Below are 114451 nucleotides of genomic sequence, written 5' to 3' on the forward strand. Positions count from 1 at the left end.
AAAATAAATATAGTGAATTAGAAATGATCAGGTTGAACATTTGTGATTTTACCTTCTGTATATTTAGTAGTAAAGTATAACGCAATCAATAGGAAAAAGAGAAAATCTGAGAAAGACACTATTGCTAAAAACATGATGATAATGACATTTTGCATGTTGCCAATCAGATTATCTATTATTTTAAAGTAACTTGAGTTTTCTGAGTATTTCACAGTATGTTTGTCCAGAGTTGTTGAGGTCAAGAAAGCGTGTGTCTGTTATCAGCAGCTGTTTCCGTTTGAGATAAAGTCCACAGTTTTACGGCTCTCGGCCAAAATCACTATAGTTCACGGTGCATTACACAAGTCAAACCACCGGGACATGCACAACTGAGTCCCTGAAATGTACAGCACCACCTGCATGTCGGCCTGTGATTACTTCCATTGCTTGACTTTTTGAGTTAATTGTTATTACTAGTGTTATTACAACAACCAGTATTTTGAACTCTAACAAGGCATATCACATGAATAACATTTTTAACAATATTTCCTTAAAATTCTGTTAAAGATGTACTCTGCTCTAATGGTGCCCACATGCTTAGTAGATACATTTGATTATATGAATTATGTGATTATTTAAGTTAACTTCATTTACTCTTTGTTCATAATGTACTACAGATAGCAAGAACGTATGAACACAATCACAAATCTAAGATAAAAAATATAGAATAAAGAAGCCATATAGACACATGTAGATTGTTATTTTATGTTTCAGACATTTTAAATTGCAAAATTGATCTAAAATGACATATGTGGCGTGGAATCCATATGTGGAATCCTACATGTATCACAGTTTTAAGGAAAAAAAAATCAGAGAATAGATAAAGTACAGAGCAGTGAATGTGTATGGAAGAGAGGAGAAAACAATATGACTAACAAAAGTGAGTAAAGATTACACAAACATAAGTCTAAATACAACTTTGAGACAGTAAATGTGAAGGGAAAACAAAAAGCTCTTATAACACAATTCTGCATAGTACATCTCCTTTAAATCAAACACAAAACATTAAAATGCATTCGTTAAATGTGCTACTTTTTGTTATAAATTTCACTGTCCGTTTACTTTTTTGTGACACTTTTTTAGAACATTTCAGATGGATTCCAAAAATATGATCTGGTTATTGTCCCATAAAATAATCCAATAAAATATCAAGATACAATATTGCAGACTTACTCCATAGTGTATTTACAAGAAAACTGATCAGAATAGACTATAGTAAGTATACTGAGAGATACTGCATTGAAAGGGTTATTGAACATTAGAGTATGTGATAGGAGCTGTATTTTTAGTCTAATTGTTTTGTTGAGACTGCCACGCGTTCCTGAATCTGGTCTGACAAACAGGCCTCTCTTATCTCTTTATGACTTCCACCAGGACTGAACTTTGACCTCTGCTGTAAATCACTGCTCCACTGAATCCACGTAAATAACACAACTGAATATGAAGCAAATATAGAAACCTGGATTTTATTTTGAAATATATCTTTAATACTAGATACTACAATACATAACTGAGCTAGGACAAAACCAGGGCTAAATCAAAAATGTGAACTACTCTATGGAATGAAATCTAATTCAGGACTAGACTAAACCGGGATTAAATTAAGACTAAACTAAAACTGAACTAAGGACTGAAATTAATAAACTAGGACTAAACCAGGGCTAAATCAGGACTAAATCAGAACTAAACCAGCATTTATTGTTGTATTATTACAGCCTCGTTTTAAGTCTGGATCATATGACAGCGGCAGCTCCGGAGCAGGACCTTTGACCTCTCAGTACTTCCTGTTCATCTTCACAATAAAAGCGCAGCCAAAGGTTAAAACAATAATTCTCACAGGTTCATGAAAGGCAGTAGTAAATCTCATACACCAGGACATTATGAGACTACATCCAACAGTACTGAACAGGTCTGAACCAGGACTAAAGCAAGACCCATGACAAAACCAGGGCTAATACAGGTCAAAACCATGACTAAACCAGGAATAGGATAAACTGCAACCAAACAGGACAAAACCAGGTCTAAAGCAGGACTAGGCAAAACCAGGAACAAACCGAGACCAAACAAGGACTAAACTAGGACTAAAGTAGGACAAATCATAACGACACTAAACTACTTCTAAACCAGAACCCAACATTCAGAGCTAGTCATTCAGAGCATGGTGAAGAATCAAAGCACTGAACAAAAAAGAAATGTGTTGGTAGAAGTCAGGAAAATGTCGCATCGCCATCTTGATTGACTCTGCTTGATTGTTTTGGTGCAAAACCAGGACTAAACTAGAACTGAACCAGGTCAAATTAAGATCTAACTCCAAACTAAAACCCTAACTCATTTTTTTTATGGTATGAAATGTAAATATCTGTTTCTTGTTTCTCTAGGTGATTTTTGGTAGGTCATAATTTAACCCTAGCTATTTAATTTTGTTTTTTTTATCATATTGATATTTAGTTCTGAATTAAGATATAGCTTAGTTGAAAGCTCTGTTTTATCCTTCCAGGTCAGTCTTTGTTGACATAATAGATCCTGATGCCCTTCCATAGCCAAACCATATTAATCCTTTTGAGTGGCTAGTGTCTGTGTTTGTTTAGCCTTGGCCATAATGAAATCAGTTCTTTCTTATGCAAAATTCATCTCACAGGTGAGGCTGCGACAGGAGACACCTCTCATTCAAAAACATGGCCTCTCCTCAGCTCTCTCTTGGACTAAGAAAACTTTGTGTCACTAATGACCCTGGATTTACAGAGGATTAAACGCATTAACGTCCCTCCACTGTCTGCTGGGTTTATAGCTCATAGGAAAAAAAAGTAAACTTGAGGCAAGGATGATATTATAGCATGAGAGATGCGGCCCTACACCATAATCTATTCATGAGCAAGTTGGTTTATTAAAGGTGCACTGGGCACTGTGTAACTTTTCTGATGGAGCTTCCCTACCAGCTATTCTTAATTGAGATGTTTAAAATTTCCTTAAAATATGCCACAGTATCGCATTCATTATAGCTTGCATTTATTCAATTATATATGGTTTATTGCTCAAAAAAAACTTAAAAAAACATGTATTCTAAATGTCACCTCTCCAAAGATGTGCAGGTCAGATCCAAAGATCTGACCTGCAATGTTTGTTTCCACAGAGTTTGGTGAGTCTAATGTAATACTGTCGGAGGAACATTCTTGCCAAAGTAATAACATGTCCAAAGAAACAAAGAAAAGTTAAATAATGTGGGCATATTTAAAAAAAAAAAAACAATGACACATTTTGATATAAAGACTTTATTTGGACATTTTGCTTTAGAGGTTATATGGTCTATTAAACAGGGCCATTGTAGTTTATTTTTTATTTTATGTATTAATTTTCTGAATTTGCATTTAAATCCTGTGTATTCATGTATACTTTCTCTAGATTCTTCACCTGGGTCACCAATGATGTATGGCGATCCTGGGCCAAAACCAGGCCCCTGTAATCAGATAGGGCCCAGCACTGAAGGGGGTTCTGGGGTCCCTCCCGGTGCCTCAGGTCTGATGCGCTGATAGCACAGGCTATTGCTAATTGAGCTAATGATGCTAAAGACTGATATGTGATGTAAATGTGTAGTTGGAGCCTGTCGGCAGCTAATAGACGATGGGGGGAACTAAGGGGGGTTCCAGCAGAGGTCAGGTCGGATCGTGGGGGAAAAGTGACATGGCACAGGGGTCGTACAGGGTTCTCTGTCTAAATACTCTTACTAAAGCTAAATAATAGAAGATTCTAATTGAGGCTCCAACACTGCTGAAAAAATTCCCTTACTACTACTACTATAGTACACCAATGACAGCTACTACCACACTGTAAGGAACATACTAAAACATTTATTACATCAGAATATAGGCCTAAATTACTCACTGACAGAGAGCATCTTGGTCCCATTTTAATGGCTTAGTCTAGCTTGTAGATTTGCATTTTTTTCCCTCTTCTAAACCAGGACTAAACTAAGATTAAACCAGGTCTAACGGTAGCTCAGGCTCTATTCCAGATTTGGTTTCTGCATGGTCCTGACTAAACTAGGACAGGGCCAAACTAAGTCTACATCAGAAGTAAACTGGTCTCAAACCATCACCAAACAAGTATATGTCAATGCAGTGTAAATTATTTCTAAACCAGAACAAAAACAGGGTAAATCCATATCTAAACTAGGTCTAACCCAGGACTCCCCTTGTCTTAGTCATTAGTCGCTGTTATAGTAACTATACTATTGTTGAGTCCAGTGTTAATGATTACGTGTCTGTTTGCATCAGAATGAAACAAGCTCAGGTCTTTGTGATGCACTGGGACCAAACACTGGACTGACCCAAAGGGGGTCCTGGGGGGTCCTGGGGAATGGCCTCAAACCTGGACTACAACAGGTCTCAATACAGCCAGGTTAAACTTTAATGGGAGAGTCAGTCAGATGTAACAGACTATAGAAAACTCAATACAGACAAATTAATGAGGAATAATTACTGTAATGAATGTGACATACGGGTTTAAGAGGTTAATGAGTTAGTGCCAAAAGTTCAAAATTCAATAGCAGCATTAGAAGACAAAGTACTATAAGGCTACAACACTTAATAGTAATATTGATACTTTGCAGCTGATATCATCAACAGTTGGGGGGTGTGATGCTAACTGTAGGCACTTTTCTTCTCTGTTTGATGCTTTGTTAGACTTTATTTAGGCTTTATTTTAACACAATCTGACCACAAAGAATTGGAACCACAGAAGGTGAGCTGATTTTGTCCCGTTAAGCCCCACCCAAATAACATTACAGTTACAAGCTAGCTAACAGTTTTACCATGAATGGTCATATTAATCATGGACTACTAAAAATGTGTTGTTTAAATCTATTTTGTATTTTTTCTTGAGTTTTCAGATTATCTAAAAACGTATTTGCTGTATTTGCTAATGTGTGCATTGTGTCACCATGGTAACTGAGAAAAATTCCCTGAAAAACCTTCCATAGAAACTGAAGTTGCCAGGGGTTGAAGTGGACGTGACATGCACTAAAACGGGTGAGTCTCAAACTGAACAAGGAGACCTGAAATGTTGGACCCAAAAAACCAAAATGAAACCTTCAGTTAGAGTTCAGGCTAAACTAAAGACTGAAAATAAAGTCCGAGATAAGTCTTACCACACTATTCCTGCAGAGGACATAAAACCTCCAAAGAAGACACAGGTCAAGCCCAACCTGACAACACACACACAAACAACTATGAGGTGCCTTCAGTTAGAACCAAGATGGCGGCTCAACCACCAACATCACAAAATAAGGACAGAAAGCCAGTAAAGATAACACAACCGAATCCCTCTCGCCCTAATCCTGCAGAGGACACAAAACCAGCCAAGATAACACGAGTTACGCCTAAAACCAAAGAACCAGTGATGGACAGATGCAAGAGGCAGGATAACTTTAAACTTCCCCAACGTTTGAGGAATGTCGAAGCAACCGACGAAAGGCACATTTCGGAAGACACACACTTTCAAGGGATTTTCACAGCTTCCTTGTGAGTTTATGAAAATATTGATGCTTTTTAGATATGTATTTGAACCAGCCCACAAAGCCTGAGAAAAAGAAGATGAAAAAGAAGAATGAATCACTCGCTTACATATTTAAAAACTGAGGACAGCAATGATGTGATTACGCCCGGTTGTTTTATAGTCCTGGTTTGAGCGTGGCTTTGCACTCAAATTGGATTATTTCTAGATTACTTCTGGTTCTATTTTAGACCTGGATTAGAGACATGTTCATGTTCAAAGACACAAGCCTCTCACCAAAACATCAACGCTCAACAACTGACTGAAGGAGCTCTGAAGATGAATGTGCAGACGTCAGGAGAGATGAAAACCAAAGCCACCAACAGAAGGAGGAGAGTTAAGAAGATCTAGGACTGTGATGCTTTCTCTAAGAAGTGTTAAAATCAACCTCAATTTGCAAATAATTGTTCTGGTCATTATTTTTAGAGTTACAGGCTATCATTTCTGACATTTTTCTTGCTCTGGATAAATTTAGACTTGGCTAGACATGATTTTTGCTGTCTTAAAAATGTGAAAAACAGAACTAGTTCATTTTAAACAGTCCAAAGTTATTCCTCACTTACCTTATGCATTCTGAGCAACCTAATTACACACAAAGCTGATTTATTTTGACATCAAGAGGTGCTTATACAATATATCTGTACTGGGGTAAGACAGGTTTTGCTCAAATACATGGGAAAAAATCAGGTACAGGGCCTTTAAATCTGTGTTGCTCAATGTTTTCTTTTCTAATAATATAAATGGATATTGTTAAAAATCATCAAACATTCTGCTGAAATAAAAAAGACTTAAAATTAAAAGTCAATCAACAAATCAAACAGAAAGGTTGTTCCTGCAAAACCTCTCATCTAATTAAGGATTCTGAATGTGTTACATGACTTCTGCAGATCATAACACTTGGTTTAATTAGTAAAATGTTGATTGAGATTCTTTTCACTGTCTCTACAATACTCTTTTATTAAGGCCCTGTATGATGATTGAATAAGAAAAGTTCCAGTGATTCACTTTAACTGTGCTCTCACTTTAAACCCAGTCTGACCTTTCTGTTGTGGGGCTACTGCTGTCCCTCCTCTGCCCAGGTCAAAAGTGTCCTGCAGTGTGTTAGATTATCTTTATTGATTTGGTGGAGCTATACCTGAATTTGAGAAGCTTTTGGGCACTGAAACATTTAATAACACAAACAATACATTTTAGCAATTGTATTTTTAACTTGACCCCCATCTTCATTAAAGAGCCCATTTGACACTATTTTCTGACCTGTTATAATGTTGTCTCCTCATCACAACCATACCTGGAGTTGTGTTTTGTTTCATTTTACACACAGCCCTCTGCATAATTAAGCTGACACTCAGTTCCACCTTGTGATATCGTGTGGTGATACAGGAAGTGCTACACTGTCTTTTTAAACTCCATACACCTTCACAAGAATAATTTTGATAATTTCAACCTGAGAATTTCCAATGTCTTCTGAACAAAAGGTAACTTCATGACATCACAAGGTGGATCAGAGCATTTTGAGCTTTAGAGATGCACATGGACTTATAATAAAGGATTACTCAGATATGTGTCAGCGAAACAAAAAACAACTCCAGGTCTATTTTTCAGGAGGTAACAGCATTATAACACGGCTTAAAGCTCACAATAGAGCATTTTACGTAATATAGGACCTTTAAATACTGTATTTATTAGTGATGTAATTTGAAACTCAGCAATTTAAATTATTTATTCTTTTGTATAGGAAAACATGCAATGTTTTCAATTTAAATATATTATGCTAATTAAAGGTGCACTATGTAACCTTCTTGTCTCCATGGACAAGCGTGTGATTCCACGAGGCAAGACCAAGTAGTGACCCCACTCAAAGTAATGCTTTTCAAAATATATATGAGCAATAAAAACACTGTAATTGAATGTGTGCAAGATATAAAGATTGATGACATACTGTGGACCATTCAGGCGAAACATTAACAAGCCTGTAAGCAGACTCTCACCCATGAAAAACACACAATCTACATTTGAAAATAAACATTAATGCATTAATGCACACCGGTCACTTTAATAAGCCACTTTGCACTGTTGTTCTGATGCTGCTGTTGTACATATTTTCTCCCTTTAAGTATTTCATTTGATTTTTTTAAGCATATCTTTTTAACTTTGTGCATGCCCTTATTTGTATTTGTATTTATTCAGTGTGTTTATGTTGCACTTTTTCACCGAATCAAGTTCCTAGTTTGTGAACTGTGTTCACAGACTATGGCAATAAAAGTCTTCTGATTCTGATTCTGATTTGATGCATTAATATACTTGAAGTTCCCATTTATTTTTTGTGCATATACAGTATCTATTAACATGACTTTACATTTTAACTTGAGAGTCCTATTTCATCCCAGCAGGCTGGTTCGTTTTCTATGTCCTCACTACATTCTTCGTTTGATCCTTATCCGATAGGGAGGTGCTCACTCACGTCCCTCCTCCGACCCCCTGCCTCCTCTCTCTGTGTCCCAGCTGCATCGGGACGTCCCATATCAGAAACCCAGCACACCCCCACACGCATGCACAGATGCTGAACCCTGTCTGACCTTATCTGCTAACATGTCCCACTGACTTTGTTAATTATTTGTTTGGCCTTAAGAGAGATTGTGAGAAAGAGAAGCATCTGAAATAACTGTCCTGTATAGAGATAACATATTTACATTCACTTCAATATCAGATTACACTGGGCTGTGAGAAAAGATAGATGTGCTGAAGTAGATGTGAACTAGTAGTTAAGGCTTGTTTCCATTGGTTCACTTTGGAGTGGATCGGTATAGTTTGAAAGTGTTTCTGACTTAACCTTATGATAAACAAGGACTACAACATGTCAAAAACAAGGTCTATCAAATCCCTGGCCAAACCACATCAAAATATGGGAGAGTTGAAAAACTGCATTGCTGTGATTATACGGTAGTATACTGTCATCTGCAATGGGAAAGTTACCAATACCAAGGGACAACCATATTTTCACTGTACTACTTTAAATCCCCCTGTGCATCCTGGGAAAGAGACTGCTTTGAAAAAGAGCAAGAAAATCAAAGTGAAAGATTTCAAAGAAGATCTCTGGAGCAAGACTTTTTATCCAAAGCTTAATTAACTTTACTTTTTTGGATATTGGATCAGATATTTTATTTCCCACATGGTGGCCTGCCTGCCTTTTATACTGGACATAGCAGTAAATACCAGAAATTGTGAAATTTGTTATGTAGAATTTGTAGACTTTTAGGACTGTTCCCCTCAGTCAACTCTGGACCACAGACAGCGGCCTTATGGGTAAGTTACTCAACACTGAAATATTATAGTTAAGGCAATATATTCATTTATTGGTTCTGTTAAAATGGACTAGTGTCGTTTTGTTGTTTGGGCCTTTTTCCTTTAATTCACGTAGCCTAGTTTTGTTGTAAGCTACTATATCTGCTCTACTTTATTATATTACTACAGTGAAGAAACACCAGTTTGGTTTTGTAGGGCTGTATTTTAATGGTATTTTGTTAATCCCAGAGGCAAAGGAACAGGCTCCTACACGTGGATGACACACGGACAGACACGACCCCCACATGGAGGTACGTTTAAAGCTCTTTCCCAGTCAGTATTAACTATCCCTCAAAACCATTTGACTTCAAGGGTATTTCAGGAACTATTTCTAGCTTTTAGCTGTAAAAGGAAAGCTAACTTTCTGTCAGTCCTTATTTCAGCCTGATTCTCACCATAATAAATTACATTAATAAATTACAGGCCGCCTATTTGCCTGTAATTAACCATTACTTTACCCTTTCTGTTTTCTAAAATATATTTCGTGAATGCATCCATAAGTGATTCGACTTTGTTGTTATTATTATATCATAAATATAAATTCTTGATTGACTTAATTCTTAAAGTCTAAGACCATTTTTTCTCTTTGTTGTTGTGATGTTAATGATTTTTCAGATTAAATCACCAAGTTTTGACAGACACAGCAGAGACACAGAGATGGTTCCATGTTTTTGAATGGGTCTAACCTGTTTAGAGTTTGGTAATGATGAGAGGGAGGGGGCAAAAATGTGAGGTGTGAAAGTTAGCACTCCTAAAGCTAATCAGCTAAAGCCCAGATCTCATTGGAACAACAGCCTTTGTCTGTGCGTTAGCACCAAGCTAAACGACTATCATAAAACTATCTTTGAGGAAACAGTCAAGTCCAAGGACAGGATCCACATTACAGGTCATATTCAATCTTGTCTTAAATGTTAATGCTCCTGGACATGTTTAACTGTGAACTGAATCATGATTTAAAACATGAATCCAAAATCTAATGTCAATGAAAAACATTTTTTTATTGTGCAACCTGATATGTGATCACAAATGTCAGCAGTGGTTCTTCAATTTTTAGGTAGTAGATTACATAGTTCACAAAACGTTTACGGATACACAAAATTTGTATACCTGGGGAAAAAAATGTATTACATTTTGTCAAGACTATTCACTAGTCAAGACTAGTGAACCTGAAAACCTGGAGCTAAGCCACTCTCCTACTTTACAAACATTGCAGTAATTTTGTCAGTAAATCATTGTTTCATTACAGTCAATTCAACTATATTTCAAACTTAATAAGACCCAAATAATTGCGGTTATGATTTTTGTCTCATAATTGAGAAGTAGTTTGAGTGTTGAAAAGCTCAGCTCAGGTCCCCCACTATGAAGACATCAAAGTGTTATAGTGGCTGCTCTAATGTTCCCGCCCCTCTCTGTGGTGGTGTGTGCTCATGGGAGGGGGAGATAGAGAGCGTTTTACCCCCTGCTTTAGCCTCAGAAAGAGCAGCTCCTCCTCTGCACCATGTCCCTCTCAGCTCTGCCCTAAAGGACTATGATACAGGCAGGAAATGCACTCATATGCATACAGTTAAAGGATGGTGTCCCACAAGGATCAACACTGTGGCCCAACTTCTATATGTAAGAACAATAGTCAATCATTTTCATTAGTAACACTTCCCTTAATCCAATGTACCTGTACTATCAAAGTGTGACCTCATCAACAATTACATTTCAGAGGATATCACAACAATAGGCATATACTGTATAATTATTATTTTAAAAATGCTTCACTGCAAATGTAGTTTTCAGATTTTTTCAGGGAGACAGCTGTGTTCTAACGTTTACATTTGATCTTATTTTAGGTTTAGTCCCAATTGATTGGTCTTTGAGTTAGTCCTAGTTATGTCCCTATTGTAGGGTTTACACCTGCTGGTTGGCTTCTGGGATCATATTTACTCCTGGATTATTCCTGCAAAGAGAATGCAAAGAAGGCTGAAGCGGAGTCAAGAAGGAAATGGAAGTGCTGTTTGAGGATTTATACAAAGGATAAAACATGCTATACAGAAAATGGGTATTACAATTAGGTGATGGATTAATAGTCTGTGTGTAAAAGCAGTTTTTCTGTGGCCTATTGCATTGTTATTGCACATTTAAACCATATATGTGACAGATGTGCATAGAATAGCCAAAATTTGTACTTGAGTAAGAGTAATGATAAATCAAATATAATAGTTAGAAGTGAAAGTATTTGGTAACTTCTCAACTAATTGCAAATGTCTGAAGTAAATATAATTAGACAAAGGACAAAGCACTGCTTTTCAAAGGATAGACCACTAAAATGGAAAGATATCAAAAATTATATATATATATATTATAAGGAGGGATGCAAAAACATAAATGTTACAATCCATCACAAGTACCATTTCATAAAAATAATAATTAAAAAAAAAACATTTAAAAAAATAACCTCAAGCAAAAATATTTAGTTTATTATTCGTTACTTCATTTAGTCCCTGTTTGTTTCTTTTACAGTGGATTTAGATTTCTTTTTAATATGGTTGAATGAATCTAATTGAACCTGCCAAAACTTATTTCAAACTTTGGTGTTACTGTTATCTCCAGCTGTCTTGGGAACTCAATCTTATTTCTCTTATCACTTCTCCTTCTGTTCCTCCTCCATCTCTGCTCCTGACGCTCCGCTCTCCATCCCGCTCCACCCCCCTCTTCAAGCCCCTCTTCAGGCCTGATCCCGGCTCTAATCCCCTCCTCCTCCGGTCCTTCTCCTGGCTCTTATTAGATCAGCACTCGGCCCTCAGCGTAGATTCTGGGCCCCTATTGTGTGGCCCCTGATGAAGAGGTTCTCACTGGGAGGATCAGGACCGGGGAGGGGCTGGGGCCAAGCCTGGATCCTGCTATTTTCCCCTTTGTTTTGGCAGGTCTTATGGGGTCACATTGTTGGGGGGCTAAAGGAGGGATTCTTTTTTAGGTGGACTGGATTTGCTCTACAATGGGATGTTAGTCTATGAGGGGTTTAAGACTAGACCTTATACTTTTGTAAAGCAGAGAGGCTGTATGGAGACGAGCCCCACTTCAGGTCAGAGGCTGGAGTGAGATGTTTTGACAGACAGCGAAGGCAACATCTCAATAGCAACGGAATAAAGGTGTCAAAACTGGCTTCATTAAAAACATGCTAATTTTCTGACAAATATTCCAAGAATGTGACAATTTCTCAAAAAGGTGGTTGCTTCATGGATTTGTCCCTACTAAAACATTCACTAATTAAGACGCTTCTGCCTCAATTCAGTTAATCAAATCAATTGAATGTTAGTTTGTTATAACTACCATTTTAAATACTTGGATTTAAGTTGTTTTTTTTACCTTGATCCCACAATTCACCACTGGTTTGTGAAAAAAGAGGAAAAATGAAAAGAAAATGAAAGATTACATATCTTAAATCAAAATTATTACTTGATCGTTTGCCTAAAATCCCAGGGTTTATGGTGTGAACACTGACAGATATACTTTGTGTCAGTGAGCAAGACACTTCAAGACATTTGTGGCTGGTCCAACATTATATAATATTTTGGTGTGTAATTTTTATTTTGCTCTAGTTATCTCCTAACATTTAAAAATATTACTTTATACTATTGCTATTATAATTAATAGCGTTACGTGTTAATTAAACCAATCTTCTTTTTGTCTTCATCTGCATCACGAGGACATTCCTGCACTAAGTCGACTCTGCATCTCATTAGCAAGACCCCGCCACAATAAAAGCCTGAGTTAACCCTTTCAACGCTGGGCCAGTGGAGGTGTTAATCTGATAGTATGATTAGTCCCTGGATGATCCTTGTTTGCCTTTCCCACATAGGAGTCTGAGGAATGCCCCACTGTCCTCACGTCTTTGTTAAAACAGGACTTCGTTACAGAATGGACCCACTCAGAGCCAGGATTAGAACCTGACCAGGATTATCCCGTTAGAACAGACCAGCTGTAGACCTCAGTTCGCGTCAAACAGCAATTGTTTTAGTTAATCCTTTTCCACTGCGTAAAAAATAAGTCTTGCATTTCAATAAGTGCATTCAAATGTAAGTCATAGTGATACAGTCAACGTTACTAATCAACAGCTGCACACAAGGGCTAATCCTCCAGCTAGGTACTCCCAACCAGGATCTGACTGTAAGCAGGGTCCAGTTTTAATCAAGTATATGCTTTTAAAAAATAAAGATCAAGCTTTGTCATAATTTCATTTACTATATTTTATTTATGTTGCTCTATAAACTTAAGTCTGACACACTTCATACTACTTCTAGTAACCTGAGAATGGGAAGAAAAGGCATGAGGCTGGAATTCTAACCCAGGAGAAGTTTATGACCCAGCACCCTCCAGACATTGTGGTAGTATTCCAGTCTAGTTCAGCTCAATCCAGTCTGGCTATGCTTCAGTTGCAGGGAGCATTATACCTCGGATGCATGGGGCAAGATAACAAGGACTGAACTGGAAATTTCACAGAAATGCAATTTCACTATCAACTATTACTACTAGTACAACCGCTACAGCTACTACTCTGACTATTAATGCTACTACCACAACTACTACCTCTACTGCTACTCCTATTAGTGCTATTGTGAATCATTGCTACTATGCCTATGTCTGCAGTACAGAATTTACAGATGTAGTGGATTTGATAAGGTTTTAGGACTATGATGAATGCAAACATGAACTATGTTAGTCAATAGTATTTTAAAGATTTTGTTACTTAAAATGTATTATTTCTGCATTTTGTATTAATTCACTTTTATATGGCTGAAATGTGTATTTATTTTTTTTGGCATATAAATGAATCCTGATTGGATTCCAAGATGAATAGTGGCAGCTTGTCTGGATTGTGGATCCAGTCAATAAACAATAAACTAAAACAATTACTTCCACTGCTATGCTACTACTACTACTACTACCACCACATGTTACTTTTACTACAAAACTATTGTACTGTAGTTTCCCTGTCACAATGTCTCATACCCTCAAATGGACACTTAGCAAGTCCATGGCATAAGTTACTTATAAAATACCGCTTAAAATCCAGTTACACCTTCATACCATCCTTTGTCATTTTCAGTGGAGTATTTTTGAGTCCCTTTATGATTAATATAAATGCCCCTTTTCAAAACTCAACGGTTCACATTTTTGCCAAAGCATGGCCTGTCTCGTCTCCCACTGCTGCGTCATAATGTCTCTATGTGAATTTGACAGCTTGGGCCAGGCTCATTCTCCACGGTGGACACTTTCTGGACACGTTTGGACAGTTTGTGAGGGAGGGGGGGCGCTGTCTCACCCTCCCACGCTTTTGTGGCGGGATATCCAGGGGAGGAGATGATTTTACGGACTGGGTCTGTCCACGTCTCCGAGCGATTAGCACAACAATAACCTCCTGTAGAATGGGGAGCTGGACACAGAGGACGCAAGGACAAAGCGGCCATGATGTGGGTATGACAATGTTCATTTGAGGTCTAAAACACCAACAGTTTTAGTTATAAAGCAAGAGAGTTGTATATATGCACAGATTACACTTTATTCATTACAGAAAATGGCAGACTCCAAGTGTCTATTTTTGTAGATATATTGTATAAGCAGCTCTTGAGGTCAAAATAAGACTCCTGCGTCCTGTCTTTATCTAATTCTAAAAGATTGTAATGTCCAGTAATAAGGAAGTGCAGGTTAGCATGGTAGTTGTTGCAGAACATCCAGAACGCTGCTGCTCGGGTCCTGACTAGAACCAGGAAGCACGACCATGTAAGTCCCATCCTCGGGTCTCTGCACTGGCTCCTCTAGCTCAGAGAATAGACTTTAAAGCAGCTCTGTTTGTGAACAAGTCTCTCCATGGCCTAGCACCAAAGTACATCTCCCACATGTTTGCGCCATATGAACCATCTCACACTCTGAGGACTTCAGGGACCGGCCTCCTGCTGCTGCCCAGAGTCAGGACTAAACATGGGGAATCAGCATTTAAGTTTTATGCAGCTAAAACCTGGAACAGTCTTCCTGAAGATGTGAGACAGGCCTCTACTTTGACAATGTTTAAATCCAGGCTCAAAACGGCGCTGTTTAGCTGTGCATATGACTGAAAGGATTTTATTTTGCACTCTTCTCTTAATGTTCATTTTATGATGATTATTTGTGAGTATTTATGTTTTTATTTATTTGTATTGTGATTTTAATGTCTTTCTTTTTCTGTAAAGCAGCTTAAATTACTTTGTGTACGAATTATGCTATACAAATAAACTTGCCTTGCCTAGTTGTTGTTAGCATGACTGTGACAGCAAGCTCCGCTCTGGGCTTTGAAAATTGTGAAATGTGCACATAAACTCATTGTGGTTTTAAGACAACAAAACTCAGGTTCAATGACTTTAGAATCAGAGCATGTGCTAGAGGTACATTGCTAATTCTGGTTTAAAACAACAGCAGTAAAATGCACAAAACGATCCTGGGATTTAATTAGCATATACAGGGAAAATTACACATCATGGAGAGCACTTCTGGGTTTATTCCAAAGTGGTTTTCGTCGTAGGACTTGGCAACCCAGACAAGCTCATGTAAACATCAACAATCTTGTAAAATGCTTGTGTAATAGTGAATAAATCAACATTGCAATAAATCCACTGGCTGAGAACATACATGCATATCTGAGAACTAATGTACTGCTCTGCCTGTAATGTTCCACAGTATGCCATTAAACAGATCTATCTCAATGGAAACAGAAACAGAAGCAGATGACACCACCAGGCTACAGGTCAGATCTGTGGAGAGGTGACCCTGCTCACAGTAAGAATCCATGTACATTTTCAAGGTAAATTAAGCAATATATATATTCCTATAATGAAAAAGATAGTTTAATGCCATACTATGGAACGTTGCAACATGGATGGCTTGAGAGGTAACTGGTTGAGAGACAAAAGTTGCAGACTGACCGTGATTGGTTGACAACAAGAATGGAAAGAATTAGGCTTGAATATTCTTCAAAATGTCACCTATAAACACAGCAGAAACCCATGAATAGCCTAATCTTTGTACCATGTGAACTTGCTAAATTCAAATCACTGCTATCTTTTTGCCTGCGGTCACAAACTCAAAGTAAAAGTTCTCCAAACAAAAACAAAGCCGTCTGCCGCCCACAGACTAAATGAGAGGACGGAGCATATTTCAGCTTTTCATTTACTCATCTTTGTTTTTGAGGAGTGCAATCATGAGAAAGCTTTTCCATGTGCCGGGCCTGTTGTTACAGTATAGGCCACCTCAGTCTCCAGCTTTGCTATAAATAAATACAACGTTCAATCAGGAATGTGAAGAGGACAAAGGGGAGAGAGAAAATGTCTATACTTTTGTTTTAGGTGGAATAGTAGCATAGTACTTACTTACTCCTCTTGCCAAACCATGTGAAAGACTCGATGCCTTCTCAGTAAATCCTGTATTTTTAAAATTATTAAAATTCAATGCCCAACAGTTACAGTTAACAGTTTGTGTATGTTTACTTACCTTAATCTATGTTCTTGCACCAGTTTTGTATTGTTTTTATCAAATATTGCGCATGTGAAGCACTTTGAGCAGCTGATGTTGTAAATGTGCTGATGGTAGGGTGGCTCAATGGCAAGCACTCTCACCTCACATCAGAAATGTTCTTAACTGTCCAGCCAGAACCACACCCTTTTACGGCACTCATTGCTCCAAAAAGATTGCCCCAGCGGTATTGAAGGATGGGTCAAATACAGAGGACATATTTTCCTATAGGACAATAAAGGCTAACCATAACCGAAGCTGTAAAAATTAAAATTGACATAGACATTAATTATTATTATTCTGCCTTATGCATAGTAAGCTATTTAACAATGCTAATTCAATTTATTACCAATATCACAAATGAAAACAGAAATAACAAAAAACATAAAATGGAAATCCAAAACATAATGAGTAAAATGAATCAGGAAGTGCAGGGTTAGCATGCTAGTTATTCTTAGCATTACAGTTACGGCGAAGTCTTCCTTGGCCTGAAAGTTGTGAAAAGCATTTATAAACCCACTGTGGGGAATAATTAAGATGCTCGGCAAGCATTCGTTCAACTGCAAATGTTTGAACTGTCTGTTTTTCACATTTTTAAAACAGTAAAAATCAGGTACAGCACATTTAATTTCATTAGCTAATTTATTTGTTTATTGTTGCAGTCTGGTATAGGAGGTAGTCACATTAGTGGGACACATTCCTTTAAATAACCCTGGATTCTCCAGGTCTCAAAACATCCTATTGAGAGAAAATTTACAGCTCTGCACTTGTGTTTGCTGCAGACAAAGGCCAAAGTCAATGCTGGCCGCCGTAAACTCTGCGTTACCGTAAATCTGAGCCGTTTACGGGCCCGCGTTAGCTAAATGAGGCGCGGTCCCTCCCCCCGTGCACCGTAAAGTCGAATAAGGGTGCAGCAGACAGACTGGGCCGGGGTGGGCGTAGGGGAAGTGTCTCTGTCAGGGGCTTTTACGAGGCCATTTAAACAGCAGCGTTAAAAGCTACTATTAGCAAACTGGGTACATGGAGCCCAGAGCTGGAGCCAAGTGCTGCCTCCGCCAATCTGAGGCCCAAACAGGAAGTCAGGGCTGTAAAGAGGGAAGCAGGAGAGGTTAGTTGGTTAGGTTAGAGGTTAATATATGGGAGAAGGTTTTGGTCATAGCATTAAAGCATTAATTACTAACACATAACATATTACCATGTAACTTTGAATTGTTTTGAAAAAGCTACATTCACCGTAGCAACAACATATTTGATAAGTTTCACTTTCATTTTTGAAGGCTTTGAGTGTCCCCTCCCCTTGCTCTCTCCCATTCTGAGCACTATCACAACACAATCAGCGAGCATTCTGCTATTGAAACTGCTGCACATCACATCTGGTTTGTGAAGTTGTATTGTATTGTGTTGTGCATTTATGAAAAATTGTTTTGTGAGAGCATGGGTGATGTAGGCTCATGAGCAGAGCACTGGACAGAATCAAACTGCCAACTGTAGGTAGGGTTTGAATAGGGCCCAGGAGAGATTGCTAGATTAATCAAACATGCATGGATGACATATAAAACCTCTTCAGGCATGTTTTTGATTAGAAAACAATTTTATAACATGATATAAAGCTCCAAAAAGTCGATTTAAATATGTTGATTTTCATTTGAATTTTCTGATCTCCATGGAGATGTCATTGCATTTCCTAGAATGTTGCACAGCATTACATTAATTACATGTATATTACATTTATTGAATTAAAATTAAACAGGTGTTTTTGTACACTAAACTATCTGGAAAACCATGCATTCTTATTGTGAGTGGCATTGCCACCCCACAGACTCACCTGCTTGTCTTTATGGAGATACATAAGTTTGATGTGGAAACAAAAAGAGCCATTCTTTTGAGAAACTCTTTGAAATGAACAGATCCAAAGATTTGTATCACATGAAAAGCTGAAAGGTCCATCACCAGTAAATGTAATGTAAAATTATCCATGATAACGCTTTCGAAAACCCTTCATTCTTGTTTGAGAGATGGAACATTTTTGATCTTTATGTAGGCCTGTACAAGAGTTGTTTGATCAGTTTTCTGGATAAATCAGACACATTTTTTACAGTGTTACATTAAAAAAATGACCCTGGAGGTCATTTCTCCCTTTCATAGTTAAACTGATCCTGCATCTGTCTTCTCTGGCTATAAACCTGCTAAAGCTGGAAATTACGATAAATGTCCCATTCTTCATCTCTGTTACTTTGGTGAAATTTAGACTTGGTGTGGGTCTCGTTTAGATCTTATTTAGACCTTGTTTAGACCTCGTTTAGTTCCGGTTTGGTCCTAGTTTAGTTTTGGATTTTGAGAATGTGTCTCATGATTTATTTTTGTTTCAGGAGCATCTTCAGGGTTCTGTTTGTTGAAATATTTTAAAAATGCTGTTTTTGAGAAAGGTCTGTCACTTCGACCCGCCTTATCACAGACGACCTCTGATCTTCTCAGGACCTGGCCACATGATCCAGCAGCTCCAGGCAGGAAGGGACGGGATGGGGTCATGACCAATACAAAAGTTATCAAAAAGGTACACTATGTAACTTTTCTAGTGGTCGGGTTGCCACTTGCTTGTCTCCATGGAAATGTGCTTTTGCTGGAATGTTTTACAGTGTGACATAACACATATATCTAACTGGCCTGGGGGTACCACCTGCTTGTCTCCATAGAGATGCGCTGTTTCTCGGCGTGTGATTTGATATGTGTCCAGCTCTAACACATCTGTCCACATCAGCAGACATGTTTGTGGTTGTGACAGAAGACTGACCATCCATTTCTCTATCCCTTTGCAATATGCATGTTCAAACAGACTTCATCTAGACTTCAACTAGACTGTTTGTACACAACCGTGGCCACTTTTTCCACCTGGAGGTGACACTTCCTGGGCCCTAATGCTGAGTGCGGGTGGGTCGGCTGTTTGTCCAGAGCAGGAGTCGTTTTGGGTGCAGCCTTTTTTCGTGCTGATGAAATGCACTGTGCGTAAAGCTTCGTTTGCTCCACTGTGTGCTTTTGTTTCAGTTTTTCTTTAGTATTTAAGGAGTGTGGTATTTTTTATTATCTTTGTATTAAGTGTGAAGATCTCCAATTATTTCTCTGTTAGCTTTGAGTTGAGAGCCACTGCACTGATACGTCATTATCCTCTGCTACCAGCTTACCCTATCCTTCTCTTGGGTTAATCCACATGCCATTTACAACCATTTTTGTAGAGAGAAAGAAAATTGTATTTTGACTTGCCAAGTTAACAATATTGTGCATTATTCAGTGACTTGTTAGTCACATCTGATGCCAGTATTCTCCTTCTGAAGCCACAGGTGCCCTAGAGCAGGGCAGCATAAATGAGGCTGCCAATCTGTGCCTCTTCAACTATCACACAATCACAATGACCCATTCACAGAACCACATTTGTCCAGGGAAAGGTGGTTATGGTTGTTTTGTTTGTCATTAAAACCGGACTGTGACGAGGATCAGGTCCGGTCCAGGTGTGATCTTATGGGACTCTCTTTAAGGGTCTCGGGGGGGCAGGGGTGAAAGGTCATGATGCAGATGGTGCTGACCTGAACGGTTTCTCTGTTTGGGAGAACCATTCACTACAACCCTAAATGACTAATGATAATACATGCACTGAAATGCCTGCAGCTAATTTTGTCACTCATATTTATTTATTTTTCCACATGTGCAGGAGATTTATGAGAGGTTTACTACAACTTCTAAATAAAATAACATAATCTTTTTCAAGACAGGAAATAATCCAAACAACTTGGCAGAAATATTTTACTTTCACCCAAATAATGGATAAACGATTTTTCCGCATTTAGAGAGTGTGTTTGGTGTCTATTGCCCTCTGCTGGTGAGAGTAGGTAGTGTAGCCTGTGAGATGCTTAATTAGCAGCACATTATACTGTGCCTTACATTTTACACACAATATTGTCGACTCAGTCATTTCCAAACATATTTCCACAAATAGCAGATGGTAAGAGATCAAATTAAACCCTGCATCACATCTGTTAGTGAAAAGATTCCATCAAGGGTCACGTTGTTGTTCCAGTCAGAAAATGTGTCCAGTGACCCATGCTTACTACCATAATTACAGGTGTTTTATTGCCCAAAAATACTTGATACATAAGTTAAATGGCATACTTTAATGGCATAGCAATCACATCTCCATGGAGACAAGCAGGTGGTGTTTCCTCCATCAGAAAATATTACATAGTACACATTTAAATTTGACATTTTTAGTGTATTTTTTTGGAGACATAAAGTACATTATAACAACAAAAGCTCTAAAACATGATATGACATTTGTAATCCGGCCAAACAATGTCCAAATCCTCTGCACAGGGTCCGGTTTTGTGTGGTGTTATGCTGCCTGGGTAATTGCCCTGCTTGTACTTGTATTTAAATGTACTGGAGTGGGTCTTTTGTCTCAGAGGAGCCCCTGGAGTGAGAGGGGCCCCTGCTGCAGGTGGATGGGCCCTATTCACTCACACTGACCTTGACCAGGGCCCGGTACAGGCGGGGGGAGTGACGAAGAGCACACAACTACCCCCTTTCTCTCTCTGTTTCACTCTTAGGTAGGGGATAGGGGTAGCACACACGCCCCTCCTCTCTCTTTCTCCCTCTTTCTTTCTTACTCTCTCTCTACTCCTTTTCTCTCCCGTTCTTTCATACTGTCTCTCTCTCCCGCTCCTCTTCTAAATCTTTCTTTCTTACTTGCTCTCCCTCCCTCTCTCGCTCTCCCCCCTTCATCCCTTTCTCTCTCCTCCCTCTCTTCCTCTCTCTCTCTTCAGGCTGTGGGCCCTGGCTCATTCAGAGAAACACAGATACGTCGCTCAAAGCTTTTGTTCAAGTTTGTTCACTGTCCACCTCCGGATTGTCCTATTTCGTGTCTCTTTGTCACACTTCCTGTCCCTCTGCCTCGGAAATAAAAAGGGGCCAGTCTTGCTTGAGGGATGAGATGAAAAAACACGAATGAATGACAGCGATGCTGTAGCTAAACCGTGCCACTGGCCCCTCCGATCACCTCCAAACACTCAATGCAAGTCTGGATTTTTTCACTTTAAATTTGTGTATTTGGCTTGTAATAATTGTAATGATTGAATCTATACCTTGAAAAGTTAAAGATACGGTGCTTTTTATTTTTGGCATATTATGTTTCATTACTTGACCATTCTGAAATTTAGATTTTAGAACACGCCAGTATTGACACCATGTTCTACTCACTGCATCTAACAATTATTTAGCTAATTGATTAGTTTAGCAATTATTCTCTTGATTAATGAAATACTTGTTTAGATTGCAATGTGAGATTTTTACAAACTTTTACCCAGATTAAGCTATAAGTGATCTTGCTCGAGGATAAGGAAATGTGAAAACGGCAATTTTCTAAGCACTCAGGATTACTCAAACGTCAAATTATAATGCTTAACTTCCAGGGAATGCAAATGGAAAGTAGCAGTAGCTGAATCTGGTACAAATCATCCTGTCTTTGTAAGATTAATTAATTTGTACATGGTCCCTGACAAATAAAGAAGAAAGAAAGAAAGAAAGACATGCCCTGTACCCATTTTTTCCCATGTATTTAAGCAAAATGTGTCTTGCCCCAGTACAGATATATTGTATAAGCAGCTCGCTGTACTGTCACAATCTAAATATAAAGTGTTTTATTAATCAGGAGGTGCACTGTTAGCATACTAGTTTGTTTGTTTTTTGTTTGTTTTTTTGCATGTTGTTTGGGTGAGGAATAGCTTTGGACCATTGCAAACCATTTTAAATGAATAGTTCTAGTTTTCACATATTTTAGAAATCAGATACTGCATCTTTAATGATTAGGAAACAACACTGTTATAACGTGTTTAAAAGCTTATAAAACTATATTTTACATGATGTCCTCATTAAACCAGAAATAAATCAGGACCCAACCTCAGAACAAACCCAGGTCTAAACCAGCACAAAATCAGGACCAAACTAGAGCTAAACCCGTCCCTTCTTTCCTTGAGGACAGTAAACATGATTATCCCGCACTGACATCCTGGGGCCTGTACAGATAAGACTGGACTAGCCCCAGTCTGAACCTGGCCTGAGACTGGTCCTGAGGGCAGTTTTAGGACATTTTACTCTAGGAAATGGAGACTGTCTCTCAATCACTCCTCACTGTCACATCTACCCTAAAGACAAACAATGGCCCAAATTGCTTTTCAGGTATGAGAATGATCGTTAGTCCAAATTTAGTACTGGTTTAGGCCATCTCTGGTCTTCTGGTTTGGTCTTGGTTTGGTCAAGTACTTGTGCAGTCCTGCTTTACTTAGTTACGGTGCTGTGACAGCCATTTACAAGTGCTGTGAAAAAGTATTTGCCCCCATACTGATTTCTTACTTTTTCTGCACCTTTGTCACTCTTAGCCATTTCAGATCAAGCAAACTTAAATATTAGACAGAGATAACTCACAGGTAAACACAAAATATTTTAAGTGCTGATTTTATTTATTAAGGTAAAAAAGCCATCTGTACCTACAAGGCCCATGTGAAAAAGTAATTGCCCCCTAAACCTAATAACTGGTTGAATGACCCTTAGCAGCAACGACAGCAGTCAAGCGTTTGTGATAACTGGCAATGAGTCTTTCACATCACTATGGAGGAATTTTGAGCCACTCTTCTTTGAAGAATTGTTTTAAATCAGCCACAATGAAGGGTTTCTGAACATGAACCACCTTTTTGAGGTCATGCCACAGCATCTCTATAGGGTTCAGGTCTTGACTTTGACTAGGCCACTCCAAAAGCCTCAATTTGTTTGTTTTTATTCCATTCAGACGTGGACTTGCTGGTGTGTTTTGGATCATTGTCCTGCTGCAGAACCCAAGTGCGCTTTAGCTTGAGGTCACAAACTGATGGCCGGACATTTTCCTTCAGGATTTGTTGGTAGAGAGCAGAGTTCATGTTCCTTCAATCACAGCAAGTCATCCAGGTCCTGAAGTAGCAAAGCCCAAACCATGACACTACCATGTTTCACTGTTGACATGATGTTCTTTTTCTCTAATGCTGTGTTCCTTTTACGCCAGATGTAACAGGATGTGTTGCTTCCAAAAAGTTCAACTTTTGTCGCATCAGTCCAGAAAATATTTTCCCAAAAGCTTTGGGGATCATCAAGATGTTTTTTTGGCAAAAGTCAAATAAGCCTTTATGTTCTTTTTTTTTATCAGCGGTGTCTTTCACCTTGGAACTCTGCCATACATGCCATTTTAGCCTGGTCTCTTTCTTATGGTTGAGTCATGAACACTGACCTTTACTGAGGCAAGTGAGGCCTGCAGTTGTTTAGATGTTGTTCTGGGTTCCTTTGTGACCTCTTGGATCAGTCATTGCTGTGCTCTTGGGGTAATTTTCGTGGCCCAGCCACTCCTGGGAAGGTTCACCATTGTGTCTTTCTCCATTTGTGGATAATGGCTCTCACAGTGGTTCGCTGGAGTCCCAAAGATTTAGAAATGGCTTTATAACCTTTTCCAGACTGAGCCATGCCAATTACTTTTCTTCTTATCTGCTCCTGAATGTCTTTGGATGGCTGATTCTTTGGATTTTATGTGTACTTGAGTTATCTTTGTTTGATGATTTGAAACAGATAACAAAAGAAATCAGGAAGTGGGCAAATACTTCTTCACAAGACTAGACTGTATACCTGGAGTGGTTTAGAATAGGTTTGGTTCCTTTTATTATATTTTGAGTAGAGATGCCAAGGCTTTACAAGAAATATGAAATAAAAACATCTTTAAATGATGTATTCGTTGTGTGTAGTGCTTTTCCATGTAGTCAATCTGCCCCTCTAACCACCACTTACTCTTAAAAAACAACTTGCAAATATTGATAAGTTGGGTGACGTGTCCTGCCCAAAGATAGAACAGCAGTATTTACTAGATGATTTATACTAGTGACCACACCCAAAAAATTAGATTGCTATCTGCTGTTTGCATCCAATTATAAAGCATTTTTATCATCCGCGAACCAGAAATTAAGGCTGATGCACTGTTAGCATGCTAGTTGTTGTTAGCATTACCATGACGAATGACTGCTCTGGCTTCTGAAAGTTGTGAAAAGTGGTCACAAACTCATCGGTGTGAATCATTTGGAGGCTAAATAATGCATTAGAAAAGTGAGGAATAACTTTAGACCACTACAAACCATTTAAAATGAACTAGTTCTGTTTTTCACATTCTTGAAACTGTAAAAAAAAAAAGCAGGTACTAAATTTTCTCTGCCTCTATTTCAGTCCTGTTAATTCTGTTAATAAGTCTGAAGAATGTTATTGTGATGTCATCTGAAATGCCTTCTCTGTGCCTTTAAAGGGGACCTCACCTGAATCTTGCGCCCGGGAGTCTGAGCTGTTTTCATCCAAATTAAAATAAACACGGGGCACTTCCTGGCCTCCTGCACTCCACAAACAAACCAGCCCTGAACCAACAAACTGCTCACACTGGCCCAGGATCTGGCCCAGTGCTGGTTATGACACATGTCGGACATTCCTCTCACCTCATGGAGCTTAAAGTGCATAGAGTATTCATTTCAAACATAGTTAACATCATTATACTTAAAGAGGGGGTATTATACTTCTATGGAATATATCAAATACACATTTTGACCACCATGTTACCTGTTGTTTTCAATATGCTATATTTGCCAAAAACAATGCATTAACATGTAAATGAGTTTCATTTTCAGAGTCCTCCCTCCCGTTGCTCTCCGCACTCCCCCTTCAGAGCGCTATCACATCACAGTGAAACTACTGCATCAGGTTTGTGAAGTCATAGTTATTTTTTTGTATCTTGCTTATGTATAGTTATTAAAAAATCTTGTGTAGGAGGGCACGTAGGCTGGTGGGCTGAGGTTTGGGTAGGATCGTACTGCCTGAGTGAGATTGCTAAATTGCTCAAACATGCATGGATCACACATAAAACCAATTCAGGCATGTTTTTGATGAGGGGATGTTATAACATGGTAGAAATGTAAAATACAAGTTTTTTTCTAGTTTTCTAAATTTTGTATTCTTCAAAGTATTCCTCCCAAAACTGTTCATAACACAAGTGTAGGCCTCCTTCAGTCTTAGATTTGGAGGTCCAAGCCACAAACACGCCCTTTCCTCAGTGCCCCCTTTAATCCAGGATCCAGCCTCAACCACAGAATACACTCCTCCATCCACAAACAGGCAGAGCTCTGAAGTCCTCTTTTAATGTACTGTCCAGAAAAGAACTCATTTAAAGTAGTTAAAGGCCTTGTTTCATGTACAAGCATGAGCAAAATTTGCCCCAGTGCAAATACATTGCATAAGCAGCTCATGAGATTAAAATAAGTCTACTGTGTACTGTCAGCAATTATAAAATGGTTGCATGTCCATTTGGACCTCTGTAAACTGTTTAAAATGAACAGAAAAGCCACAATAGTTGTACCATCCTATGGAATCATTTACTGATCTAAGTCAAGTTCTTTGTCAGGAGTACCTAGCTGGAGGAATAACAGAGGTGGGTAGAACTTGAACTTCGTTTGAATGTGCTTTTAATTAAAAAAAAATTTTTTTTTAAAAATCTGACTACTACTCATATATATTGTAACATATTTGACAGTGAATAATGTTCTCTTTAGGTTGTGTGAAAGTTTTAGCTTTACTCTTTCCACTGTGAGCAAGTGGCACAAGATTTTTGTTGACAATATGAAATGATTAAATATTTGTGTTTCTTGTACTACTCCTTCAGATTTGTTTTTGTTTTTCACCTTCTTGTGGTAGCTAGATAAATAGCAAAATTGCCAAAAAAAAAAAGAAAAAAGCAAATTAACTCAAATTATGGAACCCTCAAATGAGAGGGGACTCCAAAAGATTTTTTTTTTTCTCTCAGTATTCAGATGGCCATACTCTTCCCAATTTTTAAACAGTCTACAATACAAAAAAACAAAACAAACAAACAAACAAAACAAAAAACATTTGCATCACATACATTTTAAGTCTCTGGATTGGATGAGAAACTCTAAGCAGGGGCATCAAAAATGATTATCCAGATACTAATCGATAGTAAAACTAGTATTGAAAATTGACCAAGAATTTATACTGAAAAATAATATAATACTGAATATGGCTCTTATTTTTCAAGACTTTTTTATATTGTAATAAAGTTTGTTGGACCACTCTTCTCCCAAACTACCTGCAGGTCAAAGAACCAAATAGGTGCAGATGGGGGAGATATTCAGGTGTCTAGTATGTAGTATTAGCACTAATACTTCCTTGGTGGAGAGGCCGTTGTTTGTCATCACTGTTGACCTAAGTACCTAAGTGTGAACGAGTTCAATCACATGGCTAATATTTTCCCACCAGTTTCTTACCTCATGCAGTTGAATACCTCTCCTAGTCTGTGCCTAATGTGAATCGGACTGTGCTGTTACATGCAGGGGACATCCGAGTAAGTATCGACTTTTCCAGATGTGTTATTGAGATCTGGGAAATTCAAACCAAACACTTCAATCATAGTTCCGAGGTTTACATGCAGTTTGGGTATCGGTTTAAATCGAACTAAGCCGGTTATGCGGTTTCCTGGCATTTATGTAAACATAGTGACTGACTCTGAGGGCACCATATTCTGGTTTAGGGCATTGTTTTGGAGACAGTGAGGAGGAAACTGTGGACAAAACAAGACCCTCATAAATCTCTGAGAGGAATAGACCATAACATTACAACCACATCCTAAACCAGTAACACCCCGATGTACAGGCCTGTTTGTGTAATGCCATCCGGAAATACAAGAACTGCAGAATCACCAAGCACCAAAACAAACATTGATTCTATCCCAGTTAGATGCATTATGTCTTTGGTTGGGAGGAAGAGGAGGACAGCACATGGTAACAAAGACAGGGATTTAGAGACATAAGAGGTCTAACCAACAACCTCTTTAGAGATAGGTTAACCACTCTGCCACAGGGAGCACATGCACACTATGTAACTTTTCTGATGGAGGTTCTACTTGTCTTCATAAATGCTATTGCTCTACCTGGAATATTCAATAGTAAGGCATTTAACAATCTTTCTCCAAGGAAACAAACAGGTTGCACCGCTAGGTCAAGTTACCGGTCAGATTTGTAGAAGGGTAAACCCATTTATAGTAAGACTTTTTTTGTATTTTTTAGCAATAAAAACATGCTATAGAACACTGTAGAACATTACATCTCTTTGGAGAAAAGTACATGACAGGTTCCCCATCAGAAAAGTTACATAGTACATCTTTACCTACGTGTAATATTAAGCCAGAAGAGTTTAGGCAAGCTTTAGCACTTAGAGGTTGAGCAGGTAGCAACATCCAAAAGGAGAGGAAGAGAGGACTTGATTGACATATACTTGTGGTAAATAGGAAGAGATGGAGAGACTGAGGCTAGTTCTGCTGCTGCGGTGAAGATGGAGCAGAGGGTTGCAGCGTTTTACTGTCAAGCTTCCCTAAATATGTTGCGTTAGGAAGTCGGAAGTCTTTAAACGTCCAAAATCACCACCTGGATCTGGGTCGGGACTTCTGTGACGCACTTTGGGTTTAATAAGGTCCAATCTGGAGCATCAGCGCTGCAGTAATGGCTCCCAGAACAGACTAAATGATACAGACCAGAGGAGCAGAGGAAGTGCTGAGGTCCAGGGAAACGGGAGGTTCTCAGACTGTGGGGTACGGACCACTGGTTGTACACAGGGTGATTCTGATGGAGCCAGTATCAAAATCTGGATTTTGTCTAATTTAGAGCTTTTTCCCTGAAGAAATGAGATGCTGACTGTACTTAAATTTATTATGACAACTTTACATCTAATGACATAGATCATCTTAAAATGTAAATGACTGGCTTTAGGTCAGCCTAAAAAAAAAAGTTATAATATTTCATGTTTCAATATATAATGTTTCAATGTGTTTGAATGTTTGAAGTTTATATCATTAAGTGAACAGTGAGTGAGAATATCTAAAATAGTATAATATTATAGATTTGCCAGGCAAATCCAGAATAATATCTAAGTATGTTTTACACAAAGGGATATCAGTCTGATCCCCATGCTCTCCATTGTGCTTTGACATAGTCTCAAACGTGATCGTGCAATCAGATTGATCTATTTCAGTGACACATATGAAAGGAAGGAGCTCATTGGTCACATATCATTTACAAACAAAATAAAATTTCTCTCACCTGAGATTGACAGAGATTCAGCAGTGACCAGACTTACATTTTTTTTTAAGTATTGAAGAAGTGTGTATTCTGGATACAAGCAATGATACAATATTATATCATATATTATGCATACATTTTTTGTTTGTTTGTTTATTTGTTCATTCATTTAATAAAATAAAATCAGTTTTATTTTATTAAACATGAGGAATAACTCTGGACTGCTACAAACCACTTAACATGAACTAGTTATTTTCAAATTTCTAAGACAGCAAAAATCAGTAAACAAATAATATCCTCATCCCCCATAAATGCATGCCTTCATTTGAACACAACACGCTGCAGAATGAGTCCGGTGATGGTTTATGGGCTTAGAACCAGCATTGGAAAAGTCTGGATTTTTACCTATGAAACAACAAAACTTTTTTGAGTGTTCATAGATGACTCTGGATTAAGGGATTCATGAAACAACTGTAAATGAAGTAAAAATACAACTCGAGGTGTGTTTTTAATGAAGGGACAACAATATAAGATGGTTAAACGCTCCAAAAAGTTAATTTTGTATAGTGTGTGTTTTTTCTAAAGAAGAATGCAGATAAAACATTTCAATCATATATACAACTAAACAGATTGGCTTTGAGCAGAGGCCTGACTCACATTTTCAGATAGTAGTTATTCCTTTTTGGTAGTGCTGGTATGGGTTTAGCCTCTGTGTACATGTTTTGTTCAGTCTGATTTGGTATTTTATTGTTATCGTTTCCATATGGCTGTTTACTTATGAGTCCCTTTTCTTTGACACATTAGGCTGATTCTTATCACGTTTGGTTAATGATCCCTTTCAAAACTCAAAGTCTTTATCTGGATCAGTTGAGTACAGTCCGTGTTTGAGCCTCAGGCTGTTGGAGCTAAGAACCTCAGATAAGGAGGAACATTAACTGCTGTCTCCCCGTTCCTGTCTGCTCCTGTCGGCTTAAAGGTGTCATTTTTTACTATCTTAAAAATGTGAATAACAGAAGTAGCTCATTTTAAATAGTTTGCAGTGTCCTCATTTACCGTATGCATTCTGAGCATCCTAATTATTCAGTACATTGTCAACATGGTCAGCAGCTCACTTTCTCTACAGAGCTGACCTGACAGACTGACTGATTTGATGGATTTATTGTTACAGTGTGGAAAATTTCAGGCTATGGCCATAAAAGTTACATAGTGCACCTTTAACATGTTGGCGCTTTGTGTCGTGCTCGGTCTGAATTTCAAATAATTTCACTTTTATTCCTTTTTTCTGTGTAGTGTCACTAAAAAGCATGGATAGCTCACTTTTAATGGCGACTCACACTTGGACCCTGAACCACAGTTTGAGAAACACAGAAAATGAGGGTTAATTAAAAGTGAAGACCTCCATGATCTTTATCTGTCTGCAGCAGCCAGTCAGTCTGTCTCACACTGCGCCGCCATCTTGAGTTTTTGAGTGTTTTTGGCTCCGTCTCTATACCATTTAGTGCTTTTTGCTAATATTGTTGGATGGTACTAAAGTAGAAAAAGCTTTTTGTTTGTTGCACTGTAAAAATACATAGGCAATCCATGTCTGAAAACTACTATTCAAAAACTATTCATTTGTAGCTCTCCAGAAGTGATTTTTCACTACTAAGCGAAAATACTGCAGGTTGGGGTCATAAATTCAGATGGAGGGTAGGGGTCTATATAACTCTGTGGGAGATTCACTGAAAGAAATATCTACTGTCCTCCAGCGCAAAGCATTCTCCAATATTGTGATTTCACTTGAACGCAGCCTATAGACACATGTGGTTTTGGCTTATTCAGAACAGACCCAGTTTACCAGAGGAGGGGCAGGTGGTTGGTGGTTACCCTCGTGTTAGTATGGTGGGCTTTTTTGCACATTGAGAGTCAGACTGTCTGTCTCTGAGCCCAGCACATAGACAGCTCCGGGTCACTCCTCAAATACACAGGGTCTAACAAGAGTCCAGCAGAACAAAACCAGGACTAAACCAGGTCTGAGAATGAGGACTAAACAAGTTAATGATGCAAAAACAACCCGACAAGACCTTAGGCAGCAGCACACACAGAGGCAAACTGAAGACGTGTTTTCAGATGTTTCTCACATTGAAGACAGGGACTATTTATGTCTCTTTCAATTAGAGATGGACTGATATTAAAGTGATCAGAAGATTTGATCCCAGCTCCACATACATCTTTGAGGAAGACACTTCACACACATTGCCTCCAAAGTTACCCTGGTGCATGTGTGTGTGTATGGAGTGTGAGGTAGAAAATTGCTGTGTAAAGTATTTATTTTGTAAACACTACAGAAATACTTGAGAGATTTGGCTGTTTGTTGACACTGTACTCGAGATGATCTATATAGAATACTGATCATTATTTACTTGTTAATGTCTCAGTTCTGTTTCATTGGGTATAACATAAGTAACTCAACATAACTTAAAGGAATTGTATGTAAGACTTTGATTTTAAATTCCATAAACATTACCTAACTCCCCAGATATGAGGTAGTTCAAATCAAATATAGTCAAGTTGTTTATGTTATAATTTGTGTTTTGATTCTCAAGAGGTTTTGATAATAATAATGATGTCTTACCTGTAATGTGCTTTACAGGCCTGTCGAAGCTTCTCAAAGTGCTACACTGAGCTATTCATTCCACACTCAGTGGTGGTCAACTACTGTAACCACAAGGTAGACAGAAGCGAGGCTACCAATCTGCACCATCAGCCTCTCTGACCACCATGGTGTGCACAATGTGTCTTTCCTAAGGACACAACAACAGCACTTGATCCAAGCAGGAATCGGTCCTGCTTAGGGCTGGGGGACAATGCTCTAACCACTGACTCACTGTCTTTCAGTTTTCCAATCAACTGAGGCTCACATTTCCATTATTTGGTTTGACAGTTTCCACGCTGAAATCCAGTTGGTTTACCTAAAAGGACTCTCTCTGAACTGAATCCTCACTACCTAAACCCCAGTAGAAAGTCATTCAGTGCTAGTGCAGCCTGTCCATATACAGAGAATGAGAAAAACTTGCACGCGCCCTCTATATGCAGGTTAATGCATGTCAAGTTCAGTTGTGATTGCAGTATGTAAGGTGAAATTATTATACCAAACCAAAACAGTAGTTTTAGAAACAACAGTTTATCAGTTTTAGAATTTTGACTTGAATATTTCTTCAGTATAATTGCCTAATGCGAAATGGTCCTTGCCCTCCAACAGCGATTATGACATCACCCCATTGCAGAATCCTGAATAAGCCTTTGGTTTGGGGGTGACTGATGTGTGAGGAAGCATCCCGTCTCTGGATCATTGTCCCTTTCTGAGACACACAGGGGCCAGAGACATGTCCTTTAGCCCCTGTCTGTCCATCACCTCAGCCAGGCTTTGTCCCACCCACAGCCAGTCGCACGTGCACGCTCATACCCCAAACCCCACGTGCACACTCCACACAAGTATTACAATTAGCTTTGTCATTTATGTTTTAAAGGAGGCATATATACATTTAGAGTGATGCATGTCTGAGTAATCTTTTTTTCTCTTGTATTCAAGACGGCATTGCTCCGATCCACCCAAATTTTCACTGTCAGCGGTATATACCCACTGATCTGTACTTATTTCATTCACCAGTTTTATTTCCTTAAACAGTGATACGTCTAGGATTGGCAGCGACGCAGCTACTTTGGTGCAAATGAAAAATAAATCTAATGATATGACCTAATGATCCACATGTGTCATAGATTAAAACAGACTGAAGCACAATACTTCTTCTTTAAATGTATGATACTGTTCAACTTTCACATTTTAACATTTCCAGATGGAATAACATTTGAGAATGGAATGGACTGATAAATGTATCGCTACATGCACGGTCATACCCTACACGTGCACGCCATCTGACATTGACATGTCAATCAGAGAGACAGCCGTGATAAAGACTTTAGACTCCTACAACGGGGAAGAAAGCACGGGTCACACCAGCGGCATCATGGGAAAATGACAACAGTAAAAGTGATCACTTCAGTTCTTGTTTCAACACAGTTTATTTTTAACATAGACCTGGTTTATTCTTGGTTCAGAACCTAATTAAACTGTGTTAGACAGGGTAAAGAGGCTGTACCTGTATGTTCTTGTTTAAACCCAGTTAGTCCTGACGCAGACTTGGTTTAATCCTTCTCTAGTCCAGGTTGAGCTCCAGTTTTGAGGTATGGTCATGGGGGCAAGTCTGCATGTATCTATAGACAAACTTTTGGTACAGATGCAAATACTCAATTGGCCACAAATACTGATTTTAAAATGACATCACATTCTTTACATTTTACATTCTGTAGATCAGTACTGAACACAGACGGGAGCAGCTCAAATTAACATTGCTGAAATCCAGATTTTTGACTTTTTGGGTCAGGTCAGTAATAGAAATTTTCATGTTCAATATTTGTGTATTTACTTTTTAGACATTTCATCGTAAAATTAAACTCCTTCAGTCTCCCTGGTTAGATCAAAATCCTGGATAGTATCCTTAGACATTTCATCCAGAATTAGGGTTAATACATCCACAATTACTGGCTCTACCCACATGAAGCAAAGACTGGCACAAAGTTGAATATCTTCTCTTTTAGCACAAATAAAACTGGCTGAAAGGATTTTTTTTCCTCATCTGCTTTAGAAAGTGGTGCCATTATTCAACCATAAAAACGTGACTGTTGTCAGTTGAAAGGACTTTGAGTGTAACACGTCAAGTTTGTGACCTCACCACCAAATTATAATCTGGTTCAACATTTGTGTATTTTCAGTTTGGATATTTATTTTAAATCTCCCATGAAGTCAGTTCTGCAGCTGGAGCACCCATAGGAGGCCTGCATAACCTTTGGAAATACATGGAATTGAACCCAAGACCTCGCTGTGAGCCAACACAAACCACTGTGCACACCATGGTATAGTTGAGATCTAAGCTCATTGCTGATTATCACTGTTTTTTATTTATTTTTTATGTAACCTTTATTTTACCAGGAAGTCACTTGAAATAAACTCTCTTTTGTGAGAAAATCCTGGCCAAAAGGCACTTGAGAGGACTTAAAAAAAGAAAAAGGAAAAATTCAAAACATTAATTAGGAATCAAATCAAGGGTGGGCAATATAGTGATAAAAATGAATTGTGATCTCATCCCTTTGGTAATATGTTATTTTTGGTCACCATATTGTTTTGTTTAATGCAGCTTTATGATTAAAAACAGATACTCCACCACTCACTCCTATTGGGAGTGACAGCTGGATATAGCCAATCACAATGAAGAGCAAACCTTCAGAAACAGCAGATATTTTCAGTTATTTGGTTTATTAATTTTTTGACATGTCGCCCACCGCTAATTCAAATGTTACACTGTTACATAAGCATGAAAAGCTTATATTCATTCATACTTTATATAGTAAAAGCCAAAGTTAAACCTGACAACTGGACAAAAAGTTGGAGTGAAGACGTTTCTCTGCTCATCCAAGCTGCTTCTTGAATGAGCAGTGAAACGTCTTCACTCCTACAACTTTTTACTATGGATCAGACCTGGACGACTGAGGGATTACAGACATTCATACTTTATAATTATATATGCAAATAGAAACACAACTCTAAAAGTCCTCAAGTCAACTGAAGACAGATTCCAAAATCATCAGCCTTGTGCAAAAAGAGTTTTTACACCATCTTGTGGACACAGGTATGTACACCAGTATACCAAGGATATGCTCACTCTAGTGTTGGTTTGTAGGGCTGTAGTCGACTAAAGAAACCTTGGTAGACTAAACACCTGCAGACTGATTATTCAAATAAAACTATTACCTCTTTCTATGTATCTGATCAAAACTCACAAGACACCTACATGGAAGCTCATGCAAAAACAGCTATTTATGCAGAAAAAGTACTAGGAATGTACGTACAATGAGTTTGTATAAAGACAGATTAAATTTGAGATTCATGAGGGTTTAATCAGCTTTTTTAAATATGAATGGCAAAGTTTCTGCTAACTCACTTTTGCTGTTGTCCCTTATACATTCAACATTCTGTTGTTCTTTATACATTTAAACTAAAATTATTAATACAACATATACACATTTTGGTTGACTGAGACTAAGCAACTTAAGAACTACAGCCCTTCTAGTTTGGGCCCAGAATTAGGCCTAATGTTGACTTGGTCCTATTCTGTCCTGATTCAAGCCTGGTCTAGTTCAGATTTAGTTCCAGGTTTACTGACAGTTTAGTCCCAGTTTTGATGTGGTGACTGTATAGATAAACACATAAAATGAGTAAAATGACAAATAATACTGTTAGCAACATATAATAATACCTCAATATGGATTAGTTTGTACAAATAATTCATGCCTCTTACTCATGTTTGCTTTGAATTATTTAAGGCCTAAAAACAAGAGACAATGATGCATTCTTTACAAACATTTTATTTGATACACTTCAGCCACTTCTCTGAAATGTCTTTACAAGCCACTTTAACAGTTTTACAAGTCCTTGTTTTATCAAACAAAAATGTCACCACTACAGGTCCCCCTCCTGCACTCTACACCACATCAACATGGTTGGTGGGTTGGATTATAATTTCTCAACTGGCCAAATTTATGTTCTCCTTTGAGGAAAAAAAAAGACAGACTTGAAGCCATTCTTGATATACCTACTTATATCGCATTTGATATAAGTAGGTATATCATTTGAACAGAGACAGAACTAAAGCAGCGACCGAGACCTTTTGTTTAGGGAAAAAAAAAAAAAAGACTTGACTGGCCAGTAGTAAAAAAACAAAACAAAAACAACACAACTGTAAAAAGTAAAGCACAAATAGTGTTCACAATCCAATACAAATGCACGTCATGAACCAATAGTGAACAATCAGACCAAAGAATGCAGGACCTTGATCAGGGCTTAACATTAACCAAATGCTAACTACCAGCTAGTTACAACTTTGCTATGCTAACACTAGTCACTAAGAGCAGTTACACATATTTTTTAACTTCTATGTTAATAGTTTAGTAGTTAATTGTGTGATCATCGTGATTTGAGAAAAAAAAAGTATCAATAAATAAAACAAACAAGTAAGATGATCACAAACAACCTATTCAAAACAACACTATTGGGCTTGTAGCATTTCAAAATTGGACAGACAGCAAATGAAGTTAATGTTAAGCCCTAACAAAATGTTCCTATATTTTCCTATCTTCCATTTATAAAAGTTGTTGACATCTTCAAATTTGACATCAGTTGAAACACGCTTGTCAGCTATGGACAGAATCTACAGAAGTGCTGTTAGTAACATTTGATAAAATGAATGAGTGTATAAGAAGTAAATGATAAATAGTATTAAATAAAAAGAAACAAAATAGAAATTGCCAATAGCTAAAATAATCGTTCTTATAAATGAAGAGCATTTTAATAAAATGAAGGTTCCTGTGGCAAACACATAATAATAATCATTATAAAACATCTGTAAAATTCAAAGTCACATTAACATTCATTAATCCAATTCCTCCTATGGAAATCAATCCTATGACCCAATTCTGAATCCTCTCTTGTAACTCCCGCCCACTGAGGAGAGGGGGCCAATGAGGATCAAGGCAGGTTATTTCCTATTGACGCTTTCCTCTAAACAAACATTTAAAAATGACAAATTTGTTCTGATCATTTTCACAGCCTATTAAAATAAACACACAGAGCTGCGAGCCATAGTCATGGCTGAACGTCAAGTTAATGTAAAACAATGACTGTAAAACAATAGACCCATAAAGCATATTGTAGCATATTTTCTAGAAAACTGTTGAGTTGCTCAGCTCTAACCTTCACTTTTGTACAGTGTCCATGTGTAAATGTTCAATTTTTAGAGTGGTTCTGGTATTCCTCACAGAAACCTGGGTCCTCCTCTGCATAGCTCTCATCTGTCGCAGCAAAAGGATTGCTCTCCCATTGGACGTCCAGAGCTCCGAACTGCTGCTCGTCCCCATAAGAGAGCTGCTGCTCGCGATACTCACCGCTGTAGGAATCTGAGGCCTGAAGGGTGTCTGAGGGAGCCAGCCCTGACTTCTTCAGTCTGAGAAAGAAACATCACATCTAGTCCAAAACTCTAAATTATTGAAGAATTATTGAAGTATTGAAAACTGCCTTCCTAAAGGCATTTCTGCATTTTATGTATGTTCAACATGTAGGGAACAACTGCTGATCACCAAAGCAAGCTTTGCACTTTATGAGCAACATAATCATTTACTCATCAGCTACAGTCAAGTAGTGAGCTGTCCCCCTGAACCTGGGGCAGACTGGGAGTAAAGTTTTTTTTGCCTAATGACACAATGCCAGTCATATGTAATGGTAGCAGGAATCAAAACACAGACCTTCAGGTTAGAGCAAACAAATTATCTGAGCCCCAGGAACAGACAGATCCTCTCCATAAACAGCCCATAATGATAAATAATACTGATGAATGAAGTACTCACTGGTTCTTGTGTTTGGCTCCGCTAATGTGAGACTGGTACTGTTCCACAGAGTTGAGCTGCAGTTTACAGATGACACAGGGATAGCCTTTTAACATCGCCGCTGTGTGAGAACAAGTTCAGATCGGGTCAGACTTTGCCCATCTCACTCTTAACACATGTCCCCTCTGTGCTCTGCTCTCACCTGGAACTGACGCCACACCATACGTTTCCATCAGCTTCTGTTTCTTTAAGTGTTTTTGGTGTTTCTTGCCCTGAACAAAGACAGAAGTAGTGGATGTGTAGTCAGTTAAGCTTTTTTATAAACAAATAATTCCCTGTATCAAAGCTCATGTACACCAGGAGTAATGCACTAACAATATATAAAGCATTTTTACATGGTTATAGTTTAAATGTCTTTTATTGCATAAAAGGATTCTTGAGAGCTTTAAGCCATTTTATAATATTGTTACCTCATCAAAAACATGCCAGGTGTTGTGTTTTGTTTCATTTATACATGTCCTTTACTATTAGTCTAGCTAAATCTCCAAAGCTCAAAATGCTCTGTTCCCCTTTGTGATGTCATGATAGTTTAAGTCAACAGCTACCTTTTACCTTTTGTTCAGTGGAGATAGGAGATTCCAGGGCTGAAATAATCCAAATGATTATAGTGAAGGTGTACGGAGTTTAAAAACACAGTGGAGCACCTGTATTGCCACATGACATCACAAGGTGGAATTAGTGTTTTCACTTTCAGAAAAGAAACTGAAAACATTCCAACACAAATCAGAAAATAGTGCAATATAAGCACTTTAAAGGGAGTTCTTTCCCAGTGGATCATACCTGGTAGTGCTGCTCGGCCATCATAGGGTTGTTGAATGAGGCCTGACACACAGAACAAAAGTGGTTGGGGTTGGATTTGTCGTTCAGTGGAGACTCCTCCGTTTTCTGTTTCTTTGCTTGGACTGTAGGCGGCGCTGTCATCTGAGGAGCGACTGGAGACAAAGATTAAGTATTAAACTTCTCTGGAGTTTTAATTACTAACACCTAACACATTTACATCACCATGCTACCTTTTGCTGTTTTGAAAGTGCTATATTCTCAAAAACAACATAACCCCATAGGTTATGTAGGCTTGTGGGCTGAGTCTCAGACAGGATTGAACCCCTAACCATGGGAAGGGTGCGAATAGTGTGCGGGAGAGCTCACTAGATTACTCAAATACGCATGAATGACGTATAAAAAACACTTTAGGCAAGTTTTTGACAATGGAGTGTTATAACATGGTTGACAGCTCAAAAAAGTCTATTTTGCATAAAGCCCATCTTTATTGGAGTTGTTTTAGGACACAACACACTGAGATTGATTTGATTGTACAAAAAGACTTGTGGCACTGTGTTACTATTATGCATGATTTTCTGTGACAGGGTTACTTGTGTGAACTGAATAGTACGAAGTGGTATTATGTTGCTGTGAGTCAAAATGAGTTGTTTGATGCAGATACCTGTGTTCTGAGGCCCTACAGTCTTGAGGCGGAGGTTCTTGGCATGGACTTTTCCCTGATAATGGGACTCTGCCATCACCGGGGAGGTGAACGTCATGTTGCACACCAGACATACTTTGTGCCGGTCTGTCTCTCCGTTATTACAGTCCTGAGGAGCATGACATAGTCACTAAAAAAATGTATTTTTAATTCAAAAATTTCTAAAATAATTCAAATTAAATTCAAATCTTAAATTGTACATATGGTAAAATGTACATTAATTTATAATAATGAATTATCACTGCAATACGCAAGTCAAAAAGTGAAATTAAAATATTGCAATAATAATGCAGTTTTTACAGCCATATTGCTACATTTTCCTGAATCATGCACCCCTATTTTTGTCACTTTTAGACTTAACTCACATTGTCATCTGTTGAGGGTTTCTTGAACGTCGGCTCATTTTCATTTTGAATAAAAAAGTACCGTCGCACTTTGTTGGCGTGTTTCTTGCTCTGGATACAGAAGTGATCAGAAAGAAACATTTACTTTTCATGTGCAAAAACAGTGTTACACAAGGAAACCTCAAGAATCTAATTAGGATTTGTTACAGATACTTCGCAGTCCTGTAAGTTGTAAACAAAATACCAAATAGACTTCCTCTGTATTGTCTAAATGAAAACGCATTGCCACAGATTAAAGGTTGGGTACATTGGTAGGACAGATTGACCTGATAATGGGTGAGCTTCTGGGACTCTGAAATGAGGACAGCGCTGCACACTTTACACTGAGTATCCGAAAACAGGTCGCTGTGCTCCGCAATCATTTTATTCACTGAAAAGAAAAGAACAAATAGGATTGTCAAAATGAATAAAATCAGATACCAAGCCGATACTACAACTGGTGTCGAAACTCATTTAAACAGGTATCAATACTAAAAAAGTCACATTGACAGGACATAAATGAACCTTTCTTAGCTTCATAGCTTTAGAATGATCTTATGCTGTATGAGAACAAGTATAATCCTACATAGATTCGTATATGCCCATGGACCACTATGGAACCTACCTGGACTACTGAGGAATTGCATAGATACAGTATAAGGACACATAATAATATAAAATACAATCAAACAACGATTTAATATTGGACTTTACATTAAATTGACATTCCTCCTTATCACTGGGTTCACAAAGATATAACTCAATATAATGTGATAAAAATTTGAAACTTATGAAATTCCCCCATTATGGGGAATCTCAGTTTGTCAAGACAATGCAATGTGTATTTCTTCTATTGTACATTCCTCAAACGCCAGGGAAATTATTAGGATCGGTTTCAACAGAAACGATATTTACTAATGAATGGGCGAACAGACCCTTTTAGTTTTGTGAGCAAGCAAAACTAGTTCTCACATCATAAGATTGCCCTGCATTGTGTATTTTTGTTTATATTGAAACAGCTATATCGTGCAAGAAATGTTTGATTGGTATGTTGTCATTCCAATCTTAGTAAGTAAACCACTCCGATCTCCAAAAACCTCGGATGCTTCGTGCTCTCGTCGACCTTGGAGCTAAGAGCGCTGCGGCTAAGTTAGCTTAGCTTAGCACCCGGTTGCACTCCGAGTTCATGTACTGCAGTTAAAACGCGCCCGCTGCCGCAATAATAGGGCATTCCTGCTAGAGCCATGCATCCACACATCTCCATAGTATCAGGTAAAAGATTAATGAGGAAAAGTGGCTTACCCTCCGCTAAACCCGAAGGTAAATAAGGAAAATTATCGGTTTGCATCGTGTCCGCCATGACGCTCACAGCTGCTTCTGAACGCGCATGCGCACAGACAGATGAAAGGATTACCTGTTCAAAATAAACTTCTCACTGACTGTACAGTATGTTTTACTACTTTTCCCTCATATAAACTGTATTTCAATGTAAAATTGGGGAATAGAAACTTATTTCAGAGAGAAAAGGGAAATAAACCTTTTTACACAGTAATTAGACACGTGAAGCCTAAACTTGATGGATTGCACGTGACAATTGCTTGGTTTCAGATGACATAAATTAATATTTAGCTAATATTATTAACTAATATATAGCAAACAAACAAATGTGTTAGAATGTGGCGAGTTCTTGCATCTATAGTCACTAGAAATTTTCAGTGCCTGCAGCCTATGGCAGGCCTGATAGAACAGGTTAGGGCTGGTGCCTGTTTTCCTCAAGCCCCAATTAAAATTCCCCTCAATACAGATTCATTGAGAAGAATTAATGTGTTTAATTGTTGCTTAAACATAGGCTAGTTTACATTTCACACACTTAATTGTTATAGCTTGTTATTCCATATATTATTGTACGCCATTAAATCTGATTGAATTCAATTGAGATTTCAAACCTTTTTGCTGTGATTTCTTCTTCTCATGTAGGCCTATAGGTTATATGACAATATTCATGGAAAAATATCTAGCCTATATCACCATATCAACTGTCATACAGTTTAAACTATGTTATCCGGACAAACTCACACACTACAAAGTGTCATTTTTTTCTATGTTTAAATCTGTGCAAGGTTCTTTTTGTGCGATTTTGAGATATATTTTATAGCTGGAATAATTCCTCTCACCTGTTTGTCTCCATGGAAAGGTGGAGGTCCAGAATATTTTTGAGATGTTTGATGTGGCAAAGCAACTGAAAAAAAAAAAAAAATTAATTAGGTCGACCTAGTAAAATCATTCACCAGTTCATGAATGGCACTGTTGAGAGAAAAGGAAATTGAGCCATTGTAAATGAAGATTATGATAATGAAATTGAAGTGTTTAGAACAGGGGTGTCAATTATGCGGCCCAGGGGCCGGATCCGGCCCACCTACAGACTTGATCCGGCCCTCAGCTGATTTGTAATAAAAATACACTCAGCAAAAATTTTATTTTTTATTTTATTTTTTTCTGATTGCTAGCAAAATAGCATCATCTTCGAAACTGTAATAATGCACCTTAATAAAACCAAGCTGTGCTCAAAGCTAACACACAAGCACTTAAATGGCAATTTGACATTGGCAGCTACTTAGGATATGATGCCCGATATTGATGCACTTGTGCAGACTAAAAGATGCCAAGTTTCTGGATCAAAAACAAAGCATGACTAAATCATGTAAAATAAAAAAGTAAAATGCTGATGATTTTAGATCTTTTTTTTTTTATGTGCAGAATGTTGAGTTTCATTTCTGTATTAATCTGCACATTCTGTAATAAAATCAAAATTTTTATTTTATTTTATTTTTTTCCAAATTACTGTATTGAGTTGTACTGCACAACAATGAGCCAGTTTCGGGTTGTTCTTAATATTTTATAAAGGAACAGTTCTCTTCAATAAACATATTTTACATGTTTCGCTGCACAAATGTTTCTACTTATTGCTAGTATTTATGCTGTGAGTTTTCTGGTCCGGCCCCCTTGTGATCAAATTAAGTCGTATGTGGCCCTCAGCCCAAAATGAGTTTGACACCCTTGGTGTAGAGCATTGATTTCTCTTTGCTTCTTTTGCTTGATCAGTGCGTAGCTGCTTCAGACCTGTCCTATCGCTTACGTTGTGTCACGTGACCACAGGAAACAAACATGGCTCCGCGAAAGTGAAGGACTGTTCCGTGAGTGATTTCTAACTAACTATTTACACTTTTCAAGGCTGTTTGCCCATTCGTAAGTACCCGAGACAACCAAGGAAACAATAGACCACTTTATTTAACCAGTTACTAAACACAAGCCCTTATAAAATGTTGTTTAATGAGTGAATTGCCTTCTGTTTCCATGTCAACCAAGTTTGGACAGATTGACCAGCGGTTATTGAGATGCAGAAACACCATGGGTCTATTTATTCACACACGCTTCATTAACTATATAAAACAACTGCAATTTTTGATCTAAAGCATTTTGTTTTATAGGGTTGTCTGTTCGACAAATGAGAGAAGGACGAAAACGGGAGTTGAACATTTGCGGGTAAACTGTAATGTCTTGTTAATTAAAGTTATTTGGTGCACCTGGTCCATTCAGAGTAACCTTACAAACACAGAAGCCGTATTAACAACTTTCTTAAAATATATTTTTGTATAATTTTGGATTAGCTTCAGCTGGAGGATGGAACTGTTAAATTGTACAATAATCTTTATTTGTAATAGCCTAACTACATATTATAGCTAGCCTAGTGTTTGTAAAAAAAAATAAACCTACTGGTTTGTGTATGTTTCCCTCTCTTCTGCCCTGATGTGTCCAAAGTGAAGTCCCTCTCCTCTGCATCCTCTGCTCCATCTGACTCTCCTCTGCTTCTTCTCCTTCATCTGACCTTTGCAATCTTTGTTCTCATGCAAACTAACTTTAAAAATTTGCGGTTCTTCCTAGAGTGAACTCCGTTCACACTGAATAGTTTCAATCCACCATCATTACAATATGAGAAGTGGCTTAGGAAAATAGACATACTCTTTGAGCATAGAGCTGCACATTGCAAGCTTTGAATATAACCATATATTACACGAATTTCTAAGATATGATATTCTTATTCCTGCATGGAATCAGTGAGTATATTTCAGTTGAATGAATGAGCCATTAATTATAATTTATTGTCTCTCTTGTTTGTTTACAGGTTTCCTTCAGAAGCAACACCACGATGCCTTTGAGGAAACGGCTAAACAGAGAAAATGCTGGAGTTTTGGGTGAAAGTCAACAAGAAGCGAGCAGCACTCAGGAAGACAATGCTTGCTATGACATGGTAATGACTTCTCAATAACCCACCACTTTCTCTGTAAAAAACTCACTCTGGATGGAGGAATAGAGTAATTACCCGTTTTTCAAGATACTATGTGTACATTTTCTAGTGGAGGATCTGTCACCTGTTTGTCACATAAAAATGTTATTGCTATGCCTAGAATGTTCCACAGTGTGTATGAAATGTATTATGTTTCTATAATTTATTCAATTAAATGTGCATTTATTGCTGGAATCACCTTGACTCCATGGAGGCAAGTTTTATGCCATGGAACATTCCAGGCAAACTTATAACATTTCCATAGAGAATAGAAGATTTCAGACCCTCCTAAAATCTTATATAGTACACCTCTGTTTTTGTACTTTTTATTTTCAGCTTTTTTCCACTTAATTGATGTAAAACTGTGATACATATTTACCACAAATGCTATCTGACCAAAGCAAGTAATAATAATAATAAATTAAAAAAAACAAAAACATATGAAATGTTTGTTATGTACTTTACATAATTTTTTGTTATATTGAGAATATAGAATATTTACCACAAATAAAAGTGCAACTATTATAGTTAATTGAGTTTGAATTCAGTAGCAATTATTATACACACGCATAATGCACGCTAATTGAAGGACTTCGTTTTGACATTCAAAGGATGAAGTGCCAAGTCCAGCAGATACGAGGGAGATGCGAAGAAGGGATAGGCAGCACAAGTTAAAGCCCAAAGGTGAGTCAGTGTACAAATATCAAGTACATTTAATTATGTATGTGTTGGACACTTTATTATATATCCTCTTATCTGCCATTGACTTGAATAATTCAACACTTCCTTAAATGTATTTTGACATAATATCAAGTGCCTTAAAAGTGTATTGTGGTGTGGAGGTGTGGAGATGACGGAGGAGGAGATGATGAACCTGGCACTCCGTCTGAGTGAACAGGAGGCAAACATCACAGCGCAGAGGATTCAGGAGGAAGAGGATGCTGTGAGGAGGGCCATCCAGGACAGTGTGAGCAAACTAAAGGCCTTTATATACAAATAATAATAATACAGTATAGCGGTGAAGAAAGGAGAAAAATTATCTATAAATGTGAGTCAGTGGGTTAGAATGCTTAATAATACTTGTTTTTCTTTAAAGTGATATATGAAGATTTCTGTGGCAGCTAAAACCATGTTGTTTTGTCCTCAGATGTTAAGTGAGTCTCAGAGTTTGATGGATGATGCTCCACTCTGCTTTACCACTCGCCGTAAACTGGTTTATTCAAATGGCGAATCACAGACAGAGACCACTGACAGCAGCACTCAAGAGGGCAGAGGGGAAAGGGCAACAGGTCACATGTCCAGGACCAGGAAGCGCAGACGAGCGGAGGGCAGTCCTCTGATGGAGATGCCTGAACTATCGCAGACGCAGCCCTCTCCCAGCAGCCCAGAAACTGTGGCTCTGGGATCTCCTCAGGTGTGTTTAATATGTCTATGAGGTGAAAATTAGAACTCTAAAAATTTATAAAATGTTACTATAGCATTGTTAAGTGTGGCATCATCAGAGCTTTTTTGAGTCCAACTATCACTAAGTCTGCCTATTTACCTAGGGTCCGTTAGAGAATGGATACAAGTGGACAGGATAGTAAATAACCAACGGTGAAGCTGAGTTTCTGCTGGTCTTTTCCTAAAACAATGTTGTGGCAGAAAATATTTTTTTAATTATATGTATATGAGCATGGGTCTATGCTTATAACAAAAAATGTAAGAGGGAGGTTGAGGTAAGAGGTAGTGCAATGTACACACTGGTAATTCTATTGGTTGGACCCGAATGTGACATCATCGCTTAACAACTCTATAGTGACATTGCATTACATTCTTTTATGATAGAGGTTCCTGAGCTGATGCTGATTTGTGTGTGTCTCTCCTCCCAGAGCTGTGACTCCACTCAGATCGAGGATTGTGACCTCCCCAAATCCCCGGTCTTCCCCTCATCCTCTTTGGCTCAGGTTCAAGTCCAGGCCTCAGTCCATGTCCCCAGACTGGACGAGAAACTGCTTGACTCCTGTGTCACATCAGGCTTTGTCCTCTGCTCTCAGGACAGCAGCTTGCCCACTCAGAACTCAAACTGTCATCAACTCATACACAGCCCCACCTTCCCCAAAAGTCCAACCCTGTGCCCCACAAAACCCACACTCAAATCTAGCAATAGACATTCACAAACTGAGATTTTAGATTTGAGCGATGATACGCAACCTGCACCAAGCTCTCCACTGTGTAAAAGTCCAGTTCTTGGGCAAACAGACTTGAAAAGTGCCTTGCAATCAGAAACGGGTAAAGCTACAGTGCTTGTATTGTCTTCTCAGGAAAGTTCTATGTCATTTTGTCTGGAAAAAGATGTCAGTTTGATCAAAAGTCCAGTGTTTTTGAAGACACAGCAGGAACTGGACAGAGTTCAGGAAAGCGGGTGTATAAGTCCAGCGTTTAAGGCAAAAAAATTGACAGAAAATACTTGTGAAGATGAAGCTGAAGATGCAGAGGAGAAACACAACACATTGGTTCTTTCTGAGAGGGAGCCAACCTGTGACATGACACTGCACTGGTCTGATGAGGACGAGGACAACACCACGGTAAGAGCACATACTGTGACAGAGTGATTACTCTGTTTCCTGCCTCTCATTTAGGTTATTGTGGGTTAGATTCCTGATTTATCTATTTGATGAAATTGAATCCTGATTCATAAATGCCCAGTTAACAAGCTGTTCTGTGCACAGCCTGTGATCTGCCCAAGTCCAGTGTTTCGAGAAGACAGATGTGTCCCTCGAAACAACCATCAAACTGAGAGAAAGAGTGAGGAATCTGCTCCAACACAAAATGACTGCAGGTAAATGGAAACTCAGAGACTTGTTCTCCGGTTACTTGAAATGTATCATGGGCAATATTGTCAACTTTAGTAAGATCAAATTGTAAACATCTGAGCATTTTCTACAGTTGCCCTTTCACACTTGTCCTGGTTTGAGCCCAGTTTAGTCCTGACGTATACCTGGATTGGTCCTATTCTAGTTCTAGTTTAGCTCTTGTGTAGTTGAGGTTTAGTTCTGGGTTAAGTCCCATTTGAGTTTCAGTTCTGATGTAGTTTATGTGACGTTTGAATGCACTTTTACATAATTTTGCATTTCAGTACAGCATAAAAATAGCTTAGTCCTAACTGGAAAATATTACAAGAATATCTTCAATGTTGTGATACAAATATAATCTTGTACTGTGAGCTCTATTTCTTTTTCCATCCTTGTCAATCTTTGTTCTTTTCCAGAGCCTCTGGTCTGCAGTCTCAGTTTTCTGCTCTGAGGGAAGCCCCCAGTTCCTCTGGAGACTCCACAGCCCAGGACACGGTTCATTATTACTGGGGAGTACCCTTCTGTCCACGAGGCCTAGACCCAAACCACTACACCAAGGCACTGTCACATATTCTCTCATTAGATATAACTGTATAGTTATGTAACTATCATGATGCAAAATATCCCTCAAATTAGAGCCTATAATGTCTATATTAAGCTGGAATTAGATCTTGAGGTTTCATACACATGGGGTGTGGTGAAATAAAGTTTTTTGTCCATAGACATAGAATTATAGAATCTTACTGCACAAAGTCCCTCCCAATGTACATACTTAAGATGCAATTGTGTGATAGGTGATCGTTGCCCAGATGGAGGTGTATGAGAAGAGTCTGAAGCAGGCTCAGAGGGGTCTGCTCAACAAACTGGAGTGGGGAGAGCCTGTACTGCCACAGCCTGAGGTACAACCCAATCCTAAAGCTAGAGTCTAGCCGCTAGACCTGGGACTAAACATGGGACTAAACCTGGGACTAGATCTGGAACTAGATCTGAAGTGAGACCCTGAAGGAACACATTCATTAAAGACCAATTTCTTAGAAAGTTTGTCGTCTTATCTTTTCCCAAGGTTTTGTAGCTTTACACTTAGCCTAAGTGTCATGTGACTGACACCAATTAGTATCTCGTTTTTGTTGAGGTAAATTTGCCTGATGGACTGTAATATGTAGCTTTATGTATGTATTCAGAAATCACTCTTCTCTTCTGTTCTCTTCAACATATTTAATGATAAATGTATGCTAAAAGTAAGTTAAAAGTTTATGTAAAAAATAAAAAAATCCTTGAAATTAATCTTAACTTACTTTTTAAAAGGTATGTTTACATTCATTAAGAATATGCCACATATTTGTTCCAGAAATCTTCCTCACCAGAACCAAATTCACCTGAAATTCATCTACTCACGAGGTAAGGCTTATAGTACAAATGACAATGGCGAATTTCAAACCATAGATGGCACCAGTGTATTATTTTGCTGCTGGTTTCTTCAGTCAATTCAGCATATAATACTGCACTTTGTGAATCCCAGTTAGTTATGTTTTACACAATTACAGAACACAATTTCTCATATTTGTTAATGAGGGGTTACTTTTTAACAAGTGAAGGTGAATGGTTGTTTGCCATTAAAAGGTGTATAACTGTTTGTGACTGCAGGCGCTCTCGGAGACGGAAAGGCAAACTAAAGGAGCCTGAATCTGATGAAGAGCTGGAGGAGGTGGATGAGGAAACGCAGAGTCAGAGGGAGGGAGAGGAGAAGGGACACAAGAGGGCTGGTGAGGAGACAGTGAAGGAAACAGAAGAGGAAGAACCAAATGAGGAGCAGATGCCTTTGAAAGATCTGGAAGAAGATGAGACACAGGTGGAGTCAGACTGTGAGGTTTGTCCAGGTAATACATGATCTTTGCTTCTAAAGTGTCCTCTCTTTGTATTAGTTGGATGTCACTCTCTTGGGTGGAGCAGAAGTCAATATTTGTGTGTATTGAGAATAGACATGAGACAGTCACAGAGCCAAGAAGAAAATCCACAAATGTTCAACTTGATAGTTGTTTCTGCATGACAAGGTCCTAGCATGTACTATTGGTACATGCTAGGAGTGAGCGACAGGTGGATTTAACCAACCACAGTGAACCTTGAACTTTCAGAAGATGATTCTTGTTACATCGTTATAGACGTTATAAAGATGGTAACATGAATCATGACAAAACAGAACTTGTGGAAAGACTACAAGCTCTATTTTATCACGATACACGCTGCTCATAAATCGTGATATTGATTTTTTGGCATATCATCCACTCCTACATTACCATCAGTACAGGACCTGGGACCCGGAGACATAATCCCTCAAGACATTGTGATAGTGTTGTCGAATCTAGTCTAGTCCAGTTCAGTCCAGTCTAGTTATACTTCCATTGTAGGGGGAATTATGATGTAGGCCAAGATAACAAGAACCTAGCTGAAAGTGTTGGGCTTGCACTCCACAGAATTTCTCTATCAATGATCAATTGTTATGATCTTAACAATGGAAATTTTGCCTGCTCCCATCCAAATGACCAATGTTCAATATAGATATTGTGACCTGCATTACATTGCATTAACATTTTAGAGTGCATTATTCTATTGCTGTAAATAAATAATGTCTTGACTAAAATAATTCTATGTAATATTTATTTCCTCAGAAACTCAGCTCAGTGACAATGACCTCACTCAGGAACTGACTTTACCTTCTCAGGTGACTGTCAGTCTTACACAGTACAATGTGGTTTTACTTTTAAATTTATAATATAACTTTATTGTTTTAGCCTATAGCCATAAGCCCTGAGATTGATACAGTCCATGTAGATTCTCCAAATGTGGCTGAACCAGAACAAGCAGAGCACGAGGAACCAATGGAGATGCATCCAGATTCACAGGACGGTAAAATCTGCACAGTCAATTTATTTATTTAGTGAAAATGTTGTAAATAATAGAAATCCAGAGAAATGGAGTTACATTTAGAGATACATTGTCCAGGATTATTGCATTTTTTAAAGCTAGAAATGATACTAGCCATGTTCATGAGTTTTTTACCCATGAGTTACAACAGGAGAAGATCATTATTTGTGTTGTCATGTGGCTTAAGGGTAGAGCATGGTAACTCATAATATATACTAGTGGATAGATACATTCAAAACTGTATCCATACAACTTTTCACGCAATTTTTCCTCATTTATATGACTGACATGTGTGTGCATATTTTATGTGACGTAATAATTCATGATAATTCCTGACAAACATTACTAACTGTTGTGTCACCAGAGCCGTTCCACTTCAAACCTGCAGATGTGGATTTGGAAAGTCACTCCTGTGTGTCGCAGTCCAGAGACGACCCAGGACAACAGAAATCTAAGTCCCCAGACCTGGACTTAGACCTGGACCCTGGTCCAGAAGGTCCAGTCCAGTGCCCCATCTGCCAGCAAACCTTCCCCTCGGACCAGATCGAGATGCATGCTGCCTTCTGCGATGGAGAGCTTGCAGGGGGGGACCGAGGTGAGACTTTACTCTACTAGTGTGTCTATTACCTCACAAAATAGAAAAGGAAGATGTGGAAGAATAAACTAGAAAAGCTTTAAGAGCTTTTAATTCATGTAATTGGTTGATGTGGCTCTCACTTTCAAATATTTTACTTTTTACACAAGGTATACGTCCACTATTCTTACCTTGTTGAGAATATATATTTCAAAAGTTTAAAAGATATGTGACAAATGACAGATGTTAGCCCTGTTTAGCCTGGTTTAGTACTACTACTTTTGCTTCTGCTGCTAGTATAGGTGATGGTAACACGACTACTTCTGTTGCTATGATTCTAACCTACTTTCTGCTACTACTAAGACTGCTTCTGCTACTTATGTTGCTGCATTGCTACTACGGTGTACCAGAACTCATTTCTGTATTAATACCACATGCTCTCCACAAGAGTCCACTGGAGAAAGGAAGGATAGTTTGTTGTATTACTTCCACTACAATTACTTGTTCAACTCTGGGTAATGGCAAGGGTATGAACATTTACATACTACTGCTGCTTGTCATGTTAGGTTGAGTGTTTAGTATTTGCTGACATCTACTGGTAAAGGTGTGAATTGCACTTCTGAAGATTACCCTGACTAAAGCTTAACAGGTCCTTGTAATTAACTGTTACTCTAAACTTTTTAGCATCACCAAAACCAAGGAGGAAAAGGAGAAGACGAGGAGAAGCAGAGGACACCAATCAAACAGAGTATGTCACTCTCTACTACTATTTTTACTTTATACTAAGACTATTATTCCTACCACTACACTGCTTTACTACTACTGATACTATACAACAACTTGAGATTTGAGTCATACACAGGGATCATTCTTGTTTTATGTCTATAATCCTGGTTTAAGTTTTGTTTAAACCTCGTGTTGTCCTGTCTTATTTAATACCGGATTTAGTGATGGTATGGATATGATTTTATTTCGGTGTAGACTGGGTTTGTTAAATCTTTTTGTTAACAGTGTGTAAGAATGCATTCACACATCATGATTTGGTCCTGGTTGGAGTCAGTCAGTGAAGTCATGTTGACTCTAGTCCGCATTTTAATGTTGCCTGTGCAAGTGTAAATGCAAGCTAAGTATTGACATTGCAGCAACTTCTGTCCTGGATTAGTCATATTTACCACTGTTATTATACTAGACTTTACTTTTGAAAGAGTAAGCTTTAATGGTAATTGCTTAATTAATTGCTGTCTTGTGTTTCCTGATGCAGGCCTGGGGTGGCTCAGGAGAAGTGCTATGTTTGCCTCAGAGTGATCCCCATCAGAGAGTACAGCAAGCACACAGAGAGGTGCCTCCAGCGCAACGGACCCCGAGCAGCAGCCGTAAGAACAACACAATGTCCCTCAATGTAGTGTCACACATCTAAACACATCTGTTTAAAGGACATGCAGGTCTGGTCACAGGCTGCAAATCATTGACATTGTACATCCATTTTGTGTTGTTGGTGAGGTTGGAAAGACAGAATTTTGGATAAAATATTAAATACAAATGATTAAAGCTGTAACTGCTGACATTGGTAATAACTATTAAAGATGTAAACCAGACTAAAACAGGGACTAAATCGTGACTAAACTAGAGACCAGGACTAAATCAGATACTAGATCTGAACTAATCCAGGACTAACACAGGTCCAAACTATATCATGCTAAACAAGACATTAAATCATGACAAATGACAAGACCAGGACTGTAGTAAAGTTTATAAATACAATCAGAAGCTATGAGTTGTGCAGTTTATTAATTTCCTTTTTTTTTTTTTTTTTTTGTAAACACTGGAAAATACTTATAACAAGTATAATTAAATGGTACTTGAAAATTGCTTTTGTTTTCTATTTGAAATGTATGAATCCTGGAGTTACTTTTTTCGGCCTGTGTTACAGACTGGAGGACTGCTGTCAGCTTTGGACCAATCAGAACACAAGGATTCAGGTATCTATTTAGTTTTTTATTCAGACATAAAGACATGATTGTTGGTAACTGAAAGAAGTTAAAACCGCAAGATTGATGGTAAGTTTGTGAAGCCAATCTCTCAACTAATCAATTATAATGGATTTTGAGATCATACATTTGGATATTTCTTTGCCCTGTATCTGGAATTATGATTTCAAATTCCAGAACATGATCAGTAATGTTGAATAGGTTGCATTCAACATTAAAATATAAAGTAGTAGTAGTAGGAGTGTATTCATTCTGATTTCTGCCTGTTCTTCCAAAAACACACCTAATGTTGACCAAATGGACTCTTAAAGTTGTATTTTATTTGTTGTGTACATATTTGACTCTGCATTGTTCTTGTGTTGACAGAGCCTGGACCTTCTGGATCCAATGTGCAACCACAGTAAGCCATTTCTATATCCAAATAAAGTATTAAAATATTTCAGATACAGTTGTAATAACGAAAACTTACACCCAGCTGATACTAAAACCAGATACTCATTTGAACAAATTTTGATTCTGAAAAAAATTACTTAAATGGGACAAAAAAACAAATCTTTCCTGAATAGTTTTACAATGTCTTGATCTATATCAGAACTACTACTAGTAAGTACGTCCCTGACTCAGAGTTGGGATTTGAGTGATTCATGCATATATGAGTAATAGGGTTCTTAAAAAAGTATAGATATTAGTAATGACAAAAAAAAGTTAGTACAGAGCTTTAGGCACTCGGCTTCTCATAAATAAAAACATGATCGCGTGGTCCAGCAGTGCAGCCCTGAGTTGTTTTGGTGTTAACACGGATGTAGGGTTCAGGGGACAAGCAAGATTCAGTTTTGGTCCAGAAATTAATCTTTACAATGAACAAAATGTCAAATAATAGTCTGTTTATGTAATAGAACAGAAATTTTAGAAACGCCTTTTTAAAATCGTGTCATTGTTTTGTTTTTGTTTTTTAGAGAAGTGATCGACCTGATAGACGATGTGCCTTTGATTCAAGTCAGTAACTCTCCCATTCGTTCATTTACCTCCATCTCTGAAGCCCAGGACTGCCTCATAGAGTTCAGAACACAGCACAGCGGTAAGACACCCAGGCCTGGACTGGGGACTAAACCGGGGACTAAACCGGGGACTAAAAAGGGGACTAAACGGAGGTGAGGAGAATTGTTACACATGAACTACGATCTCAAAGACAACTATAACAGTTTATGGACTGTATTACTTTTTCCTCCACAATTCTTTGAAATGGTTTATCCTGCTACCTCAAGGTGTAAGTCCAAAGCTCAGTTCAGTAACGCTTTATAATTGCAACACTTTAAATAGTCTTTTAAAAAGCATAAAGAAAGACTTAATTCATAATGAACATAGTATATTAAGAATGATTCAGGCTTAGTAACTTCTTTATATAAACACCTAACCCCTAAATTAAAATCTTTTGCTTTTTGGAACTTTCTACTGTGATATTAAGTTTTCCCCTCATTAAAAACATGCCTGAAGAGGTTTTAGATGTCATCCATGCATGTTTGAGTAGCAATTTCTCCTGAGCCCTATTGGAACCCTCCTTATGGTTAGCAGCGTAATCACCCATGCTCCCATACACCAATTTCCCCTAAATATGCAAAAGCATGATATAAAACAATACTTCGCAACACTTCACAAAGCTGATACAATGTGCAGTAGTTTCATTAGCGTGATGCACGCTAATTGTATTGCGATATTGCTCTGAAGGGGGAGCTATGTAACTCAAAAATTAAAGTGAAACTAATTAAACATTCATTGTTTTCAGCAAATATAGCACTTTCAAAACAATAGAAGGTAATGTAGTGATCTAATATGTTATGTGTTAGAAAGTGGTACTGCGCTTCCATGGGGTATTCATTGCTAAGTATAAGAAGGTAAATAATTCTCAACTAACTATTTGATCATTTTGAATAAAGTCTTTGTTCATGCTTTATTAAGACTAATTAAGGTGTAATTAGGGTAAATTGTTCTGAAGCCATGTTTACAAGTTTGCCTTAAGCCACATACTTAGTAAATCAGCTGGACCCACACTGCAGAATAGATGAGTTACCACACCCATCCTATAGAGGGCACTGCACAGGAGAAAGAAACAAACAGTTGTCTACTTTTTTGGTCCTGTCACTGTATGTATGTATGTATATATGTATGTGTGTATGTATATATGTATGTGTGTATGTATATATGTATGTGTGTATGTATATATGTATGTGTGTATGTGTGTATATATATACATACATACATACATACATACATACATACATACCATACCATACCATACCATACCATACCATACCATACCATACCATACCATACCATACCATAAATATAGACCAGTCACTTTGATTTATTTTTCCTGAAAATGTTCTTGTTCTGAATGTAAAAGGCCCATGTTGTAATTTAATTTGCTTATTTCAGGTGAATAAGCCGCATTACCCAATGGCCCATTGCATTACAAGTGTGGACGTTCGCATAGACATATATCATAGTCAAATCACAGTGATTTCAACTGTTTCTAAATACTATGCCGTGGCCTGTACATTTGTTCTGGATCCCAGTGGGGTTCTACTGTGCAAGTGGACAATTAGTTTTCCACCCATTACCTATTAAAGGAGGAACTTGAAATAGAAGAAATCTGTTGTCACAAATTCAACATATTTAGGAAGAAAATAAGTCATATTCACAAAGTGTTTCCCACAATACCACAATTTGTATTTACACCTTGCCTTATTAAATGGACATTTATCATCGTATGATTTCTGATAGAGCCGCCTTATCAGCACTTTGTATTACAGTGCAGTGACTAAAGGCTCCCAGTCAGATGCACTGAACAGACTTTAAAAGAGAAAAAACTTTACTAACTGAAACTTCCTGTGACTTCTTTGTAGCAATGTCTGTGGTTTTGTAATTGTGCTGCAACTGAACCGAAACAAAGTTTCACAGAAGAAGCCATCATAACTGTGGGTAAAGGAACAAGGGTTTCAATGAACGAGCCACACAAAATCATAAAAAAACATTTTGTACATAAAAATGAGTTGGGAGTTTGTTACTAAAATCTAAAAGGGCATAGCAGTATTTTTTGCAGTCAACAAATCCTTACTGTATTAGGATTGTAAACGGAATAATGAATAATTGAAGGTGCTATTTATGTTGTGTCAAAAGTTTAGCAAAAGAATACACATAACATTCATAAGTTATGTTTTGGGATTACAAAGTAAACTTTTTTTTTTTTTTGATAACACAGTGACGCTGCTCTAATGTGGTTTAAAAATGGATTTACATTAGTGAACAAAAATAGCATGGTAATCGGAGGGTAACTGCATACAGCCCTGTTCACATATTATTGCTATGAAAATATGAACTATTTTAGAGATTGAATCACCATTTTCATCTTTTTCCCTGCTGTAACTGTACTGAATAAAGTCATTTGCACAATTATAAAACAGAAGGGCCTTGAATTTCTTTATTTTATTTATTTGAAATGACTAGTATAGTAATTATATACGTACTTAAATCCAGTTAATCCAGCCACATACACCTGTAGTTTGGGGTTTAACTTTTGACCTCGTGTGTTGAAATGTAGAACCAGTTTCACTTCTACATTGTATAGACGTGTGATAAATGTGTGATAAAAAAGGAATGTAAAAACAAAGCAAAGACTCTGATCCAGTTTTTTTTGTTCCAGTATTGATAGTCACTTCTGGGCTTTAGTGCTTAACAGGGCTTACAAAGAGAACATGTCATCAGATCCAGATATGCTGTTGTTCTTTTATCAGTAACTCTGCAAACATGATGAGACTGACTATAATGGCTATGGCTATAATGGTCTTCTAATAGATTATTGGTAGGCCTAACTTTCATCTGTTTTCCTGAGCCAAAACCAGATCCAGTACATTGTTGGTCTGACACTAGTATCCATATCAGCAGATCTCTAAAAGGATAGAAAATTAATAAACAAATATACAACATGTTACTTTCACTGTTGTCAATTATAAAAAGCTGATGTGTTTATAACTGACTGTCATGCAGCCAAATTTGATGCAGTCATATTTTTACATTGAAATTTCAAAATAATTGCAAACATTTTACACACTACAAGTTAAATATTTGGACACACTTTTTCATTTAATGTTTTGTTTTCATAATAGATTCTCACTGAAGACATCAAAAATATCAATGAACACATATAGAATGTAATAAACATATTTAGAGTAATTTACCTTTTTTTCTTTCCTACATAATTCCACACATCTTGCGTCACAGTTTTGATGTCTTCAGCGTATAGAGACAATGCAGAAAGTAGTGAAAACAAAGACAAAACATTGAATGAGAAGGTGTGTGTAAACTTTTGACTGGTAATGTAAATATGAAATTACCAATTGGGAAAAGCCTTTAACAAGGTTAACCCAATAGCAGCTGTTTGTGAATGGATGTCTCATGAAAGTTGTACAAGTTGGGCCTTTTCAGCTGCTCTGATCTTCATCACACAGGTCAGGTCTTTAGGCTATTCTTAGGCCCAGGGACTAAAGGCCAAACATGCACAAAGTACAAAATAGCCTTAAGTGAAATGAGTTAATTTGCAACTGTTTGTTTTTCTAGAACCACCATAAGGAGAATTAATCAGGTCTAAATTGTATCTATGAAACCTGGAACTGTACTCTTCTGAACCAAGACTGAAACAGGACCAAACTGACTAATGTAGTTCTAAACCAGAACTTTGTGAACGCTCTGGGTCAGTACTACCTAGAGATATCATTATTGTCATATTATTTTAACACAGAATGTGAAGGTACATATGATTTTTGGTTTGGTGATATATGTATCATAGTTTTAAATCAGTTAATTGATAGTGAGGAAAAAAAGTGGAGAGTTTTGAAACAATCTCTTTACCAAGGTCATCAACACCAAAATTCTATCCAAAAAGCAGGGACAATTTACGCTGTTAGTTTAAACATTCATTTAACAAAATTAAGGTGCCACCCTTTATTATTAGTCTAGTCATAAGTGTTGTGTCATAAGTTGTTTTGACCTGTGTTAACATGCTACACTGTAAGAAATTACCATAAAAATACACACATTTTCAACAGTAATTAACCGTTTTAAACTGTTGATTACAGTACATTACACAAGGTCCCAAAAGTATGGGCAGGGTTCTCAAGTTTGAATTTACAGTATAGTACACTATTTATTCTCTTGGAGCACGTGTGTTTGAGCATGTTTTTTTGTCTCATGACAGAGGGAAGGGAATACATTATGTAAATGTTATAAGTGAGACTTACAGAAGTGAGACTTACAGAAGTGAAACAAGACGTTGTATGTGACGTGTTCAGAGGATTAAATCGAATGACTAACACATTATCAAACATATTGTAATGTGCATTCAAATATGTTCATGTCCTGCAGTCAAATTGATAAATGTGGTGAATTGTTGCAATGAATTGTTGCATGGCCTTTAACAGTATAGAAGCCATAAAATCAACAGTAGTGGATCGTAAAAATAAAACTTGTAATATTAAAATACTGTACACCTGCATATTTTTTGGTTTGTTTGTTTGTTTGTTTGTTTGTTTGTTTGTTTTACCATGTAAGTAACGGTTCTTCCAAAAAATCAGAAAATTTGAAAAAAAACAAGGCAAGATTTTTTAAAATCTTAAATATAATGATGATAATTATGTCTTAACAAAAATAACCTGTCAAATGCACTTATAATCACCGCACTGGTTTTGGACGATTGGACTTGGCTTTTTCTGACATTATGTCTGCGTAATCCCTCAGACGTCCAGGTCTGATCCATAGTAAAAGCCAAAGTTAGATTTGTCAACTGGACAAATCGTTGTAGTAATGACGTTTCACTGCTCATCCAAGCGTCTTCTGAGGTACAGATGCGTCAGAGAAAAGAAATGGTTTGAGAGGGGAGTTAAAGAAGCTATTTTTGTTAGGAAAGACAATCCTTCCTTGAACAGGAATGGGGGCCTTAGACATCACCTGTCCCCAATTTATAACTCCATCCTCAGACCCAAAGCAAACAAACAAAGAGCACCAGCCAGTAGGGCCATTGAAGGTTGAATGTAGGCCACTAAGGCTGAAACTGTAAACAATAGCTGTTTACAGTTTCAGTGCAGTTAGCTCCTCCCTTCAGATATATATAAGGCAGTGTCCATCAGTAATCTGACCAGAGCTGAAGAAGAGACTTGGATGAGCAGTGAAACGTCTTCACTCCACAATTTGTCCAGTTGATTTAACTTTGGCTTTTAATTTTCTGACATTACTTTAACTGCATGAACCTGATCACCACATTTGAAACTAAAACTTTGTTATTTGAGGGATTTCCTTGTGTAGTTGGCCAATGCCTCATCAACCACAAAATACCGGACGTCTTTGATTTAAAAAATAAAATAAACTAATGTTAGCTACTAAGCCTACTTAACTGCAAGGGTATGGTCGGAGTACATTATTGTTTGCCATTAAGATCAAAAATACATGACATTTTGAGTAAGTATAGTTATAGCATGGGTCTTATACTTTTGTACTTTCACTTTTGCAATGCACGAACTACTGCTACAGGGTCAAATCACGGGAATTCTTTCATACATAGTGCTGGCATAGAAATACTGGACGGATTCACCACTTTGACACTGTTTCGTCTGTTGCGTAAAGCGAACCGGCCCGTGCGTAAAGCGAACCGGCCCGTGCGTAAAGGCGCATTTAAAGACTATCCCGCCTCTGTGTGCGCGTGTCCTCCTGCTCTGTGTCTTGATCAATTGGGCGTGAACCTATTTTCAAAATAACAGAGCCGGTGAGCATCAAGGAAGAGACACGCTGAACGGAGCAAGCTCACGACTACAAGGTAAAGTATTTTATTATTAACTGTTGAAATAGTAGAACAGCGACAGCGAGTAGGGATAGATTTGAGAAAGCGTTGAGTAGAAAGAAAAAAAACTTCAAATTCACGAGTTTAGGTTAAATATTTTTGATTGAACTAATACTGTCTGTGAAGTAAAGTTATTTTTGCTAAACTACTATATTACTATTATTATTTTTACCTATTTATTTATTCTGACTCTTGGAGATGCCTCATACGCTCCCTTAAATGATGAGTGAAGTGAAGTTTTGACATACTTTACGCACATCCTTCTGTGGCGTGCGCTCGTGAACCAACAGGTTTGGTTTGTTTCTGTAGTTTCAGGCTCATGTTTAGATCCACACTGTATTTACCAGCGCACCTATATATATATATTTTTTTTTAAATCGAAAGTAGGCTATGCGTTTTCAATGGAAATAGGCTACCTGTTATTAATAATAAAAACATTCAAACTAAAAGTGAATAGTTTGCAGTCCTGTAAATTGTTTTGTGATTATCGAATTTGGTTGAGGGCAAAAATGCTGAAACACAGTAGTTTTCCTGTGTGGATCATAATCATGGACAAGGGAAGTATTAAAGCAAATTCACTGTTTTGGAAAGAAATGTCCAAACGTATGATTCACAAATGCGGAATCTTATCATTATTGTATAGCCCACAAATTTAGTTTAAGTTGACAGAAGACCTACAACTTTTTGCCAGTTTTTGTTTCATCTGGATAGGCCCAGTAATTAGAGACACTAACCATAAACCAAGTTAACAAATCTGCAATCTGACAGTTAAACAGCAAATTCTCCCACAGAATTCTGACCTGACCTCCAGCTCCATTTTAAACTATATGTTGTGAGGTCATGTGAACGCAAGCGATTCATGAAAAATCTGTTCCATTTTCTTTATTAATTTATTCAAAATTCAACTTAAACTGCTTAAATAGTATATTGTCGACTTTCTCCGCTCATCTGGGCATGTCTAAACTAATTCTTTGTTGCTATTTGGTGAGATTTGTCATTTGTTTTGGGCGTGTTGAGAATAAAATAAGTAGGCTATATTTCTTTGATTGCAGCCAGGCCAAATCTAAAACCTGTATATAACAAATGCCATGAGGTATTGTTGTAAGATATGTAATGACTAAACAATCTGGTATTTCGAAATGCACTCTAACACTTATCAAGCAACTTCTACTAGCCTAGTTTTACCTATACAACTATTACTCTTAAAATTACCACTTACATTCCAGGGTTAGGCTATCACTACTGGTATAACTCACACATTCAGAAACTTGTAACAGAAATTTGTAATACGCTTAATAAGGAACTTGCTATTAATACTCCTACCACAGCTATATCAGTGAACTTGTACCTTGGCGTACTAAGTTAAGATGGTTTGTCTAAAATGTGGAACTAAAAAACAAAGTCACAAGTTATTGACAAATCCTCGTGTGATCCTCGTGACCTCAGAGCTACAGAAATATTTAGATTTGAACACTTTCAGTTTCAGATTTGGTCAAAGTTAGTGCTAATATCAATAAACCAGTTCTTCATATCATTTTCTCCCTCACGAAATTACTTTACACCACCTTATTCTTTATTTTGTAATTTTGATTAAAATAATTTGACTTCTTGGTTGGACACAGGCAGAGATGCTATTTCCTGTATTTTTGTACTTTTCTTCTGAATTTTTTTCTTCAAACTACCACTTAACTGATGTAAAACTTTGATAAATATTTACTACATGTACTATCCCATCAAACCAATAAATATTAAGAAAAACATGTAACACTGCACTTTAAATTCCTCAAAATGTCACCTATAAACAATAAGCTGAAAGCCATGAATAGGGAAAACTTTTAGGAAACTGGAATAACATTTCAGGGTCAATTTACCTGAAAAACCTGTGCCCTCGACTCCTCCCACTTCAGGTCACATTATATGTGACAGGAGAACGAAACCAGGGTTTAACTAGACCTATCTGAAGTAAGACTAAATCAGGACTGAAACAGGACTAAACCAGGTCTAGTTAGTAGTAATAGTATTAGCAGCAGTAGTAGTTTAAATATTGCATTTCATTGACATAATGCCTTTTTTTTTTCAGATGAGCACAGATGTGCAGAGAAACGTCCAGAACGGCAAAAATCACAGAATGAGTAAAGACGAGACAGAGGTAAATCAGACTTTACACATAAATCATAGTATCCCATATAAGAGGGCTTTATTGTCACTTCTGTCAGTAACAACCCACAAATTGCCTTATGCCCATATTTAACAAACTTATCATTATAATGAGACGGTATAGCAGAGGTTAATTTGTTTTGGTATTTTTGACTAGATCTGATGATCTAAGTGTAGATTTCAACTGAACACTAGGAATACACAAAATATCGTAAACAAATCACAGTTTTAATTTATTAAAGCAATCTGCAAGCCCTGTAGTTTCGACCTCTACAAACAGGTTCTGAAAAGTATATGATACTTGTCTTAGTTTAACCAGTCAAATTTCAGTCTTCTGAATCTTGATTTAAAAATGTACATCACAAATTGCATTTGATTTTTTTTTTAACAAAATTGTTCAGACCTGCTCAACGCCTCACACACTAATCCTGATAACAGTGTTGAATTAAAATGTTGATTATATTTTGACAAAATGAAAACCTCAAATCAAGATCTTAAGCTCTGTACTCCAAGGGCAGTGCCCAAACTGTCGTCATTCAATTCCACTAAACTTGCTACACACCTTTTACTATATCTCTTTACTCCAGATGATTTAATCCTTTTTGACCGAGGGATTGTTGCTAAATTCTTGCTTAATGTTTTGTTCAGTTTTGTTCACATCTCCTCATTGCATAAAGTACATAAAATTTCTTTACCAACAAGTTTCAACACATTTTCTGCTGTAAGTTTCATTAATTCATTTATAAAATCTGGCCATGCTCAAGACACAATTTTCAACACAACAACATTACACAACAATAGCCAAATAATACTGTGGGATACTCTCTTGGTATAAATGTATTACCATATTACCTCTGTTTAAATTGTCATTCCTTTTTTATTTCTAAAACTAATCACTGATAATCCTATGCTCTTACTAACAGGCAGATTATATATATATATATATATATATATATATATATATATATATATATATATATATATATATATATATATATATATATATATATATATATATATATATATATATATATATATATATATATATATATATATATATATATATATATATATATATATATATATATATATATATAAACATTACGTGTAAAAGTGTAAAAAAAAAATTATAATACTGCATTTATTCTGTGTCATATGTGTTTTAGTGTAGTATTTGATCGTCAGTACTTTTCCAGCCTTGTTGGCTCAGGCTGGTTTAGGACCTCTGTCCTTGGTCACGCCTGTCTGTTATCTCCTGTCTCCTTATGTTCACAATATCAATATTCAACAAATTTTGTGTTTTCGATCATGACAGGACACGTCATAAAAAACAACATATAAATTCAGTTGATTTAGCAAATGTGCTCACTCCACTGGAATATTTCTGGTGGATGATGTAACTTTTTGCCTCATTCAGGTGGAGCGTTTTGTGGTGAGTGAGAGAGTGGGCATGGTCCCTGATGAATTGTAACATCAGTTGTAGTTTTATTAGCCAAGGATGTTTGCTGCAGAATTGACTGTAGCTAAAACTATAGTATCAATACTCAGGACAAACTTGGAACTTTCCAAATTTCTGAATACTTGTGATGTAATTTAAATTACACTATATTATGAAAAAAAAAAAAAAAAAAAAAAAAAAAAAAAATTTCCTTAGTACAGAACACGAGATTGACATTTTGTATTGTAAATTGTACTGTGGCAAAAATAAAAATCTGTGGCAATCTTGTTTCCCCTATCCGCCCAGTTGACATTTGAAAAAAAAATCCGTTTGGGTTTGTAATTAATCACAAATCTCAACCTCAAACCAAAACCAAGGTTGTTGGGGTTTTTTTTCTAAATCCTACAGTACATTTATACTTTGTATGAAGTGTGTCACAAATATTACCTCTGTTTAAATCATCAGTCCTTTTTTATTCTTATAGGCTGTTAAGCCCTAAAACTAGTCACTTATAATCCTAGTGTTCTTACTGACAGACAGATCATATACAGAACGTTGCGTCTAAAAGCGTAAAAAAACAATTATAATACTGCATTTATTCTGCATGTGTGTTTTAGTAGTACTGTATTTGAGCGTCAGTACTTTTCCAGTGGGGCTTGTTGGCTCAGGCTGGGTTCAGACCTGTGTCCTTCGTCACGCCTGTCTGTTGTCTCCTGTCTCCACATGTTTTATACATGCCATCCCCAAATACTATCATCCATTCTTATCCTCTCAATATATCATATGCATGTAACCTAAACTGTAATCGACTCTATATTCATTTAAAATTACCTCAGTCACAATATTCAACATTTTTTGTGTTTTTGACCATGACAAGACACATCACAAAAAAACAAAACATATAAATTCAGTTGATTTAGGAAATGTGCTTACTCCACTAGAATATTTCTGCTTGAATAAAAAACTTAAAACAAATATATTGAAATTGTTCAAACCTTGAATTCAAACCAGTTTAAAGGTGCACTATGTAACTTTTTGTCTCATTCAGGTGAAGCGTTTCTTGGAGCCTTTCCGTCTCTCTCAGAAGACACTGCAGGACATTTCGTCTCGTTTGACCCAGGACATGATCAAAGGTTTGGGCCGACACTCGCACCACAAGGCCCCGGTCAAGATGCTGCCCACCTTTGTCAGAGCTACGCCTGATGGGACAGGTAACACTGCTATTACTACTGCTAGTACTACTGCTAGTACTACTGGGAAAGGCAAGTTTATTTGTAAAGCACAATTCATACACAGTAATTCTGTGCTTTGCAGAATAAGAAAGAAATTAAAATCACAATACAAACAACTCAAAACCTAAGCAATCATCATGCAATTAACATTAAAAAAGAAGAAGAATGCAGAATAAAAACTTTTCAGTCGTATGCACAGCTAAACAGAAACATTTTGAGCCTGGATTTAAACAGCCAAAGCAGAGGCCTCTTTCACATTTTCAGAAAAACTGTTCCAGGTTTTAGCTGCATAAAACTGAAACACTGATTCCCCATGTTTAGTCCTTAGAGTGCATGATGGTTCATATGGCACTAACATGTCGGACTTGTACACAAGTAGAGTTGGTTTCAAGTCTACTCTGAGCCACAGGAGCCAGTGCAGAGACCTGAGCACAGGACGTATGTGCTTGTACTTCCTGGTTCTAGTCAAGACCCAAGCAGCAGTATTCTGAAGGTACTGCACCTGTCTTAACGCTCGGTTGGAGAGGCCAGTGAGCAGGACGTTACAGTAGTCTAACCTTCTGGAGACAAATGCATGGATAAGTCTCTCCAAGTTTGGTTTAAATAGTATACCTTTGATTTTTGCAATGTTATTTAGATAGTACAAAGTTGCAGGTGTTATTGTTCAAGTTCAGGTTCAGGTCCATTATTATCCATAGATTTGTAGTCTGATTTGAAGGTTTTGACACTTTCTCTTTGTTTCTGTGAAAGACAAAGACTTCAGTCTTGTCTGAGTTTAGCAGGAGAAAGTTCTTTTGCATCCACACACTGATCTGTTGGATGCAGTGGCAGAGTGAATCCACTGGTTCATATTCACCTGCTGCAGTGAGTGTCATCTGCAGAGTTGCAGTAGGACACATTATTGGTGTCTATTAACGGGCCTAATGGCAGCATGTAGAAATTGAACAACAGGGGTCCCAGGATTGACCTCAGGGCACTCCACAGGTCAGGACCCTGTGATCTGAGACGCAATTTTCAGTTTCAACAAAGTACTCCCTGTCTTTTACGAAGGACTTGAACCAGTTTAGTGCCATACCAGAAATGCCCACCCAGTTATATAGATTTTATAAGAGCATCCCATGATTGCCAGTGTCAAAAGCAGCACCCAGATCTGCCTCAAAGTGTCTGATTTGAAGTGGGTCGGTAACTGTTGTGCCATCAAGACTGCTCTTCTTTAGGACAGGCTTGATAACCTCAGTTTTCAAAGGGAATGTTCCAGATTGAAGTGACATGTTAACTATGTACTAACTATATAAGAGAGTGATGATAGCAAACTGTTGAGCACAGACTTTAGAAATCTAGTGGGTAACACATCGAGGCAGCATGTAGATGAACTCTGACTGGTGACAATCTCTTGGAGAGTTTTGTCAGTTACAGGTGCAAAGTGACTCAGCTTTAAGTCTCTAGGCTGGAGGGGTGTTATTTGTGTTGTGGCATTTTAATGCCCTGAACATTGCCATTAAAGAATACAGCAAAATCATTAATATGGAAAGTAGTTCTAATGGAAGCCGAGCTGGAGGGTTTGTTAATGTTAATGTTAATTTGTTTTTACTGTTGCAAACAGGACACAGGAGTTGTTACTACAACTTCCAATAATGTCAGAAAAATACCTCTCCCTTGTTCTACATAAACTGTGGTTGTACATGTACATTTTTTATCTGTAAATGTCATAATGAATCTGGAGCTTTGACTTGCACCATTCCCGCTCGGCCTTCGGCACTCCCTTTTCTGTGGTCTACCCGAGTCATCATTCCTTCACAGCACATTCTGCTTATCATTAACCATTTTAATCTTCATCAGGGCAATGATGTCCTGAACATTCAAAACACTAGAAGTCATGCACTTTAAGTTCAACAAATCAACATTAGAACATGAGTCATTTTTCAAAGTGTATCATTTCCATGAACAGTGCACCTGTTTTATCATTTATGTGTCTCCGTCAAACTAGTGCTACTACTACTACTACTACTACTACTACTACTACTTCTACTACTACTGCTGCTGCTGTAAACCCACCTAGATTCCAAAGACAAGGTAGTGTATGAATGTGACTTGTTGTGGTCAGACAACAGCTGCCACAACTCAATTAATGTGCACTAGGGCAGTTGTGGTAGCTGATTGAGAAATTGCACTTCTGTGCTGCGCCAGCCCCACACTGCCAGCTCAGTCCTTATTATCTCGGTCTACATCGTCAGGAATGGACAGTACTGTTCATTCCTAATGATGTAGACCAAGAATGGACAGTACTGTCACAATACCTGATGATACTTCAATGCATTCTACAACAGCTGCTCAATTAGTAGAACCTTTTTTCCACTTACCTAGAGGTTGAAGGTGGTATCCCTTTCTGGAGTTGTGACTATAGAAGTACCTCATGCTGAGGATGAGGACTGAATGAAAAATAATGACATGTGTATAGCACAGTGGAAAGCTTGTTAAGTGGTACAAACCTGATAATTTATTATTCTTGAATCACCAAACAGAAAAAGGGGATTTTCTGGCCTTGGACTTGGGTGGGACTAACTTCAGAGTGCTTCATGTTCGAGTGAATGAGGATGAAAAGTCTGTGCTGAAGATGGACAGTGAGATCTGTGCCATCCCCCAGGAAATTATGACAGGAACTGGAGAGCAGGTACTACGACCTATCTAATGCTACTTCTACTACTTTGACCACTATTACTGCTACTACTACTACTACTACTACTACTGCTACTACTAGTACTACTACTATTGGTGCTACTACTGTCATTTCAATTGCATACAGTAAGTTCAATATTGTCATTTAGGATTATATTTTCTGTTGCAATATATATATCGGACTTCAAAATGTGTGATTATGACATGCCTGGCTGTACTGATGCTACTGCTGCTGCTCTCTCATAGAGCCCTTACTTATAATCTCCTGTGTTGTAGTTGTTTGACCACATTGCAGCATGTCTGGGGACCTTCCTGGAGAAACAGGGCCTCAAAGAGCAGGTGCTGCCTCTGGGTTTCACCTTCTCCTTCCCCTGTGAGCAGAAGGAGATCGACAAGGTACACGACATACACACATGTATACATCACATACACATTTACCATCAACACCTACACACACCACATTCATGCCACATTCATTGCTAAATAGTGATCTTAATATGACCATAATATGTGTTGTATATGTGTTGCATCAATATCATGAACATTATTTGCTTTGTGTGCATGTAGAGTATCCTAATCCGGTGGACCAAAGGCTTTAACTGCTCTGGAGTGGAAGGCCGAGACGTGGTGCAGCTGCTGAAGGAGGCCGTGCGCAGACAAGGGGTGAGCCTCTGCTTCACCCGTCTGTGAACTCAGGTCACAGCCAGGTTTAGATCAAGTGTAAATACGTGTATCTGTTCCATCAGGATTATGAGATCGGCACAGTCGCCATGGTGAATGACACCGTGGGAACAATGATGAGCTGTGGATACCGTGACCAGAGCTGCGAAATCGGCATGATTATAGGTAAAATACTGCTACAGTTACTACTAGTACTAATACTTCCAATACAGCATGTCCATTTGCAGACATTTAGATACGCATCACCTGCACATATTGTATCTGTGTGGACAATTTGAGACACTTGTTTTTGGACAGGGACGGGGACAAATGCCTGTTACATGGAGGAGATGTGTAACGTGAAGCGTGTGGAAGGCGAGGGTGGCAGGATGTGCATAAACACTGAGTGGGGCGGCTTTGGGGATGACGGGTCTCTGCGGGACATTCAGACCCAGTTTGACCTGGAAGTGGATCGCTCCTCCATCAACCCTGGAGTCCACATGTAAGGAAGGAATCCATTCTGTTATTAAACGCTGTCAAACAAAGCACTGCACTTATATGGACGAGTGGCTCAGGTGGTACAGAATTAATTTTTTGCATAGACTTTCTGAAAGATAAAAATCTAAGTTTGAAAGCTGTGGTAACCCTAGGTAACCTAGAATTTTATTTAAAATCTGTTTCATTTTACTTTGTCCATTTTCTTCAGATAGCTGCTCAGTCTCCATCAACTCTTAATATTTACATTTTTAACGTCTTTTAAACGTCTATGGGAAAAAATGAATGAAAAATGTACTTACTATGGTTGTTGTGTCCTTGGCTAAGGCAGCAGTAATAAAAATGAGTCACTGAACTTGGGCACTCGGTCAGGGGAAAAGAAAGTCCAGAATGTCTGCAATCATGTGTTTTTTGCTGTTACACTAATTTGTTCTGAAATGTGTAAATCTCGTTCATTTTCAGATTTGAGAAGATGATCAGTGGCATGTACCTGGGTGAGATAGTCCGCCTACTGCTGGTGAAAATGACTGAGGACAAAATTCTGTTTAGTGGAAAGGTCTCAGAAAAGCTCCGAACCTCAGGGGCCTTTCTCACTAAGTTCATCTCTGAGATAGAACAGTGAGTATTGAGAGACCTGGTCTAGTCCTGATTTAGTTCTTTTTTAGTGCTGGTTAAGGCGAGATGTGATGCTTTAGTCATTCAGTATTGTTCCATATTAACAAAGGGTTCAAAACGTCATGTGGACTAGGTTGTAAGTTTATATTATCCTGGTTTAAATTGGATGGTTTTATTGACTTTTATGTATTAAACAATATGCAGGAATATGTAGGATTCATAGGAATGAATCTTTAAAACCTACCAAGATAATTTTGGTTAATAAATCCTGGTTTAGTTGTCACTAAGACCTGGTTAAGTCCCATTTTTAAATTCTATCTTGTTTTGACATAGTCCTAGTAGTCCTCATTTGACCTAAGTTGAATCGATTTGGTTCACTCCTGGTTTGATCCTTGTTTGATCCCGGGTTAATCCTGATGGAGGCTTGGTTTGGTTCTGTTTAAGTCCTGGATTAGTCCTGGATTAGTCGTGGTCTAGTCTAGATTTAGTTCTGGGTTAAATCTTGGTCTAGGTTTAAGTCTCTTTCAGTCCTGATTTTCTCATAAATGTGAATCTTGGATTGATTTAGTTCTTTAAAGGTCCTATATTAGACAACATTGACACAGAGACATTGTGAGCTTTAAGACATTTTGGAATGTTGTTACCTTATCGAAAACATACCTGGAGTTTTGTTTTGTTTCATTTTCGCATGTTTGACTAACTCTTCATCATTAATCTGTACATTTCTAAAAGATTAAAATGCTCTGTTCTACCTTGTGATGTCATGAAGTGGTAGTTTTCAAGTTTACAGTTAACGTTTACCTTTAGTTTAGTAGAAATTGGCATTTCCAGGGCTGAAATTATCCAAATGATTCAAGTGAAGGTGTATGGAGTTTAAAAGCACAGTGAAGCACTTCTTGTATTACCACATGCCATCACAAAGTGGAACAAAGTGTTTTCCATTAGAGAGAAGAACTCAGCCTTTACACCGTGATTTTTGCCCACTCCATCACTATCCTTGGTCTAACCCCACCCATCTCTCTCAGGGAGGGCAGTGGAGAGGAAAACACCAAGCGCATCCTGTCTGACCTGGGCCTGCAGTGGAGCACAGCGGACCTCAGAGCGGTGCATTTGATTTGTGACACTGTCTCGTCCCGTTCGGCACAGCTATGTGCAGCGGCATTAGCGGCCGTCGCTAACCGTATCTGTACCAACCGAGGCTTGGACCATCTCGATACCACTGTGGGCGTGGATGGGACAGTCTTCAAAAAGCATCCAACGTATGTAAACAATTCACTTCTATAAACACACACCAATGAGAACAGACTATGATCACTAAATTCATAAAACTAATAAAGCAGATTGTTGGGAACATTTTGTCCTAAATTACAGTATAGAAATATGAAAAGTGTGATTCTAGTCTCTAGTTTTCAGCATTCATTTGAAGTTTTTAGTCCTGAATTTGTCCCAGTATAGAATGTCACGGGTTAGACTTGGATACAATTTTTAACAAAACATTTTCTGGACCCTGTGATTAATACGTGCATCCATGGTCCTGTTTAGGTGTTTGATTTTCAACAAAACTAATGCTAGGTAGCTTGTGACTGTAATGTTATTTGAGAAAGACTTGTTTAATACTACAAAATCAGCTCACTTGTTGTAGTTCCAACAATGATCAAATTGCATGACAAAGCTCAGATTTGAGTAACAGAGCTTCAGACAGAGAAGAGCCTCAGGTTAGCTACACCCCCAGAGAATGTTGATGGCATCAGTTGCAAAGTATCAACTTCGTACTGGCTTTGTCCTGTTTTAACCTTAGTTTAAACATGTTATTCATGGCACAGTATTTATTCACTTAAGGTGTAGTTGCCTGGATTAGTCCCCTTGTTTTGTTCCTCTTGGCTAAGTATTTAGTAAGTCACAATTCAGGCCTCATTTAGACATGTTTTTCTCTTTGTGTCGTGTCCATAATCTTCAAACCTCTATGTGTTTTGCTGTAGCTTTAGTGCTGAGCTCCGGTCTATGGTCCATAAGCTGGCCCCTAAGTGCACCTTGAAATTCATAGTTTCTGAGGACGGCAGCGGAAAAGGAGCTGCCATGGTAACAGCTGTGGCCCAGAGAATCGCCGCCCAGTCTCACCTGATCGACGACAGTGATGAAGACGAGCTGGAAGAGAATTGATCAAATGCTGACCAGGGAGGTGTGGTTATTGTGTCCTCGGGCAAGACACTCAACACCCATCTTTTCTCCAGTTGCTGTGTTTGTAAATGTGTGTGTGAATCAGAGAGCTTTCAGTGCCCAGTGAAAGTAGAAAGCACTATAAAAGTTACTTTATTACATTATTTTATGTTTAAAAAGTTCAGGTTTACATAATATTTTGTCCTATTTTAGTGTGGTTTAGGCTTGATTTAGTCAAAGCTTAGTCCTGGTTCTCATTGAGATGTTACTTAGTTATTCTCATTTATTCCAGTCTAGTCCTGTTTTAGAAATTGATACATGATTTAGTCTGGGTTTAAACAAGATTTTGTTTTGCTTTTGTCCTAATTTATTAAAAAAAAAATTCAAATATTGAAATATTTTGGCAGATCAGCTGTTATTTATTATTTATAAATATGACTGTAAATACGTTCATACCCTCACCTACGGTCATGAGCTTTGGGTAAGGACCGAAAGGACAAAATCGTGGATACAAGTGGCCGAAATGGGTTTCTTCTGCAGGGTGGCTGGGCGCTCTCTTAGAGACAGGGTGAGGAGCTTGGTCACTCTGGTGGAGCTCAGAATAGACCCGCTGTTCCTCCACATCGAGAGGAGCCAGCTGAGGTGGCTCGGGCATCTCTTTAGGATGCCTCCTGGATGCCTCCATAGGGAGGTGTTCTGGGCCCCCCCGGGAGGAGGCCCTGGGGAAGGCCCAGGACACGCTGGAGGGACTATGTCTCTCGGCTGGCCTGGGAAGGCCTTGGGATCCCACCGGAGGAGCTGGAGGACGTGTCTGGGGTGAGGGACATCTGCTCCCTGCTTAGACTGCTGACTCGGTCTAAGCAGGGACTCCCAGACTTTGCCCCGGAAAATGGATGTTGGTACATTTTTAAGTTAATAAAAATAAAAATAAAAAGAAGTACCGTTTACTTTTATTAAAAATACACATCCAGTAAAATGTGTATTTTTGTATTTTTTTTTACCTTCTAACTGTGTATGCTGTTTTGTCTTTAAATGAAACTGCAATGAGGAAAAACAGGAAATTAAAGACAAATTCCTCCTGCTGTGACCACGTGCTTTTCATTTTTCGTAATTTTACACGTAAACCACAAGATGGCGCTAAATACTGGCATAATAGTTCATTGAATTGAATTGAGCTATTTGGCAAAGGCTTTACTCACCTTTATTAACTCCTGGTTTCGACCTGTGGACTTGGTTTAGTCCTGGTTAAGATCCAGTTTAGTTATATTATCATTAAAGAAATAGAACTCTCTCTGTGTTGCTATTTCTAGGACTACTACCACCACTACTACTACTAGACCTAGTGCTAGTGTTACTGGTAGTATTAGTTATACTGCTACTACCACTATTACTACTGCTACTAGACTTAATACTACTTATTAATACTGTAACTACTACCACTATTACTATACTGTTACTAGGCCTACTCCTACTATTACTTCTACCACCATGGCCTATTTCTACTATTATAACTGCTACTAGGGTACTACTACTACTACCACTATTACTGCTGTTATAAGAATACAAGACCTATTACTACTACTATAACTACAACTAACAACAACTACAACTACAACTACTACTATTTCTACAACTAGGACATTGGCAGGACTAACAAGATGTATATACTATAAAACTATGTCGTTTTAAAACACGTTTTCATTTAGATCAAAAAATAATTATATTACTTTTTCACATTTTTGATCATTGCAAGAAGAAGTAACCTAAAGTCAAAATATCCTTTCCCTCTCCCTACTTAATAAATTCGTGTTTTGTGCTGAACATAAGAAATGAGCCCAAAGAAAGAAAACAAAGAGTGGAGTAGTGTGGTGAGAACACAGAGGAGGTGCGCGAGGCCTGTCTCCACATGAACCGCGTGCCCCGGGCTGAGAGCGCGGGGAGGAGGCACGTGCACACGCCCCCTGCTGGACGCAGGCTGCAACTGCATTTACATTATAAATTGATCATGCATTTTAATAGTGAATATGTTGCATTCACAATCACTACAGTTTAATATTGAGCTGGAGGACAAGAATTCTATGGTGGAATTCGCTGTTTACCTCTCAGATTGACCATTTGTTGACCTCAATTACCTGATTTATTGTTCATATCTCTGTAATTGTCTGTCCAAGGGAAATATTTTTTCACTATAGTTTCAAGTGATGTCATTGTTCACATTATTCAAAACGTAGCTGTTATCAGTTAAAAAGCCATAAGGTAAATATGGCAAGTTAGTGGAGCCAGATTCAACATTTGTCGATCACAAGTTTGGATATTTCTTGCATAAATAGCGAACCAGTTACACAAGCCCCTGTCTTCTTGAACGTGAACATACTGACATATTGTGCTTTTAAGATGACATCACAACATTATATATGACAATAATATTTAATACAGATGGGGTCAGCAAATAATATTATTGTTAAAGTTCAGATTTTTGCTCTTAGATACAGTTACTAATATAAATGATCAGGTTTGACATTTGTGAATTTTCCTTTTAGATATTTCTTATTAAGGTAAAATGTAAACAATAGGGGAAATTGTCTCTGGTTCCCCTGGGATTATGACATCAAAACCACCATTAATGAGTTAATGAACATTTTTAATAGATAAATTCTATGCATATTTTTACACACATATTTTCATTTATAATATTCTCATATGAGCCCAGAGAAAATAACCAAATGAATGAGTTGTCAGAAAGGGCATCTGGTGTAAAAAAAAAAAAAAATGGAACCCAAACTGTCAAACCTTATCATAATATAAAGACAATTACATTTTTAACATGTTCATTTTACCAACCCATATTGTTCAATAATTAATCAATATATTATGGATGCGTATGAGTTCAAAATGAGTCTGTATCTTGCCTGATAAAGCCACATTATGCCACATTATTTAAACACTAGTGTTTTTATGACGCTGATCTGTGAGAAAGACATCGTTGTCATGGTGATAGACCTGCTCCATCCATGCATCAATAAAACCAGGATGAAATGTAACCCTAAATACACCAGGAATATCAGCTAAAATGGGAATTACAAATGCAATCTGAAATCTGAAAATGCATAAATAATGAATATATGATTTGGGATTTAGATGAAATAGCTGCTTTAATATAGGATATTCTGTGTAGGTGGCTCTCTTTTTAACCAAAGCTTATATTTATATATTTTCATTCTGAAAATCTAAAAAAAAAAAAAAATGTGATGATGTGAATAAATATAGCATTATTTTGTGATATATAGTCAACTGCATTAAGCAGTACCATTGTGATGCCGATGTACTTTAATAACATGCTATTATACTGTATTGAGGGCAAAAATAGTTATTCAAATCCATGCCTTTGTTCTTGTTAATGCTTCTAGAATACATTATCTGATATTTCTCGCCCTAGTGTTCAAAATCCGCTATTACAAGTTGATGTGACTCCCCTGCAGCCTATTTTTAACCCATGCAAGATCACAATTATTCATCAACAGAAGTTGCATCTCTCTCTCTCTCTTTCTCTCTCTCTCTTTCTCTCTCTCTCTCTCACACACACACACACACACACACATACACATAATGTTATAGTATATATGTTACGCCTTGTTGCATATCCATATTTAGTAAACTTGGCAGATTAAAACACTCTAACAAACAAATGGAAATCAATCATTTAATTCAATACACAGTGTGATCACAGGGGGGAGAAACTACAAAATATGCTACAAAAAAAATCAACAAACAAATGGAAATCAATCATTTAATTCAATACACAGTGTGATCACAGGGGGGAGAAACTACAAAATATGCTACAAAAAATCATCCCATTTTATTTTTATTTCTTTATATATTTTTTGATTTATTTATATAAGAAAATTTTCATCATTGCGGCTTTATTTTGAAACCTCTGCAGCCATTTTGAATTTTCATTGAATGTGTCCACAGCCAACAGCATAAAAATAATCAACAGCTTATCATTTATTCATGTGACCACCACGGCCCTTAAAGACGCAGATGTCCACGGGCAAAACTGAGATTTGGTTGCATTTAATTCATTCATGTAAACTGTATATAGAAAATGCTGTAGAAAATATACATACACATATTATATCAATATCAATATGGCTACTATGTAACACTGTTATTAAAAGTTGTTGACGTTTTATTCAAATGTGATGCATTAACCTTATGTAAGTGCTTTGCAATGTCTAAATTTAATCATGGATTTATTGATTTGCATAAAAAAAAAATAAAAAAAAATCTAAATACCGGTACTCCAGTTTAGCAGCCAATATGAATTGAAAAATAAATGCATCAAAACATAAAACTGCCTGACTAACCAATTTCAAAATGATACTTTAAAATAGTGACAAGAAGAAAAAGTAGAGCTGAAAGCAGTCGCTGTACTCTTGCAGTACTCACCGCAAGAAGGTTCTAGGTTCAACTCCCAGGCCCCACAGGATGCATGTTCTTTCTCTGTCTGGGTGGGTGGGATTTTCATTATAACTAATCAGATTGAATATTTGTGGATTTCCAGTTTCCTCTTGTCCTCCTCTTTGTCTGAATACCGTACATCACTTTACAAAATCTCCAGATGTGGTGGACCTTCACAGGGGACGAGAATGAGCTCCACACCTGTCTGTCCTTTCAAGACCACGTAAAATCTAGCACCTCCTCACTACAGGCCTATGCTAAACCAGACTCACACCTCTGGCTGTGCAGCTGTAGCCTCAGCTGCATTTCAATGAGAGGTCCATTTAGTATAGAAATTATACAGATTTTCAAGGCAAACTGTAGGAAGGAGCATCAGGCATGATTCTAAACATTCATTTAAGGCAATATTCTGTACTCCGGAGTAATATTGTATTATTGATTATGTTCTTTTCAAAATGGCAGCTGTAGTTTTAAATCACTGTAAGACTACCACAACATTTTGTCTTAATAGATAACAATTTTATATAGTATTTTCATCATATTGAGACAAATAAATATTATATATATATATATATATATATATATATATATATATATATATATATATATATATATATATATATATATATATATATATATATATATATCAAAGTAAGGCAGGACAGGTTCCGTTTTAACTTTTTTTTTTTTCTAGGATAGATTGCAGATCTGACTGTGCACTGCCCTTGTGCAAGACACTTAGAAGTATGAATGTTTTGTATGAGTTTCAGTGACTATTGCCAGATGGACAGCTGTGATGTTGTTATTCAGCCGTAGGGCAGATATGGCTGAAGAACTCTTATCTTACAGCCTAAAATGTGAGTAGCCAAACTCTGATTGAGACTCTGAAGCACCCTATTGTTGTCTGCTGTGCAAACCACAGCACAATCATAGGCTTTATATAAATTACAGCAACGAAATCTCAGAATATTGAATAGCTTATTGATTTTTCTGAAGCAGATACACAAGACTATAGCTCACAATTCCATATCATTCATATTCAAATTTTCTATTGTTTTCAGGGTAAACTCATTCAAATGGTTATGAAATTATTCAATTGTATACTTTTTCAGTGCATTTTGCAGATGAGACTGTGTCTATGCAATGTGCAGAAACTATATATGCTTTTTTGCAGCAGGGCAAAGGAGATTAAAATGGTACACGTCTTTGTTCTCAATATGGCTGCTATAGAATATATTAAAAGCGCATATTTTTAGTCCTAGTGTTTGAACGCTGTCATTACAGGCTGATGTGGCTTTCCCCTGTATTTTTAACCCAAGCTGTGCAGACTAAAGCACCTCCCAAATATTTAAGCTTCATTATATAGAATAAAATAGTGATAATAAATGACCAGAATGCATGGATGTGTACTTAATTTAAACCAGATGCCATGTATACAGCATTATACCATGTCAATATCATTTTTTACTCCGTACGGACTCAAATTTAGGCTTTGATCCGGTTCATGAAGCTTTTCTTTGCTTTCTATCGCCATGCGTCTGTGTCCGCGCATGCGCCTTTTACGCACACATCTATAACACACACTGCTCTGGGATCAGCTCAACTATTTTGATTTGTGAATGCAACGCCAAATTTTGAGTTGTCCACGCGTATTTCCCGGGAGAGTACGGCGTATAATCCTCGCATTGATTTGGCTAATTTATTTGGACTTATTCGATATGGATTTGTGCCGAATGCGTCGCTCGCTCGCCGCATAAAAGGGAAATCATTTTTCAATATTAAGATTAAGTTTAGCAGTGTGGCAAACTTTGGCCACACCTAGATCCTGTCCTATATTCTGTGAAAAAGCAGTTTTTTCCTCCCTGTGGTGCGTTTGTTTGTGTGTCGGCGAGTCCCGGCGGTGGAGAAACCGGAGAGGGCCTATACAGAGGGAATGCAGGACTGCAATGGAGCACAATGCAATACAGGTAAAGACACAATATCGGGCTAATAAATGTCATTTTCTGAGCTGGGGATGGGGATTTTTAAACGTAGCGATGTGTGAATATTTTCTGCGTCTTGTCGCTTAAATTTGGAGCTATTTTGCGGTTTGATTTCATTCACTTTGCCCATGTCGTATTGATTGTTTTGCCATCGAGAGAGTTGAGCTCACTGCAATTACAACTTTATTCAGGCAACTTTTCCTCCCCCATTGCTGGAAACAGGCGGCTGATATCGGGATTTTAAAGGGGGATATTCAGCCGTTAGCTCCGAGTGTTCGGTTGCTCGGCTAACCAACGGTCCCACGCTAAAACCCACTTTAATATTGGGGATATTTTTGCAGTGTTAATGATTAATTTCTTTGTGTGTCGTGTCGCCAGTCTCTCCGCTCCAGCTTTAGTTACCAACCCCCACCCTGAGTGAAAACATTAGCCAAATAAAATTACATTTCTGGCGTCGTGCCTGCTTTAAAATATCCGCAAACTTTTCTTTAGCTCGTTGACGGATTTGGACAATAATAGGGCTGGGGTTAGCTTGTCTTGCTACACGTTAAAGTCACTAAATTGTGTTGTATTTTCGCCACATATTTTAGATTGAAATAATTGTCGACAAGGACGAGGTGGAGCAACATTAGCGGCGGATTTTTAATAAGAAACATATTGTTATTTTTACCAAGCAACTCGACATTTTGTCTCCAGCGTAATTGCACCAAATTGAGCAGGAATGTCATTTTAATGTTGAATATTTTTGGGCAGCATAGCAGAGTTTGTGGTTAGGTTTTTTTTTTTCTTTTTTTTTGTAAGGACGAAAGCGAGGGCAGAGGACTCGATATCAATCCAATCAACTATTAATTTGAACAGCCATTTTCCTGATCAGGCGTTAGGAAATGCTTTTATCAAAAATGCACCAAGTATTTTTCGCAATATCGAGTTTTTTTGTAATTCTGTGCTCGCCTTTGCTGAAAGTATTTGACTAACAGGATATAGCCAAGGTCAATGTGCCTGTTTAGATTTAATTTATTTATTTATTGTGCAAGCTGGGGACATTTTATTATTAATATTCGTCGCTTCCCCCTCAGCCCTCCCTCTTCCTTCTCTCTATACAATCCGATATCGAGATAAAACAGTTTTTCGAGACAAATCTTTCTCGCATTAATCTCGACGTGGTGCGGCTCTAAATGACGGGTTTCCATCTTAAAATCCCGTGTACGTTCATTTTAGACTCAAGAGGGCTGTCTCAAGGCTCATATTATATTCTGTGGCATTTTTTATTTAGTGCAGTACCTGGTTTCCACCGCTAGGCTGGGCTCTGCTACATGTGGCCCTCCTCCAAAGCTACAAAAGCTTTTTTAGATTTTTCTTTCACATTGCACATATTTTGCGCGTTAATAATGTCATTCCGCTGTTGTCTGTGTTCTTTGCGCAGTTCTGGCAGTGTGTTTGCGCTAAAAGTGTCGTTTTTGCTTTGACAGTGATGCCTGTAGCCCCTGATATTGTGCTATTTTTGGCATTTCTCTGCAGTTATTCAATACAGGCCAAAATAATGCACTTTTTTCAAAATGTCGGCTCCTTATTTAAATGGATTGCTGCAAACCGGAATAAGACCATGGCAAATGGCAAAATAAACAGAAAAAATACACAAAATAAAATTTACATAGCTGCTTTTTTAATAAAATAGGCTACAAATCATGCATTCAGATATTGTAAGTGGATTATTAGACAGAAGGACAGAATAATATTGTCTGCTTATGTATTGTTTTTCCTTGTCTTTTTCATTGTACACATTTGTCCACCTTTAACAAAAATCATGCTAATCAGTTTATCATCAGATTGTGAAAGGCTTGCCAATATAAGATTTATAAATTTGAACCACATGAAACATATAAACAGTATTGGTTTGTACTGCTTTGACTTGGTAGGAGTATGCGTGCTGCATTTTTATTAATATATTTCATTCATTTCACAATAGGAGTGCAGAAAATAAGCCAGTGAAAAAAGAAACACTCACTAGAGAACTGCTTAAATAATCATTAGTTGCGGCTTGGGCTTGGACTTAGTGCGCCAAAAAGTATATTCTAATATTGCAGTAATATCATTATAGCAGTACAAAACATAATTATCAAATATCATATCTTTTTGTCATATAGTGCAGCTCTAGTTGCAGCTCTATTTGACAATAAAACACAGAATTGATTCAAACATGTGATAGTCTAATTTGTATGTTGCTATTGTTTCCTCACCATTTGATAATATTTATAGTTTAGTTTTAGTATCAACTAGTATGCATTTTATCCAGTGATATTTTATTTATAGCCTGTTCTCATTCAGTCTCATAAAGGACTGCTTTACAAAGTGAATTTCTATGTCAAGTCATTGTTCACATCCTGATTTCACTATTTATGATACATTCCTACATTCCTTCATTCTTGGTGAAGCAAATACTGGTTTTAAGTGGCTGTTATTGTTGTGCTTTGAAATGACTGGTTTTGTTACTATAAGTAATGTTTTGAGTCACATTTTTTGACCGTTAAATTGAAGGTAAAGTACACAATATGTTTACATGCCTTCATTATAATTTGTTGAAGCGGCAATGTACAAAAATATCTGGCATAAAAAGTGACTGGTTTTCTGTCAATAATCTACATACGGTATCAAATTAAAACAAAATGAATAAATGCAGAACTTTTAAGAATTACTGGAATAGCATCAGTCAGTTGTTTCCATATGGTTCTCATCCAACAACATGTCTCTAATAAAATACTTTGTATTTAATGTCCTTCAGTCTTCCAGGTATGATCCATACCAAAAGAAAAATTCAATTTTGTCAATTTGACTAAAGTTTTAGAATGAAGACGTTTTCCCATTCATCCACACAGCTTCTTCAGTTCTATTTGCCCTTTTTGAGCACAAGTTAAAGTAAAAAAAAAAAAAAAAAATTCAAAAAGTTACTACTCTAGTAGTAACTGTAACTGATTACTACAGTTCATTTGTAGCTTTTCCAAAATGGCTGCTCCTTGTAACTCCTTGTTGCTACTCATTAAACCAGTATTTTGAGCTGGTGGTCTGTGAGAATAGTACACTTCCCTTCATATCTTTGGACACGTTTAGAAAAGCCTTATTTTTGGAAGGCCCCGCCCCTGAAGACTATACATTATAAATACTTGTGACAGACAGTAGAGATGGCCTAGGGTATTTTTGGAGTAACTTAAACCTGCTCAATGTTACCTTTATACACTGTTACTGTTAAAACGTTATGCATTGCAGTACTGAATTGCACTATATTATATATAGGAAGTGAAACTGTGGACACATTTTTGCAACCTGTATTCTTGCCTTTATACATTATAAATTACAGATGGCTGTAAAACTTCGCTACATTCTCCAACTGCAATTACTTTATTACTTAACTAGTTGATGTTTCAGCTAGAATTTGTAAATAAACAACCTTAACCTCTTTTAGATTTTATTTGAAGATGCACTTTGTAACGTTGAGTGTTAGCCATATGCTTGTCTCGATGGAGATATTTCTTTGCCTAGAATGTTCCATTGTATGGCATTAAACTTGTACCAATGTCCTTGGGGGACTGCGAGTGACTCCACCAACTTACAGAACATATCTGTGGAGAGGCAAGCCCACTCACAGCAAGAATGCATGTACAGTGTGCATGATTTGTAGTTTTTTGTTATTGATTTTATAAAATACATTTGAATTAATGCTCAGTCTTTAATTTGGACTCCATAATTTATCACATTATGAATTACTAAGTAGAATGTTTTGTAATATGACATTGCCCTAAATCTAAATATTTTTGAAAGCTTTTTTTCTAAAATCCTTTAAAATGTCCTTTCTATTGCAGATTTAGTTTTATTACATTAAACTACAAATCAATTGTCTTCATTTATTTGTATCAAAGCAGAGCATATTTTTAGCATCATGAATCATTTATGAATTTCTCCTCATGGGCAGAAGCGTTGGAGCATTTTATATTCCTCACCGCATTTTGTGCAGTGACTGAAATGTTGAGGTGGCAATAATCAACATGATAATATTAAAACCTTTCAGATAATCACATCCTATTTGAAACACTGCACTTTTTTCTATTGTCAAATGAAAAACAAATACATTCATTGCTGCATTAATCTATATTTTTTTTTATTTAAATTCCTACTTGTATTATACTGTACATCCTTCTCTCTATAACTTAAGCAAACTTTATACAGCTGGTATGAGTGGCCATTTTGTTTGTTGATGTTTGCAGATTACATAAACAGTTTATTTCCCACATCATAGATTGATATGTTGAACTTTATATTTTGTGACAAGATATGAGTCATACATTTTGTTTTTTTAATTAGCACATTGCTTACATATTTGTTTATTCTAGTAGGGATTTAAAAAGGTCCTTGTCTATGTTTGGCCACTTTCTGAGTCAGTTTAAATTCCATTCAGGCTATTTGCATTTTTAGTAACAGCCATAAATATTTGTAAAGGATGTCTATAAAATGTAGTAATAGTGGTAGTACTGGTAGTAGTAGTATTATTATTAGTAGTAGTAACAAGTGTATGTATTTTGAACATGCAGCAAAGATTTATATTTTTTTGCTTCCATACAAAAAAGACTGATTTATAAATGTGAATATAGGCATAAAATAAAATGTGTGGGCTGGTTTTGAAATTGTGCAATGTAAAATAAAGTTGCAAAATATCATCTTAATGTAATAATGAATTCCTTTTAAAAACAACAGTGACTGATCTAACTCCTGTGGGCATATGGCATTTTTCACATTTTTGTCTTGCAGTTGCAGCAATGTTACTATGGCAGCCATTTTGACTTCCTCTCCCCCTCGACCTAATGTATGTGATTACCAAACCATATTGTCATGCTATAGAGTGGACCAGCTAAATCAAAGATTGGCTGACTATTCATTTATACATAAAACCTAAAGGTGCTCATATGATATTGGCACATGGATTGCTCTTTCAATTTCTGTTTGTTTTTAATATAATTTTGTGCATTTTTCAGCTGTACTCTTTCTAAATTGCTTTTGGCCTTCTTCCTGTTATTTGTTGCTGTTTTAAATTATTTTGAGTCAATATTCCATTCAAATTATTGTTGTCAATTTGCTTTTTTTTCTTATTTTAAAAATAATGGAGAAATTTCACGAAATGTTTGACCCTGTTATGACTTGCTTCCACTTATAATGTTTATTTTGCCTGTTGATGCTACTAATGTATTCTGTGCTGTATGACTTGTCTTTTTTTTTTGTCAAACATTGAGATTTGATTTGTTTTAATAGTTAGGATGAAAATTGAAAATCACTTACAAAATTTAATGTGATTTTCAACTAAATACGTACAAGAATTATGCATGCATTTTATAAGTTGTAACACGTGAAAGTCTAAACTACAAGTTTAACAAGTTACGTTACTCAAGTACTCTGTTTTTGTGTGTTTATACTTTCAAATTAAAGGCTCCGTACCCGATTGTTTTCCATGTGTTTGAGGAAAATGTGTTTTGCCTCAATACAGATATACTGTATAACTCCGCTGTGTACCGTCTGCATCTAATTATAAAGTGTTTTTATTGTCAACTAGCAAGCAAGCAGTGCACTTCTTGCTCATCAAACTGTGGTTACAAAACACTGTTCTGGCCTCTAAAAGTTGTGCACTTCAGTTATAAACTCTGCATTCAGAGCATCATAATTGTTCACCATGATAAGGTAAATGAGGAATAACTTTGGGCAACTGCAAACCATTTAAAATGAATTAGTTCTGTTTTTCACATTTTTAAGACAGTACAAATCTGGCACAGTGCCTTTTTAATAATGTTATAATATAAATATGTAATTGTCAGCTTTATGTGTGGAGGAGATCTAATAAAACACTAGCTGCAGCTGTGGATTATATTTCAGTAAGTTTTTTGTTTTTTTTATTTTGCCTTGAGCTCAAAACGATACATCTCAAAGGATTGTGTGTCCGGGATTCACATCTGACCCAAATAAGCAGCTTTGATTCAGTATTCAAACAAGTAATCAAACATAAGTCAGATCATTTTACTTCAATAAACATGTTCCTATGTTAAGCTGAGCTAATTCCCGTTGATTTAAAAATGGCAGTATTCTATATTTTGAAGAGCACAGACAGCAGCAGTGTAATTGCAGGTTTCAGATGACATCACCACATTCTGTAGCAGTTGAACTGCAGCGGGGGTGGGTCTTCCCTGTATATGAATTACACTGGGACTTTCCTGTTTTAATAAATCAGGATGTGGGGATGATAATATTGATATTTTAGTGTTGTTGGATACATACTTGTAAATGATAAACCTGACCATTTCCCCATCAGTGGTTAAACAGATGTGGAATGGGATGGTCATATGGATTTTTTTTCATCCTGTATCTGATATAATTCGATTTGTGATGGATGATCAATATTTGCTGTCAATATTAATATTCAAAAATGTCATGCCTACTTAATCACGGTTATGTTTTGAAATTTGTAATACAGAATTTGTTTTTATATATTGGATAAACGTACAGCCACCTCTGTAGCTTCATTTCTTCTATTTCCATAGTAACTCACGAGCCTGTTTAAAAACACGTCTAATGCTCTAGAGTGATACAAGGCCACATTCAGTACAGATTTGAAAACAACTATGTCACAGATTACTAGCACTGATTGTTTTTTCATTCAACAACCATAAAAAGAATCAAACAATGATGTATTGTTCATCCCTTTTCAGACTTGATTTCAAATAAAAATACAAAGAGTTTTCTAGCTTTCTGTCATTTGCTTTGGAGTGGAATGAACCATGTAAGGCAAGGCAAGTTTATTTGTATAGCACAATTCGTACACAAGGTAATTCAAAGTGCACTACTCTATGTACTAGAGAGCGACCAATGTTTTTTTTTTTTTTTTCATGGCTGATCCGATTGTTAAGACTCTAGAGATACAGATGCCTGACGGGCTCTGTCAGTATTTTTAGGTCGATTATGTAGGGCCGATTTAGATTATTTTCCCCAAATTCTGTAATTTCATGCTTTTATGATAAAAAAGTATAATTCAGATAGGGTTTAAGGTAGTTTACCTCTTTACTGTCCCCTTAAAAGCCTTACAAAAGCATGAGTTCTGTTTGGATGGCATTGTTCAGACCCGGCCTCTGGACTCGGACCATAGACTCTATAAAGAAGTGGACGAATGGAGTGTGAGGTCACCCATAGAGTTCGGCTCCGGCCAAATAAAGCTTGTTGAGGCTAGCAGTTGTACGAGCGAGTTTGGAGCTTGGTTCCATATTTGGAATTCTGACCGCAAGTAACATAGCAACCAAAGAGCCAATCCGGAATGAGACTGTTGAAAATAACGCCCCTTTCCACCACTGTTGGTTCAGAATGGGGTGGGCACTTAGCAACACGGTAAATAAAACCTATTGCTAACCCTAGCGGGAGCAACCTCGGGAAAAGGTGATTTGACTAATGGTAATGTTCATATCTTGATTTACGGAGACAATTGTGAAATAAAAATACCAGGATACCAGAATGTAGAACGGATTAATGCAAACATTTTAAGACCAAAACGACGAGCATGACGGCAGCAGTTACGGAGAGAGAGGTGAAAGTTTTGTAATGTAACGTGTATTGCAGCCAGAGTCGATGGAGCCGGAAGCGCACCCATGCTCACTTCCTATTTAGAACGTAGCAGCTAGCAGGTTAGCTATGTCCATTTATATATATAGAGTCTATGACCTGTAACCAAGCTGGGAGCAAGGCACAAATGCAACTCAAACCGTGCCCATGAAAGCAGTCCCAGTCGAAACATGGCTATTGATACGGACTCCCTGTCCTGCTGAGACATCCATCTCTTTCAAGAATCTATAACTTTTTCCTAAAACAACTAGTGAGGTTAATATCCTAATGAGGATTTTGATGTGCACGTTTCATCTACGTCAGAATCCCATTTCTTGTTGATTATTCCCACGTTTAGTTTGTCTTTTCTGTCTTTCTCAGCAGTTTGTAGAAGAATGTGTGTTTGAACTCTGGACCTGTCTCTGCTGCTCAGATTAAGGATTATTTAAGGCCTCTCAAAGCCCCAATATTACAACATTTACTTAAAGCTCCAGCTACATCCTTCTTGCACAAAGTTTAGCAACCGGCTCTTATGAACTGTGAAAAAACTCATACTTAGTGGATTCTTACCAACAACATAAACAGAACATTAATCTGAACTAAAGAAGCCATCATTATCAAAATAACCCGCGGTGGAATCGGTTCATGACAGGAAGTTGTTAATCTTATTTGAGGTCAAAACTTAATTTCAGTGACGTTTTATTGTGAAAATGATCAGAATTTCAATAATCATTCCAGAAATCAACTTTTTCAAACTTTTAACATTAAAGCAAATGATCTTTAAAATCTTTTGTTACATCGCTGAATGTACAGAGCGGTGATATAACAATTTTAAGTTCCTAAACATGAACAATACAGACTTTTAATCACTGGCATTTAACCCAACAATTGTCAAAATTCTTCCTCCCAAAGTCTGATCATTGACTATTAGAAATGACTAAATCAATCTAAATTCAAATGTGATTAATTGCACAGTACCAGTATCAGATTTGTGCATCCCCACTGAGCAGGTATCAATACTAAAAAATGTACATTCACAGGACAGAAATAAACCTGTTCTGATACAACTCAAGATCATTCTAAAGCTGTTCAGGAAACGTTGAAGACCACATGGACTAGTATACGCTCATGGACCACTATGGAACTTGTCTTACTTGGACTACTGAGGGATTACACAGCTATACGGCCATGTGATAAAATGAGGTACTACGATTTGATGTTGAAACTTACTCTTGTCTAAAGTGCGTGTCGTGACAACACTACTACCAAAATGTAATGTGCATCTGATATAAAATGAAGGGGGATCACAATTTCAACTTGTCACACAACTCATTCACATCTGTCTTTTACCTTTTCATTTTAGCTTATTTTTTTCCAGCAGATGTGAGTCATGCTCCACTATTCTCTGTATAATCCCCATAGACTATGTTCACGAGTCACTTCCTGTCTGCCTTTTTTAAAGCCTTTGGTGGAAAAGATTGTTATGAGTTTAAACAAGCCAAATGCAACCTCGTTTAGGTTTTACTGATTACGGGCACTGTACCTGATTTGTATGGTCTTTAAAAATGTGAAAAAAACTTGAATAACTATTGTAAACCATTTCAAAAGTACTAATTAAGTTGTTTAGATTACCTTGATGACTTAAACTATCATTGATCAGCATTTTGTCTCAATATTTTCTGCACTAATACCTCACTTAAATTGTGGCAGGCTTAGGAATTTTCCAAAATAGTTCAGCCTTTAACAGACAACTCATAATTATCTTAAGAGAACTGAACTGCTGACAATTAAGTATTATCTAATCTTTAATTTGTAGTTTTTTGAGAGTTTTGTGCCCATGAACCCCCTTCAAAATGGAGTTTTACAGACAAGGTCTAGTCTGGAATGAACAACCTCTGAAAGTTACTGTAAATAGTTTTTGTAAGAATCAGCTTTTGTTTTGTGTCTTTGCAGTGTTTTTTTAGGGCAACAGCTAGAATTTGTGTATCCATCATTTAGTATTCAGAAATATCCAAGCAATCCAGTTTGAGAATGCACCAGTGCGCCAAAGATTTTCATTTGAGTGCACCAAAACTCGGCACTTATTTAAGACGCCATAATATGTTGTCCTTCAACTGCTTCAGCAATAAGGGCTAAATAAACAGAATGATAATTAATAAAAAGCTATTAAATATTGTCTTAAAAAAATAGTCAGAGTGTGAGGTTTGTGCTTTTAAGGATCTTTACAGTTGACTATAGTAAGTGCAGAGCGAAACCTCTTACTTTCAGTTTCAATAGTGAATCTTTGACGTCTTTTGTCAGAGATCAATGTTGTAGATTTATTTTATAGCTTCATTTAATTAACTAAACACAGTGTGGAGGATCTGCAGGTTTGATGCTTATCTTTAAAGGTAAATACAGTATTATTCACAAATGGATGAAAAAGCCAAACTCTGCAGTAGGCCTGTCACAGTAACAATGTGCAGTGCGATATATTGAAGTAAAAATACATGTATAATATTGAAACAAATTTATGCCACTGACACAGTAACCCAAGAGCAGATTTATATTATAAAAAATATTCTAAATGAACAATTTTTTTTTTTTAATCTGATCTTTTTTTTTTTTATCTGATCATATATCCAAATAATAACCAAAAATTCCCCAGTAGTGCAAAGAAAATGTACACATGATAAATGCTGATCACAAAAAAATATTTTTCCAGGTTTCATATATTGAACAATAAGTTGATTTAGTAAATATGGTTACAGTGCTACTTTGCGGTGCATATTAAGCTCTGCCCACCCGAGTGTGACCTGAGTGCATCAGCCTCAGCTCTGACTGACTTTAACAATCTGGTCTGGTTAGAGGCGAGAGCAAGTGAATTAACGCTTTTTTCATTTAGTTGTCAATTAAAACAATCATTTTTGTTCTATTTAATCTGTGTTTTATAATGAGGACAGGAGAAGGGATATGATGAGGACCTGTCAGGCGCACTGGTGCACCCAAGCAAAAAAATCTTATGTTTCACCACATAAAATTTTAGGCGCCCAAATTGGTCACACTCTGGAGCTCTAATCAATCAAATGAATTTCCATTTGTAACAGAGCTCAATACAATTATTTAACCCCACAATAAAATGCCAAATTCAGATCAGACATTTTATCTGTGTGATGAAATTAATAGGCTAAATTTGACGCTACATAACATTGTTTTGTTGGGGTGGGGCACAGGTCAGATTTCAAGAGTGGAATTTGCCTTTTAACTGTCAAAATGCAGATGGTTTGACCTGGTTTGTGGTGGGTAATATCTGGAATGTTTTATGTCTTTTCTGTCAGCACAAAGTATTCCTTTTTGTTGGTCTGTAATTAAACCAATTGTTTAATTGTCAGTGATTAGCTTGGGGTCTTTTTAATAGAGAGTGCCACAGTCAATTCTCTCAGTAAAAGCATGTGGTTTAGAGCAGATTTCAGATTTAATACCATCAATTTTACAATTTTTGTGTTAATTTAAATGTTTCTCATGTTTATATTCATTAACGGTGACCTGTATAGATCTTAAAGGGAAGGGTCCTTCACTTGCTTGTCCCAATGTAAATGGTATTAGTTTCTTTAGAATGCTCCATAGTATGGCATTAAACTTCTTATTCTAGACAAGCAGTGATGCCACCTGAGCAAGTGACAAATCCCATCTGTGGAGATGTGACTCAGCTCACAGTAAGAATGCAGGTACTTTTTTTCTAAAATAAAATAATTGAATAAATATACAATATTTAGGTTTTATACCATACTATGGAACATTCTGGGCAAAGAACACACAATATACGATCTCCATGGAGACAAGCAGCTGGCCAATCCCCCACCATAAAGCTACATAGTGCAGCTTTAAATTAAGTAATATTAGTAGATTTATTTTATTTATTTTTTTCTTTCAAAAAGATGATTCATAGTTTTTGTAGTGTTGCCCAGCCCTTTTAGTGACTGGAAATAAAATGTACATTGTGCAATAGACTAAACATGATAATCTTACTCAGTGTTTTGTGACATTGAGTAGAGATATTAAAGTATGAGTCCAGAGTTAATCTTTAACATTTGACTCTAAAGTAAAAGTGTTCACTAACTAACCTGAGCTCAAAAGTTACTCAGTACTGTGCTCATCATCACTATGGATTTGGCACAGTGTGGCATCTATGGAAACCAATCTATGCACAGTTTGTCTTGATTATTACAGCAATAAATACATGTGATTATACCAGGATGATTATTAAAATTGCTGCCAGTTAAAAATGTATATTAATAATTCGAATGTTGAATGAATAAATAAGTTTCATGTTTAAAGAGGAGGTATTATGACAAATTTACTTTTGGGGGCTTTCTGCAATGTTGTAATGTTCCTTCATCAAAAGATGTCATCCATGCATGTTTGAATAATCTAGTGATCTCTCCCAGGCGATGTGCTGTATTTTCATTAACAGAATGCACACAGATTGTGTTGTGATGGTGCTCTGAAGGGGGAGGGAGTTGGCATGGAGAGCAAGGGGAGGAGAGATTCAGAGCGTCAAAAACAAAACTGAAACTTATAAAACATGGTAATAGATTGTTTTTAGCGAATATAGCATTTTCAGAACAATAAAATGTAACATAGTGATCTAAATGTCACCATGTTATGTGTGATCTAAATGGTATCTGTTAACAATTAATACCCCATAGAAGTGTAATGCCCTCTCTTTAAACAACTCTTACTCTATTGTATTTTGTTATTAGTGAGGTAAAATATTCATGGATAATAAGCTTTTTATCTGCTGGTATAATATTGATTACATTATTCTTTTTATCATCACAGCCATATTATTATTTACTCTCATTGTTTCCACTCGGGATAGGGCAATAAACTGATCATTTTATTCTTTTAAAACATCAGCTCATCAGAAATACAGTGTGGTTACTCCGGTTTGATAATTACATTAGTACAGGAAAAGTGCATGACAATGACATGACCAAGTTATAGAGAAGATGTTGATGGCAGTTTAAAGCATGAATCATAATTTACTCCTGTTGTCACCAAGCAAGTTGACTCAAATAGTATTCATTTGGTGTAGATGAAAAAAGACAATAAAATTGTGACCTATCAATGTGTTTTTTTCTTGAGTTCCTTTAAAAAACAATACAGATTTTGAATAATTTAATTAGGAGAAAATTGACAATTTGTAAGTGAAATGACTGAACTCCAAACCAGAGGTTTGGCTGTAGACCTCCATTAAAAAGACCCAAGCAGACTATGGATGATAAAAGATGTCAGAATCTTTATCTAGATTAATATTTGATTAATTGCATAACCGTACTGGGAATACAGAATTGGAGTAATACAATTAATAGGACAATAATGGATGCAATACATACACAATAGGGCAGCGTGGCTAGTAGTGCATTACACTATTTGGTACTAGTACAATTTGGGAAAAATATCACATTTTAAAACATTCATATGAACTGACAAACTAATACAAGAATCACATGTAAGAACAGATCTAATCTATAGGATTAGCAGAATAAGGAAGGGTGTGCAGGAAATGATGGCTATTTGCTAACTGCATCCTTTAAAATTGTGATTTGATTGCGATAAGTCTTACAGCCCAAACAAACATTGCAGCTTTACTATAATCATTTTCATTATGAACTAAAGCGTCGTACTATGTGGACTATATTTGTGAGTATATAGTTTGCCTGTGTAACTCTGTGCCCCCTCTGCTCTCCTCAGTGGCTGGGTGCTCCTTCGTGTCAGAGAGGGACCTTCTCCTTCTATAAGTCGGTGGGCAGCAGGACTCGACCTGATGGACCGGTCCAGACCTGGAGACTGGGAGAGTTCTACTTTATCCGCTGTGGACCCCAGGAGCCTGTGTGTCTCGCTGAGGTCAGAGTCTACTGTTTTAAAGATGCACTGTGTAACTTTTCCACCTGTTTGTGCAGTTTTTAATTGCTAAGAAAATATCTTGAAAAATATGTGTTCTTACTGTGAGCTGCTTTATCTCTATGGAAATAAGGTACTGAAACTTTAAAGAAGCTGTACCTGATTTTTAGTGTTTGTTTAAAATTAACAAATTGTTTTTCATGTTTTTAAAGGTTTGCAGTGGTCCAAAGTTATTCCTCACTTACTTTATGCTTTCTGTACATCCTAATTATTCATTGAAATTTCTGAAAAGCACTAACTAATCGCAGAGGCCAGAGCGGAGTTTTGCCTTTACAGTAGTTAACAACTAGCATGCTAACATGCGCTTCCTGATTATCAGACAGTAAAAGTTTATAATTCGATGCAGACAGTACACAGCTGATATATTTTGAAGAGCTGCTTATATAAATCTGTTCTGGGACAAGACAAATTTTCCTCAAAAGCATCAAACAATGCTTTTTTTTAATGCCCGTCTGGAACATTCTAGGCAAAGCAGTGCAAGTTGGTCAATAAGGTATTTTCTTCCTTTTTAAGTTTTCCTCAACAAAATGAATAACAATTAAAATAGGAATGACATTAAGTATTTGACAAAAAGACAAAAGGCTAAAAAAGTTGAATCTGTATTGTCAAAATTGCACATATTTGGATCAATATGAGTCTCTAAAGCACTGTGTAATGTGTGTAAGTAGGTCACTTGTATAGATGCTACACTGTTTTATTATTGAGTGGGTCGAGAGCGAGGCTGATTTTTTTCTGCTTTTAGGTCGAAAGAGGGGAATGAGTTTTGTATCGACCAGAATCCATCCATAACGCGAGCACATAATGGTCTGCAGTTAGGAGACATGAAATTAGGCAGGTTTTCTAAATGGGACTATAACAGGACGGACACTGGTTTAATCGATTATCTTGATAATCATAGTTGCAATTAATTACCAACTAATTTAATTTAAACTTCCTTTTGGACTATACACATGACTTTAAATGTATCAATGTTGCATTAATTCAACTGCAGGTGTTTTTGTCACAAAAATGCTTACAGAAACCTGCATTCTTAATTGTAAGTGGACTCACCTCTCCACAGTTATAAGCTGCAACTTGGCCTGGTGGTGTCCCCTTCTTGTCTCCATGTAGATAGATTACAGTGCAAATGTCAGGTTTTCATTTTTTTCTAATTCTTAATCTGTTGACCTAGTGTCTTTGGTAAATATTGATCATAGTTTTATATCACTGAAGTGGCAGTTTGTGGGGAAAAAAGTTGAAAATTTACAGTTCCAAAAAGGAATCCCTCTAACGAGGTTATCAAGACACAAAATTACATCCAAAATGCAGAGACAATTTATAAGGAATGCATTTTTCGGACGGTTTAAAGGTTCAGTTGTAATTATTTTTTATTAACTTAACTATGTTCACTATTGTGTACCTTAACAAGGTACACATATCCAGTGTCTGGTGTAACTGTAATTCAGTTACAGTACTTGTAACTCAATTTTAAATAATGGAATACTTAGAATTTTGTTGCTGAACTATAATTTAATTACCAGTATCTATAGGCATAAATTTGTGTCAGATAACCAACTCAAAGGCAGAAAGAAGCAGCTTGTATTAGCGTCATGGAGATGTTGGTAATTTCTTTTGTTGACACAGTACCGTTTCAGATGGTTTAAACAACTTTTGTTGCTTATCTCTATTTAAATGTCTTAAATAAAAGATAATGCATATTTGATTCATGTATACAATATTGCAAAATATATAATCTTAAAGTAAACTAAGTTACTTTCTAAGTAACGAAGAAAGTAGTGTAATATATTACAACACTGGAGAAGTTAATGCTTTGCAGATGTGTGATATGCAGAGGAGACGAGCAGGTTCTGGAGCCTGAAAAGTTACATAGAGCACATTTTTAAATTAAGCAACCTAAATTTTAATAATGTCACTTCATCAGGTATAGAAATTCAACCATCATTCAGCCATATTCATGGTTCATTCCTTTATATTTTTATTCTCAAAGTGCATGTATGATTTCATCTCTTCCTTCAGGTGACCTTGCTATGGGAGGACCAGACACAGCGCCACCTGTTGGCGAGTGCCAGACTGTACTTCCTGCCTGAGGATACACCCAAAGGTCGAACCCGGGATCATGGAGAGGTAGGTGAAATCAGAATGGGTCAAATAAATCCGCAATAGAGTAGTGTTGTCACAATACAAACATTTCAAACACGATTTTGATACTCCTCATTTACACAGTAGAATATAATTTTCAAAATTAAATGGCAATACTTTCTTCTGTTACCATGTGGCCTTATATCTGTGTAATTCACCCTTTTTCTTTTTTTTCTTTTTTTAAATAGGATGAAGTCTTGGCAGTTTCCAGAAAGATGGTGGTAAAAGTTGAGGATCTAGTGCGATGGTCATGCTTAGAGGATGACGGATGGAAGTTCCCGAGAGCGCAAACTCCAAGCAGGGTTAATGGAGTCCTCAAAGACCCTCAGACCCAAGACCCAACTGAAGAGCTCACCCAAAACCCTACGGGTCAGATCCAAGACCAGGACATGGAGGAGAAGGTAGAGCTAAAACTCCAGAAGGAGGAGGACCTTAAGACACAAGAGGTGGAGCTAAAGAAAGAAGAGGTGGAGCTAAAGAAAGAAGAGGTGGAGCTAAAGAAAGAAGAGGTGGAGCTAAAGAAAGAAGAGGTGGAGCTAAAGAAAGAAGAGGTGGAGCTAAAGAAAGAAGAGGTGGAGCTAAAGAAAGAAGAGGTGGAGCTAAAAAGAGTACAAGACGAAGGTGAGGAGCCTGATTTACAAAAAAAATGTTTGGGAGGTATTTATATTTTAAAATGGAAGCTTTAATACATATATATTTTGCAATATGCTTGTTTGCACAAAAAATGAAATCTATAATTAATGGATTTGCAAAAAAAATGCTGCACTCAGCTGAATAAATACTCTCAATGAGTTTAAACTGTATTTGCAGTTTAAATGTGAATGGGCACTTTGGAGTGTAACATTGTCCTTGCTCATGTACTAATACTTTAAATATAAAACCTGTCCTTCAGAGGTGAGTCATTGTTGTTCTGTGGCAGAGAGTCTGCCCTCTGCTGGTGGGAAACGCTATAGCATTACTCTGTGCAAAAGGAAATCAAAAAAAATTTTTTCTAAACTGGTAAATTATTATTATTATTTTTTTTTTATGTCTTCTAATTATTTCAGTAGACATACTGTTGGCAACTATGAATGATTCATTGCATAAAATTAAAAGAATGAAATGAATGTACATGCGATCATGTAGTCCAAATAAACACAAATGCAAAGAAATGAACAAAAATGGGAACTATGCAACTTTTCTGGTGGAGGGTCAGCCACCTGGTTGTCTCTTTGGAGATATTCCTTTGCCTGAATGTTCCACAGTATGACAAAAAATGAATGTCCATGGAGACAAGAAGGTGACGCCACCAAGACAAGATTTTTTTTTTTTTTTTTTTTTTTTAACAATTAAAAATATTGAATTTAATTGTAAATGCATAAATGCAATATGCATATAACTATACTGTGGAACATTCCTGGCAATATTATCTTCATGGTGACAAGCAGGCAGCAGATTCTCCTTCAGAAATGTATCAAATCTCCAAATCGAATGCATCTCTTAATCTCCCCATGGCCAAATCGGAACAGGACCTGAGGTTGCTCCCAATGCCATCTCTTGGGCTCAGATCTGTCAAAACATCTACAACATGACAGCTAACACAAACTTGCAACTGACACTACATCAGACAAAGGTTATAAAAAATGGGTTTCACCTCGATTAACTCTAACTGACCAAAACACCTCAGACACCTACATTCAGGGGTTCTGGCACTGCTCACCTGTCTATCATTTCTGGGAAAAGGTCACAAAGCTCCTGTCAACAGTCTTTGGCTGCCAAAATCCTCATGAACTGGAAAACAAGATGTAAAATAAGAATCACTTAATGGAAAAAACCTTCTTCTGGACCATATCACTCCTCCCCTCCATCAGCTTCTTGCTTGTATGCTTGTAGCATTCCTTTCAAATTAATCAGATCTCCATTTCCTATGATCTTATCTCCCTGCACACGCCTCTTCCTTTAAAAAAATGGTAATAACAAGACAAAGAAAAAAGTTTTTAAAAATACTTCTTTTGCCACCTTTTCTACCCCTAACTTAATGCAGCCATTTCTCTTCATTGCTCTTCAATCTTTTATACATTGTTATTATTTGTATGGATCCTTGTGCATTTGCTTTTTTAAAAAATGTTTCTCACTAATCATTTCTAATTCTTTTTTACTATTATTTTTCTTTTTTAGTCAGATTCTTACTTTCTCTACTTCTTGCTTGGTATTCATTAATATTACAATTGTATTATTATTATTAAGAATATATTTTTTATTATTAATGCACATTATTATTTTTATTTTATTTTTATTCTATCTTCTCAGTACAGATTATGGAGCCATTGATGCTGCTATCATTGTCAAATAATTGCAAACAGTGTTGAGGGGTGGTGTTAATGATAATGTATACCAATGTATACCAATTTGCAATATTTAACTCGCTTAACTCATATGCCACCCACAGCCCTATCGATTTTTCATTCATTTTTTTGTATCTATCTATCTATATATAGATAGATATAGATACAAAAAAATGAATATATATATATATATATATATAGATAGATAGATAGATAGATACAAAAAAATGAATGTATATATATATAAAATGTGTGTGCACCTATAGATGTGTGTTGGTGTTTATGTATGTTTTTTTTGTATTATTATTGAAGTAATCAAATATATTATTATATTTAAAAAAAACAATTATCAAAAGAAATAAAGGGATAACAGAAGGAGAGGAGAGAAGGAAACAAGTGAGTGGAAAAAACTAAGAAAATGGAAGGAAAAAATTGCAAAATTGATTGAATTGAATGCAATTATTTTCTGTCCTTTTTATTGCATCCCTTACCTCCCATACACACACTCACACCCATATAAGAACAGAAGCCATTCTAACCTTAATCCTAACCTAATAAAGAAAAAAAAACTGAACTCCTTTTAAGTTTATGTGATATAATAGTTATAAAGTAATCATAAGAAAATAAAATAAATTATCATATATATTCTTTTTCTTCAAATGATGTTTCAGACCGTCAGTGGGTGAAGGTGCTCAGTTACCCTCAGTACTGCAGATATCGCTCTCTTCAAAGGAGGACTCAGGGCGAAGCAGCTGGACTGGAGCTCCAGGACCCCCATATATTGGCTCTGGGTGGCCTGAAGGTGGCGCTGTCCAACACACGAGTCATGTACTGCAGGGACACGTTCAACCACCCCACACTGGAGAACAACGCAAGCTTCTCTTGGCAATTCAGTGAGTACTATGACAAACTGTTTTTTTGGAAGGGTTTAACTATGGCTGGGCAATACTGACAAAATGGCATTGGAAAAAAGGCATGTTCCCCCTTTTTTTGTTATTTTTTCCCCCCATTGTATTTGAGTAAAATTTGTCTTGACCTCAAGAGATACTTACACTGTTGCTCTATGCTTATCTGTACTGGTCAGAATATGTCCGCAGTGTACTGTCTGCATCTAATTATAAAATGTATCATTATCCAGTAATCAGAAAGTACCGTTCTGGCCTCTTAAAGTTGTGAAAAGCACTTATGCCTGACAAGCATCCCAATTATTAACTGCAATTAGTTTATAAGTTAAGTGAGGAATAACTTTGGACCACTTTACACAGTTTAAAATGAACTCATTCTGTTTTTCATGTTTTAAGACAGTAAAAATCACATCTTTTAAAATCGCTGTTGACTTTATTAAGAAGAATTTGCAATTGATAACATTACAGAGCATTACAATGAGTAAAAATATTCAAAAATGTAATCCCTCAGTCATTCAGTATGGTCTATAGTAAAAGAAAAAAAGTATGGTCTATAGTTAAAGAAAAAATCTATTCTGTCCAGTTCTGTCCAGTTACAGTTGTTACCAAAAGAAAAATCAGAAATGAACTTGGATTTGTTTGTTTTTCTGCAGGATGTCCTTCCCTGAGCCTTAGAGGTCGTCCTCGAAAAAGAAAAGGTCGTGACGGTAAAGACTCGCCAACCTCCAGCCAATCAGAGTCTTGGATCGACCGGATGCAGGTGTGAAATGTGTATAATTTTTACATTTGTAGTTTATATTGTTTATAGTGAGTATTAAAAATGGTTAACAAAAATGAAAAAAAAAATAATTTATACAATTCTGTCTTTTTTATTATGTCAGAAAAAATTGGCACTTAACTAAAAAAACATTACTTTTTGTAGGGCTGGTTCAATATATCTTTGCACTTTTCACAATAGTTCATTCAGACTGGCTACAATTGTTTTTTAACTATTAGAAACAAAACTTGTGCCTTCATTTTCCACTCCATTCAGGTAAGCATTGCAATAATCAAAAAATGGGATACTTTATTTTATAACATACTCTATGGGGGGAAAAAAATACAAGTAAAAAGCTGGGTACCTCAATGTTACAAAACCTTCCTAGGAACGAATCGGAAGTAACACAACCCAGATGGTAAATGGATAAATAATAAGTTTTAATTATAAAGTAAATGTGAGGGATGCAGGGATACAAATGATGATAAAATTAGAATTATACAGTAGTTCAAAGTTCAAAACTGATGCAAAATAAATTACAAAGGCGTTGGCGACCTCTAGCGTCTCAAAACACAGATACATACAAGTTAACATGTATAACGTTAACTACTAGCAATGCGATACACGGAGCAACGTCGAGCTGTTCTATATGACCAAGCCGCACCGACGGACAGGGGTGCGACACTTTTATTACAGGCGGCGCTGTCAGGTAGAGGCTGCAGATTGGTGGCGTGGGAGAGTGATGCGTCAACGACTGAACAAGGGTCCGAGGCCAACCCAAGGGAAGTGTTTAACTGGTCCACCACTGAGGACACGGAACCAACAGCAGCGTTTTTGTATATGTTAATGAAGCACATGGTACACATGGTATAAAATCACAATCCATATGGCCACCTATGCCTTGTGACCAGATTGTATTGTGACAAAAGTATGCAAAAATTGAGTGTTAGACCTTTGTGTTCTCTGCTTGCAGGAGAATGTGATGGGCAGCGTGGAGTCAGGCTGTGAGGGGGCATGGCTTCCTCACCCAGATGAACAGTTCTTCCTGGATCAGCTCTTCTCCTTCATGGACAAACAGGGCGCGCCCATTCACAAAGTCCCCAACCTAGGCTTCAAGAAGAGTCAGTCCCTCCTCAACTTACTCACATTGACATTTGGTCTAGTTTCATCATTTTCCTCACAGTTTATAGATTTAAAAGTGTACTGTCTAACCTTGCTGGTGGGTGTTCTGCCATCTGCTTGTCTTGTTATTGTTTTGACTGGAATATTTCACAGTATGACATCAATCTTGTCTATCTTGCATTTATTCATGTACATATTGTATTGATAAAAAAAGACGCCTTAAAAAACATGTATTATTTCTATGAATGGGCTCGCGACTCCAGAGTTATAATCTGTAATTTGGCCTGGTGGCATCACTTGCTTGTGAAGGCAAGTAGTTACATAGTGCACACTTTAGCTTGTTTTTCAACTTTACTCCACTACATTAGACTGTTGAGACTATCACCAGTGGTTATTCAGTCACTGTTGTATAATAAAAACTGAATTATTTAATTTTTGAATGCTGACATGAGACCGGGAGTCTCTGTCTCCTAACAAGATAAAATGAATAACAGGTTACAAAAAACATGAAATTATATATTCAACAGTTTTTTGAAACTCTCATACCCAAATTGAAAACTTGAACCTTTTGATTTGATGGGTCTTTCCAAAATCTTGTCTTTCAGTCGACCTGTTCCGCATGTACTCTGTGGTCAAGCGCCTCGGAGGATATGAAAAGGTATGCATGTGCACTTTTTAAATGAGTGGTTTTAAATATGTGGCTTCCCTGAGCACATAAATGAGTTTGTACTCTGCAGGTGACTAACGACCGACTGTGGAAGATCGTCTATAACGAGCTGGGCGGTTGCCCTGGTAGCACGAGCGCCGCTACCTGCACGCGCCGCCACTACGAGCGCCTCATGCTGCCCTATGAAGAGCACCTGAAGGCTGGGGGCATCCACATCCCTATCCCAGAATTCCATCTTCCTGTCAGACCCAAAGGAATGAGAGGCAGGAAACCTGGACGAAAACCAGGACCCAAACCCAAGGACAAGAAGCCCGGCACCCCCTCTGGTCCAAGGACGGTAAGAACTTTATACTTTTCTCTCATATTTGTTTTCTGTTTTTCGTTGCAACCTGATCGTCCACTGTTTTTACTCACAATTTTAAAGTTGTATTTCTGTAAATGAGTAAGATATATATTGTAAAAGTAGCACTTTGCCGCTTAAACGAAACGCTTCCCACTCTTTGCAACTAATTAAAGCAATTTTTATTGACCATTGACCTAAAATGTTCCCACTCCAAAATGGGTTTTGGCTACATGTTGGTTACATGTTGGCTGCGTGGTGGTGGTCCACCTCTCTCTGAAAAATCTCTTCTATAGCCTTTCATGAACTCATATATGTGAATACTAGCTCTGTGTCACAGGGTTTGAGACTCAGGGTCAAGTTAAAGCCGAACTAAGTAACTTTAGCGATAGAACTTCCCCTGCACCTCCCTTATGAAAAGACAGAACCCACAGAACAGATACAAATGGGTGTTGCTGTTTTTTTTTTGTTTTTTTTTTTAAATAAGGCTGTATAATCGCATACAAAAACTTGGGGTAGGAGTCAGCCAGCCTGACACAGCAAATGAGATAAAAAGTGTTAGTTCTGCTTACTTCTGCTTTAAATTTTGAACTTGCTTCCTCGGTTTTGAAATCATCTATTGCAGCTTTAACTCTCTGGTGTGTCACTGAATTGGTGTTACACATTTCTGATTATTGCATGTATACACAGACTAAAATGTATTTTTTTGTTTTTATTCATCGAGACATGCACAAAAATCTAATAATTATCAACAATTTACTTGTAACATATAATATTCATGTTTACTTAATTTTATATATTTTTTATTTTTATTTTTTGTTTTACAAATTTTTAATGTATTTATATTTACCCCCTTGTACACTTGTTGTATTCTGACCTCTGATTTTCTGTGCTCAGATTGTGAACCCCGACGGTACAGTGGTAGTGAAACGTGGTCGTGGGCGTCCTCCGGGAAAAAAGAACAAAGCCACGCTCATCGCTCAGGCCAAACTGCTCGCCCAGCAACAGGCCAAACACAGGGCTGTTACCGGGGAGATTAGGACTGGACCGGGATTCAGGACCGGACCGGGCATCAGGACCGGACCAGGGGAGACCAGGGAGGGGGCAGGGAGAGGGAGGCCACCCACTCACCCCTCACTCCACAGAGTAAGGCTTTCAATAGGACTATACACACCACATCTAAATGAGGACAAAACTGGGACTAAATACGACTTTGGGACCGGACTTTGGGACAGGAGCCAAGGAGACAGGACTTTGGGACAGGAGCCAAGGAGACGGGACTTTGGGACAGGAGGCAGGGAGACGGGACTTTGGGACAGGAGGCAGGGAGACGGGACTTTGGGACTGGAGACAAGGAGACGGGACTTTGGGACTGGAGACAAGGAGACGGGACTTTGGGACTGGAGACAAGGAGACGGGACTTTGGGACTGGAGACAAGGAGACGGGACTTTGGGACTGGAGACAAGGAGACGGGACTTTGGGACTGGAGACAAGGAGACGGGACTTTGGGACTGGAGACAAGGAGACGGGACTTTGGGACTGGAGACAAGGAGACGGGACTTTGGGACTGGAGACAAGGAGACGGGACTTTGGGACTGGAGACAAGGAGACGGGACTTTGGGACTGGAGACAAGGAGACGGGACTTTGGGACTGGAGACAAGGAGACGGGACTTTGGGACTGGAGACAAGGAGACGGGACTTTGGGACTGGAGACAAGGAGACGGGACTTTGGGACTGGAGACAAGGAGACGGGACTTTGGGACTGGAGACAAGGAGACGGGACTTTGGGACTGGAGACAAGGAGACGGGACTTTGGGACTGGAGACAAGGAGACGGGACTTTGGGACTGGAGACAAGGAGACGGGACTTTGGGACTGGAGACAAGGAGACGGGACTTTGGGACTGGAGACAAGGAGACGGGACTTTGGGACTGGAGGTAAGGAGACAGGACTTTGGGACTGGAGGTAAGGAGACAGGACTTTGGGACTGGAGGTAAGGATAAGTCCTATCAGTTTTCCTGATGACACAAAAAAAAAAAAAGGCAACATGCAGTATTTGAGTGGTCAAGTTCCAAAAGTGCTCCTCACAAACACATTCACTTGTCCAGCCTGATTTTTTTTTTTAGTTTACTTTCAATAAGAAAGAAAGACTATCCTTCCTTGAACAGGAATGTGGGGCCTTAGACATCACCTGTCCTTCATATACAACCCTATCCTCACATCCAAAGCAAACAAAGGAAATAAAGAGAACAATAGAGCAAGCCAGTAGGTCCATTAGGCTGAATGTAGGCCCATTAAGCCTGAAACTGTAATAATAGCTGTTTACAGTTTCAGTGTAGTTAGCTTCTCCCTTGTCCACCAGCAATCTGACCTGAACTGAAGCGTCTTCACTCCTACAACCTTTTATCCAGTTGACAAATTTAACTTTGGCTTTTACTATGAATGTTTGCTTGCTATTTTACTCATCTTTTTTTCTCTCTTATCTTCTCCAGGTTCCTCCACTTCACACTCCTCAGCCAATCGCTCCTGCTCTCATCCCTGTCAACATGCCCCTTACTCCGGACTTATCCCCACGATCCACCTCCTTCCTCCCCTTCCAACCAAAACCTCAAGATCCCAACCGGCCCGAATCCTCTTCTACCAACAATACCTCTAGTACTTCTCCTACAACTACTACTACTACTACTACTACTACTGCAGTCCCCGCTCAGGGCTTGCTCCTCTCCGCTCTTCCCCACCATTTTGTCTCCGGTTTCAGCCCAATCAAAGGCCTCTGTCCCCTGGATGTTTTCCGAAATCGAATCCAAAGGGGGTTGGAAAATCCCGGTTCAAACCCACAAGACCCGCAACATCTTCAACCATCACAACACCAGATCGTCTACTCCATCCAGCCCAAAATGGCAGAAAACCCACAAACTTTATCCCAAAATCAGGATGCGAACAATCGGAATAGGCTACCCCTCCCTCCGCTTAGAGTGCTACCCTTGGATTTGGACTGTAGTGTGCAAGTCCGTCAGCTCATGAGGACACGGTTAGGATCCACGCAGTTTCAGACGTTCACCAGGAGACTTTCGGAAGCGCTATCACATGACGGAGCTTCGAAACCGGTACCCTGTTCGCCAATAACCCCCCCGCCTGAACAAAATCTACCCCTGAATCTTAGCAAACGGTTACCCCAAAAACGAGCACACCCGGACGGAGCGGAGGCGAGTTTCCAAGGTGGGGAGGAGAAAAGACAGAGGCAGCATGAAGATTTCGGGGCGAGGCTGGGGCAGGTTGGCAGGCAAGAGCTGAGGGTGCAAGAGGAACCAGCCGATCTGAGTTCCCCAAGTCGGATTCGCGCGTTTTTACTGGGACTTCCGCCGTTTCAGGTGAAGCTGGAAGAGGATCTGAACGGAGGGAGATTTCCAAAGTTAAATCCCGAATCGCGCCGGCTGGAGGTGGAGAATCTGGGAATGAAAAAGCAAGACGATGACGTGATCATTGTGGAGGACGATCGCGACGAAGATGAAGAGGAGCAAGAATCTGTTGTTTTCGTCAAAGAGGAGTTTAACGGAAAAGAGGTGAAAGGTGAAAAAATCTCGGAAGAGAAAATGGAAGTTTTGAAGCAAGCTCCAACTTTGGTTTTGGCGCAACACAGCTGACACTAAAAACAATTATTTTAAAAACTTTATAAAGATCTGACAGCATGGCGGGAGAAACAGATCTGGCATTTCACGTGACATCATTTCCTGTTTTGTTTTAAATCCTGGTCTGTGATTGGACGGCAGAAGATAGAGACTTCGAGCGGCAATCACGCACAGAGGATCTTCCTTTAAAACTTTTTTCTTTTGTTTTCCAGATTTGAAAACACTGCCATAACTTCATCATTATTATAACACTATTATTAACACCTAAATATTGATTAAGAAAACCGGATGTTACAAATATGGGCATCCACCTTGTACTGTTAGTCCTTTAGTGTCAATATAAACCTCTCTACTTCTGGTAGGGATAGTTATTTTCGAAAAGTGTTAGATCGATGTTAACGGGCGGTTTCACTTATAGCTTGTTACGTGAAGCCTATACTAGTCTGCTCGTCAAATTATGAAACAATATATAACTCTTTTCTTATACAAATGTGCCTTAAATTCATGATAATGGAGAGATACTTTTGGAGTCGGCTGCTGCTGTTGTTTTTTCAACCCCCTACTACAGGGCTGGGTGGGTATTGCATTTGATTTTAACATTTTGAGAAATTATCTTTTAATAAAAAATATGAAAAACATTAACTGGCTCCAAATTGAATGTCTGCTAAAGTTTATTATAGCAAGATTTAAATTTATTTGTTCATTGTAAATACTACATATTTTTCAAAAAAAAAAATAAAACAAAAAAAACATGAAGCGCACAAAAAAAAAACTCCAAAATGAACAAGTTTTATCAGAGCAAATCCTGCTAAGTAAAATCATTGTTGAATTGATAAAGAATAAAATCTTAACTTTAAAAATAAAAAAAATTAAAAAAAAATCTTTCTGAAAATGCCCAGCCCTGTTTTGTCTGTCATTCAGCACTGCGTCCACTAGATGTCAGCACTACACTCAGACTACCTCAGGTTCTTTTCTTTTCTAACACTTTCCTTGTTTCCCAGCATGCATTTGGGTCAGTTACGTTAAAACTGTAATTGGGGCTTTTGAAATTAATTGGTATGTAATGTTTTATTTTGGAACAAGATGATAGTAAAACTATTTCAAATCATATTTTGTCATAAAGCAGATTTTTAAACTGAATTTGCTCATAGTGGGACTAAGACTAAAAATGCCCAGTTCTTGAAAAACATTACACAACTTTGGAAATTGGAAAAAAAAAAAGCTTATTAAACCCTGGTGGCAGAGTGGGTAGTATTTGTCTCACAGCAAAACCCCAGTTCCATTCCCAGACCACTTGAAGCAGTTCTGTGGTGTTTGCATGTTCTGCCTGCGTCATGTAGCTCTAATCTGCATCATTTAACAGTATTTAGTTACATGCAAAACCAGTTCTAATCATGATTACTTTTATTCATTCAATTACTCCATTTTAAAACAGAAATTCTAAAACATTAAAATTCTCACCCAAATATGATACAGATTTTTTTCCCCATTATCAGGCAGCACTAAGCTAAATACAATATGCTACCTTACATCCAGACACAATGTTCTCAATGGTGCACTATGTAACTTTTCTGCTGAGAGGTGGGGTCACCTGTTTGTCCCCATAGATACTTAAATGCTGCTTGGAATGTTCCACAGTATGGCATTAAATTCATATATCTTACATTTATTCAATTATGTTTTTCTGTTGTTAAGAGAATACCTTGAAAATTGTATATTTTTTTCTGTGATTGGGCTTGCCTCTCCACAGATCTAACCTGTATCTTAAAGCTGCTTTTTTCACAATTTTAAGATGATAAAAACTAGTTATTTTTAAATGCTTTTCACAACTGTACAATCACAGCAAAACTCTGTGCTGCTCTCAAAGTTAACAACTAGCATGCTAACAGACACTTCCTGATTTCTGGACAATAAAATGCTTTTTAATTAGATGCAGGTAGTATTGGACTTTTAAACTCAAAAGCTGCCTTCACAATATGTCTGTGCTCGGGCAGGACAATTTTTGCTTGTTCCATGGTTTAATTGTAATATACAAAGAAATGACAAACAAAAAAAGTTACATCGTGGACCTTTTTAAATATCTCTGAACACAACATTGCCAAGTGCCATTTTCCAAAGCGCAGCCTCCAAACCCTGAACTATCTCTCCCCCTCCTGTTTCCTCCTTTATATTTGCACAGTTCTGTCTTCTGTCATAGGTTAAAAAAGTATTTAAACTTTTTCGTGGTTCGTAAATGACCACAACACCGAGATCAAGTGGTGCTGTTTAATTTGTAGTATTTTTTAGTTGTTTTTTTGGCTTTTTATGTAATGCAAAGATTTCCATTTAGAGGTGGCTATCATGGGAGTTTTAAAAGATTTTTGTGATCATATATAATTTTTTGCGATGTGTAAAATAGATTTTTTTTGGGGCTGAAAATGCAGAAAGATTGTAGCTGTTGAGGCCATAAACACCAAAGGAACATGATTGGTAATAGAGGGCTTACAAACATGAGTGAGTTTGATGCATTGTAGTTTTAGGGGATTTCAAATAGCTGTGTCTTATTTTCATAGAACGACAAGACAAAGTTAAAACATGTCAAATGCTGAATTATTTGTATTTAAACTGTATTATTCAATATTTCATGGGTTAGTTCAGATTGAAAACGCCTCATATTGTTTTGGATGTTTTGAAAAGCGCACTTAAAGATTCATTGCTGTGTTTTCCAGTTTACATCACAACATATTTAATAGAGACTCACTAATCCAGCTTTTTCAGTTCCGATGTAGAGTGTCGGCTGATACCTGATATCAGCCAGTAGCAGGAGATTTCCCTTAAAGCCTCTCTACCTTATTTTGCCCGTCTTAAAAACGCACAAGTTATTCCTCACTTATGCTTTCTGAGCATCCGAATTATTCATAACAATGAGTTTAAAAGTGCTTTTCACAACTCTGAGACCTTACACAGACCTTACACAGCTGACGTATTTTGACCTCAAGAGCTGCTTCCACAATGTATGTGCACTGGGACACATTTTGCTCAAATACATGGAAGAAAATCAGATACAGGCCGTAGCTGAACATGTCATTAGAGCACATCTAAAATGCTAACAGTTGTTGTTATGATAAATAATAGGCTAATCATATTATTTATTCACCCATTAGAGTAAGTGCAAACTGTCTGAAATAATCAAAATAACAATAATTAAATGTGTAGATTGTAAAATAATTTTTTATTGAATTCTGGACATTCTGAGCTTCAAAATGAGGCGGCATGTCCACATTTTCAGACTCAAAGTTTTCTTGACTGGTAAATCAGATCTGTATCGGAAGATCTGGAATCAATACCCAGGAAATCCAGGAAATGTCCTTGTATCTGCACAGATATTAACACTAATATTGGCGTCAGTGCGTCCCTAATACAACCATCATTTTGCCACAACATTCAGCCAGTCCAGTAGAAATGTGCGTTGTCGTTTAAAGCTACTATCTATACATGTCTTTTTATTTTTCACCAGTAGATGACAGATGTGAAACCTGTTCCTCCCTCCCCCTCCCCTCGATTTTGCTTTTCCAAAACTGCAACTTTCTAGTACGTTTATCACTATTATTTGAATACAACCTGTCCAATCTGAACTAACCCTTTGAACAAACCGGGACTCAAAACAACTTTTTTTTATTTTTTAGTATTTTAAAATTTTGTTGCATGTTTTTTTGTTTGACGATGTGCCAGAGAAGGCTGAGTGAGGACTTTTAAGTTTAGAGGGATATTATTGATAACATTTTTAATCTTTTAGTTTTATTTAAGCTGTAGATCATGTTAGACTCTTATCATTTTTGGTTTACTTTGCTTATGCATGTTACACATTTGGTATACCCAGTGTTTTTGCACACGGCACGAATTGTAAACTATTTTTAAAAGTGCCTAAAATGTAATGTTAGCTAATCTGAAATGACGCTAAAGCTAAAATCAACAACTTGAATCATTTTGATTTTTAGAAATGTGTAAAATAGATTAAACTGGACCTAATACTAACAGTGGATGCAGGATTGGGTTGAAAACGAAGAATTCATACGATAATAAACTAGGATTTTAACAATGTTTTTTTAAATCATTATTATTATTTACAAATGTATACAAATATTAAAGTTACACTATGTAAATTTTCTGGTGGAGGGTCTATCTGTTTGTCTCTATGGAGATGTTGCTTTGCCTGGAATGTTCCACAGTATGGCATTGAACTCGTCTATCGGCAGGCATTTATTATTCATTGTTTAAAAAAGAAATTTTAATAATTGTTGGTCGACCTGTGGGAAATATTTAATCCCACACTGCGCAAAACTATGTCCATGGAGATGAACAGGTGGCCAATCATCTATCAGTAAAGTAACATATTAAATTTATATTCTCATGAGTAATGCAACATAAATATTGGTACATTTTATTTGAATCTGAGAGTAAATTTGAGAAAATTCAAACAACAAAATTATATTCCTTTCATTTTCCAGTCAAATTGTTTCCAAATTCAAACTAGAAGAGCCAAATATCTGGAAATGTCTGGCCATACCACTCCAAATTTGAAACCCTATTAAAATCATCATTGTGGCCCTTGAAAAATAATACTTGTCATAGCTGTTTGAATCTTCTCACAGCGCCCTCTCCTGACCGTGAACTGCTATAGCCACAGACTTGAACAGAACTTATTGTTCAGCAGGTTTTGGGGTTGGTTTTGGAGAAGGGAGATCCAAGCCGCTCTTTTTCTCTTGTACAAGCTCGTGTCAGGTACCATTCCATCTCCACACTGTATATTTATAATAAAATACTCTGATATTCAAGTAGGCTCTCCTGTCTTCCTTATTTCATTTATCAAATCTGAGCAACAAACTTCTATTATGTAATGAATAAGCAAATCTGTTCATGTTGATCATATGGAATGCCTGATATTGAACACTAGATGGCGATGCTTCATAAAGAGTCACACAAACTGCACTTTTAATATGAGTTAAAAATGCTTACACCTTCACATGAGTGGCTTTGAGTTGCCAGTTTCAATGCTAAAATCCAGTTGGTTTAATCCTAAAAGTCCTAGAGCCCTGTCCATATACTGAGAATGATAAAAACTTTGTGTTCTCTATCTGCAGGTTAAGTTGACACTGGTAATCGAGGTTGTAGCGCCTTCTAAAACGACAAGAGTGCAGCTTACATACAAAGAAAAAGCACTATACTTTTATGTTTACTTTTGTGTGTGTGAAATTAAATTGAAATAGCTCGATGGCACTATTGCGACTTTTTTTCCTCCTTAAAATCCTATTGAAACTCGAATAATCACGTCTAATCAAACCAAATAATTTTACTATCCCTGGACCCGTATCGTGAGCCTCTCATCCTGTTGTTAAATAACTGAATCTCTTTATTTCACTTTTATATCGTGAACAGAGAATACTTTGTCTTCCTCTGAGCTCAAGTTTGTTTCTGTTTCAAACTGAGGAGGAAATGAACACATTCCAGCCAACGCCAGGAACCAGCACCAACGTCCAAAAAATCTACTACCTCCCAACATTTAAACAGGATGTGTTTTTAGTGCTATTCTAGTCCTGATCTGTCTTATCTTGGTGTCCTGGTTGAGTCCTGGTTTGCCTGGTTTAGTCCTGCTTTCTCATGATTCAGTCCTGGTTTTGTCCTGGTTTAGTCCTGGACACAGGTAAATACAGTAGCTCAGGTGGGATAGACAGTTTAATGAATGGGGAAACTTTTGTGCAAAGTGCTGGTCTAAGTGTAGTCCTAACTCAGACCGAGTTTAGTCCTGACTCAGTCCTGGTTTAATCCTGTTTTTTCCTGGTTTAGTCTTGGTTTAGTCCTGGTTTGGTCCTTGTTTTGTCTTGGTTTAGTCCTGGTTTGGTCCTGGTTTGGTCTTGGTTTTGTCCTGGTTTAGTCTTGGTTTAGTTCTGGTTTGGTCCTGGTTTTCTCCCGGTTTAGTCTTGGTTTAGTCCTGGTTTGGTCTTTGTTTAGTCCTGGTTTGGTCCTGGTTTTGTCCTGGTTTAGTCTTGGTTTAGTCCTGGTTTGGTCCTAATTTAGTCCTGGTTTAGTCTTGGTTTAGTACTGGTTTGGTCCTGGTTTAGTCTTGGTTTGGTCCTGGTTTAGTCTTGGTTTGGTCCTGGTTTAGTCCTGGTTTGGTCCTAATTTAGTCCTGGTTTGGTCCTGGTTTGGTCCTGGTTTAGTCCTGGTTTAGTCCTGGTTTAGTCTTGGTTTAGTCTTGGTTTAGTCTTGGTTTAGTCCTGGTTTAGTCCTGGTTTAGACTTTGTGTAGTCTTGGTTCAGTCCCGGTTCAGTCCTGGTTTAGACTTTGTTCACACTTGTCCTTAGGTCCTGTTTGGGCCTAGTTTCAGTGCCAATATAGACTTGGTTTGGTCCTGTTCTAGTAATGGTTTAGTACTGATCTAGTCCAGATTTAGTTCCAGTTTAGTTCCAATTTTGACGAGGTCATTGTGGAAGTGTGAACTTTCTAGTTTAATCCTGGTTTACTCTTTGTTTAGACCTGGTTTAGTCCTAGTTTATTCCTGGTTTAGTCCTGGTTTAGTCCTGGTTTAGACCTGGTTTAGACCTGGTTTAGACCTGGTTTAGACCTGGTTTAGACCTGGTTTAGACCTGGTTTAGACCTGGTTTAGACCTGGTTTAGACCTGGTTTAGTCCTGAATGAGTGAGGTGTGATTGACAGCTTAGCTTATTACATGTGTCAACTCTGGCACTTAGGCCCCGGCAGAGACATGTCAGAATCTATTCATGGGTTTCAGCTTCCTCTTATATACAACATTTCAAGGACTTTTCCCATATTTTGTTTTAAATTGTTAAATTGTTAATTGCTATGGCAACCTTCCTAATTTTTCAGCATTTTGAAACTTATGGGTATCCAATTTGACTCAGGTACATTTGAATAAGCCGTATTACTAAAGTATAGTAATTATTATTGGATGTACATGAGATCATTTTAAGAACTTATATTTGTTTTTGTTTTTTTTATTTATTTATTTATTTATTATTTTTTTAATATCTTAAATCCAAGATGGAGCAGAGGATTAGGAAGAGAGGGTGAGATGTGAGATGGAGAAGATGATTCAGAAGAAAGAGCCAAATACAGAAGATAATACAGAGGAGAGGGTCAGATGGAGCAGAAGATGCAGAGGAGAGGGTCAGATGGAGCAGAGGATGTAGAGGACAGGGTCAGATGGAGCAGAGGATGCAGAGGAGAGGGTCAGATGGAGCAGAGGATGTAGAGGAGAGGGTCAGATGGAGCAGAGGATTGATTGTAATAGCTTCTTGTTGTCAGCAGACCTCAGAGCTCTGGTATGTTCCCTCTCCTGCTGAGATCCTCCACCTCTCACATCACAGATACAGCACTGAAACTACTGTGTGGGAGTGTGGGGACAAAGCAGGGATTATAAGGCCAGACCTTATTTAGACCTGGTTTAGACCTTATTTAGACTTGATTTAGTCCTGGTTTAGCTAGACTTAATTTAGACGTGAGTTAGTCCTGGTTTATACCTTTTTTAGTCCTTTGTAACTTGGCTCATGGCACGTTCAGACTTTGTTTAATCCTGATCTAGTCCAGGTTTAGTTTCAGGTTTGGTCCTGGGTTAGTAATTTAACTGTTGCCTAGTAACCATACCGTAAACAAGGAGCAACATTTGTCTAAATTACACAATAGTTTTGATTAGACTGATACAATTGTTATAACTATTGTAGAATAAAATGTAGCAGCCCTAGAGTTGAAGAGGCCTGAGGCTGGAGTTCTAAAGCAGAACAAGAAGTTTATTTAGCCCATCAGTACAGGACCTGGGACCTGGAAACATGAACCCTCAAGACATTGTGATAGTGTTGTCCATTCCAGCCTAGTGCAAACCAGTCTGGCTATGCTTTCTTAGTAGGGAGTATTATACCTCTGATGACGCAAGCCAAGATAAAAAGGACTGAGCTGGCAGTGAGAGCCCTCTGTAGAGCATAGAAACGGAATCACACTGTATTTATTTTATTTTATTTCCCCCACAAACTGCCTCTTAACTGATACAAAACTATGATAAATTTATTTAAGTACTATCCCACCAAACCAAGTAAAAAAAACAAAACTAAACATTCGCTTTAGGTTTATTCTGATTCTCTGATATATTTATTTTTGGCCTAGTGGGAAAAAATTGCTTTAGCTTGTGTAGATTCTGTAAAAAAAAATAAAATAAATAATCCCATGTAGGCCTAATATAATGAGAAGTCTATCTCATTTAGACCCATCCTTTGATACTGGTATACTATTGTGCACACTGAAAAGACTCATTCAGTTTGGGAATTGAACCTGGGTCCTCATAACCCACTGTTTTGCTATAGTATCCTGATAACTCCACATTTTAGTGAATTTTATGAAACAGATCTGTGTCAGAGACTTTAAAAAGCAGAGGTATCCATGGTAACGCTGCCACTAAAAAAGGACTTCCTACTGAAATGCGGCTCCACTTCCTGCTAAAAATAACATTGGAGTTTTGTGTCGTAGGAAAAAGGTCCCTCCATAGACCAGCTCTGAAAATAGGTGAGACTTGATTAAAATTCAGAAATGGCAATATTTGACTAATCTCTATCTTTAAGAAGGAATATCTGCTGTGTAAAGGGACAATATGTAATAAGATTTTGATTCAAATTTCTACAATGTAGACATGTTCAAATCAAATATAACTTTTACAGATAACAAATGCTATGCTGATTTATTCTTAATTACAAAAACATTGGACATGAAAACCACATTGTTCATGTTATAATTTGGTGTTTTGATTCTAAAGACATTTACCCAATCAGAAAACAGAATGATGAACCTAAAAAGATTCTCTGACCTGAATGGTCACTACCTAAACTCCAGTGCTAGTGCAGCCTCTGCAGCTCAGTGAGTGAATTCTGGAGGTCCATCCATCCATCCATTTTCTTCCGCTCATCCGGGGCCGGGTCGCCTGGAGGTTCCAGGGGATATTGCTTTGTATGGAATGTTTCACTGTGTGGCATTAACAAATGTAGAAATTCATTTAGCAGAATTTTGAAAACAGAGCAACAATATCTGGCAGCTTTGTAAGACACATTTCTTCTGCCACTTTTTATTGTTTATGTTTTGTTTTTTTCCCTTTCTCTCAAGCTGCTCACACACATGTCCTGCTGCCTCCAGATGAATGGAGATACTGCTAAGGAAGAGTATTGTTAGTTCAGCAGCAGCTGTAAAGTGTGAGCCGCCTTGGATGATCTACTGGGCCTTTTAACAGAGAAAAGGTGAACCACCTGCAAGACTGTGGCTCCAGGTGAGTACATTTTAAGCATGTTCCACATATACTATGTTAGTGCTGTGAAGTTGGACTGTTCAAACAGTAGACCTATTTTAATATTTAGATATTTTATATAGCCTACATTGGCCTTGTCTTGAATGATAATATAGGCGTAAATATATGTCATCTTTACAAAGAGGACAATTTTTTTTTTTTTTTTAAATAACAATACAGCACAGTACAGTTACAATGTATAATACCTGTGTGTGCTCATCACATAATGAAGAGTTCCCTGGTATGCAGATATAATTCCTTGTGGTGTTGTAATTTTGCCACTAACAGCTCAAAAATTGCTATATCTGTCCTGAATCTGCCCATTCTTTATAAATTGGACTGACTAAGCTTTTCTTTTTACGGACAATAAATCTGCAGCTAAAACAACCATGTTAGGGCCAAGGCCAAATCTGCTTTAGAAATGTTAGATAAACACAGATGTACCCAGCCACACCTCCACTGTGTTAACAAAAGGAAGATAGATGTTTTAAATGCCATACTACGGTACATCCCAAACAAGCCAGATGGGCAGATGGCATACTTAAATAAACTATTTTAAATACCACATTTGTAGTAAGAACACGTTTCCTCAGAAGAGTCAGTCCCTTTGTGTGCAAAGCAGAGTTTTATGTTGAACTCCTGCTGAGAGTTTGTATTGTTGTGAGTGAGGCTCAAACAGGAAGTATCCAGACTGAAGGAGGATTGATCTGATCTTATTGATTTACTTTGTTTAGAGGAGGAGCAGATGGAGGAGAGACATCTGACATCTGTGAGGACTACACCAGGACTAAACCAGGGCTAAACCAGGATTAAACCTGGACTGAGCCAGGGCTACACTACGACTTCACCAGGACTGAACCAGGACTGCAACAGTAGCACTGAACCAGGACCACACCAGGAGTAAACCGGAACTGAATCAGGACTAGGATCAGAACAAGAACTAAACCAGAACCAAGTGAAAGTTTACAGCATTTAATACTGAACACGGTAGACCCGGAACACCAGGAATAAGCCATGGTCTAACCCAGAACTAAACCAGGTCTAAAGCATCTCTGATAGATGCTGAGAACTTCAGTCAAACTTGCTCATATCCTTATACATTTTGCCCACTTAAAGTAACTGTGTGTATCCTACAGTCTTACCTGTAAAAAAAAAACAAAAAACAAAATAAAATAGACACATACACAACTGAATCTGAGTTGCCAGATCGAGGACACGTACAAGTTTTTCTCAGTCAGTATTGTATTGTCAGTATTGTCAGTATATGGACAGGCCATTCCTCATGTGAAAGCTCAGAACCTCCAGAATTCACTCTGAGCTGCAGAGGCTGCACTAGCACAGATTCATGATTGGCTGCAGGCGCTGGGGTTTAGGTAGTGACCATTCAGATTAGAGAGAGTCTTTTTAGGATTAAACCAACTGGATTTCAGCAATGAAACTGGCAACACAAATGAAAGACTTGTGTGAGGCTTATTCCGCTTTCTGACCGGATAACTGACTTGAAAACCAAAATACCAAATTATATACAACTTGACCATCATGTCCAATGTTTTTGTAGTTAAGAATAAATCAGCATTACAATTGTTACCAGTAAAACCGTATTTGATTTGAACATGCCGACCTCATATCTAGGAGGAGAAGTTATGGAATGTAAAATGAAAACCTCACATACAATTCCTTTAAAATATGCACCATCTTCACAAAAAAAAAACATTATGTGTGACCTACTTCTGTAAATATATCCGAATTGGCTGGATTAAACCCCCTCATTCATACTTGCTCACACTCCAGTTCTGTAATCCCAGTTTGTAGTTGACATTTGATTTTAAGTCCTCTGAAATCAGCAGTTTAAGTTCTGACGCGAGCAGTGAGCCTCTGAAATATTTGCTCAACATTCAGCCGACAAGAGGAACGTGTTTATATTTAGTTTGGGACAGACTGGAACAAACACAAGAGGAGAGAGGGAATCTGGCTTAGTTTACCCTGGTTTAGTCAGGTCTGAGTTGAAATATGAGCACGACTAACGACAGTTACAGGACTAAGATCTGTACCAGGATTAAGTAGGTCAGAACACAGCTAAACCAGAACTATTTAAAGGTGTACTATGTAAGTTAAACTAGTATGTCCCACATATAGCATTAAATGTATATATTTTCAGAATGGACAAGCAGAAGATGTCATCAGACAGATTACAGGTCAGAGCTATGGAGATGTGTCCCTGCTCACAGTAAGAAAGCATGTTTTAAAGTATTTTGAGCAATAAAACCCCTGTAATTGAATAAATGTATAAGTTTAATACCATATTGTGAAACATAGCCAAAGCGATTACACCAGCACTCAGACAAGCAGGTGGCATAATGCATCTTTAAAAAACACAAAAACATAAAGAGAAAACTATGACTAAATCAGCATTAAAATGGAACTGGAGCAAATATAATTAGATCATTAATTATTATTATTCATTTACTATTACCATTCATATTTTTGCTCTTTGTTATTATATTATATTGTGATGTGTGCGCTACTGTGCCCAAACAATTTCCCTTGTGGATCAATAAAGTCTGTCTAAATCTAAGTCTAAATCTAGATTTGGTTTGATGTTATTATAGTCCAGTCTTGGTCTAGTCTGGGTTTAGTTCTGAGTTTAGTTCCAGTTTAGTCACAATTTTGGTGTGGTGATTGTGCTGAACCATGTAGGTCTAAACCTGGACTAAACCAGGACTGACCCTCTTTGGGCCCATCCTGAATTGTGAATGAAGTCATCTGGTCTTTGTTTGATTGGGGGACTTGACATTTCTTCACTTTATTCTGTCTTTCACTTTTTTGGTGTTTTCCGTCAGCGTTGGAGGGGGTTGCTATGGAGACTGTGCCCCTCTTCAAACAGTGGACCCCAGTTTTGGCTTGGGGCCACATACCTCTACCATCCAGCGTGGGACCGACCCGTACCGCACGCTATAGGCAGAGAGAATACACCACAACAAGACCTGAACAAGACCTGGACTAAGCCTGGACCAAGGACTAAACTAGAATGAATCCATTTTCCACTACCTTCTACTTCAAAGCTCTACCAAGTTTTACTTTAGTCCCTAGTATAGGCCTGGGTTAGTCCAGTTTAGACCTGTTTTTATGATCTGATATCAGTTATGGACCACAGGCCATAGTCTAGTTATGATGTAAAGTTAATCTTGATTTAATGCTTCACTTATGTCACATCTCATT

At 37.5% G+C, this 114451-nt stretch overlaps 4 protein-coding genes across 4 annotated transcripts; 3 read left to right on the plus strand and 1 right to left on the minus strand.

Moving 5' to 3' along the window:
- Window positions 1-35085: 35085 nt before the first annotated feature.
- On the minus strand, window positions 35086-40428 carry znf346 (zinc finger protein 346). The gene is made up of 8 exons (XM_033978558.2): window positions 40344-40428; window positions 39329-39432; window positions 39024-39113; window positions 38620-38767; window positions 37959-38110; window positions 37321-37390; window positions 37140-37239; window positions 35086-36739 (listed from the first exon to the last, which is right to left on the minus strand). Exons 1-8 carry the CDS (start codon window positions 40399-40401, stop codon window positions 36523-36525), a joined length of 939 nt encoding a protein of 312 aa, XP_033834449.1. The 5' UTR covers window positions 40402-40428; the 3' UTR covers window positions 35086-36522.
- Window positions 40429-42172: 1744 nt separating this feature from the next.
- On the plus strand, window positions 42173-55165 carry uimc1 (ubiquitin interaction motif containing 1). Its single transcript, XM_055226796.1, has 20 exons — window positions 42173-42235; window positions 42530-42584; window positions 43225-43350; window positions 43998-44070; window positions 44229-44353; window positions 44534-44800; window positions 45258-45953; window positions 46098-46207; window positions 46637-46778; window positions 47015-47119; window positions 47569-47618; window positions 47865-48097; window positions 48887-48939; window positions 49010-49124; window positions 49507-49737; window positions 50401-50464; window positions 50978-51089; window positions 51647-51695; window positions 52071-52104; window positions 52661-55165. Exons 3-20 carry the CDS (start codon window positions 43249-43251, stop codon window positions 52857-52859), a joined length of 2760 nt encoding a protein of 919 aa, XP_055082771.1. The 5' UTR covers window positions 42173-42235; window positions 42530-42584; window positions 43225-43248; the 3' UTR covers window positions 52860-55165.
- A 3298-nt stretch (window positions 55166-58463) lies between these two features.
- LOC117381297 (hexokinase-2-like) lies at window positions 58464-71101 on the plus strand. The gene is made up of 11 exons (XM_033978235.2): window positions 58464-58566; window positions 60671-60739; window positions 63234-63396; window positions 65940-66088; window positions 66370-66489; window positions 66661-66756; window positions 66840-66939; window positions 67072-67255; window positions 67711-67866; window positions 68889-69122; window positions 69843-71101. The coding sequence occupies exons 2-11, from the start codon at window positions 60671-60673 to the stop codon at window positions 70021-70023; spliced, it is 1452 nt and encodes a 483-aa protein (XP_033834126.1). The 5' UTR covers window positions 58464-58566; the 3' UTR covers window positions 70024-71101.
- A 4922-nt stretch (window positions 71102-76023) lies between these two features.
- Window positions 76024-102549, plus strand: zgc:77151 (uncharacterized protein LOC337153 homolog). Its single transcript, XM_033978843.1, has 11 exons — window positions 76024-76448; window positions 89820-89972; window positions 92046-92153; window positions 92357-92789; window positions 95164-95385; window positions 96051-96157; window positions 97128-97275; window positions 97882-97934; window positions 98014-98280; window positions 99181-99429; window positions 100777-102549. The coding sequence occupies exons 1-11, from the start codon at window positions 76428-76430 to the stop codon at window positions 101926-101928; spliced, it is 2913 nt and encodes a 970-aa protein (XP_033834734.1). The 5' UTR covers window positions 76024-76427; the 3' UTR covers window positions 101929-102549.
- Window positions 102550-114451: the final 11902 nt, after the last annotated feature.

This window comes from Periophthalmus magnuspinnatus, chromosome 14 (genome assembly GCF_009829125.3).
Source record: "Periophthalmus magnuspinnatus isolate fPerMag1 chromosome 14, fPerMag1.2.pri, whole genome shotgun sequence".
NCBI lineage: Eukaryota > Metazoa > Chordata > Actinopteri > Gobiiformes > Gobiidae > Periophthalmus > Periophthalmus magnuspinnatus.

Excerpts from the sequence above, each read along its gene's own strand:
- zgc:77151 (XM_033978843.1), top strand. The coding sequence starts at position 76,428 with ATGGAGCACAATGCAATACAG. Across the intron at positions 96,158-97,127 it reads CTTGGATCGACCGGATGCAG|GAGAATGTGATGGGCAGCGT; the intron begins GTGTGAAATGTG and ends CTCTGCTTGCAG. Across the intron at positions 97,276-97,881 it reads CAACCTAGGCTTCAAGAAGA|TCGACCTGTTCCGCATGTAC; the intron begins GTCAGTCCCTCC and ends CTTGTCTTTCAG.
- znf346 (XM_033978558.2), bottom strand. The coding sequence starts at position 40,401 with ATGGCGGACACGATGCAAACCGATAATTTTCCTTATTTACCTTCGGGT. Across the intron at positions 38,768-39,023 it reads AACCCTCAACAGATGACAAT|GACTGTAATAACGGAGAGAC; the intron begins GTGAGTTAAGTC and ends CATGCTCCTCAG. Across the intron at positions 37,391-37,958 it reads TGGCCGAGCAGCACTACCAG|GGCAAGAAACACCAAAAACA; the intron begins GTATGATCCACT and ends GTCTTTGTTCAG.
- uimc1 (XM_055226796.1), top strand. The coding sequence starts at position 43,249 with ATGCCTTTGAGGAAACGGCTAAACAGAGAAAATGCTGGAGTTTTGGGT. Across the intron at positions 44,354-44,533 it reads GGAGGGCCATCCAGGACAGT|ATGTTAAGTGAGTCTCAGAG; the intron begins GTGAGCAAACTA and ends TTTTGTCCTCAG. Across the intron at positions 46,208-46,636 it reads CCAACACAAAATGACTGCAG|AGCCTCTGGTCTGCAGTCTC; the intron begins GTAAATGGAAAC and ends GTTCTTTTCCAG.
- LOC117381297 (XM_033978235.2), top strand. The coding sequence starts at position 60,671 with ATGAGCACAGATGTGCAGAGAAACGTCCAGAACGGCAAAAATCACAGA. Across the intron at positions 66,089-66,369 it reads TGACAGGAACTGGAGAGCAG|TTGTTTGACCACATTGCAGC; the intron begins GTACTACGACCT and ends CCTGTGTTGTAG. Across the intron at positions 66,490-66,660 it reads AGCAGAAGGAGATCGACAAG|AGTATCCTAATCCGGTGGAC; the intron begins GTACACGACATA and ends GTGTGCATGTAG.